The 138,372-nt window shown below is 40.3% G+C and overlaps 1 protein-coding gene and 1 long non-coding RNA gene across 2 annotated transcripts; one reads left to right on the top strand and one right to left on the bottom strand.

The window, feature by feature from the left end:
- Positions 1-17,840: 17,840 nt before the first annotated feature.
- On the bottom strand, positions 17,841-20,952 carry LOC127574291 (uncharacterized). Its single transcript, XR_007956895.1, has 2 exons — positions 20,808-20,952; positions 17,841-19,623 (listed from the first exon to the last, which is right to left on the bottom strand). It is a non-coding gene; the product is annotated as an uncharacterized LOC127574291 (long non-coding RNA).
- klhl14 (kelch-like family member 14) lies at positions 19,660-138,020 on the top strand. The gene is given in 13 exon segments (XM_052023176.1): positions 19,660-20,170; positions 20,880-21,036; positions 21,039-21,201; positions 21,204-21,256; positions 21,258-21,551; positions 21,553-21,758; positions 37,393-37,514; positions 93,353-93,442; positions 98,080-98,158; positions 107,210-107,400; positions 119,325-119,483; positions 128,576-128,733; positions 137,572-138,020. Coding segments are annotated over 12 exon segments (1,791 nt in total). The 5' UTR covers positions 19,660-20,170; positions 20,880-20,901; the 3' UTR covers positions 137,713-138,020.
- Positions 138,021-138,372: the final 352 nt, after the last annotated feature.

Raw genomic sequence — 138,372 nt, 5'->3', positions numbered from 1 at the left:
GAGCCAGATGTCTTTCTGCATGAAATGTATGTCTACGGTTGAGTCTATTCAAGTCTCATGATGCCAGTATCCGAGCTGGTAGATTATGAAAGCAGTGATGCCATATTTTCCTTCTCCTTCTCCTGTTCCTCTGTGGAGTGATGGGTTTCCACAGGAGATGGTGGGGAGCAATCTGGGCAGGTGATAATTCCTGGGACTCTGCAGAGTTAAAAACATAAAGGATGCAGTAATGGTGAGTGTATGGTGCTGCCTGGCAGAGTGGCCAGGACAGATACGAATACATGTAGGCAGAATATTCATTGACTTGAGAACAGGAAACATGGTAGATCTCCATCAAACACCTGAACACCTCATGTACCAATCACACTCTCAGCTCCAGCTGAAGTTATGGCCCATGTACTCACTCCTCTTCTTGAGCCTGGCGAACCTTGGAACCAGAAGGGACTCACTCAAGTCTGTTCTGTCAGGCATCGGTTACAAGAAGGCAAATGGAAAAGTTAAATTTAAGGAACCCTAGCAACATTGTTGTTATAGTTTGTTTGGTGGGACTGACTTTATAGGGCACTTTGAACTGTGTGAATTGCTGAGCCAAGGCAGGGAAGAGTGCAATGGGACAATTGAAGAATCGGCAGCTACATGGGGATAAATTTGTGTATCTGTGTACCTGCAGGTGTTGAGGTCTGAAGGGTGTGACTGATGCATCTGTGCGCTTTGAGGTGTCAGAGCAGTAATCTTGACATACCTTGTGAGGTCACAGAGTTTTTCGCAACGTTGCTCCATGTCAGTAGAGATCACTTTGGAAGGTGGTCTCAATCATCACCTTCTGCCACTTTTCTTTTCGTCTTATCTTCAGGAGCCTTCCAAGAACCTTTAACACAGAGGACATCACTCCTATGTTATCTCATACACCTAGATTTTATGATCTAAGTCTTAAAAGCTTTGGAAGATTGGGGTAGTTGGGACGGGTGTGCTGGAAGTACCTATTCCTGTGCAGAGTCTCTCTTGCATGTGTGGGAGGATGTACCTCCAGCAGTGGTGTTGTGGAGATGTACCCTTTAGGGACAGAGCCCTGATATCACAATGCAGGAATGGTAGTATTAAGCAGGATGGGTAGTATTAAGCCATTAATGATGGTCACCCATCTACTAATAGCTTAAAGGCAGTGTTATATATGCAAAATGTACTTAGATATTTTTCCAGTTGAATAAATGTGTCCAAGCTACACTGATCTGAACACAAGTGAAAATTCAAGACTGACTGGTTGAGCTTATTTCCCTAGCTCAGTTCACCTGATGAAACATTTTAGACTCACACTTTTGTGGATCTGGAATCATACCGGCTCCCAGAAGCTTGGTTTTCCAACACTGTGGAGCACAGCTAACAGAGGGAGATGGGTGACTGCCTTCAATTATACTCCACTAGTGTTAAAAAACACCTATAATGTGGTTTGACATATCAGAAAATGCAGACTTGCATAAATTAATGGGATTGCCACCTAATAACTATCTTAATGACTGTTTTTAAGCATATTATCCTCAAGACTTTGTTACTGAGATGAGCAGGATGTTGCATCAAAATCAACAAAATAAATACATATATCTTTTTCCCCATTTTTAACATCACTGTGGTGTGAAAATTACTAAGATTCCTGAAATAGGCTCCAGAATTTGTATTTTCTTCCAAAAGTTTCATTGAGCTTCTTTTCATGTCCTAACATTTTTATAAGGAAGTCCCACCACATAATTACATGAATTTAACATCATGTGAATTGATAAGAGTAACATGAATGTACTGCTTGAATACCTACAAATCCTTAAAAATACAGTTTAAAAATTTGTCCTTGGCTGCCTGCACTAAACTTGCAATATAGTAGCTGCTACACGTTGTAGTTAAATCAGTGGAATGAAATCAATGGAACAGAATTTCAGAAGCAGAGTACAATATCCAGTCATTGCTATATTGTGCATTTGGATTGAGCAACTGAGGACAAATTTCTACCTTCGAATAAAATCATGGTAAACTTTCAGCATTCCAAAACAGGAACATCTCAAGACAAAAGCAAATGGGGATGCAGACAAACAATTAAGTGGGAGTTGACACAGGTAAAGTTAAATGGAGGGAACATAAAGTCATTTGTAAGCAAGTTGTCAAAGCTAAACAGAAAAATGAGAGGAGTATACTCTGACCTTAACTAGGAGGATACAGTTTTGACTTTGATAGCTCAACAATATCACAATATTTTGAAGAATGGAACTAACCACAGTAAAAGAAAGATGGAAAGCAAAATATATTTTTTAATAATGAAGTTAAGGTATGTAAATGATCCCTATCCAAACTGAATGCATTACTAAAATTAATTTGGGCAAATGTGAACCTCAGATTTAGGCAAATTCCACAAAATGATCTCTGACAGAAAAATGAAATAAGTGGTAGTAGTTCAGCAACTAAAACCAATATAAATAAATACATATATATAGAAGGGAATGAATAAATGTCTCATTGATGAAAGTACTTTGTTGAAATAAACCACAACAATGGCAATTTGCATTTAAATAGCACTTTAACATAGCAGGGATGTTCCAAAGAAAACTTGACACCAAGCTGCATTACATGATACTAAGGCAGATAATCAAAAGCTTGGTCAAAGATCTAGTAGGTTTTAAAGAATGTCTTATAGGTGAAAGCAAGAAGGAAACAGAAAAAACCAGAGACGGCTTAGGGAAGAAATCTAAGAGCTGAGAGTCTTGGCAGCTAAGGTTATGGGTATCATTAAATTCAGGGACTCTCAAGAGACCAGAAGCGGAGCAGTACAAATATTTTGAAGTGTTTTTCGGCTGGTGGTGATCGCAGAAATAGAAGAGGGTGAATTCATGCATGATTTTGAATATAAGAATGAGCATTTTAATATCAAGGTGATCATCAACTGGGAGTCAACAGTGAACTATCACAGAGTCATAGAGTGATAGTGTTGTACAGCACAGAAACAGGTCCTGTGGCCCACTGTATCAGTGCCAACCATCGTGCCTATCTGTTCTAATCCCACTTGCCCACATTAATCCTATATCCCTCTATGCCTTGCTCATTCAAGTACCTGTCCAAACTTCTCTTAAATGTTGTTACTGCTCTTGCCTCCTCTGGTAGCTCATTCCAGATACCAAATACCCTCTGTGAGAAAAATATACCCCTCAGATCACCTTCAAACCTCCTCCCTCTTATCTTAAACATTAGGCAGACCACACTTAGAGTATTGTGTGCAGTCTGGTCGCTACACCATAGGAAGGATGTGATTAAGATAGAGAGAGTGCAGAAAAGTTTCACAAGAATGTTGCCAGGACTGGAAGGCTTGAGTTATAAGGAAAGATTGGACAGACTGCGTTTGTTTTCCCTGAAGCAAGGATGGCTGAAGGGTGACGTTACAGAGGTTTATAAAATCATGAGGAGTATAGACAGACTGGATAGTCACAATCTTTTTCCCAGGGTAGGGGAATATAAAACTAGAGGTCATTGGAAAGGGGATCTGAGGTGCAAGATTTTCACACCCGAGGGTGGTGGGTATAAGGAACAAGCTGCCAGAAGAGATGGTAGAGGTGGGTATAATTACAACATTTACAATTCATTTGGACAGGTACATCTCTTTAAACCTTTAAGGGATATGGGCTAAATGCATGCAGATGGGATTAGTTTAGATAGACATCTTGGTCATCATCGATGAGTTAGGTCAAAGGGACTGTTTCCATGATCCTTTGACCATATGAATCTATGCTCTATGCTCTCTGGTTCTAGACACCTCTATCGTGAGAAATAAACACTGTCTGTCTACCCTATGTATACCTTTCATAACTTAATATACCTCTATCATGTCATCTCTCAGTATCCTTCACTCCAGGGAAAACAGGCCCAGTTTATCCAATCTCGCCTTATAATTCAAGCCTTCCAATCTAGGGTCAATAAACACAATGGTGAATGAACAGGACTTTGTGTAGGTTGGTAGAGGGGCAAATGAATTTTGAATGACTGTATGTTCATGAAGGATAGAATGAGGAAGACCCACAAAGAGTACATTGAAATAACCAAATTTCGGTGGGGGTGGGGGGGCGGAGTTGGTGACACAAAAAGGCTGGCTGAGAGTTTCAGCACAGCAGATCAGCCAAAGCAGGGGCAAAGTCAGTGGATGTCTCAGAGATGAAACTGGGTTTTATTAGTGATAGCATGGGTAAGCAAATATAATTTATCTTAGTTCATGATTGTTACCATGGTGAAGTATGGAGTCAGTGGCTAGAGGATGGTAACAAGGCCTGAGACCAGTAGCTTCAATCTTCCTAATATTTATTTGGAATAAATGTATACATATCTAGTAATGTATGTTGAACAAACAGCTTAGCAATTTAGACACAGTTAAGTGGGACAGGTTGTGTTAGGAGGCATCATCAGAGATGGTAGTGAAGTAAAACTGGGTATCATCAGTGTACATGTGGGTATTCACACAAATAACATCTGTACAACATTACCATTTTATAACAGTACTGAAGGATTATGTGAAGAGGCCTGTGTATGCCTGCAGAGAGGAAAGATTTACACCATAAATGCCTTTATGAGTGAACATTTCTTGAACCATATTGATAATTGCGGAATAAGTGGCCTCCTTTAGTATTAGTTAAAACCACCTATTATGCATTAGAAAAAAATATGATTCTGCTAAATTAGCATCAATAAATATAAATTTAAGTTCTGTTTATCAGCCTACTTATGTTTAGGTGCATGTATTGAATAACAGGTAAGTAATTGTAAAGACTGCAAAAGGGAATTGTTGCTTTTCTTTAGCTTTCAGCTCCTGAGTGAGGAGTAGATTCAGGTGCATGGTATAGGCTGGAAATACAACAGATTTTAATAAACTGCTCGTAAATGAGAATGGATCATCAACAAGGGGTGTTAAATGAAAGAACAAAATTCAACAACTCATAACAAATTTGCTCAGCCTTCTTCAAGATTATTTTAGTCATTGAATGCATGGAGTAATGATTCAACTTTCCTGACAGTAAAACAAAGTAAAATAAGTATCAGTGATCAGACATAAGGCTAAGCACAACTAAATAATATTTTCTTTTCGCTTAGACGGCGGAGGAGGAACAAAATGGTAAATAAATGCTGCAAATGTAACAGCAGATAAATCAAGTAAAAATAAGTTTAAATTTAGGGCTTCTCTACTCTCAATAAACCTGACAGAGACTTCAACTCAAAGCTTCTCCTTTGGTCTTTGGTAGAACTTTTGAAAGGTATGAGAATCAGAACATCCAAAAGCGGCTAGGATGGAGTGGTAATCAATTTCAAGCTTGATAAGGCGTTAAATGAATGAAGTACAGACATCAATATCTGCACCAGCAAGCAGAGATTTGATCCAAAATCTAATAAGATTTAGCCTGGCAAGGCAATAGAGACCGAAGACGTGCGGTTATCTCTAACCTCTGTGAACAAGCTGAAAACAACTAGAAATTACAAATGTGGCTCTAACACAGAAAGCTCCCAGAGGGACTAAAGAAATGTAGATCCTGAGACTTAGAATTTTCAGACAGAAGTAGCATCCTGAGGTTGTTAACAAACCAAGGATCATAAACCTATAGAGATCATGGTCTGAAGCTGAAAACCACAAAAAAAACAGTCATGTTAAAAGGAAGCAACTTAATGGGGTAAAATTTCTTAGATATTTCTTCATTTTCTTGCTGTAACTTTGATGGAAGGTATGCAGAAATGCCAGTGAAACATATAGTGTATGTGGTTACACTTTCTGTTACTGTGGGTGATGAGGAAACCTTTGTGGACTATAAATATCTTAAGATCTTTTTCTCTTCTTTTATCTATTGAAGCTGGAAATAGCAGAGTTCTAGCATCCTTGGCAGCCACTACAATCATATAACAATACTGTTTTTCCTGGGAGAATATGCCAATATGCCACACACAAATGCATATATATAGAATAAGGACTGGTGGTAAACTGGGAATTTAAACTTCCAGCTAGTAGAAAACATGAGGCATACTGCTTGAGAGGTGCTGCAAAAGACCTGCTCTATTTTCTGACTAAAATCTCAGTTACATGGATGCAGTGGGGGCTTTGAAATCGGAGTGGAGCCCAGCTGACAACAGCACAAAGCTTCTTCATAAGGATCCTATTTTCCCTGTCTCACAAAAATCATTTTTACACTTTCCCACAAATGCCTTTCTTGCTTCTTTTGTTTTACTGACTCTCAGAGCAGTTACTCTGATCAAAAGGCCATGTGAATGGATATGGACCTTCTGAATCCTATAGGACATGGATTTATAAGGTCAGTGAATATATCTTCACCATTAGTCTCTGATATTATTCAATGTATTCTCAAACTTCACTTTTACTGAAGTTTGCCTCGTTGTTGATTTTACCCTAGGTGAATTGCGTTGTCAGATCAGTATACAATGTCATCAATGCTTGAAGCTAACTGCAGTTTTAGAAATCTGTAGTATGATGCAGTAGAGATTGTAAGGGTGGGAGAAGATATATTTCTTTTGCTCTATCAAAAGTTATACCCAGAGGATGAAGATAATGAATAAAGAAAGCTTGATGATATTAGGAGAAAAGTTTATGCTAATTAACAGATTAATAGTTTAACAAGCAGATTCAATACTTAAGCTCCTGACTCAAGAGCTAATTAGTCTGACAGCTGGCCTTTAGATAGTCACACTTTTGAAGGGAAACAATCTTGGGAAACTCCAGGGGGAGGAGGCCATTTAGCCCTTGTGTCTGCTTCACAAGTCATTAAGATCTTTTACTTCATTTCCAACCTCCTTCACAATCTCCTTACATTTTGATCACCTTTGATTCAGATCTGTCGACCTCTGTCCAAAAGTATACTTAGCAACTGATTGAAAGGGGGAAGGATGTACTGTTGTTATATTGCAAATCTGGACTAAGGAATTACAAATAGTCACAACCTTTTGAGTGAGAAAAATCTCCTCACCTCATGAATCAGATTACGTTTTAGCCCTTAGAATATGCTAACATTTCTGGCTTCTCACAAGTGCAGGCAGCCACTGATTGAACCCAAGTGCCTAGAAGAGTTCACCTAAATAATCCAAACCTTTTTATTAACAGAAAAAGTTTCCAGTCCTTCATTGTGCAGGTCATGGTGGGTCAAGAGAAGAATTTCCTCATTGTGAATACCATGTTTCCGGGAAGTGCATATGACCTTCATCTGGGAGGAAATTGCACTACAGGACACTTTCAACAGCCAGCACTGTCCCATGAGATGGATCCTGGGAAACAAGGACCATCCTCTACCTCCGTGGCTTTTAATGCCAATGCACTCTCCAATGAAAGTTGGGAGTGCAGATACAATGCGAGCCATACAAACACAAGGATTGAAATGGAAAATGCTGTAGGTCTCCCGAAAATGAGATTTTGTTGCGTGGATCAATTTGGCACTCATTAGGTGTTTTTAATTGCCTGGCTGCATGGGAAGTGTGACTTTTAAGGGCTGATCTCCTTCTATGATTGTTGTACAACAAAGTGCCAGCGGCTCTGTTCAATTGAGCTTGGTCCTGTCTGGAATAGCACCAGCTCTGTTACAGGGATTCTTTCTGAGTGAAAACCACCATAAGTGTTTCAAGCTTCTTTTTAACCAAATTCTTGATTTTTTAAGGGGAACCCAATCTGGTGCTTGAGCGAAACACAATTATGTTTTAGCTCACCAGACAGGAGAAATCCAACTTCTAGGCAGTAGAGTCTTAAAATAGAAATGCAATAATTTATCCTATCAATAATATTGCAATAGAACAACAGTACATCCTTCCCCTGTTAACTACAATAAAGCTTTTGATATTCTTAAAACTTTTATTTTGCTTTCGTTATCACTTTGCCATGGATTCATTCAGATGATAGGAATGAGTTTTCCACTTGTGTAATTATAATGTTCGATGATTTCAGCTTTGAGGGTGCTGCTTATTGAGTCAACTGAGATTATTAAGTTTCTTCTTCATTCTTGATTTTAACAATTTCATTGAGTCATGTAGCATGGAAACAAGGTGACCCACTGATTCTGTCCCTATATCAAGCACCCATTTACACTAATTCTACATTAATCCTATTTTTATTCTCCCCTCATTCTCATCAACTCCCCTCTAGAATCTACTACTTACCTAAACGCTATAGCCCATTTATAGTAGCCACTTAACCTACTGGCATATAGGAGGAAACCAGTGCTCTAAGAGGAAACTCATGCTGACACAAGGAGAACATGCAAACTCCATACAGAGCACATGAGAGGTTAGAATTGAACCTCGGTCATTAGAGCTGTGAGGCAACAATCCTGCTATCTGCAGCATTGTACCATGCAAATTTCAGATTCACTGAAATTTGAAGCTGTTGATTTTACTCTCATTCTCCTTTTTTTTAACCTTCTTATCAATTACTTGTTCTTCCTTTGCACTGTTCTAAAATTCTTTCTGTCCACAGTCTTATTTCTCATTTTGGCCATGTAATAAACCTCTTCTTTTAACAACTTCTCTTGTAGACATAATTGAATGATGTGTGTCTCTTTTTATTCCTTAAGGAAATTTATTATAATTATAAATTATTTATTTTAATTCTATTGTTTATCTGCAATCATATCTTTTAATAAAGTTTTCCAATCAACTTTAGCCAATTTGCCCCTATACAGTTTGCTTTGTTCAGATATAAGACATTAACTGGTAATTAAATAAATCACTCTCAAACTCAGTACATAATTCTATCAAATTGGAAACATTCTTCCCCAGAGACTCGCCAGTTAAAGGTTATTAATTAACTCTGTCTCGATGCATAATACTAGATCTAAAACAGTCTGTTCCATAATTGGATCCTCAACAGACATACCTGGAAAACTACCTTGGATGTATTCCAAAAATTCATCCTTCACGAAGTTACTGAAAATTTGATTTGGCTGGTCAACTTGAAATTTTAAATCTCCCTGTGCAAAATTACTCTTGCTTCATGCACTTCTAATGCCTTCATAACTACTTTGCCCTCCACTCCAACTGCTCTTAGGTGGCCCATGAACTACTCTTCCTAATATATTCTGCTTGTTGTTTCTCCTTAGCTCCATCCAAATCTATCTGCTACCCAGTTATTCTTAATTACTTCTCTCTCCCACCTTTATTGCATGCAATATTATCTGAGGAAACACTGTCCCTTTCCACTTTGACTATTAAAAGTCAAATATCCTGAAATATTTAGCTCCCAACCATTTCTCCACAATGCCTGTTGGATTAATCTCTTTTATTTCTTATTGTGCTTTTGTTGCATTCAATTTTTTGTGAAATCTTCACATAATTTAACACATTACTTTTTTTCTCCTATTGTTCCTTTATTATTGATGTTGTATTATGTCCTAAGTTCTCTGTCCCTTACTGATGAATGATTTTGCTTATTTTTGCCCCATTGTACTAAATTATTTACAGCAGATTAAAGAATCGTTGAAAAAATGGACAAGCTAAAACCAGAGGGTAAGGAGCCTGTGTAAAACAAACTACAACTTTATGGCAAGGTTAAAAAGATGTAGGGAAACAATTCAAAATGGATTTACAGGAAATAGTGATACTTAAAGCAGTGCCTGAGACAATTATGAGATATCTTTATTAATCAGATGCACATCAGATGTGTGGAGTGTTTATTAATCAGATGTGTACAGTGTTCTGGGGACAGCCCGCAAGTGTCGCCACGCTTCTGACGCCAACCTAGCATGCCCACAACTTCCTAACCTGTATGTCTTTGGAATGTGGGACGAAACCGGAGCACCTGGAGAAAACCCCTGCAGACATGGGGAGAACATACAAACTCCTTACAGACAGTGGCCGGAATTGCACCCGGGTTGCTGGCGCTGTAATAGTGTTACGCTAACCGCTACACTACTGTGCCTGCCCTACACTAAAAGAATGCAAAATTAAGGTGAACATCTCTCCAGAAGGACTCACCATTCCACAGATATATCTAAAAAAATGTATTTGAGGGTAAATGTGACTACAAGGGAAGCACATCTCATCATTTAGAGTGAATTGTGAATGACTCCTAATGATCATTGATGTTTGCATCTTTGTAGCAATTAGATACTGTATATTTTAATTTCGACCCATTTTTATTCTCCCTTCATTCTCATCAGCTCCCCTCCAGAATCCACTATTTACCTAAACACTATAGTCTATTTATAGTAGCCACTTAACCTACTGACATGTAGGAGGAAACCAGTGCTCTAAGAGGAAACCCATGCTGACACAAGGAGAACATGCAAACTCCATACAGAGCGCATGAGAGGTCAGGATTGAACCTGGGTCACAAGAGCTGTGAGGCAGCAGCCCTGTTATCTGCAGCATTGTACAATGCAAATTTCAGATTCACTGACAGTGGTTGCATTCCAGTGTTTTGATGAATGACTCATTTTGTATGATGGTTTGCAAGCCACATAATGCTGAGTTCATGGACCCTTTCGCAGCAATCATTTCAAATAGCTGACGAAGGGTCTTTGACCTGAAACGTTAACTGTTTTTCTTTTCACACATGCTCCCTGACCTACTGAAGTTTCCAGTATTTTCTGTCTTTATTTTAGACAGCTATTGATTTTACTCTCATTCTCCTTTTTTTCACCTTCTTATCAATTACTTGTTCTTCCTTTGCACTGTTCTAAAATTTTTTCAATCCTCAGTCTTATTTCACATTTTGGCCATGTAATAAACCTTCTCTTTTAACATCTTCTCTTGTAGACATAGTTGAATGATGTGTGTCTTTTTTTTATTTCTTAAGGAAATTTATTATAATTATAAATTAATTCTTTTACTTAACATATGTTTAACATATTGTGTTTGGTAATCTTCATGTAATTTAGCACATTACTTTTTTTTTCGCACTATTCCTTTATTCAGGCATGGTAGTGTAGCGGTTAGCATAATGCTTTATGGCGCCAGCGACCTGGGTTCAAATCCGACCACTGTCTGTAAGGAGTTTGTACGTTCTCCCCGTGTGTCTGTATGGGTTTCCTCCGGGTGCTCCGGTTTCCTCCCACATTCCAAAAGACATACAGGTTAGGAAGTTGTGGGCATGCTGTGTTGGCACCGGAAGCCTGGCGACACTTGTGGGCTGCCCCCAGAACACTACGCAAAAAAAGATACATTTCACTGTGTTTCATGTACATGTGACTAATAAAGATATCTTATCTTATTGATGTTGTGTTATCTGTATTAAGTTCTCTGTCCCTTACTGATGAATGATTTTGTTTATGTTTGCCCCAATGTACTAAATTATGAACAACAGATTAAAGAATGGTTGAAAAAATGGACTTGCTAAAACCAGAGGGTAAGGAGCCTGTGTAAAACAAACTACAACTTTATGGCAAGGCTAACAAGATGCAGGGAAACAATTGAAAATGGATTTACAGGAAACAGTGATACTTAAAGCAGTACCTGAGACAATTAATGGGAAAGAATGTAAAATTAAGGTAGTCATCTCTCCAGAAGGAAGGACTCACCATTCCACAGATATATCTAAAAAATGCATTTGAGGGTAAACGCGACTACAAGAGAAGCACATCCCATCATTTAGAGTGAATTGTGAATGACTCCTAATGATCATTGATGTTTGCATCTTTGTAGCAATTAGATATGTTTTAATTTTGACTCCATTGGTCAATATTCCTACACAGTGGAGCCTCAAAATTTAAATCACTCAATTGTCGCGTACAGGGAACCTGTTAATAATGGAGACTGAAAAGAAGGCTTTGTTCTTTAGAGGCTTTTGTTGGCCAGAATTATGCTCAAACATTCATTATTTTAATGAAAAAATAAACAATATGGAAATGGCGTAGTGCAGGAATGTGAAACACAAATTCTAGGCCATACAGCGATGAACCTTGTTGAAGCAGCAGGAATTTGAAGCACAAGCCGTTGGTGGCCTTGTGTAATTGACAATCACGGTTGGCAAACAAGGTCTGTGTTTCTGAATAGTGCGGGTTAAAGTCTTATTAGATGAGGTTGTTAGGACAAACTTATTCATGGACATAAACTCTGAAATATTTATATAACATGACATGAATAAAACATTTAAATTTAAAATCTGGCCCATGTCACAAGGTTGGAATTAAAAGTAAGAGGTTTGTAATCTCAACCCATCTCTTCTCTGTCACAGTAAATGTTTGCAGTGACTGGTCTTCAAAAAATTGCAGCTGCCTAGTTCTGACACAACACTGACTCTGGTTATAGGTGTAGACTATTGAAAAAAAACATCTATTTACAACAAATTATTGCAAAGGCTTTTTTATTTATAATTTTTTAAGGACAAAGTCTGCTTAATATTTCTACCAGAACCTAATACTAATTAGAAACATCACATTTCTTCAAAATTTAAACTTGCACTAGTAATCTTGCCACAGATGTAGGTCTTCAGCAAGGGTTAGTTTATGTTGTTATTAATAATAATAGTAGTTGAAATCTTGCAGTATTAGAATGAACATTGTGTATTAAACAAATAGAAGAAAATACCTTTCTTTTTAATAATTGATTTGTTTTTGAAATATTACTTTCTCCAATTATGGCAGAATGCTAATTAGGGACTTTAAACTCTGAATATTTTACATGTGACTTCCTAATGTCAAAGGATTTTGTGGATAACTATGCAATTGTTTATGTGCTCATTCAAGATGGCAATGAAACATGGGTGGAATAGGAGATACTACATTTTCCTTTGGTATCGCAGGGACCTGGGTTTCACTCCAGACTGATAAAGTATAAGATTCTATCTGAATATTTTTAATTCCCTGCCTGAAGTATGTTTGGGCAAGTCCAATCCATTTTCCCACTAAGTACAGATCCACATATAAACTTGACCACAATTTGGGCAGAAAGATCGTGGTGGTGTTATTGAGTTCCATTCAGCTGAGTTCCTATTACAAGCTACATTGAGTGAGGAAATGTTGAGTGAATGCTGCACAAATTTCCTATCATGGAAAAAGAAAAAAAAATGAGACCCACTCCTGGATGATTTTTACAGCCTCATGGCATTATCCTAGGAGAAGTCTGTAAACTTATTCTCTTACTTGCAGGTATCAAACCAACCTATCTAAAATGACTTTGGTGGCCTCAGTCTGTCCCAAAGCCAATAAGGTACTCTAGAAATGTTGTCAGCATTTCACTGGTAACTACTGATTCCAAGCATGCCTCCTAATTTGCCAGTTTACACAACAAAATGAGATATTGACCAGATAATCAAGTTTAGTCATGTTCATTGAGAGTTAATATTGACCAGAGAATATGGGGAACTCTCCTGCTCATCAAAGTAATGTAATGAGATTTTTTATTATTAAGCTGATTTAATGTCACTTCTGAAAGAGAGCATCATCCTATAACAATAAGCCCACTAAGTTGTCAGTTACTTGTAGCACACTAAAGATGTGAAATTATGCTAATTGGTCATAATCTTAATTTCTTGTAATAAAATACAAAGCAAGGTTCATGCTTTCTTTGACTTCCTTGCTATTGGGAAGAATTGCATTTCAGAGACTGGCCATTCAACTTTGGAACTTAATCCATGCATAACCAAGATGACAAAAACAGTCCATTGTAGAAATTTTCCCTGCTGGAACTAATGAGCATAAAGATCCATTTCTTAGGATGGGTTCATCAAGCTATTCAGCAAACTATGTGCAACCCACAGTAAGATATTAAAAGGATGAAAAATAATCTTGTAAACCAAGAGATTACTGGTAGTGATATTAGCTAATAAACATTTCACATGTTTGTATGACATTCTGCCATCCATTATTTTAATGCAGCAATGAACTCCATTAATTTTTTTTATATGGTACATTATTGCTAAACTAGCAGGCAAATGAATGTCACATGAATATGTTAAGCCTTTGGCCGCTAATGCTACTAAAAATAATTTCTAAGCCATAGACTTCAAAGTCTGAAGAGATCTGACCCTTTCTAAATGGGTCAGTGACTTGTGCTGAAAACCAAAGTGACGGTTCATCCATTTCAAAAGACAATGCAGATGGTAGGATTTGTAACAACGCTGCTTGTGATTTGTTACGCATGATGGACAAAGGAACCTAAAGCTGGCTGCTAAGTACTAGTGCTTATAGAATGACAAGTAGACCAACAGTGCACAGGTACCATAACCAAATCCAGACAACTCTACCCCTACATTACTCAGATTCCAGTCTTCTCATTATTTCCATGGCATAATTTACAGTCTCAATTAAAAATCACAGCCCCATTAACTACTTTTCCCTTCATTTCACTTTTATATGGCCTTGTAGAACTTATGGTTCCTTCATTACTGAGCAAAAATAGTGAAAGAATATGAATGAAAGAAATGTCAGTAATATGTCTGTTTTCTCAATGTTGAGTTCTAACAACTAAGTATCATTGCTGAGATGAGTTTTGGAATTATTGGGCTCTCCCAATATAGCTCTCAGTTTGGAAGGTTTAGCAAGGATTAGCTGGGTCTTGGGAATTTCATCATTATAGACAGAATATCATCTCTAGTTGGTGATATTAGATATCAGCCAGAAGTATTGCAGAACGATTTTATAATAAATCTAGAGCTACTTAGAGCACAGAAGGTTAAGGAGAGGATTAATAGTTGTTCAAAATCAAGAAGATATTTGATATAGTAATTAAGGAAAAGCTTTTTACCAGTGGAAGAATGACCAGTAATCAAAGAACACAGATTTAAGGCAATTGGCAAAAGGAATCAAGGTGACATTTTGTTTAACATAGCAAATTATTATAAACTAGGATGCTTGAAAATGTGATGGAATAAAATTAAAAAGTAACATTAGTATTCAAAAGGAATGTGAATAGTACTTGAAGAAGAAATTTTTCTTGGGCTATGGGGAGAGGAGAATGTAGAAACACCAAATGGACTCCTTGATCAAAGAGCTAACACAGACAAGTTAGGTTGAATAACATTCTTTCATGCTGCATCATGCTGTTATCCAATGATTTGCAGATAACAGGCCCAATTTTCTGTAAAGGGTCACGAAAGAAATTGGAAAACATGAACAAATTATGAAAGAAATTTATACATTTTAACTGGGAGACAGAGGGACAAAAGGGTGTAGGAATAAAGGAATGAGGGTGCATTTGTGCATAAACATTTGAATGCGACAAGGTAAGTAGTTAATGGAACCGTTATGGCTTCATAAATAGAGGTACAGTGTACAAATGAAGACAATGCTGAACTTCCATAAAACACTAGAATAATGTGCACCACTATGGTCATATCACCTTGGCTCTCCAACATGAGGCATTTACCATAATGGTTCCAGGGATGAGATTTCCATTACCAGGACAGACTGGAGAACCTAGAGCCCTTCTGTCTGCAGTGGAGAAGACTGAGGGGAGGTTTAGTAGAGTGGTCCAAGATTACGATACCGCATGGTAGTGTAGCGGTTAGCGTAACGCCAGCGACCTGGGTTCAATTCTGGATGCTGTCTGTAGGGAGTTTGTATGTTCTCCCTGTGTCTGTGTGGGTTTCCTCCCACATTACAAAGATGTACAGGTTAGGAGCTGTGGGCATGCTATGTTGGTGCCGGAAGCGTGGCGACACTTGCGTGCTGCCCCCAGAACACTCTGCACAAAGATGCATTTCACTGTGTGTTTCGATGTACATGTGACTAATAAAGAAATCTTATCTTTAGATAGCATAAATAGAGAGAAACCTATCCCATTGGTGGAGGTGTCAAGGACCAGAGGACATGGATCATTGGCAAGAGGTCAGGAGTTAATGCAGAATGTGTGGTGGATTCAGATTTAAGTGTGATTTTCAAAAGGGAATCAAACAAGTATTTGAAGTGAAAATATTCTATGGGGAAAGATGGAGTAAAGGAGCTCAGTGAAATGCTCTACAATGAGACTCCATGGGTTGAATGGCTTCCTTCAGCACTGTAACAATTCAATTATTCTGTAATCCTATATACAGAATTCTATTTTTAATTTCCAAATTTGTCTTTAAATGAAATGTTAATTGAAAGATTTCTGTTTTTTTTCAAACACTTTAAAATAGCTAGAAATGAAATTGTCTGTATATTTCTTCACTGAATTTTGATTAGATCAATTGAGAGTTCTGGAAGTTCACCAAGGTAGAAGCTTTTCTTTTAGATAACAATCAGATTGTATGTGAGCAAGGCATTAGATAGGGATATGAGACTTGGGTAAGAGGCAAGCTGGTGATTTGCAGTTTCTCTCAGCACTTCACTTTTAATTATAGCTGGTCAAATAACATGACCTTCCTCTTCTTTAGATCTGACAAGTGTCCCGAACGTGGTAAGTGAACTTTATGTCATCTGAGTACAACTTCGCATAGGAAGGTTTATGAAGCACTATAATATGCAAATGTAGTATCACATATCATGCAGCTGAGAAATAAATACTAAAAAATGCACTTCTAAATGCTTGTCTGGTTTTGTTTTTATTTTCTGTCCACTCACTCAGCTTGCTATGATTTACCACTTCAATATATCATTCAGTGCAAGTGGATCGGGTTATTGGTTTAAAATTCTCTACAATGTCTGACAATGCGGTCTTCCATGTCTTTTGAAAATGTGGGCATCCTTCTTGATTTCCATTAGCCAATCCACAAATGGGGGATGTTTTTTTAATTCTATATATGGGGGTACAAGTATCCATAAAGGGAGAATTTTGGTTTGCTTATGAAGAGAACCTTTTTGCATGAACCCAAGACAAAAATGCAGGAAAAGAGTGGGTTCTTAAATCTGCATTTTTTAACTGCAATTATTCTACGTGTGAGTGATGCTTTTTACCATAAGGAGTGATAATGTTATATAGCAATACTTGCATTTCTGCAGCTCTGTCACCTCTCAGCTTCTTAATAACAAAATCACTATTCTCCTTATCATGATCTTGGTTGCATAGCATGCAGGGATTTAGACTTCATTGACCTGAAACAAGTGTAGTATTTTGGTATTTAATGACTGGAAGCAATGAACATGCAATTCATTCAAATGAAATGTGATTTTGATGAACCCTTTGGTCACAAATTTTCAGGTGCAAAAGTGTGGGTAGGATTTTTAAAATCAGTTGTGCACTTAAGAGCCACTAGTAATGGTTGTCTGTTAGGTTCCTAAATTCATTTCTCTTCTCTGTAAATTGTGGTGTTTAATCACTGCTTCTAAAGTAAACTGACTTCACAGAATTATGAAGTTTCTGCCCCAATACAACATAAGAAAAATATTATAAATATTCTATATACCATTCATAAAACTTGACACACTGTGCACAAAACTGAGCCAATACATGATTTAGTAGTGCATTGAATTAATCATATTTTGTGTTATTGAGATAATCCTGTTAAACTTTTGCAGGATGCAAAAAGAAAATTCATTGAACTGCCACCTTTAAACAATAGGAAGTATTGGATGTTTTTTTTCCATGGGCTGACTGCCCGCAGAAATTGTGGTGGGGGTGGATGACAAGGGAATCAGAGCCAGACACGTGAAAAGATCACAAGGGAGAAATGTTTGGCCCAGCAAAGAGCTTCTAGTTTTTCACAGTTCACCAAGTTAGGAGTGGAGAGGGTGGATTGGTCACTTAGAGGTTTTGGAAGAATAAAATTATTAATGGTAGCACTCTCCTCCATTGAGTTTTGATGTCGCCTGCTGTTTTGGGCGTCATTGAACGATAATCTCTGTTATTGGGGTGTCACTCAGAGAAAAATACCCGATTCCAATTAGTCGAGACAGAGCCTTCTAGGAGTTGAGGGCTCTTATTTGCATTTTGCATGCAGGAAGTATAGATATATGGATGCAAAATCATTAACGACAAAAAAATCAAATCAATGAGGGAACTCTTTATCGGTAATGGCAGTAAGCCTCTAACATGCGAATAATTTGAAATTGCCAAAACTATTAAATAAGACAGATCTGTGTTTAAACCACCGATAACATTCTTCTACAGGCACAGGACCCAGGATTTACAGTTGGAACATTTAGAACGATTCGTCACAAGCCACAAATTGAAGAATCTAGGCACTGGTCTAGAACAGGCAATCACATTTCCGTGACCATCTGACACCTTCGATTTAGAAAAATAATACTTTGCCTGCAGCATACGTTTCGTGCTAAACCCAGCAGGTAAAAGTGTGCCTGGGAGATTTCTGGTCTACAACCGTTGATACCCAGCCCCAACCCCAAGTAACTGCGCCGTTACACGTTTCTGATGGTGGTTTGGAAAAATTGAGATGTAACGACACCTCACACATATTGACATATAATCACCTCGGGATAAAATGTTGTTGAATTACTAATTTGGTTGAGTTTTCATGTCTGTTTAATATTGGCATGGTTCCCCAGATCAGTTTATTAAATTTCCATCGGCTTGAAGTGGTGTTAACAGATATCTTTGGTTGGGTTTAACACGCCCATAGACCTCCTGCAGGAGTCAGAACCTCAGGAAGCCATTAATCCAATAAACCAGAAACGGATGTATTTTATGGCTTCAGACGTTTACTGGACAGAATAGGGACTACTTTTAGTTAGGGACTCTGGATCAATAAAAATCAACTGCGTTCACAATGTATCCTGCATTTTATGCAAAGCATCATAATATTTATCTGTGTGTAATGAAAAACAGAATTTTGCATGTTTTGAACATAAAATAACGCAGCTGGTGTCTATCATTATCAAACAAAAATAAAGTTGATCTATGCAGATAGGTCGCATTTTATTGGAACTCCAGGTTTCAAATCTCCAACCAATTCACGTTGGAACTGTTGTGGATTTTTTTTAAAGTTTCTCTTTTGTGCCCATATGCTAAATACTTCATCAATGCCAATACACCAAAACTAAGTGAATTTGGTCGAACACACTGAAAGGAATGGTAATTGCACATCCTAAAACTGATTTCTTTATTCTGGGGATGTAAACATTACAACTGGTGCCTTTAAAGCAGTGGACCATCAATTTAACACACATGTGCTGTATTAATGTCCCATGCATTTTGTTGTATTCAATTCAGAGGAGACACGCTCTTTGTGTATTTTTTCCCTGTACTTGGATACATTATAAAGGCAATCTGCTTTATGTTAAATGAATATGATAGGAGTGGGATAATAACTTCTATGTTTTTATGCCGCAGTGGTGTTAGTGTAATATAAGCTAGACTAATTCATTATAGCAGTGTTGGTCTGACAATGTATGTCATCTGATGCAATTGAAAGAGAAAGTCTTAATAACAAAATGTCAGTGTTACCAAGACATTAACAAGACAATCTGATAATTTCCAACGATCGTAATATCAAGTGGATAATCATTTCTTTGTTTCAATGCATCAACAGTATTAATGGGATAGAATCCGTGCAATTCATTATTGCAGACAGTACTGTACTGGTTTGTCATCTTATGCAACTGCACAGGCAATAAAATGGTAAGAAAGTTTGTGCCATCATCTGAAGATTGCATTGTTCATCCACCTTCATAAATCCATGCATGTGAAAGATGAGGAGAAAAATATTTTGTGGGACAGAGTCTTTTTTTTCCTGTGAGATATTCATTCACCCAGAGAGAGAAGCGTGGTCACAGAATTAGCAGTTTCAGCTCAGCTGAAGTCGCTAGGCTGTGAAGGAAAGAGAAATTGACTAATTAGCAATGCGCACTAAAACTTGACGGTTCTTTATAAAGGGGACTGCTTTTCTAAGATGTTTGACTGCGCAGTCATTTACGCACGACAATTTTACAATAGCCTTGAGCCATAATTTTAAAACTCTCTCCAGCATCCAGCCCCTCCATGGTCACTCTTCACTGGCGATGCACGACCGTTTCTCTCCCCAACCGTGGATTTCCTATTACTCTTGTTACGACTCACTGAATCCCAGGCCCAAGGATAATGATGTGTTGTTTCTTGGTAGCATAATTTGTCACACGTACATTTTTTTGCGAAAGCTGCTCTCAGACTTCTTGCTGTTGCTAATTCTGGAGACAGTATATCAAATGATGAACGACAAAAAAAACCTCGCAAGCGTAACTGCTGAAGTTGCAACGCGTGGAGCTTGATCGGATACGGATTTTACTGGGGGATCGAAGCAAAGAAAAAAGGAGAAAAAATAATATAAAAGTGAGGATCTGATCGAAGTGGACGCTAGTTTGCAGCCCAGTGTATACAGGTAAGTTTGTGGCCTCTGCGTTGGTGACGAGTGGGAAACACTGGGGAGATGAGGCTGTGACAGGTGCCTTGGTGAAAAAAGCAGGAATGTGAGGATCCGTGGACAGGAGCTTGCTCAGACAAGGGGCCACTGCTAAATTTAAAGAGGAGATCCGTGCATGTAATATGCACCATGGAAGCTCGGCGGCTTTACTTAGTAAGGCGCTGCTTCCGATTTTTGAAGTTTATTTCTGTTAAGGATCTGACCCCTGACGTCTGTTATTACACCCACTTATAGCAAACAACTATACGGGTCTTTATGTATTAACCGGCCGTTTTTGTTTTAAACATCATTAGGTGACATGCACTTTAACTATTTCATTTGGCGTCTGCTTTAAAAAAAAACAAACCTTGAACGCAAAAAGGCCCCGCGATTTGTACCTGATGTGTTTCTTTAATGTTTATGAGGGCAAACATGCAGGGGTGACTTCCATTCGCATAGTGTGCGGCTTAAAACCGAGGAAATGAAAAGGCAACGTTAGCGCAAGGGCTTAAATCCAGAGAGATTTCGCATACAACACGCGTCTTTTGTAACAATAATAAAACATTTTCTTTTCCCTTTAATGAAGCGTTGGTCCGAGAAACCTCGCTTTACTTACATCGAAATGTTTGTCACGGGGAAAAAAAGAATGCCTATGAATTGACTGTGTGAAATGTGTGCCCTTTTTTAGGAGGTGTCCAAAGTTAGATACCATGTCAAGATCTGGTGACAGAACGTCCACCTTCGACCCTTCTCACAGTGATAACCTCCTTCACGGCCTCAACCTACTGTGGAGGAAGCAGCTTTTCTGTGATGTGACTCTGACAGCACAGAGCCAGCATTTCCCATTGCCACAAAGGCAGTGCTGGCTTCCTGTTCCCAGTATTTCCGATCGCTTTCTCCCAATAGCCAGTGCAAAGAGAGCACGAACGAATCGGGGAGCCGGACCCCTTCTTCCCCGGCCGAGGACATCAGCAGGTCCATCAATAACATCGTCCTGCAGGGCTGCTCGGCCACGGGGTCTGCCTGGTCCTGGAGTACATCTACACGGCCAACATGACACTGTCCTCTGGATACGGTGGAGGACGTGCTCTCGGTCAGCAAGATCCTGCACATCCCCCCTGTCACCAAACTCTGCGTCCAGTTCCTCAATGACCAGATATCTATGCAAAACTACAAGCAGATCTGTCAGATCGCTGCCATCCACGGGCTGGACGAGACCAAGAAGCTGGCCAACAAGTACTTCGTGGAGGACATCCTGCTGCTGAATTTCGAGGAGGTTTGCGCCATGATGGACTCGATGCCGCCACCTGTGGAGTCGGAGGCTCGGCTCTCTTCCAGATGGTCCGTGCTCTGGCTCGAACCACGACCGGGAGACTCGCATGCAGTACGCCCCGGACCTCATGAAGCGCCTCCGCTTCGCCCTCATCCCCGCCACCGAGCTGGTCGAGAGAGTGCAGTCGGTCGATTTCATGCGGAGCGACCCGGTCTGCCAGAAACTCCTGCTGGACGCTATGAACTACCACCTCATGCCCTTCAGACAACACTGCCGGCAGAGCGTGGCCAGCAGGTGAGAGCTGCATGCCTTTCTATCCTCAGTTTGAGGGCTCAGAGACTGCACCTCGACAGTGCTGGCTTTGCCTTCCTGTTGGATTTTCATTAACCTGATCTCAGGTTATCCGGAAGTCATTAGAATAGAAAAAAAACAAGCCAGTCTTAATATTTTCAAAACAAAAAAATTACAGTTTAGGGGCGATGCAGTTAGACACGAATAACGTCATCAATCACGCCCATAAATTGGCATCGAGGAAACGATCAACACAGTTAACCAACTTTCTTCTTGTAGCAGGTCAATCCGAACCTTCAGCGCTGGTAGAAGTGACTGTTGAATGTATTCATTAAGTAATCCATTCCTGTAACACCACCCCCCCCCCCCCACCCCCTACCATACGCACATTCTCCTTGAGTTTGTTGTAGGAGAGATGTGGCGGCTGTGGCACGTTTGAGGCCACTAAAAGATGGATTGGGCCCAGCATGGCTTGAGCACCTCCACCCCATACCTCCTCCTCACTGTCCTCTGATCCCAACAAAAAATATACCTGGGAGATGTTTAACCCACATGCCATACATGTCTAAACCTGGAGGCACTTGCACCATTTATCCTTTCTTGGAATGACCCATTCTATGAGCTCATGCCCATTTTCCATTGGTTATGCTGGATAGTGATTAGGACCCAGAAATAACCAACATTTATGGGTTTACAATAATTGAATTTTCATGGTGTGTTTGGTCTGGCTGTGTTGAATGAACTCTACCCTGCTCCAAGTAGCTCTTGGGAAACCTATATGTTTAGTGAATATTGGATCTTCAGTGATGATGCAAATGACAGGGAGTAGTTGAGGCATTAATTTCAGCAACTTGTTCCATATTAAGTGCTGAAATGCATGCTGCTGTCCCCAGATATGGATCAGCAGATACTTTACATTAATTGTTAGTACTCAGTCAGCGGTAGTTTGGATTTCATTCCTCTTATGTGCAGTGTTTTCTGTGACTCAGCATCAAAACATCTCACTTGATGCAGAATAGTGAAGGGTTGTGAGATTCAATCATAATCCATCTGTGTAATAGCAAGTGTATTGCTAAGAAAAAATGACAGTTATATAATCTGGCATACGAGTAAAATCTCACATTGTCATGTGATGCTATGAATATTAGCCTTTCACCTACAGCATCCTGCTGTTACTACACTGGTGGCATACACAATAATAATAATTTGAAACACTAGAAGTAACATAAAAGAATAATGTGTCTGCAGAAGACTTATTTTTCTAATATTCATCAATTATTTGTGTCTTGTAGTAAATTCTACTTTATCATTGTAACTTAATATAAACATCTAATATCCTTTATTCTTACCATATAATTGCAATCAGACAATGGTTACAGAAAGGACTATGCTATTGACTAGATGATGGTAAAAGAGGTGATAGGAGTATCTTCAGCATTTATCTGACACAATTCAGTTTTGAATGAAACCTTCAGACCCTTTGCATGCAGTTTTCTATTTATGAACAATTTATTTAGAAATATTTTGTCTTGCAACATAAGTTACCATTTTCTTCATTTTGTTATCTCAGTGACTATGGATTATCAAGTCATGCTGAAATCAAACTTGGCAGTGTGATGAACTAATAGGTTGTTGTAATGATGAAGAAATTTTCACCTTCACCTCAGTTTAACTCATATTACAGTACTTGGCTTTCTAACTTTCTGAGTACCATAGAATGTTAAGAACTTTAGATGGCAATGAATCCATTGCGATATAACCATGTTGATGCATTTGAAGAAATAGAAATTTGAAGAAGTAGCAGAAGAAGTAAAGGTGTAGGATGAGAATGTTGGATATAAAACATAAAATTCTGCAGAATATGACTCTGCACTTCAATCTTCTTCATGAGCCATGGCAAGGTGAGGGGTGCTGCATGAAGGGTAGATATGTAGGGAAGGAGGAAAAATAATTTCCAGACCATTGCCATGAAGTTCCCAGTGGTTACCAATCTCACAGACCTGGGATCATGCCAGTAGTTTTGCTGTGAACCCTAGACAGTACCTATAACAGGGAAATCAGAAGAATCAGCAAGGAGGAAGATATTTTACAGATGTTCATCCTTAAAATAAAAGCAATCTAATAACAATAATCACTATGGTAACCCCTCTTGTTTCCCAAGTGCACACGTGCCTGCTGGTTCATTATTACAAAATCACATGGGCAATAGTGTTATTTTCAGTATTCTCAAAAATGTGATAACTACCCGCAGAGATGCCAAGGCACGATTTTCCCACAGGTAGTTATTGCAAAACTCTTCAATATTGCATAACACATTGTAGAACATTTTTTAACAGTCCTACTTCATTATTAGCAGTTTTACAAAACCAACATATAATAGTACATTTTTTCTAACAACTGAAAACAATGTCACATATCTATGGAAATAAGCTAAAACAAGAATTATGTAATATAACTAATATCACCTCTGGAAGGCACATATTTTGGTTTAATTCTTTAGTATGCCACAAATCCAAATTAAATTTGGTGCCATTAGTGATATATTTTCCTTTCATATTCATAGTTTAATATCAGCAAGTTTTGTCAGGTTTGTGAGATTTATTATTCACTATTGGAATATTGTAGAATGGCACACTTGAACATATCTTTTTTGTGGAATTAGCTTGTTATCACACAAAATTGGACTGATTTTATTGCGGTGTGATGTAAGATTAGTAATGAATAAATATCAAAAGCCATTTTATGCTGTTTAGGAGCATATTGTTTAGATCACATATTCAAACTGATTTAAATTAACTTTTAATAATAAGGATTTAGAAAAGTTACTTAATTTTTGTTGGGCTCAGAAGAATGTGTGTGTTCTCAGTCATTCAAAGTCTAAGCTTACAGGAAGCTAGACATTAAAATCATAGAAATAGTAAAAAAAATTTACAACACAGGAGTCCATTCAACATAACGTCTGTTTTGATATTAAAAAATTAATTTAGCTTAATCTCAGATTCTAGAAGCCCAGCAGGTCATGGGTCTTCAAGTATATTTCTGTGTAGGTTTAACTATAAAGAGCATTTCCATAAGACACTGGAGCAGAATTAGGCTGTTTGGCTCATTGAGTCTGTTCCACCTGTCTCGACCACCCATTTCTGTCTCTATCATCCTTTTAGGCTATGAGTTCCAGACCCATATTACCCTCTGGGTGAAAATTGCTTCCTTATTTTGCCTCTAATCCTTTCACAAAGTACTTTAAATCTATTGTCCCTGTTTTTTGCCCCATCTACAAAGTGAAATAGGATTTTGTATATCTAACCTCGTCATAAATTATACACTTCAGTTGTCATCCACAATCTCATCTGTTCTTAAGGAAATAACTCAAGTTTATGCAATGTTTCATCATGTTTACAATTTTTTAGTCCTGGCAACATCCTTGTAAATTTTGTCAGCTTCTCCAGTGCAATTTACATCTTTGCTGCAATAGGGTGATCAGACTCCATTTGAAAATGTGATCAAAAATGTGTGCACTTAAACAGCATTTAATAACTTAAAGTTCAATTCCACAGACCATATATGGTTTTAGGTATTTATTCATTGTCAGTCTCACATTAAACCATTATAAAATCAATTCAATTTTGCATGATAAGAAGTTAATTCTACCAAAAGGAATGGACAAATGCTCCATTCCTTAATAATGACCAATAAATCTCACAAACCTGACATGCATTGCTGGTATTAATATATAATTATGAAAGGAAACCATCTCTCTAATGACACCAAATGTGCTCTTAAAATCTACCTGCAGGACCTTATTCCTTTTGCTACCTGTGACACCAAGATGGACCACAACCTCTGGCTGCCCATCCTCCCTCTCGCACAATGTTTTGCTGTTATTCAGGTGACCCTGACACCTTTGCTTTCCTAAACATAGAATCCCTCAAACCTTTGCTCTCTTGACCTTTCTCCATCCTTACTCTGCAGAAGAGACAGCAATCGTGTTGTGTTCTTGACTGTGGCTACATTACCCAGAAGATCCCTCTTCCCCAACAGTATGCAGAACCAGATTAGTGAGAATGATATCTCAGGAGTCCTGAACTATCTGCCTGCTTTATTTTTTGTCTGTCTGACAGTCACCCAGTCTCTCTCTCTGTCTATAATTTTTTTAAGCTGCAGGATGACTCCACCAAAACACTCAGCCTCATAGGTGGACCAATGGGTCACTGGCTGTTGTTCAGGTTCCTGCCTATTCTGCCTCCTCTGCATCTGGCTGTTTGAAATACAGGAAGCAGCCTTGCGTCCTCACCAACACACAAGATGTCAGTTCCATGGGTCAGGAATGTCCTGCCATGCCTATATTTATAAGATTAACTCTCAAAACAGAAATAAAATATTAGAATAACACCCTTTCCTCTTCCTGCATCAAGATCCCCCACTCAGCAAAATCCTGTGTTTCCTACTTCTACAGAAATAGTACTTTTTGTAACTCCCAGTGGATTGTGACTGCAGCACTAACATTTGAGTAGTCTTTATTACAGTCAGTCATGTAATATTTGGTAAATATGAAAATGCATAGCAATGGCAGTGCATAGCAAACTTTTTTATTGCTATCTCAAGACTGTAGATAGACATATTATACCATATGTAGTCTGCAATATTTGCTTCCATGTACCAAAGAAAGATCGCTAGACATTTGAATAGTATGGGTTTGTGTATGATCTTCGACTGTTCTGAATATTTGTTGTGGTATTTTGGAAAGACTGGCCAAATTTCTCAAAATTTGACTTTTGATGAGTGAGTCTTTTTGCTTACGTAAGCTTATTTTCTGGGCATCCTTTAATCAACATCACTGAAACACAATGTTTGGCTATTGTCAAGTTGTTGTCTGGGGAGAGCTCATTTAGAGCAAATCAGCATCAACTTTTCTAACTTTACAACAGTGAGTCCATGACAAAGTACTGGAAGGTGCTTTGTTATGTCCATAGGTGGATGTGAAAGGTGCTATATAAATGCAAGTGTTCCTTTACAAATTCCAGTGCTATTTTAAAATTTAGCCATAAGGATCTTTTTAACGTGCTGTAACTTATTTTGTTCTACAGTGTAGCTCCTTCAGCGCATTTTATCAAGAAAATGTAAATTCCACTATTTCTGAAAATTTCCTCAAAATAGTAGACATGGAAGCAATGGCTTTGTTCTGTAATCTTTACACTTCACCCAGAAGCAGCCGCTCTGACATACCTTTGCTGATTTATTCAGCGAATACCTCCAGTTTCATGAGACAGTGATTTCAACATCTCTAACGCTCTATCAGACCATAATGCTTTGTTCGAACTCTTATGATATGACAATTAACTACCATTGTTGATCATGTATGGCCAAAGTCTGCCAACCATTTTGTCAGATATGCATCCATAAAGGGAAGCAATTTGAGATTTGAGAATCAAAATAAGAAATCAAGATTATTTCCTTCCATTTTGTAATGTAGCAATATTGTAATCTTAACTAATATTCATATTGTAGCTTATTTTAAGGGTGGTTTTAAATAAGTTTGGTTTATTTTAATTGGGCATTGCTAGTCATCACGTATAAAGGCACAGTTTAATCGAAAATAGTCAGCCCAAATTTGTAAAGGGGGGGCCGTTACTGATTAGATTGAATTTTTTGAGCAAGGAACAAGGAGGATCACAAAGATTTTCAGGTTTGATTTGATGTAGCAAGACTTTTGACAAGTCCAGAAAAGGTGATGACATCCTAAGGGAAAATGGGAATTTAGATCCGAAATTGGCTCAGTAGCAGGTAGCAAGGAAAAATAGTCAGAATGCAAGTGACTGAAAATGTGTTTTGCGTGGAGTTCCGCAGGGCTCACTGGTAGGTTCCTTGCTTTCATTCAGGTGCATCAGTGGTTTAAATTTAATCGCAAGAAGCTTCTTAAAGTTTGCAGATAATAAAAGCAACTGTCCTTGTAGTTGATAGGGAGAAAGTTGTAGCCTGCCGGAAGATACCAAAAGACTATCAGATCAGATGAACAAAAATGTGGCAAATAAAATTCAGTGCAGAAAAGTGTGAGATAACGTATTTGGGGAAGGCATATACAGCAAGGGAATACAGGATGTTGAGTAGTGCAGAGAAATAGAAGGAACTTGGGTAGCTTGGCCACATTTGCTTGAAGGGAGCAGGAAAGGCAGAGAAGGTGGTTTAGAAGGCATGGTGTACACTTGCTCAGAACACTGTATAAAAGAAGTTATACCACAGTTGGAGTGCTGAGCACAGTTCTGATCACCATAATACATCACTGGAAACAGTCCTTAGGAGATTTAAGAGGATATTTTCAGGACTGGAAAATTATAACTAAGAGGAGAGATTGGATGGGCTGGAGTTGTATTTTTTTAGAACAGAGGAGGCTGAGGTGGTGTAATTTTGACATGCCTGGATAGAGTGGACAGGAAGGACCCATTTCCCTCAGCAAAAAGGTCAGTAATTAACCTACCAACATTAAGTTAATAGCTCTGCAGCCCACTGACTGAAAGGGTGTAGAAAGCATTTAAAAAGTACTTGGTTATGCAGTTGAAGTGCTGCAACCTACAAGGCTATGGGCCAGCAGCTGAAAAGTGGGATTAAACGTCTAGACACAATGGGCTAAAATGGTCTCTTTATGTGGCGCGAGTTTCTATGCCTTTTATGATTCTCTGAAGTCAGTGGATTCTTTATTAATAGGTTGGAATCTAGTAAATATTTTCTGTAATTTTGATTTAATAATGTTCAGTAACTGTGCCAAATATCTTGATTGCAAGCAGTGTCTTGCATGAGTAGCAGTCTCACAAGTGGTCAGCACACCGTCTCACAGAGTTAAGGGAACTGAAATTATTTGTGTTTATTGAGTCAGACCCTAGGGACTAGGTGGAATGTTACTGAACATAGATCAAATATTTTTCACCAAGGTGTAAATGAAAATGAGGTTGACCTCTAAGTGGTAATCATTGAGAGGAAGTTGCAAGCATCCTTGGGAGTCTCCTCAGATGTGCAAAGGCAATGAGAAGCTAGAGTGAAGAACAAAATCTCTGATGAAGGGAAGGAAGAAAATTCTGTGCCTTTGTGCTGGCTGCAATACGTCACTTCCTTTGCCTGCACCCACTGTCTCGCCTGTTGTTCACTTTGCCTCTTTTTTTGTTTCTCTTTTTATATCTATTTAATTTTCTGTCTGATTATGACTTCCCAACTGTAGGTGTTCCTGATGTCAGCCTTCAGCTCTGCGTTCTTTTCTGACTCATTCCCAGGGACATAAAGCAAAAGGATGCTATTAGGAGCTTACAGCCATCTCAGCATCACTGCATAAATGAACAGGCTCTTTCTAAACTATAGGTCTGATTGTTTAGCACAGCTTTACACTTGTCGTCACTCCTAATATAATTCCCATGGAGTGTCAAATTTGCTGAGTGTAGCAAATGGGGAAGAGGTGGGTTAGAAATGCTCCACAAGATTAGCAATAATGCTGTTGCTCTGAATACAAAGGTCACAAGGTCATTTAATAGGCTGAGGAAGATCAATCAAATTTGATTAGAACAGGAACGATTAAAAAGGTTACCTGCTTGGTTTTATAATGATGGGTATTAGTAAGATAGGGCTAAAGAGATATTTTGCATAAAACCAGTATAGAGTAATGAGAGGGTGTGTTTTATATTCAGGAAGTTAGAGAAATGATCTGTCCTTTGGAGCTCCCAGTGGCATTCACCTCATTGCATTTCAGAACATCTGCAACCTGTGATTTACTGAAAGGAAGACCACAGTCTGCCCATGATTTCCTTGGAAAGCCCTTACTATCTGCTTGGAACAGTGGCTGCAAAATTGCCCCCAAATTTGTTTAATTTAAGGAACATTCATAGACTTGTTGACTTTTGGAAAAGACTGGCATAGATATATTTCAAAAAGGAACTGTATTGATCTCTAATTGAGTAGAGAACAAAGGGAATGGGGCACGGGCTTGCCTGAGACTTGAAAAAGCATCTGAAAATGGAATTTTTGATAAGCTGATAGGCCATTTTTTCTGATTTCTTGTCTTTGAGTATTTTATTTTTCATTTCCTCACTCTTCATTCCGAAGTGATTTGATGTACATAACAGAAGTTTAATACAGGATAGATGTTTCAAAGTTGTTTGTGATCATATTATTGACATCAATCATTATTCTTAGGTTCTTTAAAACATTTTCACTCATTCCCGTTGATCTCTTCGTGGTGAGCCCTGATCCAGAGTAAATTCCGGCCTTCGAAGGAGTGCTCATAAAATGATCTATTTTCCCTTTTGTTTTCATGGAGTGTCTTCTGTTGATGACATGAATAAAAGATGGAACCATTCCATGTGGAGATGGCAGACTGCAAATCCTTATGTAAACTATGTTGAATCCTTTCTTATTTACAGCACAGCAGTTGCATTAATCTTAATAAAACAAGATCCATTATATAAGTGGATAAGCCAATGGGCCTAGTAACACAAAGGTATTAACATACCAAAGAGCAGAAAGACACTGTGATGCAGGAAATCTTGTTTCTGGATCTACATGTTTCTCAGCATTTATAATGCATATATCACCTCAAAAATTTGATTGTTTTTCTTGGTGCATTTTGCTGTAATTTTAATATACATTAATGTATACATTAAATTTATCGTGATTTATTAAAAAGACCATGCTTAAATTGGCATTTATACATGACAGCTGGATAGAATTACATTGAGTAGATTGATACAAAGTGAAGTATTCAACTGATCAACTCTACAGGCACTGAAATAAGCCTGCTGAGTGATAGATTCAGTTTTCTACAATGAGAGGTCAAATCTGAAAGCAAATTTCATAAAGACATGAATGAAACACATGTGAAACAGATGTCCCAATGAAGGGTCTCACATCTGAGGCATTAACTGTTTCTCTTTCCATGGATGCTGCCTGACCTGCTGAGTTTTTCCAGCACTTGTTTTACATGCGAAACAGCACTTAACAATAAAAACAATACTTTTTTTCTGATGCAAGTCTACTCATGTCCAGTTCTGTAACTTCCAACAAAGCAGTCAAGAGATCTTTGCTGAAAAGAAAGTAATGGTTTGATATGTGTGATCAAATTTACTGTAACTTACCAAACATTGCAAAAGCAGGGAGAAGTAACTTCATTCACAAATCAGACAGGTTGATTATCAGATAATGTAGCTAAGGACAGATACCTCAATTCCAGTCCTCTCAGTTTGTCTCCAAAAAAGAACTAACAGGTATTCTAACCTAACACCAATGATCCTGTCTTGATGACATTCAATATTAAAGTAGATAGTTCTCTGTTAGTAAATTGCAAACATATGCAGAATCAACTTGGTTTGAATAATAATAAATCAAAGTCAAATTGTGATTCGAGTCAACTATGATTGGACACATTTTTCATACCTCACCTAATCAGAATTTTGAGATTTAAAGTCCTGCAGATATCAGTTGCCAGATGTTGCACTGGCAGTGTTAGTTTTGCTTTCACAGAATGTTAGACCATAAGACTATAAGACATAGGAGCAGAATTGGGCCATTCAGCCCATAAAGTCTGCTATGTCATTCAATCATGGATGATTTATTTTTCCCTCTCAATCTCTTTCTCCTGCCTTCTTCCCATAATCTTTGGCACCCTTACTAATCAAGAACCTATCAACCTCCGCTTTAAATATACCTAACGACTTGGCTTCCACAGCTATCTGTGGCAATGAATTCCACAGATTCATCAACCTCTAGCTAAAGAAATTCCCCCTCATCTCTGTTCTAAAGGGACGTCCCTGTATTCTGAGGCTGTGCCCTCTGGTCCTAGACTCTCCCACTACTGAAACTGCCTCTCCTCATCTACTCTATCCAGGCCTTTCAATATTCGGTAGGTTTCAATGAGATCCCCCCTCATCCTTCTAAACTCTAGTGAGTACATGCCCAGAGCCATCAAACGCTCCTCACATTTAAACCCGTTCATCCCCAGGATCACTCTCGTAAAACTCCTCTGGACCCTCTCCAACGCCAGCATGTCCTTCCATAGATATGGAGCCCAAAACTGCTCACAATACTCCAAATGTAGTCTGATACCTTATAAAGCCTCAGCATTACATCCTCATTTTTGTATTCTAGTCCTCTCAAAATAACTTCCAACATTGCGTTTGCCTTCCTTACTACTAACTCAATCTGCAAGTTAACCTTCAGGGAATCCTGCACTAGGACTCCCAAGTCCTTTGCACCTCCAATTTCTGAATTCATTCCCTATTTAAAAAATAGTCTACACCTTTATTCCTTCCACCAAAGTGTATGACCATACACCTCCCTGTGCTGTATTCCATCTGCCATTTCCTTGCCCATTCTCCCAACCTGTCCAAGTCCTTCTGCAGACTCACTGCTTCCTCAACACTACCTGCCCCTCCACCTATCTTTGTATCATCTGCAAACTTGGCCACAAAGCCATCAATTCTGTCATCCAGATCATTAACATGTAATGTGAAAAGGAGCGGACCCAACACTGATCCCTGAGGAGCACCGGCAGCCAACCAGAAAAGGCCCCCTTTATTCCACTCTTTGTCTTCTGCCAGTCAGCCAATCTTCTATCCATGCTAGTACCTTTTCTGTAATACCAGGGGTTCCTATCTTGTTGAGCAGCCTCATGTGCAGCACCTTGTCATAGGCCTTCTGAAAATCCAAGTAAACAACATCCACTGACTCTTCTTTGTCTATCCTGCTTGTTACTTCCTCAAAGAATTCCAACAGATTTGTCAGGCAAGATTTCCGCTTAAGGAAACCATGCTGACTTTGGCCTATTTTATCATGTGCTTCCAAGTGCCCCGAAACCTCATCCTTAGTAATGGACTCTAACATCTTACCAACCACTGAGGTCAGGCTAACTAGCCCATAATTTCCTGTCTTTTGCTTTCCTCCCTTCTTAAAGAGTGGAGTGACATTTGTGATTTTCCAGTCCTCTGGAACCATTCCTGACTCTAGTGATTCTTGAAAGATCACTACTAATGCCTCCACAATCTCTTCAGCTACCTCTTTCAGAACCCTAGGGTGTAGTCCATCCGGCCCTGGTGACTTACCTACCTTCAGACCTTTCAGTTTCCCAAGCACCTTCTCCTTAGTAATAGCAACTGCACTCACTTCTGCCCCTGACTCTCTCAAATTTCTGGCATGTTGCTGGTGTCTTCCACAGTGAAGACTGACGCAAAATACTTACTCAGTTTGTCCGTCATTTCTTTGTTCTCCATTACTACTTCTCCAACATTATTTCCCAGTGGTCCGATGTCCACTCTAGCCTCTCTTTTATTCTTTATATATCTGAAAAAAACTTTTGGTATCCTCTTTTATATTATTGGCTAGCTTATATTATTGGCTAGCTTGCCTTCATATTTCATTTTTTCTCCCCTTATTGCTTTTTTAGTTGCCTTCTGTTGGTTTTTAAAAGCTTCCTGATACTCTAGCTTCCCACTAATTTTTGCCGTTTGCTTTTATGCTGTGTACAGACGCTTCTCCACAGACTGAAAGTGTGAATCAGAATAATTGTTTGCTTTAACTCCAATTACAGATTTACTGTCAAAAGCTTTAATAAATTTATACTGTCAGCATTATCAGAAACATAAGAAATAGAAACAGGTGCCAGCCATTCAGCCCCTTGTAACCGTTCTGCAATTTAATAGGATCATGGCCAATCACTTACATCGGCACTACGTATCTCCATTCCCTTAATATTTAGAAATCTACCGATCTCTGTACTGCATATATTTAGTGACTAAGTCTCCACAGTTGTGTTGGACAGAGAATACCAAAGGTTCACTACCATTTGGGTGAAGAAATTTCTTCTCATCTCAGTTCTGAATAGCCGACCCAATGTTTTGAGACTGTAACCCCTTTTTCTCAACACCTGTCCTGGATCTACCCTGACAAGCTATGTAAAACTTTTGTAGATACAATGAGTTCACCCCGGATTCTTCTAAAAATGAAGATCAGTTTGCATAATCTCTTTTTAGGGTTCCAAATACTGGAAACCTCACAACATTCCCTGTGGTACCCTAATATGACTCATTTACCTCTACTCTGTTTTCTGCTCATTAAGCAGTTCCCAATCAATGTTCATATATTATAATCGCATCCATTCTAATTCTGGCTAATAACCTCTTAAGTGACACCTTATTAAAGTCCATTTGGAAGTCCCAAGTGCACTACATCACTGGTTCCTTCTTATATTTTCTTCTAGTTACAAACTTAGAAAACTCTAAGAAATTTGCCCGGTACAATTTTCCTTTCATAAAGCAAAAAAAACAAACTGCAGGAAAAACTCAGTAGGTTGAGCAGCATCTGTAGAGGCAAAGGGATGGTTGACATTTCAGGTCGACCCTGCATCAGGGCATGACTTGCTGAGTTCTTCCAGAAAGTTTATTCTTTGCTCCATATTTCAGTATCTGCAGTCTCTTGTATTTCCTTCCATAAATCCATGTTGACTCTGACCAATTCTACTATCATTTGCTATGTGTCCAATTACGAGTTCTTTAATAGATTCCAGCATTTTACAACTACTGGTGGTAGGTCAGCTGGTTTGTAATTTTATGTTTCATATTTCCCTGCAATACAGAATGAGGCCATTCAGCCCTTTGAATCTAGGCCAGCTCTCACAGCAATCCCATCAGTCCCATTCAAGTCAAATCAAGTCTCAAATATTACAACAACAACCTGTGGTTTCTGGTTAGTCATCCATACCAGAAGGAGAGAGCACTTATGAATACCTTTCAGTGCCTAATGTTTTTATCATGGTACACCAGAAGGGGTCTCAGCTTGAGAAACAAAGGACTGCAGATGCTGGAACCTAGATGAAAAAACACTATGGTGCTGAAGGAACTGGAGGTCTGCTGAGTTCCTCCAGCATCATAGTGTTTTTCATCAGGGGTCTCAACTTGCAGATTCTAAATGCATTTTTGCCCACGCAACAAAGTTAGATGATTCTTTACCGCTTCAAATTCAGGCATTGACTTCTCCTCCTTTGCAATCTACCGTATCCTTCCAAAATAAACCAGTCTTATCATAATTAAACACTTACTCAGGCAAATAATTCCCTTGTGAATGATTTCATCCAACCCTTTTGGAAGTTCCTTGGCTCTGTCCTCATCACCACTTGCAGCCTCACCACGCACTTTCACATGATGCAAATACACACAAACCTTAACCCATAAAACCAGCCACAAAAGTTTCAAAAGTTCTCTCTTTTCACCCTGCGTATCTTTCAAATCTTTGTAAAATTTTTGGCTTTCTCCTGGATTATTATGAGGCTAAGCAGAATTTGATGTAATTTTGATCAGCTACCCAAAGAGTTAATAATATTTCCATTTGGAAAATACTTCAGGTCATCGCTTCATAATCACAGTGGATTTCATTGCTTCTGAGCCTTTCACATGTTCTTTAATCCATTCTTTGTCCTTCACAATCTAACCGTTAGGAAATAGATAACCTAAAAGCAAACTACAGGTATAGGGAATCTGAAATAAAAACTGAAAACAGTGGAAGTAGGTCAGGCAGTACCTTTCATTGGAACTAGGAAAAATTAGAAATCATACATGTTCTACAGTGGCGGAAGAAAACCATTGTTGGTTCTGGTCAGTGCCCCTGAAGGGAATGACCAATGTTCAGCTAATTCCTCAAAAGGAAATCCCAAACATATGAAATCCAACAATGGAGCTTTGTCTTACTGGGATTCCTCAGCATGGTTCTGAGCAATCTCCTCCCTCAATGCCACACTGGCCAGATCTACCAGAGGACTGGAGTCGCCATTCATTTGAATTGGCATCCCCGACTTGTAGATTAGAAGTAAAATGTATGTATTATTATTTGTTTATTTAATATTTATATTTTATGTGCTTATCAGTGTTTTAATGTAATTTATTAATTTTATTTTTTAAATATAATTTTTACATGTTATCATCCTTTGTATCCATTATGATAGCTTTTAAATATCTTTGTGAATATCGAGACGTTGATAAAAATTTTAAATTACAGTTCTAGCTGTGACAGGAGGCAAAGCTCTGAGCTCAGTTTTGCCTGCTGTCAGAGGCTGTTGGGGTATTTCGGGGGCAGAGCCTGTGTAGTATGTTGCCAGCTGTTTCTGGGTACATGGAGTCAGCTTGATAGTCTTCCACATCCAGACTGAATCAGTGCTGGTGGTGGTTCAAATCTGCCTCAATTTAACTCTGTCGGATTCATTCTAAGGTGCGGTCATTTACAGGCAATGAGGTACATGGATATTTCTAAAAAGAAACAACTTTAATAATTTGAATCATTCTATGGGTTGAATTTAATACATGTGTAAATGAGATAACATCTTCAGCAACGATTCACTCAATTGGTTCCTGGGATGAGGAGGTTGTCTTGTGAAGGAAGATTGAGCAGAATGCCCCCATGTTCACTGCAATCTAGTAAAATGAGAGGTGACTGCATTAAAATATGTAAGCTCTGGAGGGCCTTGACAGGGTAGATACTACCGAATGTTTAAGATAAAAGGGTTGACCACTTAACACTGGCATGAGGAGGAACTTCTCTTAGAGGATTATGAATCTGGATTTTTTTACCCCAGTAGTCTGTAGATGCTGAGATAGTGAATATGTTCAAGGCTCAGATAGATAGATAGGTTTTTGAATTATAGTCATTGGAGTCGTTGGAGAAAATGGATAAAACAAAATGGAGTTGAGGTCAAAAGCCAGATCAGCCATGATCTTACTAAATGGAAGAATAAGCTCAAGGGGATGTATTGCCTGCTGCTGCTCCTGTTTTGTGCATTCTTATGATGCCCTCTTGCTGGTATTCTCTTGCTGACTTGAGACAAATGCCATGGATGAATGACAATATAATTTAAGTGTCTGGCACAAGTTTCCAGAGTCTGAGATTTGTTTATCATCGTACTTGCATCTTTTGGATAACAGACAAACTTGCCAGCATTATAAAAGCCAAAATCACCTCAGGGTAGATGGAGGGATTGTGGTTTGAGTCCTGACATGGCTCTGTTATTTGTGAGAATGTATTTAAAACTTTAGCAATAAATATGTCCATTCCAAAATTAATGGAAAAAATGATTTATTTTAAGAATAAGATTTTGACAATCCCTGATGGCTTATCTATTGAAGATACTGGCTTGTTAGCCTAAACAGAACAGATGGCCCCTGGTCTGTGCTGAGTTAACATCCTAGAAAGGCAGAGGTACAATTGGCACCAATGTCATTTAGAGGTCAGCCTCAGATTTCTCCTTCTGAAATCTCCACTGGCCTCAACCTGAAGTGTGTATGTGTAGACGTTGGTTGGGAATATGACTGCGTTCAGCTATGAAACCCCACAATTGATTAAGTTACAATATTCATTGTCAAAATAAAGAATTATGAATAAAGAAAACTGGCAGAAAAAATATATGTTGGATACTTGTTTATAGTTTTAAAATTTCAAAATAAGACAAATCCCTCAAAAACCAGGTGATCCACTTCAAAATTAGATAGGTGGCAATTCTAAACCAGACTGAGACTTTTAATAAGGAAGTAATGATTTGACAAAATCCATTCCAACACTCATTACTTGAGTCATGCTCATTTTGCGTAATGAAACTCTTTCAATTTTCTTTGAATCCTTTTTCTAGGATTCGCTCCAGTAAGAAACTCTTGTTATTGGTTGGTGGATTGCCTCCTGGTCCAGATCGACTTCCAAGCAACTTAGTTCAGTATTATGATGAAGAAAAGAAGACATGGAAAATCCTTACAAGTAGGTGTGGTCCCAAAATCATCTCCATTCATTTCTGAGTGTGGCTGATGGAAACTGCCCTGCAATGCTGAGCAAGCGCTCTGATATTGGTGCAAGGGTTGGTTTCTTTCCCTCCATCCATCTCACTCATCCTTTCTGCAAGTGACTTATAATACAATTGTGTTTGTTGTGCTCAATTACCATATATAATTAATTCCTTTTTAACAGTGAATGCATTTTTTTTCAAACAAAATGCTTCTGTGAATCATTTGGTCTTTAAACAGATCCAATTTTTTGTTCTTTTGTTAAACAATTGTTGCTCATGACTGATTGATCTTGTCTGAAGTATAACACAGCAGGAGTCCTTAAATGAGATCAACCCACTTTAATGGCAGCTACCTTCAATCATTTATTCTGAGAAACATAGTTTTTTGCCAAGTGTTTTAAATAATATCTTGCTGTGCTCAAACCACAAAAACATCAAACAAAGGAGCACCTGAAAGGGTGAGGGTTCCACCTTCTCCATTCTCTGCACACCTAGTAAAATTCCATGAAGGCATTCCAATTTCCTCAGGTCTGTAATCTTACTTGCTGTTTTGTAAAGAAAATGTGCACTAATATAGCATTTAAAAAATGCAGAATATGCAACAGCAACTTGTATTTGTAAAGTAAATTTAATAAATATTGAGATGGACAGACGTGGTCAAGGAGCTGGGTTCCAAAGAGTATCTTAAAGTATAAAAGAAGTGGAGAAGTGGAGAAGTGTAGGGAGAGAATTCCAGAGCTGTGGGCTTTGATGGTTGTGCGTAGTGCAATTAATAGTGAAATGATCAAGTGTGGGGATAATCAAAGATTAAGAAGGATATGGGCCAAGCACTGGCAAATGTGATTAACTCAGGTAGACGACTTGGTCGGCATGGACAAGTTGGGCTGAAGAGCCTATTTCCATGCTCTGTGACTCTATGATTCAATGACAATCAAGAAGCCAGCACTGAAGAAGTGCAGATACCTTGGAGGGAGATAGGGCTGAGAGAGGTTAAAGAGAGTTGTGGTTAAGGAAGAGTTTGAACACAAGGAGAAGAATAAAATTTAAATTAATACTAATTAAAGTTAATATTAATATTAATCAAAATGGCAAATACGTATCACATGTTTGCTTTCCAGAAACAAAATACCTTGCTCGTTTCTGGGTTCTTTGAAGGCTTCCATCAACTCTTCCTGGAGAATTAATTCTGCGTTTTCACTTCCCCTGGATTGTTTCTTATCAACACCATTCTGAGAACTTATACTGTTACCTTCCTTGTGAAGGAACTGTTTAATTTGGGAATACTTTAGCAGTCAGATATCAGCAGCACCTTTTAGTGGTCCACATACAGCTTAGAAATGGTTACCTCTAACAGTAAATCTGTTAGAGTAGGCAAGTCAACACATGAGAAGAACTAAATGATTTGAAATGCAAGTGAAGCTACAAGTGACCAAAGCATTTACAGCACCCAAATATAATGGGAAAATGTGAGATTTTCTCCGAATTTTCTCCTGCATCTTTCCTGAAAGTGATAACACTTCAAAGGTTCTAGTATCAAACTGATTATTTTTCCTGGGCTTGACAACACAGTGATTGCCAGCAGACCTTCCTATGGGGCGTTCAACTGCACAGTTTAATGTGTGCTCTACCAATATCTGTAAACAATTATTCTACTGTATTTAGAACTAACGGCTGTGAAATTTGACCCCACAGCTTTGTTGCTACAGGCCACAATTTTCTGTATTCATCTGTCAGTGTAGACAGAGTCCAGGGAGGGGAGGCTGGTTTTCATGATGGACTCAGTTGTGCCCACAACTGTCTGCAATTTCTTGTGGTCATGGGCAGCGCAGTTACTATACAAACTGTGATGCATCCAGATAGGATACTTTCTATGGTGGTCTATAAAAATCGGTGAGGGTCAATGGGGAGATGCCAAATTTCCTTAGCCTTCTGAGAAAGTAGAAGCACTGGTGTGCTTTCTTGTCTTTAGTATCTAGTGGTTAGAGCAGGACAAGCTATTGGTGATGTTTACACCTAGGAACTTGAAGCTCTCAACCATCTTCACCTCAGCACTATTGATACATAGAGGAACATGTGCACCACCCCCTTTCCTGAAGTCAATGACCAGCTTTTTTGTTTTGCTGACATTGAGGGAAAGGTTGTTGTCTTGACACCATGCCACTAGGCTCTCTATCTCCTTCCTCTACTCCATCTCGGTTTTATTTGAGATCCAGCCCACTCCAGTAGTGTCATCTGCAAACTTGTAGTTATATTTAAAGCAGAATCTGGCCACACAGTCATGAGCCTATAGGGAGTAAAGTAGGGGGCTGAGTACTCAGCCTTATGGGCCACCAGTGCTGAGGATAATTTGGCAAAGGTTTTGCTGCCTCTATCATCAACTCTGGCAGCTCATTTTAGAAACCGCCACACACAATGTGAAAAACTTACTCCTTAGATCTCCTTTAAATTTCTCCCCTCTCACCATAAACCTGTGCTGCCTAGTTCTAGACTCCCCTGCCCTGGGAAAAGGACTCTGACGATCTCTTCTATTTATGCCACTTATAATTTTATAAAGCTCTTTAATGTCACCCCTCAGCCTCCTACATTCCAGTGGGAATAAACCCAGCCTATCCAATGCAGCCCTCCATTCCAGATGACATCTTGGGGAATGTCTTCTGCATTCTCTTGCTACCACATCCTTCCTGTAGTGTGGCAATCTGATCTATAAACAATACTCTAAGTGCAGTTTAACCAATATTTTGTACTGCTACAACTTGATGCCCCAACACTTATGCTCAATGCCTCAGCCTATGAAGGCAAGCATACCAAATGCCTTCTTCACAACCCTATCTACCTTTGTCGCCATTTTCAGGGAACTATGAACTTGCTCCCCCAATATCCCTGCTATTTACTATATATGTAGTATCAGGATTCGATTTCCCAAAATGCATTACATCACATTTGTTTGGATTAAATTGCATATGTCACCATGCTGCCCAACTTTCCAGTTGATCTATATCCCGGTGTATCCTTAGGCAACCTTCTGTGCTGTCTATGACTTCATCAATTTTCATGTCATCAGCAGATTTACTAATCAGTCCACCTACATTCTCAGCCAAGCCATTTATATATATATGACAAACAACAAAGGTCCCGGCACCGATCCCTGTGGCACACCACTGGTTACAGACTTCCCGTCAGAAAAGCATCTCTCCACCACTACCCTCTGCCTCCTATCACCAAGCCAATTTTGGATCTGGTTTGCCAATACACCTGAGATCCCATGTACTTTAACCTTCTGAACCAGCCTACCATGTGGGACCTTGTCAAAAGCCTTGCTAAAGTCCATGTCTACTGACCTGCCTTCATCAATTTTCTTAGCCAAAAAAGTCAATCAGATTTGTGAGAAAGGGTTTCCCCTGCACTAAACCTTGCTGACTCCCCCAATCCTCACTACTGATGTAAGGCTCACCAGCCCATAGTTTCCTTACCCCTACTGCCCTTTTTGAATAAAGGAACAACATTTGCTATCCTCCAGTCTTCTGGTACATCACCCAAGGTTAACAGAGATGGAGAAATCTCTGTCAGAGCCCTAGTAATCTCTTCCCTTGCTTCCCAGGATAGATCCCGTCAGATTTATCCACCTTAATGAGTGTGAATATCTTTAACACTTCCTCCTTCCCGATATAAACATAATCCAAAATGTCAGTATACACTCCCATAACCCTCCATCCTCCACATCCTTCTCCCCGGTGAATACTGCTGAGAAGTATTTATTTATGACCCTACTCATTCCCCTGGGTTCACACATAGTAGGGTCTTTTTCCATGACTACCTTGAAGCTTACCAAACTATGGTCACTGTTTCCAAAGGGTTTATCCACAGGCAATTCTATTACTTGCACATCCTCACTCCCTAAGATTGATTACAGCTGCCTAACAGGACTCTCTACATACTGCTTCAAAAAACCGTCTTGGATCCATTTTACAAATACTGGCCCGTCTAAGCCCCTTGCACTAATGCAATCCCACCACAACTCGATTGCTTTAATGCCCTTCTTGATCTGCCAAAATATCTGCTCTTCTAATTCCCGCTGACTATTGGGAGGCCTGAAGCATAACCCCATGGCAACAAAGTGGCACAGCAGTTGATGCTGCTGATTCGCAATTCCAGGGTCCCATGTTTGATCCTGACCTCGGGCGCTGTGTGTGAAAATTTGTTCTTTTATGACCATGTGAACTTCCTGTAGGTGCTCCGGTTTATTTCCTAATTTGCTTCTGTGAATCACAGAAGGTGACAAAAGATTCAAAGGGGAGTTGATGGGCATATAGGGGAGAATGAGTGGCAGGGCTACTGGAAAGTAAGGTAAGAATAGGACTGAGGGGATTGCTATGTTGGGAGCCAGCATGGATCTGATGGGCCAAATGGCCTCCTTCTGTGTTATAAAATTTCAATAATTCACTAAAGAAATACTGATGATGACATGACACATACTGCAGTACAATGGGACCAGAAACAGGAGTGAATGTATATTAAATTTCTTGCCAGTTATTGTTGTATCAAGAATAAAGCTGTGACCACTTTCTTACCGGTGAGCTGGATCAAATTACTCTCACCTCTGGCCAGAAACATTTTGCCAATGGATATAACAGATACATTAGCCACTCCACCGACTTATTTGTTTTGAGATCCTTTCAGACTGTGCACACAAGATTTCATTGTTTGCAGCTCACTGTTGCATAAAGGATGTCATGGATGCTCTTTGCTCCAGGAGAGGAGAATTCATCTTATTCTCCCTTGGGAGAAAGCAGCAGGCTGACTGAGGCCATGGATTCTCCCAGAGTGCAGGCTGCCCGGTGGTGCAGGGCATCTATGATAGTGCTTGCGTCATATTAGGGGCACCACACTGGAATGTTGAGATAATACTTGCTCAGCTTTCAATGGGAGCGGATGATAGTACGTAATTCTTTGACAAGGTCTATAAGATGGATAAGGGTCATTTGAAAAAGCTAGATTTTTAATAAATAAAAATTAAATTTAAACAGGATTTTGGATAAGGCAACTTATCACCAGACAACAAGGACATCTCATGTACCTTATTTACTAAACCATACCAAAATGCTATAGGTAAACTCAAATTGTCACAGCATCCATAAACATTCTAAACAAGACAAAATAGACATACAGATGGTGATGTCATATTCTTTTGGTATTTAATTTCCAAGATAATGACTTAATTCAGGCAGAAAAGGGAATCAGTTGCTTGCTGTAAAAATCTAATTGATTGAAACATCGGCTTAAAAGTAACTCATAAAGCATAATTTATATTATGATGTGATTAAGGAAACAATTATAGTAGATTGGTGACAGGATGCTTAAGTAGTTATGAACTATGCAAAGTAGGATACTAAAAATTCACATTATTTTTCCCATTTCTGAGGAGCCTTTCCAACATGTGCAAAGGCTGTGTGACGGTTCCATCACATCACTGATGAAGCTGGAAGATAAAAGGTCAGTCTGCAGTTGTTCTGCAGGAAAAGAAGATTTCAGTAAAGGATTGAGTGGGGTGGAAAATATATTCACTTGTGCAGGCATTCTAGTTTGAGATTATGATGATCCCAATCATGCTGATGTACAGGTAATTAATTTGGGGTCTTTTTCATCCCTCCCAGCCTGTTCTTTAAGCAAATTGAATGGCACTTAATGTTCAGAACTTGCATGGAAAACATCTGTTCAAAAAGTTTTATCTGCAGTGAATTATTTTAAATAATGTAACCATCACATTGCTGTTTTGGAATCCAGCAAGAAAAATTGAGAAAAGTGTTGGAGTAATGCCACAGCCTTGTTTGACTCTAATCTTTACTAACAATTAGTTTGCTGTAGACACCTTGGTTAATATTATAGCTTGTATGGAAGAAAGATAAAGTGGTGATGAATTTTTGTGGGCACACTAATTTGAGGAGGATGTTCCACAATTCTTCTCAAGCAATGATCAATTGCTCTTTGATTGATTGCAGTGAGAATCAGTATTGACAATACACTGAGGCAGGGTTAGGGGTCTGAGGTTGATACAAGTAATAGGCAGGGCTCTAAATGGGAAACTTGCCTGGATTCAATAGAATGCAACTTAAATATTGCAATGTGCCTTTGATCTTGTTTGCATGACCGCAATTGCAGTTTTCAGGCACAGAACGTGAGCACTGTTCTTTGGATGGTCCAGGACATTTCTACATGTTGCGGCATCTGGAGCATCAGAAGTGTTTCTCCTGGTCCCACAAAAACAACTGGCAACTTTGGATGGGAATAGCAAACGGGGCAGAAACAAAATTCATGACTCTGAGGCTAATTCATAAGCTTACTGAGCATCAGTACAAAAGTCTTCAGCAACACATGTAACCGAGTGGTGAACCTGTGCAAGACCGGCCACTGTGTTTCCCTCTTTCCCCTTCTTGTTTCTACTGCTTCCAGATCTGAGCTGCTGATTTGGTTTGGCTTGGGAGCCAGGAAAGGTTGAGCCCTAGCTGCAGTTGTACCTATTTGTACCTATGGTTTGCCCAGACAATTAAGTTGTTTGGGTTTCCCAATGTCAGCTTTGGGTAAGTTGCAAAGCCGCTCAGCCAGCTTTGTATCCATTGCAGTTACAAGTTAAAGATTGGCTCCTAAATGTCATGTGTTCATCACTTGGTTGCCTGCATTGTACTGTCTATCAGTAGGGAAAGTGTCTCATGCGTTTGCCTGAGAGGTGTAAATTTCATTTCCGTCCCATTTCCTATTCCCATCCACACAAATACTTTATTATATTGAAAGAGCCAGAGAAATTGGGCTCCTTTATCTTCAGAGGAAATGTGAAGAGGTAGTATGGTGGCCTTTGGTCTTAATTCCCATTCTCAGCCATGTTATCAAGGGGAGACTTGAGCAAATAATGGCTATTTCATATCTGCTTCAAGCATACATTATGAGGTAAGTCACCCTGAAGCACTGTCACAGAGGGATAAAAATAAACTAAAACTGGGTCAAAAAAGAGGCACAGCCTGAATTTTCCGAAAAGCATCACCAAAAATGTTCAATTAGTCCGGTCATGAACAAAAATAGTCTGTGAAAAATTATGTACTCAATATTTGTGTTGATGAAGTGATACCTTATAGTAATCAGCAGCACTCCAGGAAAGTGATATTAGCCTGCTAGCAATATTAGCAAATGAACACTTAAAACATTTAATATAAACAGGTTAGTGTCTGCTTTAAAATTGTGGCAGAAACAGTCATTTGAAAGCATTAAGCATTCATCCACTAATATCGACAACAGTAATTTCCAGGCCATAGTACAGTTACCCAAGTGACTTATTGTGGGACATACTGTACAACAAAATCCATGTATAGATTGTCATGGGAACACAGGCTCGGTAAGTGATTTGTCTCATGTGGCCCATGAAAGTTTAAAATATTCTGTGTGTTGTACTTGGTATATATAATTAGTTATCAATAACACATCTGACCTTGACCAATCTTTCCTATTAAAAATCGCTAAAAGGAACATTTCAGAAGACAGTACCATCAGCCCAGAGTTTTGCCTGCCAGCGTCACACAGCTGAATTGGGAACGTGAAGACAACACATCTGATTTGCTGCTGGTGGACAAAGCTCCCAACTGGCAGCACAGAGCACTTTCATTATGGAGTCATAGAGTCACACAGCATAGAAAGAGGCCCTTCAGCCCACCTTGACCATGTCAACCACCTAGCGCCCATCTATACTATACCATTTACCAGCATTTGGTCTGTAACCTTCTATGTATGTACACTGATGTAGGGAAAGGACAGTAAGGTTTGAGAGATGGTAAGGTGAGAGGGGACATTTACTGGAACCAGGCAGACCACTAGGGCATATCAAAGAACTGTGAGCTGCCGATGCATGTGACATATAAGGGCTGAATTGGACACCAATGGTGAAAGCGAATGATGCAAGATTAACACAGCCATGTGGTAGGTGAAGGTAGTGCTCAAAATGTGTGTTGCCTGTGAATTTCAATGTTCAGTCAATGTTAACAATGCTTTATGGCATCAGCAGTGGTTGTGTGCTTTATGGCATCAGCAGTGAGCCTGATTTCATGAGTAGCTAGCACCAGTTCAAGCTCGCATCAGACAACACCTCTTAAAGGGAAAGTTGACTCTATCTGTGGCAGATGATACAGGGCACTGAGGGGGTGATAGCAGCCTGCCAGGGACATGTGGAGAGCATGGGCTCCGTTACTTTTCATACTCTGTGGAAGGGATGCAAAATTCAGGCAAAATCCTACATCCTGAGGAACGGGGAAGGCCTCCAGAAACAGACAGAATGAACAAGAGGACAAAGCTGTTCCAATCAGTGTCATGAATCAAGCTTTAAAGATGCAGTACCGCAAGAAATTCACTGACTACACATTCATGGCCAAAATGAGAGACTGAATCGTCAAATACCTTACCTTGCCAATTGCATTACTACCCGCAGACCCTGCTTAATGCACCATGGCTCCCCCTCACTCACCTATGAACAATCCCTATCAGTCAGGACTAGGACCTAACAATCAAATGCTCCACTGCACCCTCACACAATTCACATCACTGTGAGCTTCACATCCATATCTCACAGCTTGTACACACTGCCAGCTATTTAACCATGGTGGGTGCATCATTGTTACCAAGACAATTGCTGGTTATGACGAATTATGTGCATTTTGAAGAACAGCTTAAGATTTCCCAAGAAGGCAGTTGACTTTCTCCACTGCTGCAAGTCAGTAACCATTCACTAATGGAGTTGCTCTGCATGGCAGCATTAAGACAGGCAAAGGCACAAAGAAGGCCGACACGAATCGCATGAGGAATGGTGACTGATTAGCATTTGTATGACACTGTTTATGGCTTTGTTTATAAATTTGATTTAGAATATTCATGCTCTAATTTTGGCATCGTGACCAAGACGTGCTTTAATGCTCATGACCAAACTAGAGTCTGGAGACTGATTTTAAGTATAAAACTCGAAGTGGTGTTAGCAGTTCATGAAATTGGACTCTGCTGATGATAAAATGTGAACTGTTGGTGGCTGGGGAACTGTACAATCTGAAGAATTGGTCACTGTCAGAAATGGTCTGTCTCAGTTGCCTCCTCTATTCCTCTAACTCCTTTCACTTCCCATTCCTCTCAGTCATAAATGCCTGTTCATCCCTATCTTCCCGTGTGAGGTTAGCCACCTCTTTGAACCACTGATGGGAGTTTTGATTGCTTACCTGGCCAGTTTAGGTAAGGGTAGACTGCAGTGTTGTAGAAAGCTCACCACCATACAAGGTTGGTGGGGAATGTGATCAGGCCAAATGCTGCCTGACTTGACCCATTGTGTCATTAGTGTACAGAAACAGTGAACCGGTGATCCAAATATATTATTTTAAAATAAAACTGATGCATTTTTGAAGAGCACTTGTAAAGTGCAGGTCACACTTTTATGTGAGCTTACTGTAAGTTTATTTTGCAATTGCCTTTCATTAAATATACAAATTCGATCTATGTAGTCCTTTTGCCATGGAAAGTTGCCTCAGAGATAAGTCATTAGCATAAATGATTATCATAAACCCTTTACCAGGAACCATTAGATTCCAAAAAGGAAACTAGAAGCAGTAGAGGTGCATGGTTGACTTGAACACTGCCTGTGATGCACACTGCACTTTCAAAATCAGTGTGAAGATATGTCAGAGGGTACTTCTATCTCTAACAAAAGAAAAGTGATGTGAGGTTGTCCAGATCACTGTCCTATTTAATACCTTCATTGGTAATGTTGGAGGCCATAGCAAAGGTTGCTCTTGAAGTGTTAAATTCCAGGAGTTTTGGAAAGAATGGTGATATCTCTGACTGATAATAGTGGTTGCATTACAGGATCTAAAGAGCTCTCCTATACATCCCGAATCACAGCATAATCAGTGGAAAAATAGCAAGCACAATCAGAAAGTATCATAGTTTTGTGTGCTTGAGGGAGGATTTCTAAAATATTTTCAGGATGATATAAATTAGAGGGAAAATGCCTGAGTCAGGTTCCCATTGCAGGGCTGACATCTATTCAGGGAGGCTTCCTTTAATTCGTGCTGCTGCAGGGAGTTTTCTTGAGAGGGGCCAATGACAGGTCTGCCTCAGAACCATGTGGATAAATTTCCCTGGCCATGGTCTAAAAGGTAACACAAGAGACTACAAATGCTGGAATCTGGAGTAACAAACAATCTGCTGGAGGAACACAACAGGATGGTCCTGATGCAGGGTTTTGACCCAAAACCTCAACAATTCCTTTCCTCCTACATATGCTGCTCGACCTGCTGAGTTCCACCAGCAGATTGGTGCTCTATGGGCTAAAAGGTGCTGCATGGGGAATGTTGTCATTAGGGGTGATTCAGGTATGGAAATACATCATAAATATGAGAGCAGTTTGCAAAAAAAGTGGCCGTATGCATTTCCAAAATGACACAGTTCAACCTGGAGTGATCAAAATCATGTTCCACGGAAAAAATAAATTGATTTTCATATGCATTCTACTGAATGAAACCATGCCACATGTCCACATTCATAAGCATACAAGTTTAATTTTCAGCATGTAATCCCTTTGACATGATGTGCACATTGTTTGCTATTTGCAGCATGTTATTGGGAAGCCCAATCTCCAAGAAATTTCAAGCTTTTTGAATTCTATCAGGAGAATTATCAACTGTGGCCTAATTCTCTGCCCTTTTATGTGGCATTGACTTTTCCAAAAATGAACAGTCATTCTCCAAGGTGAAATTCTTTCCAAGTTAAAAGGAGAGAAGGAACATTTCTCTGGTTTCGCCAATAATCCACCCAAAGGTTACTTTAAAATTGTTTATTTCAGTAATAACTTACTTAACGGAGATGGAGACAGTACTACTGTTTTATGCTTTACAGTTTTCCTATTTATCAAAAATATACATCCATCAATATTAATATCTACAATGTCTATAAGTATTAATTATGTACTTTAATTACTGGCATGGTAGTGTAGCAGTTAGCGTAACGCTATTACAGCGCCAGCGACCCGGGTTTAATTCCGCCGTTGTCTGTAAAGAGTTTGTACGTTCTCCCCGTGTCTGCGTGGGTTTCCTCTGGATGCTCTGATTTCTTCTCACATTCCAAAGACGTACAGGTTAGGAGCTGTGGGCATGCTATGTTGGCGCTGGAAGAGTGGCAACAGTAATGCAGTCAGTAATGCAAAAAGACACATTTCACTGTGTGTTTTGATGTACATGTGATTAATAAATAAATATGTATATCTATCTTTCATTAATGCAAAAATTAAAACATTGAAAAATATGGAATTTGGTGAAACTGAAAAATCATTAAAATAAAACTGCATAGAAAACCCAAACATGAAAGTCAGGGAACAAGAACTAGGAATCAAGTGAAAACTGACCACGCAGGACAATACTGATGTCATTTGATCCATGGCTACTCTTTGTAAAAAAAAGCATGACGGACATGCGAGCTACTTCTGGAACAGCTGTGGGATGCCAGTGCTCTCTTTACTTATCAAACCAGAATTTCAAATTTGTACCTTTTTGAAAAAAAAGATCTCCTAAATCTCATTTGGGAGAGGAGAAAAGAAAGAGTTAAACAAAACAGAGAAAAAGGAGTCACTCATCCATTACACCAGCATGATGGCTGAAGTGACAAGCATTGTGCTGTCTGGCTTAGCGTAAGGCCCTTTGTGATGCATATTTCTCGAGAAAGAGAAACTATATTTTGACTTTTTTTTTGTTTGAAATGCAGTTAGTACTTTCTGACCAAAACAGGAAATACAGGCATATTACCCACACATTTTTCTGAATATATTTACATCATCATAAATAACAAATATAAATATTTTAAATGGTTCAGTCATAGGGTGGGACCCAACTGTGCAGCCATCAGCAGTACTAACAGATCAACTATTGTGTGCAAGGAAATCAGTGTGCCAGTGATTTCCTTTCAGATAGTTGGTCCAGGAATGTTTTTGGGCAACACTGGATGCTTGGAATCCATAACCATCTCAGATGCCTGGAACTATGCCTTTTGGCACGCTTAAAGGTACAATGATTTTCTTTTAATAAGCATTTGGTCAGAAAGGTATTGCTGCCAGAAGTCAGAAGGTAATAAAGGTCACTTGAAGAAGAGTTTGAAACATAGCAGTGGGGAACTTAAGCAAGCTGGCTGAATCTCAGAGAGAAAATATGGCATTTGAAAGAGAAATCCATAGGCCACAAAATACAATTTTGTAGCTCTAACTTGGTTCCAATATAGTGTCTAATATGCACAGGACACAGTGGTGTAAGTCATGCGGGACACCACATGGTGAGGGTGTTAACATTCGCAGGAAGTAAGCAGCATAGGTGATTGTGATGCCAGTTAGTGAGCAATGCTGATCAGCGCACGTTGCTGATTTGACACTAGTGCTATCATTTTGGAGTTCAACATTTCAGTTGGCAACCTCTCCGAATCTCACGCAGATGAGAAAACCATCAGCTGCAAGAAGGAAGCACCTTTATATACCGGTGCTATTTAAAAGGAATCCATTATCTACTTTGAGGTTAGCTGCTGATTCATTTCTACTTGCTGTCGTTGTGATTGTTCAAGTGTCCAGTGCTTTTCAGAGTTCTTTAACGTTATTGAAGACTCTGTGGAGTGATTTGGCAGATGCTGAAGGACTTTGTCCTGTTTCAGGGCCTTGGCACAGCTGTTGTGCCCAGGCATAGGTACATTAGTAAGTTTAGGGAGAAAGTCTCCTTCCTGAATGTCAGCAAGGAACAGTGTGCAAGACTTCATGTTTCAGTAACAACGTCTTCACTGAAATTCTGCACCTACTTCAGCCCCAGGATATTATTGCAGGAGTTCCTCAGGGCAGTGCCTTATGTCCAACTGTCTTCACTGAGGATTGGACAGTAGGTAATGAAATAACCTAGGTCTTCAGGCAGCAAGACTTGAGTAGCATTTGGGCCTGGGCTATTAAGTTGCATGTACATTTGATCCATGAAAGTACTGGTAAAATGCCATCTTAGTACAGAGCCTAATTCAGCTCCCATTGACATGCAAAGGCATCATTGTCGGCCCGCTTACTGCGCTGGGTCATCATTGATTGGAAACATAATTGGATCAGTTGCATTAATCTGCAGCTACAAAAGTAGGTCGGAGCAGCATACTCTGCAGTGAGTGATTTAACTCCCGACTTCCTGAAGTTTTTCTATATCCACAGGACACATACAGTACATGGTGGGAAACAGGAAGGCTACAATGGGAAAGACCTTTGGGCAGAGGCTGAAGAGCATGAATGTAGAGGTGCTTGTCGCAATGCTTAAAGGCCTGCTGAAAAACCTGCACAAGTTGTCAAGAAGTTTGGGCAGTCCAGCTGCAACCCTACACAGGTTTTTGCATAGAGCCTGGAGACCATTATTTCTAGCATGGAATCTGTGGCCAGTTCTATCTCAACACTTGTGGAGTCGGCAATCTATAATCTGATGACCAAAATCTCACCTTACATTACAGCATAGGCTGTAACCACCCAGTATATCAATGATGCAGCAAAAGCTCTGGCTTCTGCTCTGTGAGGTCAAACTGCTACCACGTATATCCCATGATCGAGCAATCCAATACCAGAGGGCATGAATTTAAGGTGAGGAGTGTAGGTTCAGAGGAGACGTGAGGGGTACGTTTTTTACTCAGAGAGAGTGGTAGATGACTGGAATGTGTTACCTGATAGGGTGGTCTGAGGCACATTCATTGGAGGCTTTTAACAGGGGCTTGGATGGGCACATGAATGAGAGGAAAATGGAGGGATATGGGCATTCTGTAGGTAGGAGGAATGGGCTATGTCAGCACAACATTGTGGGCCGAAGGGCCTGTTCTGTGCTGTACTGTTCTATATTCTATGTTCTATATCATATATCTAAGTATAGTGAATCATTCGCTTACCATTCCACTCTAATGGAAGATGTTCTTCAATGTTGGCTAAATAGAATAAATTGACAATTTGTCATGATCAAGTAACTAAAAGGACTATGAATCTTATCTCCACAGCATTTCTCACTTAAAAAGACCTTATCGTGAGGATCAGCTGTAATACTAACCAAGATCAGCTTATTTATCCATGGGTTTCACATAGGCTTTAGGAAAAAGCCTAAGATAGACACACTTATTTCCAACATTTGTCCCTACACGTTCCAAAATGAATCGTTGTTCATTTGTATCTGGGTGCAACAACTACGTTATCCAAGAGGCAGCCTGCTGCCTTCAGTAGGAAATAATTTTTACTGCTCAAAGTGCTGGAAGGATACTAGATGGGAAGCTTTCAGCAATGCAGTGGTATCCATGTTACTGTCCCACCTGAGAACCTAACACAGCAACAAAGGAGCACCTCTGAATCTGTTTATTCTATACTTGCACATCATTATTCAAGAAACATACACCATTTACCCTAGCACAATAAAAGGGCAAATATCAAAGGGCAATACCTATGCATAATGCTTCCAATGGTACATTCAAGATAATTTGATAGTTTCCAGGATCAATTTGTACCATGTGTGATAGGCTAAACAAGAAATATATGGAAGAATGAGGAGATTGTCTAGTAACTTATTACAAAAATAAGTTCTCATATGGTAACTAGTGAATGGCTTTATGCTATGGTAAATGTGCAGATTGGCATTCCTAATTATAAATGAACTAAGATGATTTATTGCCCAATGTATTTGTTGTGAAGGGCTCATTCTTAAGTATGCAAATGTGAGCTACTACCACTTATTAACACACCAGTGAATTGTACCACTGCCTTTCGGTGGCACTTGCACCTTCAAGCACCATTAGGGAACTGTAATCATCTCGAAGGGAACATAGAATACACTGCTCTTTTAATCTTGACAACAGTTAAGGCTTGATGGTATGCTACAGCAATGGTTCCCATGTATACTTTGAAGAAAACCTGAAGAATATGGAGGCAAATACAAAATAATTTAGCTTTGAGAAGATGAGGACAAAGAATGAAAATATTACATTTGAGTTTTCATGTTCTCTGAAACTAAAACATACCACAAAAGCGCTGACTAAAATTTCAGTGTTAAGTATCCATGAAGAAAGGTAATCAGAATTCAAACTCTCACAAAAATGGTCTCCATCTTGAAACTTCTTGTTAATTCCTGAAGAAAAGTTTGTATTTTAGTCCATGATCTAAATTTTCCCTTAAAAAGAAGACAACTATGACAGTACTGAAAAATATGGCAGCAAAGTGGGTGATGTGCTTAACAACAATTTTCTAAAAATGTTCTTGTTACATTACAAGATAATCTGTTGCAATCATCTACTGCAAATTATTTTTATTTTTATTATTTAAGTGTCATGTGTTTAGGTAATGATCAGAACATATCTTTCATAGGCACTTATTTTTCTCTTATTACTTGCCTGTGTAATGGGGCAAAGAATAAATGGGGCAAGAAAGACCGTCAGTGTAAACGTTTTCGCATTTTCCATTAACTCCAAACCCCGAGTACCAACACTGTGAAATGGAGGGGGATCATTATGCTAATAGAGACAGCATCTTAGTTATTATGGTAATCAGACCTAATATGCATATGCCCAATAGGTTCATTAGGAAATTGGCTTTCTCAATGAACTCAAAAAGCGTAAGATCTATCTTTAGGAAACCTGAAGAATATTATTGAATAGAAGACAATTAATGAATGATACTCATTTAAGATTGTCTGTGAAAGTCAGATCAATTGGGCTTAATCTAACCTCATAACTTGAGGTTCTTTTTAAGATATAATCGTGATGCTATTGGTGATAATATATTAATCTCAGTATGGTTTAGATTACTACAAAAAGCATTTTCCCTCTTTAGGTTATAAACCATAATCTCTACCTTTACGCAGCCAGGTGAATATCCTTTTGTAAAATAACTTAATTGCAAACTTGCATTTTTCCTCCTCTGGAAAAAAAAGAGAAAATGTAACTCATCTAAGACAAGGAGTCACTTTTGAACCAAAAGAAATATTTAAACCCATTGTCCATTGTTGGCCGACACGGTGATGCAGCTAGTAGAGTCAATGCCTCAGTTCCAGTCACCCAGATTTAACCCTGACCTTCAGCAATTTCTGTGTGGAGTTTGCACATTCTCCCTGTGACCACATGGGTTTCCTTTGGATGCTCTGGTTCCCTCTGACATCCCAAAAATGTGTGGGTTGGTTGGTTAAATGACTGCTGTAAATAGCTTCTAGTGTGATGAGGGTTTGGAGGAGGGGTTGATGAGAATGTAGGGTTTTAGAATCTGTTAGGGTGTGATCAGTGGAGAAATTGGTGCTTGATCATCGACATAGACTGTGGGCTGAAGGGCCTGTTCCGTGCTCTATGGCTCTGACATTTAATCAAGATTATTTGGGTTCTTCATTTTTTTATTTATTCACTTTTCATGATATAGGTGTTGTTGACAAAGCCAGCATTTCTTGCCTAACAATAATTGCTCTTAAGAAGGTGAGTCACCTTCTGGAACCACTGCAGTTTTTCTGGTGAACGTACTTCCACATTGCTTTTGGGGAGAGGGTTCCAACACTTAGCCTCAGCAGTGAGAAAGGAATGGCAATATAGTTCCGAGTCAGGATGGTGTGTGACTTGAAGTAGAACCTGAAGGTGTTGGGCTCCAGATGCAACTGCCACACTTATCCTTCTCGATGATAGAAGTTGCAGGTTTGGGACTACTGTCGGAATATCTCGAATGAGTAACTGCAGTGCATTTTGCCCCACATTCCAGTCAAGGTGCAATGGTTATGGAGGGAATGAATGTCCAAGGTGGTGGAAAGGGTGTCAATTAATCAGACTGCTTTGTCCTAGATAGTTCGGATCCTCTTGAGTGCTTTAGGAGCTACAGTCACCTAGGTAAGTGGATTGTCATGGAGCTTTAGTGTCCTAGAGCACTCCATGTCTGTAGCAATCATGAAGTACCCATCTGTACTAATCCCATTTACCAGCACTTGGTCTCTAACTTTCTAGCCCTTGGCAAGTCAAGTGCTCGAGGGTGCTTCAAGAGAATTCACGTTGCTCCTAATTGGTGCCTTAGAGATAGTGTAAAGGCCTTAGAGTGTTAGGAGTTAGTTTCTGACCTGCTTTTGTAGCCACAGTATTTATGTGGCTGGGCCAGTTGAGTTTCTGTGCAAGGGTTATCTCGAGGATGTTGATTGTAATGCCAGTGAATGATGGGTGGTTAAAGTCTTGCTGTTGGAACTTGTTACTGGCTGGCACAGTATGTGGTGTGAATGGTACTTGCCACTTCAAGCCCGTGCCTGAATGTTGCCGGGGCCTTGCTCTATGCAGGAGTTCATTTGCTGAGAGGTTGCGAATGGAGTTGAACATTGTGTAATCAGAATTGAATGTACCCACTTCGGACCTTATGATGGCAGAAAAGACGGAAGATGCAGGAACAGTTCATCCCAAAGAAGAAGAAGCATTCTCAAGGGAGGATGAGGCAATTATGGCTGACGTGGGAAGCCAAAGACAGCATAAAAGCAAAAGAGAGGGCATACAATATTGCAAAAATTAGTGGGAAGCTAGAGGATTCGGAAGCTTTTAAAAACCAACAGAAGGCAACTAAAAAAGCAATAAGGGGAGAAAAAATGAAATATGAAGCTAGCCAATAATATAAGCTAGCCAATAATATAAATGAGGGTACCAAAAGTTTTTTTCAGATATATAAAGAGTAAAAGAGAGGCAAGAGTGGACATCGGACCGCGGAAAATGAGACTGGGGAGGTAGTAATGGGGAACAAAGAAATGGCGGACAAACTGAATGAGTATTTTGCATCAGTCTTCACTGATAACACCAGCAACATGCCAGAAATTCAAGACAGTCGGGGCAGAAGTGAGTCTAGTGGCCATTACTAAGGGGAAGGTGCTTGGGAAGCTGAAAGGTCTGAAGGTGGATAAGTCACCTGACCCAGATGGACTACACCCAAGGGACCTGAAAGAGGTAGCTGAAGAGATTGTGGAGGCATTAGTAGTGATCTTTCAAGAATCACTAGAGTCAGGAATGGTTCCAGAGGACTGGAAAATCACAAATGTCACTCCACTCTTTAAGAGGGGAGGAAGGCAAAAGATAGGAAATTATGGGCTAGTTAGCTTGACTTCAGTGGTTGGTAAGATTTTAGAGTCCATTATTAAGGATGAGGTTTCAGGGCACTTGGAAGCACATGATAAAATAGGCCAAAGTCAGCATGGTTTCTTTAAGGGGAAATCTAGCCTGAAAAATCTGTTGGAATTGTTTGAGGAGGTAACAAGCAGGATGGACAAAGAAGAGTCAGTGAATGTTGTTTACTTGGATTTTCAGAAGGCCTATGACAAAGTGCCACGCATGAGGCTGCTCAACAAGATAGGAGCCCATGGTATTACAGGAAAGGTACCAGCATAGATAGAAGATTGGCTGACTGGCAGAAGGCAAAAAGTGGGAATAAAGGGGGCCTTTTCTGATTGGCTGCCAGTGATTAGCTGTGTTCCGCAGGGGTTAGTGTTGGGTCCGCTACTTTTCACATTATATGTTAATGATCTGGATGACAGAATTGATGGCTTTGTGGCCAAGTTTGCAGATGATACAAAGATAGGTGGAGGGGCAGGTGGTGCTGAGGAAGCAGTCAGTCTGCAGAAGGACTTGGACAGGTTGGGAGAATGGGCAAAGAAGTGGCAGACGGATAGGGAAGTGTATGGTTATGCACTTTGATAGAAGGAATAAAGGCGCAGACTATATTTTAAATGGGGAGAGAATTCAGAAATTGGAGGTGCAAAGGGACTTGGGAGTCCTAGTGCAGGATTCCCTAAAGGTTAACTTGCAGGTGAGTCGGTAGTAATGAAGGCAAATGCAATGTTAGCATTCATTTCGAGAGGATCAGAATATAAAAGCAAGAATGCAATGCTGAGGCTTTCTAAGGTGTCGGTCAGACCATATTTGGAGTATTGTGAGCAGTTTTGGGCCCCATATCTAAGGAAGGATCTGCTGGCATTGGAGAGGGTCCAGAAGACGTTTACAAGAATTATACAGGGAATGAAAGGGTTAACATATGGGGAGCTCTAGGCCTGTACTCACTGGAGTTTAGAAGGATGAGGGGGGATCTCATTGATACCTACCGAATATTGAAAGGCCTGTATAGAGTGGACATGGAGAGGATGTTTCCAGTTGTGGGAGAGTCTAGGACCAGAGGGCACAGCCTCAGAATAGAGGGATGTCCCTTTAGAACAGAGATGAGGAGAAATTTCTTTAGCCAGAGGGTGATGGATCTGTGGAATTCATTGCCACAGATGGCTCTGGAGGCCAAGTCATTGGGTATATTTAAAATGGAGGTTGATAGGTTCTTGATTAGCAAGGGCAACAAAGATTACAGGGAGAAGGCAGGAGAATGGGGTTGAAAGGTAAAAATAAATCAGCTCTGATCGAATGGCAGAGCAGACTCAAAGAGCTGAAAAGCCTAGTTCTGCTCCTGTCTTATGGTCTAAAAGTCTTGGATAAAACAGCTGAAGATGGTTGGGCCGAGTACAATACCCTGAGGAACTCCTGCAGAGATATCCAACAGCTGGGACCGTTGACTTCCAATAGACACAGCCTTTTTTCTTTGTTCGAGGTATGACTCACTTATTGGAGCATTTCCCCTCTGATGCCCATTGACCTCAGTTTTACCAGAGCTGCCTGATGCCACAGTCAGTCAAATCCCTCTGGAATTCAGCTCTTTTGTCCATGTTTGCACCAAGGTTGTCATGAGGCCTGGAAAGGAGTGGACCTAGTTAAACCCAAACTAGTTATCAGTTTATTGTAGAGTATGTGTTACTTGATGGGACTGTCAATGACATTTTCCATCACTTTACTGATGATTGAGTGCAGACTGATTGGTTTATGATTAGCTGGATTGAACATATCCTGCATTTTGTGGAGAAGCTGTGTCTGGTGAATTTTTGACATTGTTGGATGGATGCCAGTGTCCTAATTGTATTGGAACAGCTCCTCTAGAGGTGCAGGTAGTTCTACAGTGCAAGTTTTCACTACTACAGTGGAGCTATGTATTAGTGAGGGATAGTAGTCTTACAGCCTTGTTGGATTCAGTACTCTGAGCTGATTAATTGTGCTATTTACAGTTCAGTTTGCCAAACAGGAATCCCAGTTAAAGTGTGTTGCTATGGTATCACCATCTTCTGAGCTGCCAATCACCACCATGAACTGTTCTAGTTTGTTTTCTTGGTTGCAGCTATGAAAAAGAAAGAAGAAAAGACAAGCTTTATATAATCTCTTTCAGGATCTTAGAATATCCCAAAGAGCTTTACAGAAGTATTCTTGAACTGTCGTCATTGTTTTACTATGGGAATGATGGGGCAGATACTCAGTTTCCCTGACCCATCACTATCCCTTGCCCCTCGGCCACACTATCTTTCCCAGCATGGGTCCAGGCTCAGCTTTCCACTGGGATCTCGTGGCTTTGACTACCAATGTGTCCCTTTCCCCATGCACAGCTGCTGTTAAATCTGTCACTGTTATTGCATTTTGGTCAAACATCTTTGAATTCCCAAACATTGAAAGTCACAACACCTGTTGCAAAGTAAAAATACTGTTGTAAAAAACTAAAATTAATAAAATGATTTGTAAAAAATTAAGTCTTTGAAATGCACACACATGCTGATAAGTAATTTGGAATACTTGAACAGATTTAATTAAATTTGAAAAAGCTTCAGTTTAAACATAAAATGCTGAAAACACTTGGCTGTTCAGGCAGCATCTGTGGAAAGAGAAAGGGAGTTAATGTTTCAGGTCAAAGACCCTTCATCCACATACCTTTCTCAAAATGCTGATTTCTTCAATTGATTTCAATGGACCCACTGTACTAGAGCCAGGTCTAACCTGATGCAGGCTCAGTGGATAGATTTCCCAGCCTGAGAGCTATGAAACCTGCAAAAGTTGGCACTGCCCACTGGACTCCACAGGTGCAGCACAGATGTGCCACGACTGTACTGTGCTGAGCAGAGGGCTATTCACCATCAAATCCAAACAGATCTCCATGCAAGATTTGCTTCATGATGGTGAATTTGTGACAGCAAAGACCTCTGCTCAGCAATATGATCATTGGCTTTTTTACATTGTATTTGAGGGATAAATATTGGCTAGGACACCAGAAAGAACTGCCCTGTTCTTTTTTAAAATTGTGTCAAAGGACCTTATATATCCACTTGTAATGACAAAGGGTATTTCAGTTTAACATCGTGTCCTAAAGTCAACACCTTCCATGGTACTGCACCAGAGTGCCAGCTCAAATTCAGCTTGGATGTCTCTGGAATAGGACTTAGGTCTGACTGAGAGGAATGTCTGAATGAGCATACATTTTAGGTTACACTTTAACTGACTAATAGTAAGTTTCATATTATAACAGGCATTAGGAGAGGAAGATATTAGTAGATTTTGCACAGATTGAGTTCATCATTTGACCAGTTAGCCATAAACTTCTTAGTACAACACAAGACTGGTTGTTGTTGATTATTCTTAATGTAATCTTAACCATTATATTATAGAGTCATAGATTCATAGAGCAATACAACACAGATACAGGCCCTTCGGCCCAACTATTCCCTGTCAACCACATTGCCAACCAGCTAGTCCCAATTTTCTGAGGTAATTACGTGAGACACTCGGTGCTGATAGTCTAGCTTGTGCAGCGTATGAAATATGCAGAAATCTACTTTGAATCTAGATAACAGAAAGATCTCTTTGATATTGTAACCAACCTGCCATGTATTTCAAATATTCTGGTTTTAATTCAGAAATAAGCAATTAGTTTATTGACTACTTATGTGCTGAAATAAATTAAGACCGTAGTGAAGGGTACTGGTGGAAGATCCCAAAATATTCTTATTATAATAGAAATTTCAAACAGAACTAGCCTGGTGTAATTGTAACAATATATATCTCTTTCATATACAAATAACAGCTGCATCTTTCCTTCCAAAATTCAGCCTGCCATCACTGTAGAAGTAGTCATGATCTGACATATAAAACTTAGAAGATGTATAATGTGTGTTTAAAGAAAACATAATCATCTAATTAGTGCTGCCTTTGTGACACAGTTTGATGAAAAAGAAATATTTTAAATTGAGAGTAATTTTGCATCAGGAAATCCTGATATGTCTTGTCTCAGCAAGTAGAAGATTATTATTACAAAATTAGTAGGCAAATGTGTACCATAACTACAAAATTCTTTGCTCAATAATTTTCTTACAAAAAAACTAACCCAAAAGAATTATTGAATTAATGGCTCTTTTAAAATTGGAGAGAGAACTTTGATAAGATTGTATTGTGTGGTCATGGTGGAGCGAAGGGCCTGTTTCTGTGCTAATTGACGCTAGGAATCTATGATTTCTCCTCTGGTTTGCTGACTGTGTTGAATTGGATCAGTGCACTTAAATTACGACATAACATAGAATTATAACATGGATACTATTGGACATTGCACTAACTTAACCTTAAGATCCTTGGCATGTCCACTCCACACAGTGGTGTTATGATGTAATATGTCCAAGCCCATCAATGAACTGGGATAACATGGAGTTCAAAATGTGGTGGGTACATAAAAACCTGGAGAGCAATAGCAACAAATCTGAACATGTAGTACATGCAAATGAAGCTTCTGATATTCCATGAATACCAAAGTGCAGGTTAGGACTCTCATCTTCAACCCTGTGACCATCAGCTGAACTGTTTTTTTATTGCACATTATAACAAACAAATTATATTTGAGCAGATGTTTCTTTGACTATTTCCATTACAGCACATATTAACTGGAGTGTGTTGGATTGCAGTGTGGATGCTGTCCTTATGCCATCTGTGGTATTGCTTAATGAGATAAAGATGGCACTGGTACTTCAGTGACCAGTGCTACAACAGTACTGGTAGAGATTCCATGCATAGCAGCAAAAAATACAGAGAAGAGCAGAGTATTGGTCACAAACTCTAATGCCTTTGACTAGCACCATTTTCAATCATTTGTTCCCATATTCACAAAGCCTTTTTGCTGCTCATTTTCAGTTGAAATTTTCTCAGTAAATGTGGGAACATAATAGTAAGTCTTATTTAAAGCTCTGTAACAAATATAACATTTTCACAACTATGTTCTTGCTGAGATGACAATGTACAACTGAGGCAGAAGAGCCCAGCTGGCATTTACATTTAAAAATTATTATTTCATATTTCCATGGTGACTGCTTGAAGTACTTTTAGATATCTTACAATCAACTATTTATTTAATATCTCAAAAATGCTTGTTTACTGGAGTCCAAAGGGGTAGTGAGTGAGCTTAGTGACATGCTGCACAATATAAGCACTGCTGTGAGATGTAGGATTACTGGCTGTGAGATGAATTCCCAATCACAGCTACTGTGAGCTTCTGAGCCAAACAGTTACAGGGTAACAGAGGAAATCAAGACAAGATCTATGCAATGGACAAGTGAAACCCCGATTGAGCAGGCAGGAGAAATAGTCGATACTATTTCATAAATAAATTTGATGGGGGGGAATAGAGAGAGACAAAGAATTCTTAAAATTATGAATGCCAAATAATTTACGTTAGCCATTTCAGTTCCAACAAGAATTTATATTCTTGGTTTCAGCTGTGATGCCTCTTTCTCTTAAGGATGTGTTTGGACAAATACACCATACCTAAAATTGATGAACTATGCAATGCAGGACTCAGCCATTAGGTAATATAATACAAAAATAACCAATGCTTTAGGAGAAGGCTGATTATCTCAAATGAATATATAATGGCAGTAAGGCAAATGTAGTAACTAAATTACATTCCTGTCACCTCCTGCAACAACAATCAAGTGGCATAACAAGTTAAGGAAGCAAGAATCACCTAAAATATCCAGGTTAGAAACATAGAGAAACAAAGGACTGCAGATGCTGAAATCTAGATGAAAAGCACTATGATGCTGGAGGAACTCAACAGGCCAGGCAGCATCTGTGGAGAAAAGCAGGCGTTCAACATTTCGGGTCAGGACCCTTCCTCAGGACTGAAGATAGAAAAAGGGTAAGCCCAATATATAGGAGGGAAAGGCAGAACAGTGATAAGGTGGACAAAAGAAGGGAGGAGGGGTGGGCACAAGGTGGTGATAGGTAGATGCAGCTAAGAATTAGTGATAGGCTGGTGCGGGGAGGAGGGGAGAGCAGATCCACTGGGGGATGGGTCAAAGTTAAGGACCCGAGTGGTTCATGCTATAATCTGTGTTCCACTTGAGCCTCCTGGCTTCCCCTTCTATCAACCCTAACAGCATACTACTTTATTCCTTTCTCATTCATACCTTCCTCACAAATAGAACATAGAACATAGAAAACCTACAGCACAATTCAGGCCCTTCAGCCCACAAAGTTGTGCCAAACATGTCCCTACCTTAGAAATTACTAGGCTTACCCATAGCCCTCTATTTTTCTAAGCTCCATGTACCTATCCAAAAGTCTCTTAAACGACCCTATCATATCCGCCTCCACCACCGTTGCTGGCAGCCCATTCCACGCACTCACCACTCTCTGAGTAAAAAACTTAACCCTGACATCTCCTCTGTACCTACTCCCCAACACCTTAAACCTGTCTCCTCTTGTGGCAACTATTTCAGCCCTGGAATAAAGCCTCTGACTACCCACACGATCAATGCCTCTCATCACCTTATACACCTCTATCAGGTCACCCCTCATCCTCCGTTGCTTCAAGGAGAAAAGGCCGAGTTCACTCAACCTGTTTTCATAAGACATGCTCCCCAATCCAGGCAACATCCTTGTAAATCTCCTCTGCACCCTTTCTATGGCTTCCACATCCTTCCTGTAGTGAGGCGACCAGAACTGAGCACAGGATTCCAAGTGGGGTCTGACCAGGGTCCTATATAGCTGCAACATTACCTCTTGGCTCCTAAATTCAATTCCATGATTGATGAAGGACAATACACTGTATGCCTTCTTAACCACAGAGTCAACCTGTGCAACTGCTTTGAGCGTCCTATGGACTCGGACCCCAAGAACCCTGTGATCCTCTACATTGCCAAGAGTCTTACCATTAATACTATATTCTGCCATCATATTTGACCTACCAAAATGAACCACTTCACACTTATCTGGGTTGAACTCCATCTGCCACTTCTCAGCCCAGCTTTGCATCCTATCTATGTCCCGCTGTAACCTCTGACAGCCCTCCACACTGTCCACAACACCTCCAACCTTTGTGTCATCAGCAAACTTACTCACCCATCCTTCCACTTCCTCATCCAGGTTATTTATAAAAATCACGAAGAGTAAGGGTCCCAGAACAGATCCCTGAGGCACACCAGTAGTCACCGACCTCCATGAAGAATATGACCCTTCAACAACCACTCTTTGCCTTCTGTGGGCAAGCCAGTTCTGGATCCACAGAGCAATGTCCCCTTGGATCCCATGCCTCCTTACTTTTTCAATAAGCCTTGCATGGGGTACCTTATCAAATGCCTTGCTGAAATCCATATACACCACATCTACTGCTCTCCCTTCATCAATGTGTTTAGTCACATCCTCAAAAAATTCAATCAGGCTCATAAGGCAGGACCTGCCCTTGACAAAGCCATGCTGACTATTCCTAATCATATTATACCTCTCCACATGTTCATAAATCCTGCCTCTCAGGATCTTCTCCATCAACTTACCAACCACTGATGTAAGACTCACTGGGTCTATAATTTCTTGGGCTATCTCTACTCCCTTTCTTGAATAAAGGAACAACATCCACAACTGGAACCTCTCCCATCCCCAATGATGATGCAAAGATCATACGTAAACTACTCCTCACGTTAACAAGTTCCCTGTTCCTATTCTTCTCTGAATTCCCTCCCAAATTTATTTGTGACAGATTTAAGGCCTTAGTTTTGGAAGCATCTGTGTCTACCCAATGATAATATTCTGTCAGGTCACCCTTTGCTAGAGAAAGGAATTCCACTTATTCAGTCTTTCTGATACGTGTAAACTCTCAGAAGGGACTGTTGATTGTAAAGGCACAAAATGGAAGTTCAAAGCTTGAGAAACCTATAACATTATCATAACGTTGATCAGTATCTTGTGACAGTCAGCCATTTTCATTCATAGTAATCTGTATCACATATCCCTTGCTGACCAAAGGGTTTTTGATTTTGAGTTTCTGTTTTATTTTGAGTTATTGAGGTTGTGGAGATACTATAGACCTTTCCTCTCCACAAGTCCCTCTGTAGCCTCCACCCGACATCCAGTTCTAACGTGCTCATCAGTGACATTCATAGCTGCAAGGAAGTGTGTACTTTAATCCAAGGACAATTCTAACTCTGAATTTTCCAGCATTGTAGGTCTGCATGAGATCATGCACCCCTCATAGCGATGCTGCTCCGTCACTCTGCCCTGGCCACTGAGTGAGGATTGTGTGAAGAGGAGAGCACACGAGTTGCCTTGCGGCAGCTTATTATTTCTCCACATAGAAATGTTTGTGCTGCTGTTTACTCCATCACTTATTGCAGTGTTAAGTACATGGTAAAACACAAAATACATTTTTAAATCATGCATGGAAACTGCGCTGCATGTCAATTCCTTCTGAGAGCTGCTGTTATCCTGAGCTCACTTTTGTGCTGATGCGACCCTTTTTTTGAATCTGCCGAAGTGGTTTTAGATGACAGTTATGATGAACATGGTCATGTTCACTCAATAAAATAAAGCCCAGCACGTTTCAGGATAAATCAGTGAAATGTACAGCCCCACCTGTCTTTCTCCATCATTCATTTCCACTGTCAAATTCGTAGTGCCTGATGGATCACAGTTGCTGTAAAATTAGACAGCCTTTAATCTCATTTCATCCTGATTAGCCTTTCTCTACCCTTTACCTCTAACTCACTGACTGACACGCCGAGGACTCAGTGTGCTTTATATGAACAAGGATTGCCGCAAGGTTTAGAACTCTACTGTTAAATAATCAGTGAGAAAAGACTTAGTGACAGATCAGATTGCAGAATATTCCGATATCCTGCAGAAACTTCCTTATCCCTTGTGACTTTTCCTTGAAATTATTGGTTGGTTTTATTCACTTTCAAGTCTTAAAGAACTAATAAAATTTTAAAAAACCTATGTCTGCTTTACTCATTATCTGAAATAATCTGAAATGTCCAATCACATAATAATGCTACCATAAAGAAAATGTAGAAACATTTGCTGTTACTGTTTTTTGATGATAGATAATGAATATTTGAGCCACTTGAAACAGCAATAGCCTAAAACCTACTTTGAATTATTGTTATTTAAAGGGACACTGCAACTTTTTTTCTGGTGAACAACATAAGTGTAATGGTGCTATTTCTGTTATGATAATTTCAATACATTGTTGTCGTGTTTGCAACTAAAATTAAAATAAAAAAATCAGCAAACTCCACATTCTGGAGATTCCCTGATGCTGTGTTTGATGCAACTTAGATTTCTCTGTACCTAACATGGTAAGAGAAATAGACTGTAAGAATACTTTTTTTGGAAAACCTTTTCCAGGTTTACATGGAAGTTCCCAAAACAAATGATAAAGCCCATTTAAATTTAAGATACTGCAAAATTTATTGTTTAACATTTTGTTCATTGGATTTAAAATGAACAGCAATTATCAAGCCCTGTGTTGGGTTTTTAAACTTTAGCTTTTTTTAATAAATATTTTTACAAGATGTATTTTGTAAGGTCACAGGTGTGGAAATTTGAGTGTGTAACACAAAATTTAAATGTGCCACTCAATTGAATTTGAATTCCTGTGACAAAATGGTAAAGAAAATCAGGGACTCGTCCATCAATCATGAAATCTGTTATTCCTTCCCTGTCCTCCTACATTGGAGACATTAATACAGAGATGCGCTTGAACAAGTGCAATAGCGTTCAGTAGTGTGGAACGTTTTTGTGACGTATGATCTATGGACAGCACAGGGTACTCATGCAGAAGCAGGTCTTCACAGCAAATGTGAGGTCAGTTGTATTAAAGAGCCATGGAGCCCAACAGTGGGAATGTATTAGGCTGATTTCCTTTAAACCTAGCCACAGGAATAACCCATCCTCAGTGACCCAAGACCAAATGTCTCAAGTGAAACTCTTCAACACTCCCAAACATCTGATTTCCCTCTCCCCCCACCCCCAGTCTCTACCCAACTCTTCCCTCTGCTCATGATCTACCTGCTCTCTCCATGTGCTCTGCCGTTGCCTTTGAGTGCATTTAAGTGCATAAGGCCTGATGTAGTAAAATCATGGGCATCCTGTGGAGAAGAATTGTGATGTAGCAGATTTTTGAAAATAATTTTTGTTGGCTCCCTGCACTCAGCTAATTTAACAGAGTTTTTCCGACACTGAAAGCATTCAAGGTCTCAAAATATTATTTAATTGCTGTAGTTAAAACAAAAGTTAGATGGAGTCTTAGGCTATTGTCCATCTCCAACTCAGATTACTTCTTTAGTTTGTAACTCGTTCACTGCCCAAGCTTCAGAGTTATGTGGATAATGACACCTTCTGCTGTTGTGGAACCAGCATTCATAAACAAAAGGAAGATGCATTATATAGCATCATTGACCACAGAACTTTGCAAACCACTGCACAACCAAGAAAATCCAGTTACTTTTGTAATACAATAATTTGTGTTCAGCAGGATCCCACAAACAGAAATGTGACAATGACCTGATAATCTATTTTTGAAGAATAAATGCTGTGCAGAACACTGCAGAGAACTCCCCTGATCTCCACAACAAGGCAGTGAACTTTAATTACCCACCTTTGGGAGCCAACAAGCCTCAGTTGAACAATCCACAGGATAGCGCCTATGAATGGGCAGCACCATTCCACCATGGGACTGGAATGTCACGTTTTCATGTTATGCTGAGGCCTCACCCTTGATGACATTTTTGTCCTTGTCTCCAGTTAGCAGCTCTTTTTGACAGCCTGGCAGCAATCAGAAACTGGCTGCTTCGGGAATCCCGGACATAATCCGCCTGCTGTCTGCTACCACTGTGTCGACCACATGCTGGCACAATCATTTCTGGTTAGAGAAAGGACCAGTGGTTATAAGGACAGGCATGGGCAACATAACCAAGGGTAAACTACATTTACTGTTTTTCTCCTGCCCTCCAGTCACTTATGCCAATCATTGCTCCTATATTTATGACAAAAAATGTAACATGTGGCAAATTGCAGGACATTGTACTGCATCAAATGTCATCTTTGAAAATCCAATTGTTATTGTCTTCATTGGAAGATAGGAAGAGATGTAGGCTGTTCAGTCCTCCAGGGCAGCTCTGCCAATCAGTTGGATCATGGTTAAACCTCAAATCCATTTACCCACCTATGCAGAGCAACACCCAATACCTCTGGATAAGTTTAGACTAAATAATGGCCTGGAATTTCTTAACAGCTCTCTGCTCTCCTATTCATTAGATCAAATTTATCTGAAGTGGATCTCCAAGCAACAACTTCTAACTACAAGAATCAAATTGTCCTTCAGAGGGCAGAGCATTAAAACATTGCTGAAGTACAGTACACTTCTCATTAGGGTAAATATATCAAAAACAGACACAGGAGCCTTGCCCAGAATAAATATTTTGCTTTTGTCAGTCAACCTGGAGATGTGGAGCTTCCTTCAGGTGAACAGTTAAAAAACAGAGTCATTTTTAATAGCCTTTCCTGTGTAAGCTGTGCTAATAGTAGATGTTTGCTGCTAATTCCATGAAGAAAAAATATTCTTCACCAAAATTTCTTCTAGCCAGCCTTTACTCTTCCAATCCATCTGATTTATCACAGATGTGGAGCATGAACTTCCTCTGAATGCTATTGCGGGAAAAGGGAAATTTGTGATTGCCTCAGTATTGGAAACAACCAGGAGCAGCTTGGTGTGAAAGTTCCAGACAAGAGCTGCCAGGGCTTTGATTGTGTTATTTGCCATGCAAGTTACTTAAATGTAATTGTCATGTTTTTACCTGACTTTGACTAAAACCAAGATGGGTATCATAAGGGTGATGTGGGTGAATGGCAGCAGGGAAAGTCAAACTGATGTTGGCTTCCATGGCAAAGAAAATCAGGTGTGATGTAAAATATATAACAGGTATGGTGTGGATTACTTTATTTTAGCATTGAGTGTAAAATGGGCACCTATATTCAGCTTCCCACTATATGCCCTAAAGTCACAGGGAAGGAAAATTATGTAGGTCGACCCATGGCCACACTTCAATTTCCCTATGTTTAACGTTATAATCTACCCCAAGTGTGAATAAAATGATATGATCTCATTATTATTGTGCCATTCATTTTTCCTGGGTTCTTAAGCACAGGAGAAATACAAGTCACTATCATTTAGAATTTCCAGGGGAAATCTGTGGGGTGATGCAGGCAATGGCCAGGCAAACAGTGATGGAAATGGATAAAAATGGCTATTCACACTTTTTCTCCAGGAATTCTATTGATCACCCTCCAAAGTTACAGCAGGAGATTGGGAGCTCAGTGTAGATTGTTGGTTTAAATGAGACAAACTCAAAAAACATGGCACAAGGCTGTAGATATTTTAATTGATATATAAAGCAAGTTGTTTGAGAGCAGACAGGCAAAACAAAATATGCCATAAAAGTACAACGTTAATAAAAAAAATGCTCCTATTTAGATAGCATCATATTATATTGAAATGTGTGAAAGAGCTTTGTATAGTGAATTACTGTTAGATAGGCATATTCCCACAGTGTAAAATGTATCAGGCAGTAATCTTGTGGCAGTGAATTATGAGGCACTAATTCAACTGAGCAGCTCTGATGATGTCATAGACCGCAAGAGTGAAGCTCTTGTGGATCGTGATCAGTGGTCGTCTAAGACTGAATTATTGTTTTCAATTTAGTGGCAGACAGGTGTTGTCTTTTTTATAATAAATAGTCTACTCCTTAGGACTTATATTTTAAATTATCAGTATTATTTTGTATAAGTTTCACCATTATGTTGCAACTAAGGTGCGAGTCAGAGTGTACTGTAGAAGACAGACTAATAAGGATGATAGTGACTTAACAGCTGAAGAACTCTGCTTGCTGTGCCCAATGTCACCTGTTTCCACCACAGAATATGGGAAACATGCAATAGATTGTATATTAAAAGACTATTAACACAGAGCAACCCTCTGTGTGTATGTCTTATTATTGAGTGATTAATGGGGTGGATTACAAGAGAAGAGAGTGCAATGTTACCTAGGATCACTGGGGTACACTGGAGCACAAAGAGAATCTTGTTTATAAGCAAAACAATTGACACTTAGCAGAAAAGTTTTGCTGCAAAAAATAGATAGCAATATCCCTGCATACATCACTCTTACCATGTAAGAAAATTTGATGCAATATTGCAATGGGTAATGAGTACAGATTATTAATTTGTTATTCTGGAATCCATTTAAAAATATATATATATTCCATGTTTTATAAGGAAGATGCTTCTCACCAGCTTATCACAGAACAAAAGAAGCATAGAAATTTATGGCACAGAAGGAGACCATTCACCCCATTGTGTCTGTGCTGTTCAAAAATAAACTTTTAGTTATTCCCATTACAGCCCTTAGTCCACAGCTCGCCAGGTTGTGGCCAATCATGTTTATCCATGGAATTTTAGAATGTGGGTATTTCTTCCTCCACCAGGAATTTGATTCAGATACCCATTGCTCTTTGACTGAAATATTTTTCCTCAACTCTTCTCTCCAATCTCCTCCCAGTTAACTTAATCCCCCTGATTATCTTCATCTGTGCCAAGGGAAATAGGCCTTTCCAGGACAGGCAGCATCCATGAAGAGAAAAATGCAATCAACATTATGAATCGGTGACCTTTCTTCAGCACTGAGAAGGATGGTTATCTGATGATATCATATGGACTGTAGCATGCCTCATCAGAAGATGAGGTGCTGTCCTCGAGCTTACATTGAAATTACTGGAACATAGGGCCTAAAGACAGAGGTTAGAGTGGGAGTGGGATATTAAATAAAAGGGATAGGCAACTGGAAATGTCCTCTTTGCAGCCTGAATTTAGGTGTTCTGCAAAGTTGTCTATCTTTGGTTTCTCCAAAGTATAACAGATTATTCTGAGCTCCAAATACACATTATACTGGAAGAAATTTATTGAATTGCTGCTTAACCCAGAAGTAATATTTAGATCCCAAGATTGTTGGAAGAGAAGAGATACATAGAATATATAAAATAGAACATAGAAAAGTACAGCACAGGAACAGGCCCTTCAGCCCACAACGTGTGCTGAGCCTGATGTCAAATTAAACTAATTAATCCCTTCTGCCTGCACATGATCCATATCCCTCCATCTCTGCATGTTCATGTGTCTGTTTAAAAGCCTCTTGAATGCTACTGTCATATCTACTTCCACTACCACCCCTGGCAGTGCATTCCGGGTACCTACCACTCTAAAAACATGCCCGCACATCCCCTTTGTACTTTCCCCCTCTCACCTTAAAGCTAGTATTTGACATTTCTTACCCTGGGAGAAAATTTCTGGCTGTTTACCCTATTTATGCCTCTCATAATTTTATAGACTTCCATTTTATAAACCCCTCAGCCTCCAACACTCCCAAGTTTTCCAAACTCTCCAAGTTCTCCAAAACAATCCAAATTTTCCAAACTCTTTATAGCTAATACCCTCTAATCCAGGCAGCATCCTGGTAAACTTCTGCACCTTCTCCAAAGCTTCCACATCCTTCCTGTAATGGGGCAACCAGAATTGCACACAGTACTCCAAGTGTGGCCTAACCAAAGCTTCATACAACTGCAACATGACTTCCTGATTCTTACACTCTATGCCCCTTGTGCTGAAGACAAGCATGACGTACGCCTTCTTTACCACTATCTATTTCTTTAAGGGTCCTGCCATTAACTGTATACTTTCCCCTTACATTTGACCTCTCAAAGTGTAACATCTCAAACTTGTGTTGAATGTGTTGCTTCTTCTGCAATAGCAGAAGGAAGGTGCTATGCAAAGGGGAATGGGTATTTGTTAGTGGTGGAAGGGTGAACCAGGGAATCAAAGAGGGAACAGTTATGGGGAAGTTGAGGGAAGGATGGATCTGATGGGGACAGAGGTTACAGAGAAGTTCCAATGAATGTGAAGGCTGGGTCTTCTAAGATGTCACCTTTTATTTTTGGTCATGACTTGCCCTCCCTCACATTTGAATGGGCTTCCAGCTGTGCCTGTTCCTTTTCCTGCACTTCTAGCACCCAACCCTATCTCATACAGAGCCAAGATACGGTTCCCTTGCATTCCACCAGCCTGCATATTCATCGGATCATCTTCTGGAATTTCTGCCACCTTTACCATAATCTTGCCAGCAGACATCTTCCCCTTCCCACCCTTTCTGCATTCTGAAGTGACTGCCTCCTCTGTGACTTCTGGCTCACTCTACTACCATTCATTCTCCTTCTTGAGGCACAACCAAGGAAGGTGCAACACTTGCCCTTTTACTTCTTTGTCTCATTATACAGGGACCCATACACTCCTAGGTGAAGCAACAATTCACTTGCATTCCTTCCAATTTAATGTGCTTCAGTACACTGAAGAAACCAAACAGATTGGGTGATCGCTTTTCAGAAGGCTTCAATTCAGTCTGCAAGGGTGACCCTAAGTCACCTGTCACTTTAATTATCCATCCCACTTTGACCTCTCTGCCTTTGGCCTCCTATATGGCTCCAATGAAGCTGAATGTAAACTCTACATCTCATCTTCTGATGAGATACATCATAGCCCTCAGGATTCAACATTAAATTCAACAATTTCTGAAGAACAACCTTTTCAGTCTGTGTCAGAAATGACCAATTCTGGAGAACAGTCATTAACTTGGAACATTAACTCTTTTTTAATTTCCTCCAGCTGTGGTGTTGGATATCTTACATTTCCAGCACTGCTTATTTTCTCTCTCCTGTCCTCATTGCCCTCCTTCTACTTATACCTCCTCCAGACAGATCAGCTGTGATCAACAAGTCTTCACCACCCTTTTTCAGTTGGCATCACCACTTTTTATGTCATTTAGTCTCTGCTAGTCTCTACCCTATTATGGATATTCTGTTTGTTTTCTCCACCGCCCCCCCCCAACTTAAATATATTTCTAACTGTTCCTAGTTCTGATGAAAGATCATTGACTTGAAATGTTAACTTTGTTTCTGCCTCCACAGATGCTGCCTGACCTGATGAGTATTTTCAACACTTTCTGATTATATTTCTTCCTGTTCACTCTTGGCTATGCCTCTTATAGTTTTATAAATCTCGCCTTGGTCTCCCTTGTTCCAGTGAAAACATTTGAAACCTAGCCAGACTCACCTCATAACTAGAATTTTTCAGCCTGGACAACATTTCATGCATTTCCTCTGTACCCTCTCTAATATGAGCACTTCCATTTACATCAGGTAGTATTCTCAAAAGCAGCAAATTTGCATTACATTAGCACAGGTCCAAGGCATTGTGCAAAATTAAACAGACCTTGTTCATATTATGCACACAATCCTTTAGCTCCTGGCATTAAAGAGTGACTGCAGAAAGTGAGCTGTGCTGTAAGTCATGGGGTGAGGAAAAAGAAGGGAAGAGAGACAGTATTAGGAGCAGGGGATGGGGGAGAAGAAAGAGATAGAATGGGGAGTGGTAGACAGAATCAGGATGGTAAAGACAGAATGATGGAATAGAGCAAGGTTGGGAAGAAGAGCACTGGACCAGGGAAGGGATGCAGAGGTGATTGAAGCATCTTTGGTCGTTGGCAGCAAGGCAGGGGTAAGAGGGGATTGGGAGTTGACAGTAACAAAGCAACTGAAAGGGAAACATAACCAAAAGTAGATGAGTGGCTCAAACTCCTGATGGTGGACTAGGTATGATCAAACCTTCTTTAACCAATGCTGAAGTGAGTGCCAACTCTCTGATTAGGGCCTACTTCAGTGGATGGGGCTGGTGCTATTTTCGGATGCGCAGTCATTTTGTACAGATGCCAAAACATATACTGCCTGCAATTTGACATAATTGATGAGAGGAGCACCAGCATGTCTAAAATTGATGAGGTGCCACCCAAGTGAACCTGCAACTCAGGACTATATAAGTACTAAGCAGGAAAAATAGCAAGCAATAGGTAAGCTAATCCATCTCACAAGCAACAGATCAGATCAAAGCTCTGGAATCCTATCATGGCTAGTTGTGAAAGGTGGAGGGCAATTAAACAGTTAGATGGAGGAGGATCCAGGAACATCCCCATCCTCTTTGATGGCAGGGCCCAGCATGTGAGTGCTATCGACAAGGCTGAAGCATTTGCAACCATGTTCAACCAGAAGTGCTGAGTAAATGATCCAGCTAGGCTTCCTCCAGAGATCTCAACCATCACAGAAGCCAGCCTCCAGCCAATTCGATTAACTCCGTGTGATATCAAGAAATGACTGAAAGCACTGGGTATGGTGCTATGGGACTAGACAAACAAGTGGGATGTTGTACTGAACGCCTGCACTCCAGAACTAACTGCCTCTAGCCAAGGTGTTCCAGTAAAGTTACAACATGTACCCTATAATGTGAGAAGTTGCCCAGAAATACCCTGTTCACACAAAGCAAAGCAAATCCAATCTGGCCAATTGCTGTACAATCGTTCTCAAATCATAAGTGTCATTGATGGTTCTATCAAGTAACACTTACTTACTAATAACCTGCTTTCTAATGTGCACTTTGGGTTTTTCCAAGACAATTCTGCTCTAGATCTCGACAGTTTTGGTCCAAACATGGAGCAAAGAGCTGAATTCCAAAGATGAGGTGAGAGTGACTACCCATGATATCATTAGACCACATGTAGCATCAAGAAACCTCGATAAAACTAAAATCAATGAACAGCAAAAAGAAAGCACTCCAATGGTTGGAGTCAAACCTCATACAAAAAAAAGGGTTGTGGTTGTTGGATGTCAATCATCTGCACCCCAGGACATCACCATAGGAGTTCCTAGGACCCACTATCTTCAGCAACTTCATCAATAATCTTCCTTTCTTCATAAGGTCAGATGTGGGACTGTTCATTGATAATTATACAAGGTTCAATTCCATTCACAAATCCTTGCAAATGAACTCCCCATTCATGCATGCAATAAGGCCTGGACAACTTTTAGGCATGGGTTTGTAAGCAACAAGTGACATCCACAGCACAGAAGTGCCAACCAATGGCTATCTCCAATAAGAGAACCTAATCACCCACCCTCAGCATTCAATGGCATTACCACCACCAAGTCCCCCACCATCAATGTGGACAAGAAATACAACTGAACAGGTTCAGTTAAGAGATGTCAAGACAAAAACTTGAGTTGCCTGAGCATTGAAGGCTGTGGGCCAAGTGCTGGAAGGTGGGATTCATACAGAGGGGTGCCCACTGGTTGGCATGGACATGGTGAGCCAACTGGCCTGTTTCCATGCTGTATAACTATGAATCTATGATTAGACACACAAATTGTCACAATGTCGAGCGAAGAGAGAGTTCGCGGAGAACCCAAACGCAGCGCACTGGTACGAGACTGGAATTGGGATGCTTTCTCAGAACCAAACGCCGGCAGCAACCGGAAGGAATCTTGCCTTGGGGCTCTGAGGTGGGGTCCCAACACGAAAACTGCATATCCTAAGAGGAACAGTGAAACCAGGACTGCTCTAGAGTTGACAGCTCTAAGCAGCTAGGAGACAAAGTATACCCAAAGGTTGACTAATACTCTGGCAACTAGTGCTAGTGAAACCAGGGTTCTTCTGCTGGTCTCCTGATGGGGCTTAGGTGTGTGTTGTTATGCAATTATTAGTGCATGGAATCCATGTTCTGCAGAACAAGGTACTATCAATGGAGCTGAATTGAGGGCCAGCACTCGGAACCATGACAGTACACAACTCCACCCCCCCACCACACCCCCCCCCCCCCCCCAAATGGGAGCCTCCAAGCAACCCACTGGCTTATCTGGATGGTTCTGATGGAATTCCTGAATGAGGGAGGGGGTCCAGAATGAAGGAGCAAGGAACCCAGGAACATTCCTCCAGACCGTATCCCTCCCAATCGACCAAGAATTACAGGACCCTACCCCAGCAGCGTACATCTAGTAAACACCAGATGGTGTACACTGGGTGGTCATCAACAATGCGGGGGGAGCAGTCCCATGACAAAATCCAGGGCGATATGGGACCATGGACGGTTAGGTACGGGTAAGGGATGAAGCAGTCCAGCAGGTGGTTGGTGGGAGGCTTTTCCACTGGTGCAGACAGAACAGGCAGAAACAAAGGAACGAGTATCAGCATCCATGGAGGGCCACCAGAAGTGTTTCTTCAGGAGGAAAAGCATCCTATCAATCCCCCAGATGGCAGGCAAAATGAGAAGAATGTCTCCACTGCAGGACCTGAGACCACATGGACTCTGGTACAAAAAGGCGGTTGAGTGGTCCGTTACCTGGGTCAGGTTGGGCATCCTTCACTACGGCTGTGATCTGCCAGGTGAGGGCCACCACCACACAGGACCAGGGAAGGATGGTCTCGGGGTTAGGGTGGTCCTCCTCGGTAGTGTATTGCCAGGAGAGCATCGGGCATCCCATTCTTGGACCCAGGACGATATGTTAACAAAAACCAGAACCTGCCAAAGAATAATGCCCACTGGGCTTGACGGGAATTCAGGCGTTTGGCGGTTCATATATATTTGAAGTTCTTTTTGTCTGTCCAAATGATAAACGGATGTTCCACTCCCTCTAGCCAGTGCCTCCACACCTCTAATGCAAGCTTGACTGCCAGTAACTCTTGGTTCCCCATGTTGTAATTATGTTCAGCAGGGGAAAACCGGCGAGAGAAAAAAAACACAGGGGTGCATTCTCTGATCCAAACCAGAGCATTGTGAGAGGACTGCTCCCACCCCGGAGTCAGAGGCATCGACCTCCACAATGAATTGGCTGGAGGGGTCTGGTTGGACCAGGATTTGGGGGGGTGGGGGGGTGGGAGGGGAGAAAAAAAAAGGAAAAAGGATGTGAAGCGTTTCTTCAGGTCCAAGAACAGAGTCAGCTTCAGGGTTCCACAGAAAAGGGGTCTTAGGTGAAGTGAGTTGAGCAAGGGGCGCTGCCACCCAACTATAATCCCTAATGAAACAGTGATAGAAATTCACAAATCCCAGAAACCATTGGAGTTGTTTGCATGTCGTGGGTCGAGGCCACTCCACCACCACCTGGATCTTCTTGGGATCCACCCTTACTCGTCCGCTCTCAATGATGTATCCCCTGATGGAGGGGACATGGAACTTGCATTTCTCAGTCTTGATGAAGAGCTTGTCTTCTCAAAGCCTCTGGAGGACCTGCTGAGTATGTTCCGGGAGACTGCTGGAGAAGATCAGGATGTCATCCAGATAGATTTTCCTCGGCGCCAGAGTCCACCAAGGCAGAAAGGGAAAGGGACTGTTGGAGGTACCGTATGGTCGCTGGGATCAACATCTGGTTCTGGGAGACAAAAGGGAAGTTTGCCTGGCTCACCAGGACCCCCCTCTCTACTGGTGAGCCCTCCCTTTTGGCCAAACAGGACAAGTGGCAAGAAAATGGCCAGGCTAGCCACAATAGAGGCAATTCCCAGCTCTCAACTTCCAACATCATTCAGAGGGAGAAAGGTGGTTCCGTCCAAGTTGCATTGGTTGCTTTCCCGGGGTGGTGCAATCGGCTGGGTTGGGAGTGCCTGTAGGAGCAGAAGCTCAGGCTAGGGGAGGCTGGAAAGGTGACCCATGGGGTGTACAGGGGTGTTGGACAAACAGTCCTCTCTCTCTGCTGCTCCTGAAGTCAGTTGTCCAGCCTGGTGGCTAGGGAGATCAACGCATCCAGGCTGGTTGTCTCATCCCTTGCCGCCAACTCATCCTTTATCCCGTCGCTGAGGCCTTGCCGAAAAGCCCCCTGGAGAGCCTCGTCATTCCACCCCGAGTCGGCTGCTAACGTCCAGAACTCCACGGAGTACATAGCGACACTACAGGAGCCCTGACAGAGGGTGAGGGGTCACTTGGCTGCCTCTTTACCCCTGACAGGATGATCAAAGACCTTGCTCATCTCTGCAACGAAGGTGTGAAGTGAAGAGCAGGTCTCTGGCTGATTGTCCCAGATGACAGTGGCCCATTCTAACACACTTCCTTGCAACAGCCCCACGACAAATGCTACCTTGGATCTATTGGTGGTGTACATGGAAGGCCGCTACTCAAACACTAGTGAGCATTGTAGTGGGAAGGACCAGCACTTTCTCAGATCCCCAGTGTAGGGCTCTGGGTCAGGTACGTGCCATTCCTCAGGTGGTCAGGTCGTCAAACTGTAGGGTGTTGCTATTACAGATTGTCCGGGCTGGTCAGACAAAGTTCCCAGAGCAGAAGAGGTAAGAAGAGTGAAGAGTCAGCTGACCTGTTCACTGATCTGCCCAATAGTCACTACTAGGGTACAGACATTTTCCATGATCTCCCGGAGCTGCTGGTCAGGCCAGCCCAGAAGTGCACCCTGGCTGGTGAGGGCTTCTTGCAGGTGATTCATGTCCACTGGGTTCATAGTGGGCTGAGTATTCTGTCACAATGCTGAGTGAAGAGCAAGCTCACAGAGCACCCAAATGCAGTGCACTGGTACAAGACTGGAGTCAGGATGCTTCCTCAGAACCAAACACAGGCAGCAACCAGAAGGAATCTTGCCTCAGGGCTGTGAGGTGGGGTCCCAGCTCAAAAACTTGATCTCCTAAGAGGAACAGTGAAACTAGGACTGCTCTAGAGTTGCCAGCTCTAAGCAGCCAGGAGACAAAGAGTACCCAAAGGTTGACCAATACTCTAGCAACTAGTGCTAGTGAAACCAGGCTTCTTATGCTAGTCTCCTGCTGGGGCTCAGGTGTGTGTCGTTATGCGATTATTAGTGCATGGGATCCATGTGCTGCACAACGAGGCACCATTAATGGAGTCGAATCGAGGGCCAGCACTCGGAACCATGACACAAATACCATGGATGTAACAGTATGTCTGAGGCTGGAAATCCTATGGCAAGTGGCTCACCTCCTGACACATCAAAGCTGTTCCATTATGTACAAAGCACAAGTTATGAGTGTAATAGAATTCTTTCCAGTCGTCTGATGTGAGTACAGGTCATCCATGGGTTATAAACTTATGGACACCAATACGTATGAATGAAATTCAAAAATCCAATGTATGTACACACATTTGTTCCTATGAACAGCAGAACTAGCTTTCTCTGTCTCCACTTTTAGTAATTATTCTTTCTTATCAATCGTATGTGCTTTTTATGTTATTCATTATAGTACTGTGAAGGTATAGTTACTGTATCAAGTAATTTTTGCGTATTTTTTGACTTATGGACGTCTGTAAAAATGGAACCTGTTCGTTACCCGGGGACGGCCTGTAACTCCAATAGCGCTCAAAAAGCTCAACACTGTCTAGGACAAAGCAACCTGCTTGACTGGTGTCCAGTCAGCTGGCAGAAACATTCATTTACTCCACCACAGGTGCACAGTGACCATAATGTGTACCATCTTCAAAATTCATTGCAGCTATTCTGAGAGCACCTCCCAAGCTTGTGACCTCCACCACCAAGAAGTACAAGGGTAGAAAGTGTAGGCAATCACCCCTGCTGCATGTTCCCCTCCAGTCTCACACCATTATCATTTGGAGATATATCACTGTTTGTTCATCATCACTGAGTGTAAGTCCCAGGAGCACCAACTGTGGAAGGATTTTCATCAGAAGCACTGCTGCGGTTCAAGAAGGCAGCTCACTACCATCTTCTCAAGGGCAATTAGGGATGGTCAATAAAGGCTGGCCTTGCCAGCAAAGCCCAGATCCCAAAAATGAATACATAAATAAAACCATGTGTACCTGGCAGCCTCCATTCCATTTAGACCAAGGTCCAGAATGCAGTATGAGTGCACAAAGTCAAATGGATGTCAATAAGATTCCATCCCATGACACACCAATCCTTGCACTACACATTTTAATTTCCATGTCACAGCAATTTTGGGCATGGAGCATGCAATGTTAAACAGAACAGGAGAATTAATACCCAAGTGTTAATGCAGGTGGCTAAGGCTTTTGTATGGTATAGGAACTACTGATCTGGAGTTCTAATATTCAGATTTGTTCTCCCTTGAGATACATGATGATGATAACAAACTATAAAGATGGGTCAGGAAATTCCAAGGCTGGAATGAGTAGAGTGAACCTGGACAATGGAATGAGACAAAATTCCATCGGGATTCTTCTTCATTTAGATAGTTCCCTTAAAATCCTGGTAGGGGGCATTAGATAGAGTTTCTATCCACCTTGCTTTCCCTCACATAAAAGGGCTCATGTCAGAAAGAGTTGCTGGGTTACCTCAAAGTTTGTCTGGTCTTGAAAGTTCGTAGCAAAACTGGAGTGAGTTTGTTTCAGGTCTGTAAAAAAGTGCCAACAGTTCATTTAAAAAGAATAGGGTCATTTTCTATGGCAAAATGCACTTGGATTAAAAATTGATTATCCATTCCTTCCATACCATCCCAGCACATGCTGACATTGATTCTCCTGCTCAAGAGCATCACCTTAGCTGAATCTTGACCAGTCAAATGCCATACTTCTCTCTGGGGAAAGTACCTTGGAGTACCCTATCCACTCGTATCCACATCAAAAAAAGCAACCAGCATGTTACATGTTTTCTCTTTAATACATGATTAACTAATAGATGGTCTTAGAGATTAGTGCAATAATTTAGATAACACAGATGGCTCACAGCATTCCACTGCACAAGGCATTATATCCTGTTTTGATAGTTCACTGCCAAGTGAACTCTTAGAGCAGAAACCATTGCAATCTTGTCATTAAACATGGCAGCAATGTAATATCCATGAAAATTTGACTCAAATGGTTCACAGTATATTATTAATGTAAAGAGAAGCTTGACTGGTTTAAAACATTTGTCTGAAACTCCTGATTGAATTATTTTCTTGATTTTACACCTGGCCATGTTTGTTTTATAATGTAGATTTAGATAGATATATATCACAGTCTCAGGAAAAGGGATTGGCTATTCAGGACTGAACTGAGAAGAAATATCTTCACTCAAAGGGTAATGGGTCTTTGGAATTCTCTACCCAAAAGGCCTGGGGAGCATCAGTCACTGAGTATCTGCAAGGTGATGATTTTCAGATATTAATGGAATCAAGAGTTACTGCTTTCATAGAGAAAAGTGTCATTGAGGTAAGAGACCATATTGAATGGCAAAGTAACCACAAGGGGCTGAATGGGTTACTCCTGATTCTGTTTTTTTATATGTTGTTAGATGTGTCAATGGATAATTTTGCATCCACTGCTGAATTTTTAAGTACTTAGTCAGTTTTGCAACTTATTTTGTACTGATGGAGGCCCTCTCAGTTGATACATGAGAATACAAAAGGATCAGAGCCAATGGGATATTATAATGTTTATTTTGGAATGGTTTACAGTTTATTACCTTGCCTCACAACTTCAATACGAATCTCAATAAAAGTGCATTGTCCTATTTAAGCATCCTGGAGGTTAAAACTCACAGTTAACCCTTTTCTTGATGCCAGGAAGGGCCATGCAAGAGAGAGTGAGAGTGAGAGAGAGAGACAACTGAGTATATTTAAATAATTTAAGAGTCAAATTGCATAACACAGTAAATTGTGAAAAAACTCAAATGGGGAAAAAACATTGGAAAGAGAAGAGCAATAATTTGGCATTTTATTTATAATTTATGAAGAAAGCATTTGATCAATAAAAATGAAAGCTACTTGATAAAGTAAAGAATCTGATATCATAACAGCAGTGGAGAGCTGCATGTCACTGAGAGTTAGGATTTATTTGCCCCCAGCTTATGTACTGAATAGCAAGGCACGGTACCCTAGGGTTTAGCATTAGAAAGTGGTGACGTTTCTGTTGGAGCAGTGGTCCGTGGCACATTACCATGCTTTGTTACTAATGAACTGGTGCGAGTTCCCTGCTGTTTTCTGAACAGACTGTAATTTTTGAAAAGTGACTGTGAAATATTTTAAAAGCTGGACAAGGTGCCACCATTTACCTCATTTTCTGTGATAAATGGAGCCAATGCCTCAACAATAGCTGACCCAGTTACAGCAAAAATGGAGGTTCCTCTCAAAAGACCAAAATGGACTAAGCACAGAATACAATATCATTATTTTCAAATTAATGAGCAAAAGTCTTAATGATTATGGCTACCTTTCACATGTACAATAAATATTTTGGGAGTCCAGTACTCTAATTATTTGAATACTCATCCTTTGTTTCTTTAATGTTTTGCAGCTAAATAATTAATAAACTTGCATTTTCAGCAACTATAAAATGCAATAAACTTTTACACATTTTACAGCCTTTCTCCAATATTATTTTAAAGCACACTGGCATATTTACTGCATAAATATAACCGATCTAAAATAGATCTGATGAAAGGAATTATGTGTTCTCAGTGTACAACACAATGGAAACAAAAACAGGATCATGTATAGTTCCCCAAGCTCTGATCTCCCAACACCACCTATGGTGTTAAGTGTTGAGCAAAACACAAACTTTCTCACAGGGTGAAAGGAATTTCAGCCAAGTTGCCCCAGGTCAGTCTCCTGCACCTCCTAGTGGCCATCACTGGTAGGTGTTCAATGAACACCTCATGTTGCAATAACCTCAGAAAGAACTGTAGTCTTTATTAATTGTACAAATTAAAGAGAGAAAGTCAAGATGAAGCAATGCTGCTTATCACAGAAACAGACAAAACCAGAAGAATTGTATTTTGCATCCAGAATTAAAATAGCAAAGGAAAGAACTGAAAAAAACTGCAGATGCTGACACTCTGACACAAAAGCAGAAAATGCTGGAAATACTTAACAGATCAGGAAGCATCTGTGGAGATAGAAACAAGAGCAAATGTTTCAGGTCAATGATCTTTCATCTGTTTTGCTCTCTACAGATATTGGCTATTTTTATATTATATAAAACTTTAGTACAAGCATTTAATTTTAGAGACATTTTAATGGTAATGCTCAGTACAAATAGAAACAGAAAATTAATATAATCTTTATAAAGGCAGTACTAATGAATGGATTTTTTTCCAGAATGTCTGATTCAAATTAAAAAGACTGGATACTGCAAAACCTTGTCAAAACAAATCCTATGAAAACATTTTATGTGGAATTGGAAAATTAAGTGTACCATTAAAGTGTTGCAGCACTCAGACCTCTTTCTTAACGGTTGCCTTAGTGGATATTGTACCATATCAAATGGAATGATGAAGGCTGCTCTGTTTGGTACTATCCCCAGAGGGAATCATTGCAACCTAATCGGCAGAGCTACAACCAAAGTTAATTATATGATAATCAAAAAGAAAAATCTGCAGATGCAGGAACCCTGAAATAAAAACAGAAAATGTTGGAGACACTCAGCAGGTCAGACCACATTTGTGGAAAGAGAAACAGATTTCTGGTCAAAGACTCTTCATCAGAACTGGGAAAGAGAGAAAACAAGTTGTTTTATGTGGAAGAGAGGATGAGGGAGGGATGGACAGGATGAAGGAAATATCTCTGAGAAGGTGAGGCCAGAGTTGCTGAGGGAATAAGCTGTAAACAAAGTCACCCAGTCAATGGGTTAATGTGGCAGTTAGAGAGTATCTGAACAAAGGAGCATAAGAGCCATGAAATGAGACAGTTAGAGAGAAAGAATGCAGAAAAAGGAATGTAAAATATGTCAGATGCTGTGCTGTTGGACATGTTTGGCAGGTCAAGCTGTACCAATAGAGAGAGAACAACTGAGCCAATGTTACCAATGGACAGACCAGTTCTGATACAGAGAAAGTAAATTATCTGAATTTGTAGAATTCGATATTGAGTCCAGAAGACTGCAGTGTGGTTGGGCAGAAGATGAGATGTTGCTCCTCAAGCTAGCACTGGGCCTCATGAGAACAGCATACAGACAGATAGGTCAGAGTGGGAGTTACAGTTGCCGGCAACAGGAAGCTCAGGGACACTCTTGTGGACTAAGCCCAGGTGTTCCTCAAACCCGTCACCCAATCTGCAGCTGGTCTCTTCAATGTATAGGAGACTGCACTGTGAACATTGAATGTAATACACCAGATTGGATGAAGTGCAAGTGAACTGTTACTTCCCCTAGAAGAGCTATTTGGGTGCCTGGGTGATGGGAAAGGAAGAGATGAAAGGACAGATGTTGATTTCTAATAGCTTCATGGGAAACTGCCATAAGAAAAGGAGTGGTTGACGGAGACAGAAGAGCAGACCAGGGTATTCCAAAGACAATGGTCCCTTCAAGGTGCTGAATGGGGAGGGGAAGCGAAGATGTGATCTTGCTGAAGATTGCAGAAATTGTGAAGGATGATCCCTGGCATGTGAAGGTTGGGAAGGGGGAGGGGAAGAACTCCAACCTTTTTCCGTCCAGGGAAAGAGAGATGAGAGCAGAAGATTAGGAAAGAGATGAGGTGTGGTCAAGAGCTTTCTCACATTCTAACCGGTCACCCTTCTGCAATAGAATGGGGAAATTGCACAACCAAGTAATGCTTATGACACTGGTCAATAGCGCAAGAAATGAAATGCTGACTGCTGTGCCAGGCATTTGTTCTAGGCATCTGTGAATAGTTCATTGCCCAATACTGCAGAGAAATCATCATAGTAAAAGGCAAGGAAGTGGGACAATATATATTGAATAGCCATTCTTAGCTCTGATTTTACTGCAAGTACTTGCAGGTTTCCTTTCAGAAGATCTAACTATTTAGCAATAGTTATAAATATGCCTTTGGTTATTTTGGAGGTAACAGAACATTGCAATTTCTTTGTTCAGGAGGGGTGGTAAAAACAGATATGTGGAACTGCAGAGCGTCATTACTAATACATGTCTTATATTATCAGGAGTAAGTCTCATGACTACAGCCTAGTTAACAGTAGAAAGGATGAATTAATAATGTCTGAATTACAGCATGCTAAATTGATTTTAACATATCACATGACAATGTGAGCATCATAATAATAGCCTCAGTGTGAGATCAGTAAATCTGGAATAACTCCAATGATGTGACATTTTCAGAGTAACTTCCCACTGGCATCCAAAGAAGCTGCCAGATTGAGAAAGTGTTCTGATTTCAATATGCAAAATCAAGCAGGACTTTAATTGTGAATTTAGATTAGGAATGATCAGAGCCAGTCCCATGCATGTACTGATCATTTCCAAGTGCAAAAATAGAGAAAAGACACAGAGAAGGTATGTTTGCTATTTGCTGTTTACACGGGAACAGTGTGAAGTTGATTTTTATTTACATGGGTACATCAGTCGCCAAAAGCAAGCATTCACATGCATCAAGCAGTTCAGAAGGCAAGTGATGTGATTTGAGTACAGGAACAAGGATACCTTGGTGAGACCCCATCTGGAATTTTGTGCACAGTTTTAGTCTCCTTCTCTGAATGTTCTTGCCATGGAGGGAATGCAATGAATGGTTACTGGACTGATTCTTGGGATAGCTGGATTGATGCATAAAGAGAGATTAATTAGGTTAGGCATATATGCACTGAAGTATAGAAGTGTGCAAGGGTGTTCATAGAAACCTATAAAATCCTAACGAGTTAATAAGGGGAGGATCTTCCCAACGGTTGGAGAGTCTAGAAGTTATGGGGTATGCCACTTAAAAATGAGATCAGGAGATATTTCTTTACCTGGAAGGTAGTGAACCTTTAGAATCCTCTACCATGGAAGGTGTTGGTAGCCAAATCATTAAATATATTCAGGAATGAGGTAGTTATATTTCTTAATGCTGAAGGATCAAGTGATGGGGGAGGAGTTGGGGACAGGTACTGAAGTAGATGATCAGACGTGATTGTGTTGAATGGTGGAACAGGCCCAAAGGGCACAAGGGCCAACTCCTGCTTCTACTCACTGTAGTTCAGTGGCTCTGACTGCTGCTCCAGGCCAATCACATGAGCAGCCTTGGGTGGCTGATTGTGGGCAATAGATAAGAAAGCAGTCTAGGAGTCCATAGTGGGAGGTGAGTTGGTGACTGAGAGGGACAACAGCTTTGTCCTGAACATACACACAGCTCCGGGGACTGGATTGACTGAGGTACATTGATCTCCTGGCCCCCAGACCACATTACCATCAACTTAATCTCCAGAGCTGAGGTTAAGACAGAAGACTGTCCTTCAGTCATAGTGGTCTGGACCATGGTGTCTTCATTCTCTCATTGGAGTCAGATTTTTGCTTAACCTGAACAGGACACTGATCATGATGGAGAAGAGCGTATGTTAGGGGCATCTCTCTGCTCCAGAATGAGACATTCAGTGTGCCATATCTCTGCTCAGCTCTGTTCACTTGTGGCATCACTTCTGCTCATACAGAAGAGCAATTTGCTGACTAGCTCATGGAGAACTGTGACTGGTCCTGCAGTCCAGTGAGCTGCTTGTGGGTGACATCCCTGTGTCCCTGTGCTCACAAATGGCACCTCCCTACTCCCTGAGGACCTCAAGATGCTTCCAAGTGGCATAACACTGTGCTTTCAGAGCTTCAAGCTGCTCCTTCCTCTTGCAGAATCATGGTGACAGTGAATCTGAGCTGAAAGACTTTGTGTCTCCACAAACAGAAATAGTAGGTGTTGTGTGAGGGGATTATTGCCTAATCCTTACAGAGGTAGTCGTGATTTACCAGCGTTTGATCTCTTGGCTCTGCCAAAGCCTTTGTGAGCGATCAAAGAAAACACCACCATGCTCCTTGTCATCTCCTGCCTTTGAGCAGGTATGGCTAACAATGCACTAACTAGATAGTGCGCTTGCATTAGTTTTGTCATTAAAGCATTCCAGTTGTGTTCCTCATCTGAGTGCTCTGGGATAGTATGGATACCAGGATCATCCTGCACCAGATTTCCCAACCCTTGTGCCAGTCTGCAGCCTGATGGCGCCCACGGATGTTCATGCTAGAAGCGATTCTTTTATCTAGTTTGTTCATGCCTGAGGTAGAAGGGTGATGTGTTAGATGCAATGATCCACTGTGATCTTCATTATCATTATCATCATCAACCTCCCCCTCCATTCCATCCACATTCCTGCTCCTTCATCTGCTGCACCTCCTCCACCTCCTTCTGTTTGTGTCCTGCTGGTTCTGGTGAGGAGTAAACAGAGGACCTTTCCTCACGACCTGCATGGCAAAGCAGAACGGAGTTGCAACTATAAGCTGCATCTAAAACCAATGCAGCAGCACAGATGGTAATGAAGGCGTAAACCATTGATTAAAGAAAAGGGGATGCATTAATTGCAATCGTTAACAGATTCCTCTGCTCAGGAGGTGGCTTGTGCCTTGTTGTGCTCTCTGCCCATTGCCTGCTACAGCCTGGTGAGGGGGCCCTCCTGTTCCAGTAGCATCCTTCCTATCTCTTGGTATTTTGTTCTAAATGGAGGAGATGAAGGTTGAACAACATGTTTGTTTTCCTGCATTTGGTGGCCTGACTTCCTCTGTGTGGGGAATGGAAGAGGTTGACTATCAGTGGTGAGGTGAGGGTAGGAGGTTTGGTGTCAGAAAAAGTGAGCTTTAAGGGGGATATGGATTTGCAGATGGAGTAACTGTTTGTCTTGTGTGTCTCTGTGACAGAGTAGTATTTTTGCTGGTCTGCAGCTCAACTTGCAAATTCATGAAATTTCTTGCAACATTGCTTCATTGGATAGGATTTATCTCTCCTGGAGGAGAGAAGTTATATCATTATATAGCAAATACGGCACAGGGACAAGTCATTCAGCCCATCTGGTCCATCTATGATGTACTCAAACTTCCTCACAGCTATCCCCATTTTAATTAATTGACAAAACCCTCCCCAATATGTTTGCCATAAATGCATCCATGCTATTGGTTTCATAGTAGTGAGTTCCACATTCTCACTGCTCTTTGGGTAAGGAAGTTTCTTCTGAATTCCTTATTGGATTTCTTGGTTACATTCTTATTTTAATGACCATGGTTTTGCTCTTCCTCACAAAAGGAATCATTCACTCTGTATCCACTCCACCAAAACCTATCACTATCTTAAAGACCTCTATTAAGTTGGCCTTCAGCCATTTTTTACTCAACAGAACAGAGACACAATCTGTTCTCCCCTTCCTGCTATGTATACCCTCACATTACTAGTATCATCTTTGTAGATCTTCTCTGCATCTTCTCCAGAGACTCTATATCCTTTTCGTAATAGTATAGTCTGGTCTAACCAAGGTTGGCTACAAGTATCACAAACTTTCCTACTTTTTAATTCAAGTCTTCTGGAAATAAACCCTTGTGTTTGGTTTACTTTTGTTTAATGGTCTTGTTAACCTATGGTGCAATTTTTAGTGATTGGTGTATTGTACTCTAAGATCCCATTGTTCATATATCCCACCTAGGTTGCACCTTCCATGTAATAGATGACCTCTCTTAAATTTTTCCAAAACAGTACTACCTCATGATAATCTGAGCAACTTCCAGCCAGTTTCTTCTAATATTGATCATGTTGATGATATTCATAGAGCTATAGAGCAATACAGCACAGAGATTGGCCCTTCGGCCCAACCAGTCCATGCTGACCACGTTGTCCACCCAGCTAGATCCAATTTCCTGCATTTGGCCCATAAGCCCCACCCCTCCACGTACCTATCCAAGTGCTTCTTAAATGATACTATTGTATCTGCCTCAAGCACTTCCTCTGGCAGCTCGTTCCATATACTCACCACCCGCTCTCTGCATGAAGAAGTTATCCCTCAGGTCCCTTTTAAATCTTTCCCCTCTCACCCTAAGCCTATGTCCCATAGTTTTGGACTCCCCCACCCTGGGGAACAGACTGTTACCATCCACCTTATTTCTGCCTCTTATAATTTTAAACACTTCTGCAAGACCGCCCCTCATTCCCCTACGTTCCAAGGAATAAAGACCCAGCCTGGCCAACCTCTCACTATAACTCAGGCCCTCTAGTCCTGGCAGCATCCTTGTAAGTCCTTTCTGCGCTCTTTCTTGATTAACCCACGTCTTTCCTATAACTGGGTAACTAAAACTGTACACAGTACTCAAAGTGCGGCCTCACCAATGACTTATACAACTGCAACATAATGTCCCAACTCCTATACTCAGTGCCCTGACTGATGAAGGCCAGCATGCTAAATGCCTTTTTCACCACCCTGTCTACCTGTGATGCTGCTTTCAACAAACTATCCACTTGTATTCCTTGGTCCCTCTGTTCCAGTACACTCCCTCGTGCCCTACCATTCATAGAATAAATTCTACACTGGTTTGACTTCCCAAAATGCATCACTCACACTTATCTCTATTGAAATCCATTTGCCACTCCTCAGCCCACTTCCCTAACTGATCAAAATCCCCCTGTAATCTACGATAACGTTCTTCATTATCAACAACACCTCCTAATTTCGTGTCATCCACAAACTTACTGATCAAGCCTTGTGCATTCGCATCCAAAATGTTTGTATAAATAACGAATAACAAGGGTCCCAACACTGACCCCTGAGGCACACCACTAGTCACCGGCCTCCATTCCGAGAAACAACCTTTAACCATCACCCTCTGCTTTCTACCTTTGAAATAATTTTGAATCCAGTTAACTAGCTCCCCCTGGACTCCATGGGACCTAACTTTCCAGACCAGCCTACCATACGGGACCTTGTCGAAGGCCTTGCTGAAGTCCAAATTGACAACATCCACTGCCCTACCCTCATCTACCTTTTTACTTAGCTCTTCAAAAAACTCTGAAAGATTTGTCAAACTCGACTTTCCACACACAAAGCCATGCTGACTCCTCCTAGTTACTGGGAATTTCTTCAGAAGTCTTGTGCTGTAATTTTCGTGGGAGTGCCAGAAACTAGGAAGGAAGTTGAGAAGCAGGACCTCAAAGGTAGTAATTTCAGGATTACTGCCTGTGCCACTTGACAGTGAGTATAGGAATAGAATGAGGTGGACGTTAAATGCATGGCTGAGGGATTGGAGTAAGGGGCAGGGATTAAGATTTCTGGATCATTGGGGCCTCTTTTGGGGCAGGTGTGACCTGTACAAAGACGACGGGTTGCACTTGACTCCCAAGGGGACCAATATCCTGGCGAGGAGGTTTGCTAAGGCTACTGGGGGGAGTTTAAACTAGAATTGTTGGGGGGGTGGGATCCGAACTGGAGAGACTGGGGAAGAGGTGTTTGGCTCTCAAATAGAGAAAGCTAGTAGTAGGTATGATAGGCAGGTGACAGAGAAGGGACGTGCTCAGACAGGTTTGAGATGTGTCTATTTTAACTCAAGGAGTATTGTGAACAAGGCGGATGAGCTTAGAGCTTGGATAAATACTTGGAGCTACGATGTGGTGGGCATTACCGAGACTTGGATGGCTCAGGAACTGGAATGGTTACTTCAAGTGCCGGGTTTTAGATGTTTCAGAAAGGACAGGGAGGGAGGCAAAAGAGGTGGGGGAGTGGCACTGTTGATCAGAGATAGTGTCACGGCTGCAGAAAAGGTGGACGTCATGGAGGGACTGTCTACGGAGTCTCTGTGGGTGGAGGTTAGGAACAGGAAGGGGTAAATAGCTTTACTGGGTGTTTATTATAGGCTGCCCAATAGTAACAGGGATATTGAGGAGCAGATAGGGAAGCAGATCCTAGAAAGGTGATAATAACAGAGTTGTTGTGATGGGAGATTTTAATTTCCCAAACATTGATTGGCACCTCCATACAGTGAGGGGTTTAGATGGGATGGAGTTTGTTAAGTGTGTTCAGGAAGGATTCTTGACACAATACGTAGATAAGCCTACAAGAGGAGAGGCTGTGCTTGATTTGGTATTGGGAAATGAACCTGGTCAGGTGTCAGATCTCTCAGTGGGAGAGCATTTTGGAGATAGTGGTCATAATTCTATCTCCTTTATGATAGCATTGGAGAGAGATAGGAACAGATGGACTAGAAAGGTGTTACTTGGAGTAAAGGGAATTATGAGGCTCTCAGGAAGGAAATTGGAAGCTTAAATTAGAAACAGATGTTCTCAGGGAAAAGTACGGAAGAAATGTGGCAAATATTCAGGGGATATTTGTGTGGCGTTCTGCACAGGCATGTTCCAATGAGACAGGGGAGTCACGAGAGGATACAGGAACCGTGGTGTACATAGGCTATAATAAATCTAGTCAAAAGGGAAAGAAAAGCTTACGAAAGGTATAGAGAGCTAGGTAATGTTAGAGATCTGGAAGAGCATAAGGCTAACAGGATGGAGCTTAAGAAGGAAATTAGGAGAGCCAGAAGTGGACATGAGAAGGTCTTGGCGGGCAGGATTAAGGAAAATCCCAAGGCATTCTACAAGTATGTGAAGAGCAAGAGGATAGGATGTGAAAGAGTAGGGCCTATCAAGTGCAGCAGTGGGAAAGCGTGTATGGATCCGGAAGAAATAGCGGAGGTACTTAATGAATACTTTACATCAGTATTCACTACGGAAAAAGATCTGGGTGAGTGTAGTGAGGACTTGTAGCAGGCTGAAAAGCTCGAGCATATAGATATTAGGAAAGAGGAAGTGCTGGAACTTTTGGAAAGCATCAAGTTGGATAAGTCGCCGGGACTGGATGAGATGTACCCCAGGCTGCTGTGGGAGGAGAGGGAGGAGATTGCGGAGACTCTGACGATGAACTTTGCATCATCGATGGAGACGGGAGAGGTTCCAGAAGATTGGAGGGTTGCTGATGTTGTTCCCTTATTCAAGAAAGGGAGTAGAGATAGCCCTGGAAATTATAGACCAGTGAGTCTTACCTCAGTGGTTGGTAAACTGATGGAGAAGATCCTGAGAGGCAGGATTTATGAACATTTGGAGAGGTATAATATGATTAGGAATAGTCAGCATGGCTTTGTCAAGGGCAGGTCCTGCCTTACGAGCCTGATTAAATTTTTTGAGGATGTGACGAAACACGTCAATGAAGGGAGAGCAGCAGATGTAGTGTATATGGATTTCAGCAAGGCATTTGATAAGGTACCCCATGCCAGGCTTATTGAGGAAGTAAGGAGGCATGGGATCCAAGGGGACATTGCAATGTGGATCCAGGACTGGCTGGCCCACAGAAGGCAATGAGTGGTTGTTGAAGGGTCATATTCTGCATGGAGGTCAGTGACCAGTGGTGTACCTCAGGGATCTGTTCTGGGACCTTTACTCTTTGTGATTTTTATAAATGACCTGGATGAGGAAGTGGAGGGATGGGTTAGTAAGTTTGCTGATGACACAAAGGTTGGGGGTGTTGTGGACAGTGTGGAGGGCTGTCAGAGGTTACAGTGGGACATAGATAGGATGCAAAGTTGGGCTGAGAAGTGGCAGATGCAGTTCAACCCAGATAAGTGTGAAGTGGTTCATTTTGGTGGGTCAAATATGATGGCAGAGTATAGTATTAATGGTAGGACTCTTGGCAGTGTGGAGAATCAGAGGGATCTTGAGGTCCGAATCCATAGGACACTCAAAGCAGCTGCACAGGTTGACTCTGTGGTTAAGAAGGCATATGGTGTATTGTCCTTCATCAATTGGGGAATTGAATTTAGGAGCCGAGAGGTATTGTTGCAGCTATATAGGACCCTGGTCAGTCCCCACTTGGAGTACTGTGCTCAATTCTGGTCGCCTCACTACAGGAAGGATGTAGAAGCCATAGAAAGGGTGCAGAGGAGATTTACAAGGATGCTGCCTGGATTGTGGAGCATGCCTTATGAAAGCAGGTTGAGGGAACTCGGCCTTTTCTCCTTGGAGAGACGGAGGATGAGGGGGGACCTGATAGAGGTGTATAAGATGATGAGAGGCATTGATCGGGTAGATAGTCAGAGGCTTTTCCCCAGGGCTGAAATGGTTGCCACATGAGGACATAGGTTTAAGGTGCTGGGGAGTAGGTATAGAGGAGATGTCAGGGGTAAGTGTTTTACTCAGAGAGTGGTGAGTGAATGGAATGGGCTACCAGCAACGGTGGTGGAAGCGGATACGATAGGGTCTTTTAAGATACTTTTGGATAAGTACATGGAGCTGAGAAAAATGGAAGGCTATAGGTAAGCCTAGTAATTTCTAAGGTAGGGACATGTTCGGCACAGCTTTGTGGGCCAAAGGGCCTGAATTGTGCTGTAGGTTTTCTGTGTGTTCTGTCAGTTATTTTCCATTTTTTAAGCTGTCAAAATTTCTATGCCCAAAGTATTAATCCCTTTACTGGTGCTGAATGACCTTTACAGGTCTACAGCGGACGCCATCTCCCTGGCCCTACACTCAGCTCTGGAGCATCTAGACAGTAAAGTCGCCTATGTTAGACTATTGTTTATTGACTACAGCTCCACCTTCAATACTATAATTCCAAGCAAACTCATCACTAAACTCCAAGACCTGGGACTCAACACCTCCCTCTGTAACTGGATCCTTGACTTTCTGATCAACAGACTGCAATGTGAGGATAGGCAGTAACATTTCCAGCATGATTATTCTCAACACTGGTGCCCCACAAGGCTGTGTCATCAGCCCTCTACTCTACTCCCTGTACACTCATGACTGCGTGGCCAGATTCTACTCTAACTACATCCACAACTTTGCAGAGGATACCACCGTAGAAGGCCGTATCTCAAATAATGATTTGTCGGAGTACAGGAAGAAGACAGGGAGCTTAGTGACATGGTGTCATGACAACAACCTTTCCCTCGATGTCAGCAAAACAAAAGAGCTGGTCATTGACTTCAGGAAAGGGGGCAGTGTACATGCACCTGTCTATATCAATGGAGCCGAGGTCGAGAGGGTTGAGATCTTCAAGTTCCTAGGAGTGAACATCACCAATAGCCTGTCCTGGTCCAACCACGTACACGCTATGGCCAAGAAAGCTCACCAGCACCTCTACTTCTTCAGGAGACTAAAGAAATTTGGCATGTCCCCTTTGACACTCACCAATTTTTATCGATGCACTATAGAAAGCATCCTATCTGGATGCATCATGGCTTGGTATGGCAACTGCTCTGCCCAGAACCGCAAGAAACTGCAGAGAGTTGTGGACGCAACCCAGCACATCACAGAAACCAGCCTCCCCTCCATGGACTCTGTCTATACCTCTCGCTGCCTTGGTGAAGCAGCCAGCATAATCAAAGACCCCACCCACCCAGGTCATTCTCTCTTTTCTCCTCTCCCATCAGGCAAAAGATACAAGAGCCTAAGGGCACATACCACCAGGCTCAAGGACAGCTTCTATCCCACAGTGATAAGACTATTGAACAGTTCCTTTATACGATGAGATGGACTCTTGACCTCACAATTTACCTTGTTTGACCTTGCATCTTATTGTCTACCTGCAATGCACTTCCCTGTAGCTGTGACACATTACTCTGTATTCTGTTATTGTTTTTACCTGCACTACATCAATACACTCTGTACTCACCCAATGCATCTGCACTGTGTAATGAATTGATCTGTACGATCGGTATGCAAGACAAGTTTTTCACTGTACCTTGGTACAAGTGACAATAATAAACCAATACCAATACATTTACAGTCTTTGCAAGAGTTATTTTTCATTTCTTTTTATTAGTACAGATGTTTCTCAACCCATCAAATATTCTCTTATGGTGAAACTGAGTTAGTAAGATTTCTAAGCAGTATCCAGACATTTGATATATTTTCCTTCTTCCTTTGTTTGAAAACAAATGTGACAATACAATGCCTCCAATAAGTTTGGCTAACTGATCACTGAAACTGATAAAAGCCGTTCTGATCCTGTAATAAGGCCATGCAGTGAAGTTGTTTTTTGTTCTTTATTTCAGTAATGCCTTACAACAGTGCCCATCACTGCGTTGTGGAAGTAGAAAACTTCCTGTTCGTACTAGGAGGAGAAGACCAATGGAACCCAAATGGTAATAACAAACTGCATGACTCTTCATACTTCATTTAAAAGGGATGCATCAAATTTTTTGGGAACAGGAATAATGAAAGTTGCATTCATTTATCCCTGTCACAATGTCGAGCAAAGAGTGAGCTCGTGGAGAACCCAAATGTGGCACACTGGTACGAGACTGGAGTCGGGATGCTTCCTCAGAACCAAACGCCGGCAGCAACCGGAAGGAATCTTGCCTTGGGGCTCTGAGGTGGGGTCCCAACACGAAAACTGGATATCCTAAGAGGAACAGTGAAACCGGGACTGCTCTTGAGTTGACAACTCTAAGCAGCCAGGAGACAAAGTATACCCAAAAGTTGACCAATACTCTGGCAACTAGTGCTAGTGAAACCAGGGCCCTTATGCTAGTCTCCTGATGGGGCTCAGGTGTGTGTTGTTATACAATTAGTAGTGCATGGACTCCATGTGCTGCACAACAAGGCACCATCAATGGAGCCGAATCGAGGGCCAGCACTCGGAACCATGACAATCCGTTAATGTAAATAAAAACAGAAAGTGTAACATCTGTGGGGCAAGTAGTGGAAAAGTTGTAAAAATTATGAGATATTTGTGGTGTTACATACTTTGTAGTCCGAGTTAATTTCCCTTCTTATCATAACTTTATTTTTATAACAGAACTGAAAGCACTGGTGTTCTGTTTCTCTCCGCCTGACTTAGCGTGAATAAGTTCCCAGTTGTTGCATAAAATCCATGTTTGTTAACCTCACCAGTACTGTCCTGCTTTAAAGAGTTGGTTAAAGGATTAGGTAAGACTATAAGATATAGATACAGGAATAGGACATTCAATCCCTTGAGCCTGCTCTGCCATTCAAAAGATTAGGTTGATACAGCTTTCCCCAAGTCCACCTTCCAGCCCCCATCCACATAATCCCCGATTACCCTATTGATTAAAAATCTGTCTCATCTTTGAATATCCTCAAGGGTTTAGTCTCCACTGTTACCAGGGCAAGGAATGCCAAAGAATCACAACCCTCTGAGAAAAGAAATTCCTTGTTATGTCACCTCCAGTTCTTTACTCCTCAAAAGGGAAACAACCTCCCAGACTCTGCCCTGCCAAGCCTCCTAAGAATCCTACATGTTTCAATAAGATCACCTCTCATTCTTCTAAATCCAATAATTACAACCCAGTCTATTCAATCTTTCTTCATAAGAAAATTCCTCCATACTCAGGATCATTTTTATATACCCTCTCTGAAATACATTTGGAGCATCTGGGATGCATAAAGTGTCACAGATAGTGCATTTAGCTAGTTGGTTACACTGCAGGTACAGAGGGTAAGGAGATAAGTGACCAGTAAGTTCAGGAGACCCCTCTGGTCATTGCCCTCTCAAACAGACATACCATTTGGGAGGGAGGATGGTGGTGGTGTTCCTCAGAGGAAAGCAGCGGCAGCCAAGTTTGTAGCACCATGGTTGACTCTGATGCACAGCAGGAGAGGGAAAAGGCTCAGTAAGCAGTAGTGGTTGGGGATTCATTAGTGAGGGGAACAGCCAGGTGCTACTGTGGGTGAGAGCAAGACTTGAGAATGATATGTTACCTCTTTGGTGCTGAGGTCAAGGATGTCTCAGTTCAAGCACAGAACATTCTGAAGGGGGATGGAGAACAGCCAAGGTTCATAGTACACATTGGTACCAATGACATAGGTAGAAAGAGGAATGAGATCACGCAAAGTGAGTTTAGGGAGTTAGGGAGAAGGTTAAAAATTGGGACCTCTGGGGTCATAATCTCATATTTCCTGTGCCATGTGCTAGTGAGGTTAGAAAAACAAGAGTAGGCCAGATGAACGCGTGGCTAAAGAGCTGGTGCAGGAGAGAGAGCTTTGGATACCTGGATAATTTGGATCACTGCTGGGGTAAGTGGGACAAGATAGGCTGCACCTAAACTGGAGGGGATCAGCATCAATGCAGGGAGGTTTCCTTATTGCTAATCTGGAGAGTTTAAGCTAATGTAGCGGGGGTAGTAAGCATAGCAGCAGTGTAACAGCAGGAGATGGACAAAAACATTGGCATGGAGATAGTGGGCCAAAGGCCTCGATTCTGGCCTATACTTCTCTATATCTGTATGACTCTTTTCCCTTAAGTAAGGGGATCCAACTGTTTACTATAGATATGGTTTCACTGCTGCATTTTAAGGTTGTAGAAAGGCTTCCTTACTTTTGTTCTCCAATCACCAACCCACCCCCCACCAATATAAAATCCAGTGTTCTATTCGCCTTCCTGATTACCTACTGCACCTCTATGGTAACTTTCTGTGTTCCATGTACAAGGACCTATATTCCCTTCCTGCTACACCTTTTTGCTGTCTGTCTCCAGGTAAATAACAATGTTTCATCATTCTTTCCTCCAAAGTGAACAAATTCACATTTTCCCACATTAATCTCCATTTACCAACTTCATGCCTTTTCACTCAACCTTTCCCAGTCTCTCTGTCTACTCTTTGTAGCCTCCACACAGCTTGTCCTCCCTCTGCCCCCCCTTTGGTATCATCTGCAAATTTGCTTACAGCATATTTGCCTCCTTCTTCTAAATAACAAACGTATATTGTAAACAGCAGAGCAGTCTCAGCACTGATCCCTGCAGCATATCACTGGTTACAGGTTATCCAGCTGAAAGTGACTGTTCCTATCCCTACTTGCTACACTCTGTTAATTTGATAATCCTTTATCCATGTTATTTCCAGCATCATGGGCTCTTATCTTACAAAATAACTATTGAATGCTTCTCCTCTATCCACTCCGGCTAATATTTCCTCAATCTTTCCAGACCTGATTTCCCCTTCCTGAAGCTATGCTGACTCTGCTTCATCATATTATGTTCTGTTATTATCTCCTACTAACTGATTCTAACATCTTTCCAATAATAAATGTTGGGCTAACCAGTCTATGGTTACCCATTTTTTGCCTTCCACTCTGGTGAATAAGGGTATCACATAGGCAATTTTCTAATCTTCTCCAGAGCCTAAGGAATTATGGAAAATTCAAAAATCATCCAATGCATCCATTATCTTGGTAGCCACTTCTTACAGTAAGTTACAATGCAAACCTTCAGGTCCAGGGGACCAAGCGGCCTGAAGCCCCACTAGTTTGCATAATGGTAATTCTCTAGAGTTGCTGATGATATTTGATTCATCACCTGTATTTTTTAGTATTAATATGGGATGTTCATGGTATCTTCCACTATAAAGACTGATACAAAATAAAAATTAACTGGCCTGCCATTTCTTGTTTCACATAATTATTTCCCCAGTCTCATTCTCTAAGGGATATGTGTTGACTTTTACATCTCTCTTCCTATGTTTATATGAACGGTCTTTACAATAATAAACAGGAAACTTCCTTCCTTCTTAGGCAGGTTGCAAGAGGGAAGAAAACACTGCTCTTTAAAGCCTACAGATGCATAATATAAATGTAAACATGAACATTCAAGAAACTTTACTTCACAGGTTGAAATTTTCAGGCTATATCTGGTCACGCACAATAAATAATGTCCTCAGACCTTGCTGATTTAAAAGTCAAACGATTTTTAAACTTTCAGTATTTGGATACAGAACTGTGCAGCGGAAGCAAAGGTTGGTTGTCAATCATAAAGACTCTAAGGTGAAATGGTTACACTGTCCTTGTGCTCATCTGACAACAAAATACAACTTTAATCAATTGTGACTTAGAATGGAGAAAAATCAGCTTTGAGCTGCTGTCTATTTTAGAAAGTAAAAGGCCTGTATCCATAAATTAATTATGAATGTATAAAGGAGAGTGTATAATATTTTGCTAGCTGTTTAGATGTTCTCTAAGCATGGACATTAATGTTAATGTAATAAATAACACCAAAGTGCTTTAAAAATCAAGAAGTACCATGTACAATTTTTGTTACTCTGTTATAGGAAAGACATGGTTACACTGGAAAGAGTGCAGAAAAGATTTAAGAGGATGTTGCCAGGACTAGAGGGCCTGAGTTACAGAGAGAGGTTCACCAGGCTAGTTCTTTATTCCTCGGAACATAGGAGAATGATGGGTGATCTTATAGAACTAAAAATTATGAGAGGCACAGATAAGGCAGACAATAACAGTCTTTTCCCCAGGGCAGGGGAGTCCAAAACTAGGAAGCATAGATTTCGGGTGGGAGGCGAAAGATTTAAAAGGAACCTGATGGGCAACTTCTTCACGCAGAGGGTGGTGAGTATATGAATGAGCTGCCAGAGGAAGTGGTTGAGGCAGGTACAATAGTATCATTTAAGAAGCACTTGGATAGGTACATGGAGGGGAGGGGCCTGGAGGGATATGGGCCAAATGCAGGAAATGGGAACTAGCTAGGTGGACAATGTGGTCAGCATGAACTTGTTGGGCGGAAGGGCCTGTATCCCTGCTGTACTGCTCTATGACTCTATGGCTCTAAATCATTCTGTCATGTTTGGTAAACTTAGAATTTTTTTTGATCTTTTTACTAATTTCTAAAAAATCAATGGGCTTTTGCTTTCCATATTGATATGAATATAACTGAAAATAAACTTTATTCCATTTACATTTCTATGAGAACTTCGGGAAACCATTATTTAGTTCTAAAACGTATTTAATTCACTGATTTCTTTCTTTTAAACAGGGAAACATAGTACTAATTTTGTCAGCCGGTATGATCCTAGGTTTAACAGCTGGATACAACTTCCCCCTATGCAAGAAAGGTAAAACTTTACATTTAAGTGTTTTATTCTTTTACACGGTGCTGCAACATAAGTGCTAGAGCCTGGAAACTGGATCCATCAAAGCCAGTTTTTTTCATGTATGAATTGCACGTAAATTAATGTAAATCAAAGCCAATCCCACTAGTGATCATTTCCAGTGAAATTATGCCTGTCATGAAGCTGGACTGGATACTTCGATGTGCTGTTCATGTTTGCCAGCCTGACATTATTCCTAATATTGTCACTATTCACAGAATTCCCAATTCCTTCCTCACTGACATCATAAACCTCAGAGAAGAAGTTCCTCCTCATCTTCACCTTAAATGGATGACTCCTGATTCGAAAGCTTTGCACCTTAGTTCTAGATACTCTCACAGGAAAAATAACATCCCCTCAGCATCCACCCTATCAAACCCCCTTATCATTCCTCTAAACTCCAATGAACATAGGCCCAACCTGCTCAGTCTCTGTATAGGCCAACCTCTTCATCTCAGGAATCAACCTACTGAAGCTTCTCAGAATTGCCTCCAATGCAACTATATTCTTCTTTAAATGCAGAGACCAAAACTATACACAATACTCTGGGAGCAATCTCCCTAGTGGCCTATAAGGCTGCATGAAAAGTTCTGCTTCCATATTCCATATTCCATATACCTTGCGCTAAAGACCAACACTTCATTAGCCTTTCTAATCAATTGCTGTTCCTGCATGTCACACCCTTGTGTTTATGGCACTAGGATCTCCTAAGCTCTTTCACAACAATGTTTTATAGTTTCACTCCATCTAAATAATAATTTGCTTATTTATTCATCCTTCCAAAATGCATAACTTTACATTCACCCACACCATACTCCATATTCCAACCTCCTGCCCATTTGTTTAACCTACATTATCCCTCTCCAGGCACTTTGAGTCCTTTTCAAAACTTGATAACCCACCTACATTCATGTCATCTGATATACCCCCAGTAGAGAATCAGTATCTACCCTATCAATCCCTCACAGAATGTAATATGTTTCAATAAGATCTGAAGCACAGTATTTACGTAGAAATGATTTCACCTCCATTGATTTCAATGAGGAGCAGGTGGCATCATAGGCACTGAGATTGGCCATCTCTTCCCTACTGAAATCAAAGTAGCTGTTTAAGTTGTTTACATATGCAGTGTCTGGTTAACCTCTCTGATACAATGGCGAACAGGAAATTAGGAGACGCGGTAAAGGTTTATAACCAATGCAGGCGGACCTGTAAAGCAGCACATGAATGTTATCTGGGCGTCTCACCTGATTATTGCTATACTATGCTGTTGGTAATGATTGGAGTGTAAAGATGGTCACTGGGTTAGCTTTTGGAGCTATGATTTTGAAGGCTTCTTAAGAGAAGCACTATGTAATTTCAGCATGTCCCCAATGACCCTTGCCAATTTTTACAGATGCACCATAGAAAGCATCCTATCCAGGTGCATCACAGGTTGGTATGGCAACTGGTCTGCCCAAGACCGCAAGAAACTGCAGAGAGTTGTGAACAACTCTCCATTGAACCTACATTCAATGAAGCCTCCCCTCCATTGAATCTGTCTACACTTCCCACTGCCTTGGGAAAGCAGCCAACATAATCAAGGACCCTTCTGTCCTGGACATTCTCTTTTCTTCCCCCTTCCATCGGGCAGAAGATAAAAAGTTTGAGAACACGTACCACCAGGCTCAAGGACAGATTCTATCCCACTGTTATAAGACTCTTGAATGGACCTCTTATACGATAAAGATGAACTATTGATCTGTCAGTCTACCTTATCATGGCCCTTGTGCTTTATTTGTCTACCTGCACTGCACTTTCTCTGTAAATGTAACACTATTTTCTGCATTCTGTTTTATTTTCCTTTTGTACTACCTTATTGTACTTACATATGGAATGATCTGTCTGGATGGCATGCAAACAAAAGCTTTTCACTGTATTTTGGTACATATGACAATTACCAAATATATCCCATCTGCTAAGGTGGGAAATTACTCTATGGATGTTGAGGAGACACATCAGCTGGTCACACTATTCTTTCTCCTGCTTCTCTTACTTCTTGCTGGGAAGCTACCTTCTCTTCACAGTGCAGGGCGCTACTGGACTGATGCAATGGAATATCATTTTTAGAAGACTAGTGAGATTTTCCACTACAATTCTGGTACTTCCATGGTTCTAGTTGTATTTGTGCTCAGTTGCTGTGTTTGGAGATTCACTGGGAACATAAAGAGTAGACTGACAGGATACATCCTTCCAGGAAGTGCTTCTAATCCCTCAGGATAAAGGCATCACATACACTTTCCAGAAAAATAGCATTAACCATGAGAAAATTCTCCTGATGACCCACAAACACCTACATGTTGAGGAAGTGAAAAGCCTTCCTGCTGATAAAAAGATCTGAGATACCAGTGGGAGTCTGTACGCATGGGAACCAACAATACTGGCAAATCCCAGTGTGAAAGCTGTCACCTGTTCCTCACTGAAATCAGAGTAGATGAAAAAAGTTTTTCATGAACGCAGTGCCTGAGTGAACTCTCTGGTGCACCAAAGAGCAATGAGCAGCAGATTGGGAGACACGGCAAAAGTTGGTTGCAGTTGCTTCAATAGGTCTTGTGATAAGACAGTTGAGAATCATTGTGACTTTGACCTCCATGGAGAGAGCAATCTAAGCATGAGAGCTGGCCAAAGGGTTTCCTGCAGTTTGTCACATAGCACAGTGAGGCAGCCTTGGAAACAAGCCTGAAAATGCCTTGTTTGTCAGAGAGATACAGGTAGGATGTGGTGTCTCTGAAGGGTCTGTGGGAGTAGTCTCTGTACTGAAGGACATGTCTCTGTCTCCTGCCCCAAGACTGTGGTCCCCACTGAGAGGCCAGCGTGGACCTAAATGATACCTTCAGTAATAGAGTGCTGCCACTGGTGTCACTATTGAGGCAAGTATAGAATAATTCTAGAATAATTCTAGAGAAGATCCTTGTACAGTCAAGTTCTGAATGTGCCTAGTTAGGATTCCCAATGTCTCATTTAAGTAATGCTTTGAGGCAGAAGGCAAAGAGTGGAAATAAAGGGGTCCTTTTCTGGTTGGCTGCTGGTGACTAGTGGTGTTCCACAGGGGTCAGTGTTGGATCCGCTACTTTTCATATTATATGCCAATGATCTGGATGACAGAATTGACGGCTTTGTGGCCAAGTTTGCAGATAAACAGGGAGCAAATTCAGAAATTGGAGGTGCAAAGGGACTTGGGAGTCCTAGTGCAGGGTTCCCTAAAGGTTAATTTGCAGGTTGAGTCTGTAGTAAGGAAGGCACATGCAATGTTAACATTCATTTCAAGGGGACTAGAGTACAAAAGCAAGGATATAATGCTGAGGCTTTCTAAGGCGTTGATTAGACCACATTTGGAGTATTGTGAGCAGTTTTAGGCCCCATATCTAAGGAAGGATGTGCTGGCGTTGGAGACGGTCCAGAGGAAGTTTATGAGAATGATGCCAGGAATGAAAGGGTTAACATTTGGGGAGCGTTTGATGGCTCTGAGCCTATACTCGCTGGAGTTTAGAAGGATGAGGGGGATCTCATTGAAACCTACCAAATATTGGCGGGCCTGGATAGAGGGGACATGGAGAGGATGTTTCCAGTAGTGGGAGAGTCTAGGACCAGGGGGCACAGCCTCAGAATAGAAGGATGTCCCTTTAGAACAGAGATAAGGAGGAATTTCTTTAGCAAGAGAGTGATGAATCTGTGGAACTCATTGCCACAGATGGCTATGGAGGCCAAGTCATTGGGTATATTTAAAGCAGAGGTTGATAGGTACTTGATTAGTAAGGGCATCAAAGGTTATGGGGAGAAGGCAGAAGAATGGGGTTGAGAGGTAAAAAAAATCAGCTATGAACGAATGGCGGAGCAGACTCGAAGGGCTGAATGGCCTAATTCTGCTCCTATGTCTTAACGTCTTATGGTAATAAAAATAGCAATGAACTGATATGATTCTCCTAGTTTAGACTGTTCGATAATGGCTGTTGTATGGAATTTTGAATTACAATTTATGTCAAGCAAGGTGTAAATGGGCATGACATGGATAACGATGTTGTTAAGTACCTGAATTTCGTGACCCTATTCTTCACTTTAGATATAGTATGATTTTTCAAGCTTTGATTCATATTTAGTTTTTTATTTTACTAAGTAAATATTTCACATTGTTCTGTGATAAATACATGGCAAGGTACTTTGACAGACATGCTCCATAACAGACACCATAAAAGTAGTACTCTTAAGGTTTACAACACTGGAGGAGAGCACTCAATTTGATTGTGTTTATGACAGATCAATTCAAAACAACCCCATTCCACTACTTTTTCTCCATATAGCAACATCCATTTATCCAAACCTATGTTCCCTGTCTATCCAATCAATTTTCTATTTCCTGCTATGTTTCATTTTTAAAGGCCTAACTTTCCCCCAACAAACCACAGGTATCTTGCATAACAAACACTTTTAAATCCCACATTGGTTACTTCTTCAAAAAAATCTGTTAATTTTATAAAACATGACTTGACTTTAACAAACTAGCTGTTCTTGATTAGCATACACCTTTCTAAATGCTTACTAATGTTATGAAAAATCATAGCTTCTAGTGATTTCCCTATATTTAGCTTTTGACTAACTGGACTGTGGACATTGGTTTATCCTTTGTTCCCTCCTTAAATATTCAGGCATTACCCTCCTGTCACCTGTTACTGAGATTTTCTGGTCATCTAACAGACAAACTCCAGGTTTTGCACTCTAGCTGCTGTATAGCAAACTGAAGTATGTTGGCTTGCTGTTGTCCTTGTTGGAAGATCTGGAGTATTGCTCTTGAAATGGTAGACAGGAACAATTTTCAGATAATAAGACATAGTAGTGCAGAAATTTAATTGTGATCAGAACTGACACCAACTGGCCAAAGATAATGTGTTACTAAAATCCAAAAGCACCACCATCTTTAAATCATTAAAAGGGTTCTAAGCAGAACTTGTTCAAAATGTGAAACACTTAACATGCAGCAACAATTCTGTGTGTTTTCATACAAGACAGGCAAATGGAACTGTCAGATCAGTTTGATCCACTGATCTGATTCTTTGATCTACTGTCTTTTCCTCAGTTTTCAGATATGTTTTACAAAAATGTATAAATGACTCATATTCATTATAAATACCTATATAAAAAATACAAAAAATAACCCAACCATTGAAAATCAAAAGTACAACAATAATTTAGATCAGTAAACCCTTTCTTGTTTCTGATGAAAGGTTCTAGATAATTAGCAACTTGCCTTTATATTTAGTTTTTTAATTCTAAAAGTATAGAAGGTCCAAAAACTGACAGATATGAACAGCTAATGCATCAGTAGGACATCTGTAGTTCAAGCCTTCAGGAGAATGCAATTAAATGTTCATTGATTTACACAAAAAGATATTCACTCACAACACTAGTTGGCACATTATGTATTTACATTTATATCACTATTGATTTTTAAGCTGCAATACTTCATAATACGCAATATTTGTAGTTCAAACAACACCAAAAATTCAGTTACATACCAGTGTATTTTGAACATGTTAAATATGCAGTATATTTCCATGTTTGAAGCAGTATTTCTCAATGCTCTCTTTAATTTCAAGGAATGAGTGTTACATAGATAGCCTTTGTGATGGACAGGAAACCAATCAAACTCTTCTCCTTCATCAGTCAGAGAGCAGGAAATTAGCACTGCACAATAGATGACACTATGATTGTCAGACTGATATTTAGGTTTTAAGCAAATGCCATCCTTGGACACGAAACCTAAATTCAATTGAAATAGGAGGAATGATCACGAGGACTGTTTCCAGTAAGTTGACAAATATGAAGATCAGCTTCAAAAATCAGTAAATTGCCAATTCTGAATCGTAAAAGGTTTTAAAGTACATTTAATACAACAGACAATGCTGGAAACACATAGCAGGTCAGGTGACATCTATGGAAACAGAAATAGAATTACCAGGTCAGGTCCGAGACCCTTCATCAGAACTGGGAAAACAAGTTAGTTTTCAGTTGCAGAGAAGGTGGGGTGTAGGGGTGTGGTGTGTGAAGAACAGAGATTATCTATGATAGGTTGAGACCAAGTGGGTTAATGTGCCAGTTAGTGGCAGTTAAGGGCAGATCATTCTTCTTTGCCTGCATTACGTGTTGCCAATAACAGGTCTGTGAGACATTCTCAGCAGGCCAGGAGAGAGGATGGAGAGAGAAAAAGTGAGCGAATATCACAGAAAGATGATTGGCAGAAATGGCCAGGTCTGACGCAGATACATACTTTCCACAGAAACTGCCTGATCTGCTAAGTATTTCCAACATTTTGTGCATTTATCTCAGACTTTTATCACCTACACATTTTTTTTATTTTAAAAGATAATCTTCAGTATGTGAATTCCTATTACATCATTGACATTTATCATGGTATTTTCTACCTAAAGATGATATGCACAGAATTATTGTATCCCTCACTTTATTCAATTATAGTTATTTTTATTCTAGCATAATGTATTTCATCCAGCCTTCTCGATTTATGAAATTTTGCTCAATGAAACATTTTCCAGAATACAAATTTTCATAAGTCAAAGAACACCTGTGTTAGTAACCATCTTATTCCTCGGCCAATTTCTTTTCCTACATGATTATGTAAAACTGAGTTGAAGGAGTCTCAGCCATTAATGTTGAATCATCCATTCAGGTTCTACTTAAGAGTCAGAATGTTCTCATCAGTGATCAGGAAAACTACAGGCCAGCCTGGCTTGGGCACTGAATAACCAAGTTTGTTACTTAGTTCCAATGGCAGGCACATAATATTGGAAGTAATTCATCTCTTAGAGAAGACCATGTCACCTCCACAGTTGTTCAAAATAGTTGATCACTAGTTCATCATTAGCTGGCAACTTTATATAGGAGGCTCATGTGGCTGTTAGATCATGTTAGATTATATATGATTGTGGAAAATTTACCAGCCCGTCATTAATGTGCTTATCGAATAAAAGCTAGCTAATCAAGTCTCATCCTCCTGTAACAGGTCTAAAGCCATGCAGATGTTAGCAGCTGTTTTAAGAACAAACTAAAACTGCTATATAATTGAACTGAAAAAAAAATTGATTTTCTCTATTTGCAGCTTGTCTGTGGTCTTAATACTGCATGTAGATCAATGCCTGGTATGCAAGCAGCAGCTATTACATTTTCATTTGTGGCTATATGTATTTACGCAATCACAGCATAGGATGGCTACTGGGTGACAACAGCTACCGCTGAAGACTTAGCTTATGACTCGAGATTGCAGAATGTGCATACATTCACAAAATGAGAGCTGTGCTGCCACAAAAAATCTGATCCTTTGTTATGAGGATAAGAGCACCTCTCTCCTCTTTTCACCTGTTCCACTGAGATCCTCAGTATAGTTTCATAAACCTGGAAGCCTGTTCTCTTTCATGATCAGCTAGCTTTCACTCCACCAGGTCAGATTAAGTTGCAGAAAAGTTTTTTTACCTCCTGGTCCAATCTTTAAGAGCTGCAGGTAATTTAGGTGCTATAAATTACTAACACTTTTGGGTTCTTTGCAGGTCAATGCAATTAAATCATGTTGGTTATATGCAAAAATCGTAATTAGAAGTTGAAGTGGTATCTCCACTATAATGGTCAAGTGTTAATCACACATCACAAATCTCTCACCCTGTTACCGGGGAATATCTATTTTAAACCCAACAAATTCATGTCACCAAGAGGAAGTTAATGGTTTAAAGGACCTAAAAACTACTTAAAGGAGTACCCATCTGCTGGATGATATAAATGGACAAACTTCATGAATCTGCAGCACAAAAACAGACCAACTGGTCAATACCAGTATCTAACAGCCACATGAGCCTCCTTCCTTCATTTAATCCTATGAGCATGTCCTTCTATGTCTTTCACACTCACACACATATCTAGTTTTGTCTTAAACATATACATTCAATACACCTCAGTTATTTACATCAACACACTCCATCTTTTGTTACTTGCTAGGTTAAAAAAACTTTGCCTGATTACCCCAATGGGTGGAAATTCCTCAATGGAATTAGTGGCTAATTCATATTTAAGTCCTCTTGCTTTGGCCTACCACATTAGTGGAAACATTTGCTTGATATTTACCCTTTCAACCCCTTTTATTGTCTTAAACACCTTAAACTGGTCATCTTACAGGATTCATTTTCTGAAGAAATGAGCCCTACCTTGTTAATCTTTGTGGTATAACCAGGACAAAATTCTAACACAAGACATTAGTGATCAACAACAAAATGGGGTTGAAAAACACTATGATGCTGGAGAAACTCAGCATCTGCCTGGCTTGCTGAGTTCCTCCAGCATCATACTGTGTTTCATCCAGATTCCAGCATCTGCAGTCCTTTGTTTCTCTAACAAAATGGGGCTGATAGACCTGCTGTCCAATAATTCTGCCACTCCAGCTGTCACAATTTTAATGGGGCTAACTGCAGGATAATAGGAGTGACTGGCTATTTTGAGAGATGATCCCCAATCCATTGATTCCCTGTTGATGTTTTGGAATACCAACAATTTTGTTCACGGCATACACTGCGCGTCCTCCAAGCCATTTTACTAGCAACACAGAAGTCCCAAGATGGCAAATATCAAGTTATTTTTGTGCAGCTAGAAGGAGTACAAATGACTCTCTTACTTCATAATATCAATATAAAACCTTGGTTTCCCACCTGTTGCTTTGAAATGAATTCTTGAGAAAAATTAACCAATTCTACTTTAATGAAATTCAGGCCTTCAGTGGGGTGACCTGTTTCAGCCCCTATAATGGACAGTTAACTGGCACACTCTTCAGGTCTTTCGACTACATTATCAATGTGTAGCCTTGCCAACAAGCAGCACGTGGATTTGGCAGCCAAGTCTGCAAATTTGTGATGTAAAGTCAAAAAATTGTCTTTTTATTGGTTTGTATAAACTCCTTTTATAATCTAAGATCTAATTTTATTACAGGCGAGCCAGTTTCTATGCCTGCCTTCTGGATAAACATTTGTATGTGATTGGTGGAAGGAATGAAACTGGTTATTTGTCAAGTGTTGAATGTTACAATCTGGAAACCAATGAATGGTGCTACCTGTCCTCCTTGCCACAGCCTCTGGCAGCTCACGCTGGTGCCGTGCACAATGGGAAGATTTACATATCAGGTACCTTCATAATATATCACTGCAATTATCAATAAAGTTAATGAGCTTCCATCTGATTGATGTTTAAATGAAGAAATTGTGTTACAATGTTGATTTGTCTTATTTTATTGTTTTTAACATTTTCTCAGAGCAAAATTAGTGTAATCTAACATACTGTAATTTGGTAAAAAAGATAGTTTCATCTAGTTTCACCAGTGTGGCTCTGCATTTTCAAAGCTTGTCTATTTTATATTTATGTTCTTTTTTCTTCCATCCCATCCTAGAAATAATTTAATTTTACTTTGTTCCTAGAAAGACAATTGCAATTATACTTCCCTCAACCTGTTCCTGATAGCTTGGCTGGAATGGGAACTCAATGTAAAGAATAGTGAGGCATGCTGTAATCCTTGCTTCATTTTGGGAGGATCTCTAATCAGACACACATGGCCGGAATAATTAATGAGTCATGAATGTCTGGAAAACTATCCCCCCAACCCCTCCAAACTACACACCCTGTGATCTTCAATCCTCACCAGCAATATCTGACTGGGAAAGTGAAATGGGAAATCAGTGAAAGTAAGATAGTTCCTTCATCCTCCAGAGAGAAGATATATAGTGACAAAAAACTGCAGTGGCTGGAAATCTGAAATAAAAGCAGAAAGCACTGGCAATGCTCTGCAGAACTGTTCTGATGAAATGCCACTGACCTGCAATGTTAACCCTGTTTCTCTCTACGTAGATGCTGCCTGAGCTCTTGAGTATTCCTCATATTTTCTGTTTTTATTTGCACTTAGTATATGAATTTGATGTGACGTTATAAATTCACAAGAATTTCTTCTGCTGTTGTGCTGTGATAGTTATGGTACTCATCATTTCCCCCCATAAACAGAGGGAAGGTTTTCTGACAGATTTCTAGTATGCAGTACGACAAACAACAGTGGGACATTAGTGACACCAGGCCCGAATTTACAGGACCAAATTCAAGTCCCATCATGGGATTTGTGCAATTTAAGTTCAATTAATAAGCTGGAATAAAGAAAACACTAATTAGTGATGATGCCCACCATAGTGATGGTAACTACAAAACTACTGGATTCCTGCAAGTACCCATCCCTTGTCCCCTTCAAGGAAAGAAATCTGCCCTCCTTACCGAGTCAGGTTTAGATGCATCTCCAGATGCATCAATGTAATTGAAACATTTACACCACAAATGCTTTATTGAAACAGAACAAAACCAGGTGGATCACCTGGCATTTATCTGGACACTGAATTTGGACATAGAAAAGTCATTCTCACCCCAGTCAACCTTGCAAAGTCTTCCTCGCAAACATCTGGGGACTGCTGTCTGAATTGGTACCTGCCCTCCACCTATCTTTGTCTCATCTGCAAACTTGGCCATAAAGCCGTCAATTCCGTCATCCAGATCATTAACGTAACATGAAAAGTAGCAGACCCAACACCGACCCTTGCAGAACACTATTAGTCACCATCAGCCAACCAGAAAAGGTCCTCTTTGCCTTGTGCCAGTCAGCCAATCTTCTAACCATGCTAGTACCTTTCCTGTAATACCATGGGCTCCCATCTTGTTTAGCAGCCTCATTTGTGGCAACTTGTCAAAGACCTTCTGAAAATCCAAGTAAACAACATCCACTAACTCTCCTTTATCTATCCTGCCTGTTACTTCCTCAAAGAATTCCAACAGCTTTGTCACGCAAGATCTTCCCTTAAGGAAACCATGCTGACTTTGGCCTATTTTATCATGTCCTTCCAAGTACCCCAAAACCTCATCCTTAATAATGGACTCTAACATCTTACCAACCATTGAAGTCAGGCTAACTGGCCTATAATTTCCTGTCTTTTGTCTCCCTCGTGGAGTGACATTTGCAATTTTCCAGTCCTCTGGAACCATTTCTGACTCTAGTGATTCTAGAAAGATTACTGCTAATGCCTTCATAATCTCTTCAACTACCTCTTTCAGAGTCCTAGGGTGTAGTCCATCCAGTCCAGGTGATTTATCCACCTTCATACCTCTCAGCTTCCCAAGCACCTTCTCCTTAGTAATAGTGAGTACACTCACTTCTGACTCTCTCAAGCTTCTGGCATGTTGCTGGTGTCTTCCAGTGAAGACTGACGCAAAATACTTATTTAGTTCGTCCACCATTTCTTTGTTCCCCATTAGTACCTCTCCAGCAGTCCGATGTCCACTCTTGCCCCTCTTTTACTCTTTATCTATCTGAAAAAACTTTTGGTATCCTCCATATTATTGGCTAGCTTACCTTCATATTTCATCTTTCCTCCCCTTATTGCTTTCCTAGTTGCCTTCTGTTGGTTTTTAAAAGCTTTCCAATTCTCTAGCTTCCCACTAATTTTTGCAATATTGTATGCCCTCCCTTTTGCTTTTATGCTATCTTTGACTTCCCTTGTCAGCCACAGTTGCCTCATCCTCTCTTTAGAATGCTTCCTTCTTTGGGATGAACTGATCCTGAATCTTCCAAATTACTCCCAATAACTCCTGCCATTGCTGCTCTATGGCCATCCCTGCTAGGGTCCCTTTCCAATCAACTTTGGCCAGCTCCTCTCTCGTGCCTCTGCAGTTACCTTTTACTCAACTGTAATACTGATACATCCGATTTTAGCTTCTCCCTCTCAAACTGGAGGGTGAATTCTATCGTATTATGATCACTGCCTCCTCAGGGTTCATTTACCTTAAGCCCCCTAATCAAATCTGGTTCATTGCACAACACCAACCACAAGCTGCTCTAAAACACCATCTCACAGGCATTCTACAAATTCCTTCTTTTGGAATCCAGTGCCAACCTGATTTTCCCAATCTACCCGCATATTGAAATACCCCATGACCACTGTAACATCGCCCTTCTTACATGCCTTTTCTATCTCTTGTTGTAATTTGTACCCCACATCCTGGCTACTATTCAGAGGCCTGTATACAATTCCCATCAGGGAGTTCTTACTCTTGCATTTTCTTAACTCTACCCGTAAGGATTCTACATCTTCTGATCCTATGTCACTTTTTGCTAAGGATTTGATTTCATTTTTTACCAACAGAACCACCCCACCCCTTCTGCCCACCTGCCTGTCTTTTTGATAGGATGTGTGTCCTTGCACGTTTAGCTCCCAGCTGTGATCTCCCTTCAGCCATGAATTTCTGACGCCCACAACGTCAGACCTGCCAATTTCCAACTGCACTACAAGCTCGTCTACTGTGTGCATTCAAATATAACACCTTCAGTCCTGTATTCACCACCCCTCTTCTTAAATTTGTCTCCATGTTGCCTGAAGTTAAAGTCTTATCCCTTTCTAAACTTTACCTTATTCTTTATTCTTGAGGCTTCAGTAACCTATTTTCCAATCTGTTGAACCCACCCCCCTACTATTTAGTTTAAGCCCTATCCACAGCCCTAGTTAGGTGATTTGTCAGAACCCTGGTCACAGCATCCTTCTCCAATACTGGTGCCAATGTCCCAAGAATTCAAGCCCACTTCTCCCACACCGATCTTTGAGCCATGCACTTAACTCTCTGATCTTATTGACCCTGTGCCAATTTGTATGTGGCTCAGGTAGCAATCCAGAGATTATTACCTTTTTGGCTCTGCTTTATTCCCTTTTTAGTCCCTAGCTGCTCAAATTCCCTCAGCAGAACCTCTTTCTTTGTTCTACCTACATCATTGGTACACACGTGGACCACAATAACTGGATCTTTTCCCTCCCACTCCAAATTCCTCTGCAGGTCAGATGAGATGTCCGGAACCCAGGCACCAGGCAGGCAACATAGCCTTTGGGACTCTCAAAACATTGCAAAAGAGAATTGTGTCTATTCCCCTGACTATACTATCCCCAATTACAATCACATTTATCTTCTCTCCCCCCTGTTGGATGACTCCCTAAACCTCAGTTCAGTTGCTCATCCTTCCTACAGCCTCCATTCTCATCCACACAGGGAGCAAGAATCTCAGACCTGTTGGACAAGCTCAAGGGCTGAGGCTCCTCCAGCACTACCTCTCGGATCCCTCTACCTGCCTCACTCACAGTCATACCCTGACTTGTCCCTGACCACAGACCAAATTTGAAGTAGTTAATCTAATGGGCGTGACTGCCTCCTGAAACACAGCATCCAGGTAACTCTCCCCCTCCCTGATGTGTCACAGTGTTTGAAGCTCAGATTCCAGGTCATCAACTCTGAGCCCAAGATCCTCAAGCAACTGACACTTGCTGCAGATGTGGTCACCAGGAACCACAATGGGGTCCACCAGCTCCCACATCATGCAGCTACAACACATCACCTGATCCTGCATCCCCATTTAATTAGTTGTAATTTGGTGTCTTTCTATTTAACTACTATAAAAATCTTATCTGCTACTCACCTGTGCCTCCTCACCAAAGCCTCAGCTTCCCTCTCCTACACTGGCCCACTCTCTCAATGGGCACTCCACTTTACCCTACCTTCCTTTTATTGGTGGAGTTGCCACACACTTAGCCAATCAGACAACTTTAAAAAAAAACTACTGGCTCCTCCCCTCTGCTGCTCTGGCTGCTGCAACTGGAGAAAACAAGGAGAAAACAACATAGATAACATATGCAAGAATAGTGCAGAACATGAGGATCACTGCTGCAACAGTACTGACTGTAAAATAAGAGCAAGGAAGTTTGAAGATTGGCTGCCTTAATTCTATTGAGAAGAGTAAAATGCCTTAGAAGAGCATAAAATGTAAGCTGAGATAAGATAAGATACCTTTATTAGTCACACGTATATCGAAACACACAGTGAAATGCATCTTTTGCATAGTCTTCTGGGGGCAGCCCGCAAGTGTCGCCATGCTTCTGGTGCCAACATAGCATGCCCACAACTTCCTAACCCGTATGTCTTTGGAATGTGGGAGGAAACCAGAGCACCTGGAGGAAACCCATGCAGACACACGGGGAGAACGTACAAACTCCTTACTGACAGCGGCCGGAATTGAACCCGGGTCACTGGCGCTGTAATAGCATTACGTTAACTGCTACACTACCATGCCTGTCTGTGCATGCCTGAGTCTTGATATCCCATTATTTCTTGCAAATTGCCTGTGAAAAATTGATCTGTCCTCATTGAATGATCTGTCCTCATTGAAAGATGTGATAGCAAAATTTATTGAATACCAAGCAAAGCTTGTGACTCAGACCAAAATCCAAGCCACTGCTGGAAATACACTAAAAGAAACAACCACATTTAAAAAATTAACAATTGCATTTTGCTGTTACAGAAACTTTGAAGCCTTGAGTATTTCTACCATTCCAGTTAGAAGGAATTTGGAGTAATCAAGAGAGCACAACCGATGGTGAATCTCTGCATTACAAATTTCATTACCAAAATTACAGTGCAAACATGCTGAATTGCAAGAAATAATCCATTTATTTTTTAGTATGGACTGAACTAAATATAGCTCATCTCTTCAGTAAAATCAATTTATTTAAAATCAATTAATAATGCACCAAATGTCAAGAAATTCAATCCAACAGTAAAACATAAAACGCAAAGGGAAAGATAAAATAAGGAAATAATACAAGTAAAATGCAACGGAAGCTGGAAATCTGAAACAAAAACACAAGGTGGTGAAAATACACAGCAAACCAGGCAGCATCTATAGAAAGAGAAATGGAGTTAACATATCAAATCTTAAAATCTATCATGTGAGGGGGTGCAGGCCAGTTTGGTGTGATGTTGCGAGGGGTTGTTATTCTAAAGTGCTCAACAATTAATGCATTTATTTGCATTAAAATCTGCAACTTTGAACATCTGTCTTACAGAAGGATGAGATGTGGTGGGGAGGCAGAGTTGTAGAAAGAAAATTGCTGGAATGAGGAAGGATCATTGGCAGTAGATGAATCATAGTCATACACCATGGAAACAAGCCATACAGCATGGAAGCAGGCCATTCGACCCACCATGTCCATGCCAACCAGTGAGCACCCATTTATGTTAACCCCCATCTTGCAGCATTTGTCCAAAGTCTTCTATGCCCAGGCGATTCAAGTGCTCATCTAGACTCTTTTTAAATGTCACCTGTTTCCGTCACTCTCTCAGGCAGTGTATTTCAGGTACTCACCACAATCTGTGTAAAAAAAGTTCCATCTAAGATACCCTCTAAATCTCCAATCCCTTACCCTAAATCTACCTCTGATATGGGAAAGGGTTTCCTGCAGCCTACCTTATCTACACCCTTCATAATTTTATTTACTTCTTTGATGTCCCCTCTTAACCTCCTGTGCTCCAGGGAAAACAGACCCAGGTGGCATGGTACAGTGACAAAATTCAAGGGTTGAAAGAGGCTGGAGATGGGGTTGGGAGGGAGTGGTTGGGGAGTAGATTGAACCGGACTGGGAGGAGGTTGGTGGTGGGAGGTGATTAGGGAGTAAGACAGAAGGGGCACTTGGAAAAATTAAGGAAAGTGGGTTCCAAAGTAATTGATGAGATTAATTCACATAGAGAGAGACATCAAAGAGCTGCAGAAGACATCAGAGTCAGATTATTGGGCTGGAGGATATGGGGTGCTGATGCATACAAACTCTGAGGATCTCCACATCCAGCTTGTCAAGACCCCTCAAGATCTTCCACGTTTCAATCAAGTCACTGCCCAAACTTTTAAACTCCAGAAGATACAAGCCGAGCCTGTCTAACCTCCCTTTCATAGACAACCCACATATTCTATGCGATAGTTTAATAAATCTTTTCCGAACTGCTTCCAACAAAGGAGACCAGTGCTATCCACAGAACTCCAGGTGTGGTCTCATCAATGCCCTTTATATCTGAAGCATAATCTCCATATTTTTGAACTTAATACTCCAATCAATAAACAACATTCTGTTAACTTTCCTCCTTATTTGTCATAAATACTTAGCAGCTTTTTGTGAATCATACACTAGAACACCCAGATCCATCTGCATCTTGGAGCTCTGCAATCTCTCACAATTTAGATAATATGCTTTGTCTTATTTTCCTTGCCAAATGAACAAGTTCACATTTTCCCATATTACACTCCATCAGATCCTTGTGCACTCACTTAATCCATTTATATCCCTTTGTAGCTTCCTTATGCCCTCTTCACAACCTACTTTCTTACCTGTTCTTCTGTCGTCAGCAAATTTAGCAACCATACTTTCAGTGCTTCGCTCATTCCCTCTTTCACTCATGAACAGCATTCACTAACTACATCTTGCCAACCAGAAGAATACCCATTTATTCCAAACCTTGGTTTCTTGTTCATATAAGAGTAGAATTAGGCCATTTGGCCCATTGAGTCTGATCCACCATTCAATTGTGGCTGATTTTTTTTTCTCAACACCATTCTCATGCCTTCTCCTTGTAACCCTTAACCCCCTTACCAGTCAAAAACCTATCAATCTCTGCCTTAAATACACCCAATGCCTTGGCCTTCACAGCGCTCTGTGACAATGAATTCCAGAGATTCACCACCCTCTGGCTGAAGAAATTCCTCCTCATGTCAGTTCTAAACTAGACATCCCTTTATTTTGAGGTTGTGCCCTCAGATTGTAGACTTTCCCACTAATGGAAACATCCTCTCCACGTTCACTCTATCCAGGCCTTTCAGTATTCAGTAGGTGTCAATGAGATACCCCCCCATCCTTCTAAACTCCATCAAGTACAGGCCCAGAGCCATCAAACGCTCCTCAGACATTAAACCTTTCATTCCTGGGATCATTGTTGTAAAACCTCCTCTGGACCCTCTCCATGGTTACCTTCTTCACCATTAGCTTTAATTTCCAAAATAAATGGAAATAAATTTATGAAGTGTCTTATCAACTGCCTTCTACAAAAGTCAGTATAGGATATCAACCGGTTTCCCTTTATCCACAACATATATTACTTCTTCAATGAACTCTGATAAATTAGTCAAAGATTCCCCTTTCATAAAATCATATTGATGTTATTGGATCAATGGAAATTTTTGAAGTGTTCTGCTGTAACATCTTCAATAATTGTTTTTAACATTTTCCCAAGCTTATCATAAGGAGGAGAAACCCATCCTGGGAGATTTTTTGTGACGGACTCCCAGCCAGCTGTTCAGTTGGAGACTGGATCTTTATCTAAAACAAAAGCAAGTTATAATCCTCTGGTTAATATCCCAAATCATTTCAAGAGTACTATAAAACAAAACTTCAGATCAAACCACAAAGAGATATTGTGGCTGATGACCAGAAGCTTAGTCAAAGAATTAGGTTTCAAGGATCATCTTAAAGGAAGTGGAGCCAAAAGCAAAGTGGTTTAGGCAGAAATCCAGAGCTTTGAGCATTAATAGCTGATGGTATAATGACTATTGGTGGACCAGTTTAAATCTGGGGATGATTGATTTGTAGAATATAGGATATAAATTTATTCTGCAGCTACCCACATGATCCCTACTGCATTTTCTGGAAGAGTGCTGTTGGAAAGAGGCGAGATACCTCACTGTCAGCAGGGAGGAAAATCAGAGTTCTTCTCATATACTGGGGAAACTAATCTTTTGAATGTGATAGTAAATTACATTTCCTATTGCCTGGGCAACAGTAAATGAGCAATAGAGGCTTGGCACTGCAAAAAAACCCATCAATCACAAAAAAATCATGCAATCGTACATTTGTAAGAGTGCAGCAGGAGGCCTTCAGCCATGCTGGCATTTTGTAAGGGCAACCCAGTTGGATTCATTCCCTGGCTCTTATTCCTGCAATTGATTTTGTTTCCAGTATTTAGTTGGAAAAAGGGATAAACAGAAGTTGTTAGAAATAGGAAATCAAACTAAAATTTTGCAATTATAGAGCAGTTCAAGGAATATCCATTAAAAGAAAGAGAATTTTTTGAATGACTTTTTAAAAAAATTGCAGCACATATTCAATTAAAACATAAAATGCAATTAAAGCATTGTGAATGTGCCAAAGAAGAACTGGTTCACACCATGGGCTCAAAACCCTGCTAGCAATCTGCTCTGATCAAGGGATTCTGAAGCAGATACTAATGACCTCCTGCTTCCTGACATTGATAGGACCCTCCCATATTGCATACTACTGTACAATGAATAGAGAGTGTAATTAGGACTGTAATGTGCTCAGCAGGAGAATGTGATTCTGAATGAAATAATCAACTGTCAGCCAGACCCCTATTTCTCAGCTAAAAATGAATGTTTTACAACTAAAAATTATCCATTTATACCATGGCATGTCCAGTGATCAACGAAAGATCAAGAAAGATATTATTAGCCACAGTCAGCCAGAACTTCACCCCATTGAGATCAGTTGTCACTCACAGGCACACTTGGCCATTATACTTAGCAGGGGATCTGGATAATTTCCTGATGAGCTACAGCTGTGCTAATATGGCACCCATAGCTTCCCAGTGGCATCTAAATGATACACACACCAAAAATAGTTTACTCCTCCCTGAAAAGGCTTTGGCCAAGTGATACGACAACTGGAGATACAAAAGAGAGTACAGGTGCTGGAATATGGGGCAAAAAAACAGACTTATGGAACTCAGCAGGTCAAACAGCATCTGTGGAGGAAAAGGGATAGTCAATGTTTTGGGTCAAGACTTTGTATCAGATCCCGCAGCAGGGTCTCGACCTGAAACGTTAACTATCCCTCTGCCTCCACAGATGCTGTTTGACCCTCTGAGTTCCTCCAGAAGTTTGTTTTTTGACTTGACAGTTGCTTTAGCTTTGTGCCATTTTGGGTGGAAGCAGAATACTACCCCAGTTTTCATAAGGCATGTATTGAACTTTGTGCTGTGTTGAGGGATCAAAGTACAGAGGAGACAGAATGAAAACAGGGTGCAATTAAATAAATTAGTACTATAGAGTTAGATGGCTGAAAAGAGAACCCTGCAAGCATTAGCATTAAGGGGCAAGGAGAAAAAGGAAAAACATTCTAATAGGTGTTTATCTATTTTTATTGTTTCCACTTTATCTTCTACCTTTACTCTAATGTTAGCCTTATCCTTTTATTTAGTTCAACAATGCAAAGTATTTGTTTTGTAATTCAAAGTTAAAGTCAAAGTCGAATTTATTGCACAAGTATATGCACAAGTACATGTATGCACATGTGCAATGAAAAACTTACTTGCAGCAGCATCACAGGCACATACCATTAGAGACGGAACATTTTAGCCATGCCTTCTGCTTCCACGCGTTTACTCTACATACATTAATAAAAGACTTTGGGATCCACTTTTATGCTACCTTTTAATTTGTTTTTGAACACTCTCTTTGCCCCTCATTTCCATTTACAGTTCTTCTCATTACCTTTGTGTTTGGAATTTGGTTTTCCACTGAACTATGAACCCGACGTATACATAGTACAATCTTCCCAGTTTATAATAGGATAATTTAAGATTGCCAGTCTTTAATATGAGTTCATGCACCTTTCTCCAGTTTGCCTAGATAGATACTCCTCTATCTGCTTCCCATTTGATGCCTAATATTTTACACTAAGCAGCTCAATAGCTCCTCTATTGTTCATTCGTTATTTTTTATTTATTCACTTTTCCAGGGTCAGGGTGTCAGTGCCAAGGCCAGTATTTATTGTCCTTTTTTAATTATCCTTGAAATGCATAGTTTACTGGATCATCTCAGAGGATATTTAAGAGTTAATCATATTTGTGTTAGTTTAGATTCACATCCAGGCTAGACTCAGTAAGGATGGCAGATTTCCTTCCCTGAGGGACATTAGTTTTACAACAGTCTGGTAGTTCAGTGGTCATCGTTACTATTGATTTTTTTAAAATTCCAGATTATTAATCTGAATTTAGATTCCATGGCTCCCATGATTTGAGCTCAGTCTCTGAATTACTAGTCCAGTAATTTAATCACTGCACTACAACCAGAAAGATTCTGTTTTGAATCCTCAAGCACATCTTTCTCTTCTAAGCCATAAAATATCTTTATTCAGTACTGCCACCTACCTCTTATTTTCTCTTTGAATTCTGAATATTACGTGGCCATTCCTCACCTTGTTTGAGTCAGGTCACTGTGCTACCCAATTCCAAACTGCCAGGTCATAAATTAAGTTTATATCATATCTGAATACATTGCAAATGACAAGTATATACATTTAATCAATTCAGTGGACTAATTATGATGTTTCCTTGTAAACAATCCAGGAAGTATAATCTTCAATCTGTCTAACTCATAACAACCTCAGGCACTGATCCCAATTGTAAATTTATAATCGAATGCTGAGATACAGAACTGCCCTTCTATCTCCATTATTTAGCCAGTCGATACCATCTATTAATTATTTTCATACCCACATTTAATTACTTACTTTAATTATTTTCATACTCAAATTTAAAAGCTGTTAACTAGAATTATAATGATTATAAACATTTTTTTTGTTCAGAATTTTGTTAACTGATATTTGAATGTTGAAAAAAGGGGGTAATTGACTCACTCAATGGCTAATTCATTCGCTGAAAGGAGATTGCTGAAATGATTAAACTGGTTGGTACAGAACTGTTCAGTGAGCCAAATTTAGACAATCTTAACTCCAAGGCATAGACTAGGTGGTAAACCATATGCGGCTCCTTGATGAGAGATTATGATGAAGTGGTTAAAGATTTATCTTTTGTCCTTAATGAATATTCTTGTCAGGGTATCAATCCCAGTGCTCTCGCATAACGCTTGTATTAAATTACTGTCTCCACTATCTTAACCAAGACATTAACTTGTCATTCTTAATTGACAAAACACTTGTGGTAAATTAGCAGAGGAAGAAATTTGATGTGAGCATTTGGCATTCATATAATATTGGTTGCAATAATTTCCAGGTTATCTATCATCTCACACCTATGTTCCATATTTCTAGTGTTCAATGACAAAGTACATTCCCATAGTGAAATGGAATTATCACATGTAAAGTGATAATATTACCGAATATTAATGGTTGATTATCACTTGCAGGAGGCGTTCACAATGGTGAATATGTGTCGTGGCTGTACTGCTATGACCCAATCATGGATGTGTGGGCCAGAAAACAAGACATGAACACAAAACGGGCCATTCATGTTCTGGCAGTGGTGAATGATCGTCTGTACGCTATTGGGGGAAACCATTTAAAAGGTGTGCTTTACTGATGATGAAGGTACTGGATTATAAAAGATATTATATATCAGATGGGCCACATTATTGGAAGCCCAACTATATATTGGAGTGTTTAGGAGAAAAACAGGGAGGTGTTAGGCCTGAACCCACTTATCAGTACATTTATACTGCAATGGGATTTGTTGTAGCTTTGCACTTGGCCATTATATGAGACCAGGATATGTTTATATGGTTCAGCTCTGACTATATCATTTGAAATATGGTGGCTGCGTGAATAACTTGTCTATTATTGATACTTGCTTATCATCATGAGTTAACCAAGTAATGATTTCAATGTCAACTTTGGTTAGAAATGTGTTTGAACATAGAACATAGAACATAGAACAGTACAGCACAGGAATAGGCCTTTCATGATGTTGTGCTAAACTAATTAAGCTAATGCTGCCTAGCTAAACTAATCCCTTCTGCCTGCACATGGTCCATATTCATGTACCTATCTAAGAGCCTCTCAAATGCTTCTGTCATATCTGCCTCCACCACCATCCCTGGCAGCTCCTTCCAGGCACCCGTCACCCTCTCTGCATAAAAATCCTGCCCCGCACATCTCCCTTGAATGTTCCCCGCTGACCTTAAATGCATGCCCTCTAATATTAAGCATTTCGACCCTGGGAAGAAGGTACCTGCTGTCTACCCTATCTCTGCCTCTCATAATCTTATAAACTTCTATCAGGTCTTCCCTCAGCCACCGACATGAGAGAAAACAACGCAAGTTTCTCCATCCTCTCCTTATAGCACATGCCCTCTAATCCAGGCAGCATCCTGGTAAACCTCTTCTGCACCCTCTCCAAAGTATCCACATCCTTCCTATAATGGGGCAACCAAAACTAATTGCAATACTCCAGATGTGACCTAACATAACTTTGTGATTGAAGTTGTTGCTGAAACATTTTTTTCACTTGCCTTTCCAATGATTACAAGCCTATCACTGCTGGTACTGGTACACTAGGTGCTCAATTAACTTTTTGGTCTTGAAACTTCAGTGCCGTGGGGTTGATTTTAATGTCCCAGTGCATTGAGAATTGGATGGGGAGGCTTTCCAGTGGGTGGGACACCCATTTTTTTTCATTCTAGGCTGCACTTTTCAGCTGCTCCATTTACATTAGTTCTGGCTTCCTGACCAATTAGGCAGAACGGACACAATGACAACAGGCATGCATCAATTTCAACTTGGGTTTTTAAAGGCACATTGCAAGCATTATCTTTGATGGGCTCTGGATACACTGCAAATGAGCAGAAGAAAATGGACAGTGGATATACCGAAGTTGCCCCCCAGATTCACTGATGCTTTGCCAGATGTTGTGTTGGAAGCAGCAATGGGATTCGGGGACCTCATATTCCCTGCCGATAGGAGAAAGAGTCCTGTAGCTGACACTGCAACGACTTAGCAGAGATGGCTGTAAAGTCAGCAACAAGAGCATAATTCCTTACTCCGGATCAGGGAAGCTGAGCACAATGGCACAGTCACCCAGATGTGCAGGTAAATCTAAGTTCCTTACTCTGCCATTTTAATTCTACTGTAACACATCAGCCCTCACACCAAATTATCTTGCATGTGCACACATCCCTCTCCGTATATGAGCTCAATCACATCTTCATCAGTGGAGCAACTTATGACTTCAATCTCATCGTTTTTCAAGATCATGACTCTCACTGACACCTGACTTGAACACAAGCTCTCCTTCCATTCCCACTGCAGCTTACAGCATTATACTCACACTTCTAGTCTTCCCTCTCCTTTCTTACAGAAGAAGGCACAGAAAACTGGGGTGAAGCAGAGAGCTGGAGATGTTCCTCTAGCCATCAGCTGCTAACACCTACTGAAGAGGCAGCGATAGAGATAGCTGGGAAATTAGAATACACAGCCTTTGAAGAAGGAGAGATGGGAATCTTACCTATCTTGTGACAGAATCCTATCTCATCTAGCCATGTGGGATTATTATATTTTGTTTTATATTCATTCAAGGGACGTGGGCTTCACAGGCTGAGCCAGCATTTAATTTCCCATCCCTAGCTGCCCTTGAGAAGGTGGTAGTGAGCTGCCTTCTTGAACTGCTGCAGAGGTGTGGGCATGTGCTTTCATCTGAACCGGATATCAGTACAGATGAAAATTGATCATGTGTATAAGCAAAGTCATAAAAATTCCTACCTTCAAATTTCCAGTTCATATCTTCACTCTCCCACAAGGCCTTCACTCATCTCTCAAGGCATGCAGCAGGAGGAGAACGGGAGCAGAAGAGGTCATTCTGTGACTGCGCTGTTAAAAAATAAGGCTTTCTGCCTACCAGCAGATACACTCTGGTGGAGCTGGTTAGATAGATAGATGGGTTTATATGCAGTGCCTCACGTATCATGTGAACAGAAGCAGAATCATCTGTAGAACTTTCAGAAGGCACAGAACCCTCTCAGCTCTGCTGTATCTCTGGGGCCATGAAACAACAGGAAATTAAGGTGTTGCAAAGAATGGTTTGATGAAAACTCTACGGTGGAGAAGGGATGAATGCATTAGGAAAAAAACCTGCACTGTTCCGCCAAAGAGCAAAGCCAAGCCTACTCTCATTCTGGCTTGCATCATCCATGGTAAATTTAACACATGTAGGCAGACTTCACACACAAGATATCAGTTTTCTACCTAATACATCAATGTGTGGCTGACTAAGGTGTTTTGCAGGGATCTTGGAATAATCCTTATTTGTAGAGGTTGAGAGATGTGTAGATTTGACAACCACAGACTGAGCATGCTCACCAGGGTCAGCAGGTAGAAAGTCTGGATCAAAGTTCAGTCACCACTTGGTGTGATAGTTTGAGCCTCCTGAGACAAGACCTGTTATATTGAGGAAACTGAGCCTTAATCCATTCATCTTGTAAGCAGAGTAGGGCTTCCTGCAGGCTATTTTTCTGTCATGATCCCCTCTGTGTCAGGTTGGTTGGGAGCAGGATTCTGCTGATCCTGAGGCTCTGTGGTACACCTGGTCTGCTGTTCCCACAGATTTGTCGCAAAAGCTGCACCTGTTTCTTAGTCTCAGTGAAGAATCTCACTGTAAAAAGTAAAAAGATCCAAAAGCAGAAAGATATAGAACATGGTTAACACTCATCCTCTTAAAACTTTCTCCAAGCTTGTCAAGAAATGAATCAATACAGCCCCTGTCACTCGGGAGAGCAGCTGGAAGCATGCAGAGTTTATGGTGAGATTACATTTTAAGCTGGTCAGCTTTCATCCACTGCTCCTCTGCTTTCAGCAGGCTTTAGTTTCTGCGAGCTCGGGAAACCCACACACCCTAGGTTAAACCATGGTACTGCTGCTAAAATCTCTCCTAATGATCAATCGATATTTCTAAATTACCAACCTGCATCTCTCATGTGACCTTTTCAATCCCTGCCTGCCATGCTCGGTTTGAATCTGGGAATCAGTGAGTTTGCATCTTGTTTCTGTTTGCCAAATATTTGTGTAAATTTAAACCGCCATTGTTTCCAAAGCTCAGTACTCTCAGCTATTAAAATATCTCACCCACCAACCCCAGAGTCTCCATTAACTGCAGATTAAAAAGAAAAGTGTCTAAATTTGATAGCCCTTGAAAATGACACAGGTGTTCAGGCTCTGAGATGTATGATTAACCTGAATGCCAAATTCATGCTATCTACTTGGATACCTTACATTCTGCACTCTCCTCCAGGTCATTACTATAAGTCATAAATAACTGAGGGCCAAGAACTGAACCTTGGGGCACTCCATTAGTCACATCCTTCTAGCCTGAGAAAGACCCACTTATTCGATGCTAACACACGTCCTCTAATACCATATGCTCTTATCCTGTGCACCAGCCTTTTCTGTGGCACCTTGTCAAATGTGTTCTGAAAATGTAAACACGCTACAGGTTCCACATTCATAAAATGCCTACTATTGCACTTACGTGCATTTCTGGGTGCTCGAATTCAATAAAAGGTTCTTCAGAACCTGCTATATAAATCCCTATCGACTTCTGCAGCTTGAAATAAAACATAATGCTTTAAAAAGGGAGAGACACAGCAGTATCTAGAACCATCCAACAACAAACCTGGAAGTAGTGAATGATTCTTCTTTTTGGGGGGTGGAGTTCATCCTGTTGCAGGATGTTCAGCTGAAGTGGTATAGGGCAGCAATGAGTTGCAAAATAGCAATCCTGAGGTCAAATTAATGTTCACAATGATTGATGTCATGATCTGCATACCTAGCATATTTCAAATGAGTATATTTCAAATGAGTAGACCTTTAACCATATGATATTGGGCATGACACACACCACAAAGTTGAGCATGAGACACTGATACCTATTTGGTACCCAAAATGGCCAAAGAATCGGCAGGACTGATCTGAATTCTGACCCAATGTCCTTTGCTGAGCATTCGGCTTCAGTCACACTGCTGTACCCACCTAGTCTGCTGCTCCATTTCAGATTAATTATTTTGTAGTGAAGTTAATCTGCATTGTTTAGATATTATTCACACTCTGCTTTAAATTACTTCATTATTGCCAGCCCTATTTAATTTACTGACATTATTTTTAAAAAGCCATTTGTCACATACTTTCATTTCCTTCTTGCTTGTTCCACTTCTACTAAATTACAATTTTTGAGGTCCAACTCCTCACATTACTTAATGCCTTGATCCATTGTTCTGTTCTGTTTGCTTGTTTTATTTCTAACTTTCCAAATCCATTTGATTAAATATTGGCTCCATTACTAAAACAGCTGCTGCTTTTATATAATCAATAAATCTTGCAACTGCCCATTACATTAAATAGTCAGATTTTCCCTTAATTTATAAATTTGTAGGGAAGACCACTGCAGTAAATGGTATTTAATTTGTGTAATAAATATTCTTGTTTATAGCTCAGTTGATTTGTCATCTTCTCACCAATATATTGCATTAGCACAGTCCCAATAAACTTGCATATTGCTCACGCAGAGTTGGGACAGCAGATTGGTAGTCGGAGGTGGTGGAAGTGGTTGCGTGATTGGGCAAGGTTACAAACTGGGAATTGTGGATGGTCAATGTGGGAGGCTTGAAGGAGAGTCAGCTCCCATTTATTGCTTAATGGGGATCAATCTGGAGTAGATTTTCAGTGAAGGTCTCCTTGGATGGACACCTGCTGAAATAAGCATCCTTTAAGCTCTGTGAATGTCTGCTTCTGCATGAGTGATCTGTTGGATTGAGGGTAGTATTTTGTGGCTGCTGACTATGTAAATAGAACAAGCAGAGGTATTAGGCTGGAAGGTAAAAGTAATTCAACTGTTTGACTTCATCCTTGGGTTTCCACCTCACTCACAGTGCATTTCCTGTTCCATTCCCAGACATTCACTAGGGCAGTGTTCCAAGCACCCACTTCTTGATACTACCTTGATCAATAATGCTCCCTTAGGAAGTTCACATTCATTCACCCTTCTTAATTACTTCCTACCTAATATCAGAAATTCACCGCATGCTCAAGCTGACCTATCATTGTTCTCCAGGGTTATCCTGCTTCAGTGACCAGTGCAGAAGTAGTAAAAGACAATGCACAATTCTGAATTTTTTTGCAGTTGCTACCCATTGATTATTGTCAGTATCAATAACAGAGACTGCAAAGCATCCAAATTGACGTAAAAACACAACTAATTAAACAAAGTATACTCCATCCTTAATTGAACTAGTGTATATGTGATTCCAGAATCACAGCAAAGGTGAGCAAAGATTCAGAAAAGAGAAAAGCAATGCTGGAAATGGAAGGCAGAAATTAGTGAGAGAGTTTGGAAGACAGAGCAAAGAAAGATTGGAAATCAGACAAAAATGGAGTCTGATTCTGATTAATGGTGTGTATCTAAATGCAAGGAGTATAATGAATAAGGTATATGGGCTGAAGACACAGGTAGGCATGTGGAGGTAGGATATGAAGCCAAAAAAGGCTGTAGATGCTGGAGTCTCGAAAAAGAATATAACACTGGAAGAACTTAGTGAATCAAGCATCATTTGTGGAGCCAGAGACCCTGCATCAGGACTGAGAGGGAACAGGAAAATTTGCTGGTGTATAGCAGTACAAAGGGGGGGGGGGGGGTGGAATAGAGACTGTAGGTGAAAGGCGGAACAAGATGGGGAGGGATTGATGGGCAGATGGAACCACATGGGGGAGAGGTGTGATATATTATCTATTTCTAAATCAGAGCTTAAAGGGGAAAGGAATTCCAGTTTAACATTTCTGAATACAAGATGAGGTGGAAAAAATAAAAAATTGAGGGTGGTATTGGTTAAAGAAATAATTGAAGGGCTGAGAAGGGATGATATGTTGAAAGGGCTGTCAATTTAGCAGTATGGATTGAACTAGAAGCAAAAGTAAATGAGGCAATAACACCGTAGAAATATACTATGGACCTCCAAATACTTTGAGGGAGAAAGAATAGCAAACTTGGTAAATTTCTGGTTAATTAGGCCAGTGTTGATGTTGTAGGAAAAGCAAGGCTTTGAACACATGGCAGCCTGGTCAAAAAAAGTAAAAACCCATGGGATCCAAAGGGCATTAATAGTGGGGTATTTCAATTAATCTAATATTAACATGGGATAAATCAGTGTGCAAAGTGTTGAAGACACAGAATTTCTAGCTTGAATTTAGGAATGTTTTATCAGCCAGTAGGTAATCTGCCTAAAAGAAAGGGGACACACTGTGTTTAATTTAATGGAATGAAGTTGAGCAGGTGGAAGGCATGTAACTGGAAGAGCAATGTTGTGGCTGTGATCATAATTCAGTTAAATTGAACATAGTTATGGATAAGGACAAAGATAAAATGGCAGTAAATGTGTTAAGTTGGCGAAGGCCAATTTTGTTATGTTAGAATGTGATTTAGCAAAGGTGAACTGGAAGCATCTGTATGAAATTCGGAGCATGCAAGAAAGAGATTTCAAAGGTTTGGGGTAAACATGCTCAAACATGTTCAAACAAACATAAAGAATGGGGCTGTCAAATCTCGAGCCTCCTGGATGAAATGGCACATAGAAAAGGAAATAAGGCAAAAGAAGCATGCTTATCTTAGCCACTGAGAGTTTAATAAAGTAGAAAGATCAGACAATTATAAAAAGTGTTGAGGTGGAAATAGAAGGAAAGTTAGGAAAGAACTATTATGAAAAAGTCTTAGAGAGTCTAAAAACGTTTTATAATTATCTAAAGAACAACAGAATATCTTGAGGAAAGAGGAGGACCAATCAGGGAAGATAACCAATGTGTGGAGGCAGAAGTGGTGATTATGGATCTCAATTAGTACTTTGTGGCTGTTTTCACAAAAGAGTGGAACATGGTAGTAAAAGAGGAAGAATGTGAAATATTGGATGGGAGCAAACATTTCTCTGTAGCTGTGACACTTTTCTCTGTACTGTTATTGTTTTTACCTGTACTACATCAACACACTCTGTACTAACTCATTGTAACTGCACTGTGTAATGAATTGACCTGTACAATTGGTTTGTATGACAAACTTTTCACTGTACCTCGGTACAAGTGACAATAATAAACCAGTACCAACACCAATAGGCAGGGAAGAAAGTAAGAGAGGAACTCTTATGGGGTTTAACATCTTTGAAAGTGGATGAATCCCTGGGCCCAGATGAAATATATACCAGACTGTTAAAAGAAGCATTGGTCATGTAGTTGACAGTGCAGAAGAAAGCTTCAGTCTACAGGTAAATGGAGACAATCTGGTCAGTTGGGAAGGAAAATGGCTAATGGAATTCAATCTAAAAAAGTGTGAATTATGCATCTGGGGAGGTGTAGCAATGCAAGGGAATACAAACTAAATGGCCGGATATTGAGAGGTGCAGAGGAACAAAGAGACTTTGGAGTGTATGTCCACAGATCCTTAAAGATACCAGGAAGGTTGATAAGGTGATTAAAAAGGCAAAGGGGATGCTTCCCTTTATCAGCCAAGGCTTAGAATCTAAGAGCAGGGAGAGCATTCTAGAACTACATACAACATTAGATAGGCCACAGCATTTTTATTGTGCACAGTTCTGGTCAGTACATTACAGGAAACATTAAATATTACAAGAAATTTACAATGATCTTGCCCGGACTGAAAATATAAGGGGGATTGGGTAGGTTGGGCATGTTTGTTTTGCAACAAAGGAGTTTGCAGGAAAGCTTTATTGATAAAAAGCCATAGCCTTGCATGGATGTGGCAAATTCAACAGTTTAAGTAAGCTTCCCACTATTGCCTTCTCAAAAGCTACTAGAGATGGATAATAAATACCAGGCTTGCCAGTGATGCCCAGATCCCATGAATAAATTGAAAAATCTTGCAGAAATTCTTAGCAATTGTATTTAAAGGAGAACCAAAAAAGTGATCTCATAAAACTAAATACAATAAATATTTTGAATAATACTGTGATTACTAATTAATTTAATGTCCATAGTCTAGTCCCCATTATGGTTTGGAATCAATGCAGCACATAATAGCAACAGCCTGTAAACTTAGTTGAAAATATGGTCTGTTAACTTATTTGAAAATCATTGCTTCCTTCAACAAAGTTAATACCATCTTGCTTATTTGTTTTATTTCCTGAAAGATTGAAAGACTGATTTATTTGCAGATAACGAAGTTACTCTCACACATGTTCTCCCACTCTCGCTTGGTATACATGATGACTGCAACGGAACTGTTCTTGGAGATTAAAATGGTTTACTTCTGCAACAGTGAAGTCTAACTATTAAATTGAAAATACTGGATATGGCCATAAAAAACTTAAAGATAGATAAGGAAAGTTCCTTTTCTGTCATATATAATGAAATTGTTGATTAAGAAAATATTTAGGATTTGCAATGTATACAGAAAATCTTCCATCAGTAATTTTATATTTTCTTTTAAAACTGGAACTACTTCCATTAACTATTTTAACTGCTATGTGGCTATGTGTCTAAGTTAGACACACAACTGTAGGTCAGCTTTTTCTACTGTCAAGAGCTGCACTGAAATAAGCAGAGATGTTAATAATTGTCTCAAGAAAAATTGTTTTCAACTCAATACTTTGATTCAAAATGCTTCTCTTTGCTCTAGGTTTCTCACATCTTGATGTTATGCTCGTTGAATGTTATGACCCTAAAGGTGACCAATGGAACATTCTCCAAACTCCTATCTTGGAGGGTCGCAGTGGTCCAGGATGCGCAGTACTAGACGACAATATTTATCTTGTTGGTGGATACAGCTGGAGCATGGTGAGGTGGATTTGATACAATATTTTTGTAAGATTTCAATGATAATTGTGTTGGTAAATATCAAACTGTATATAAAAGGCAACAGCTATGAACAATAGCAAATCTTTTTCTCATTACCTGTGCTTTGCTGCCAGTACCTGCCGCTTCACACTTCCAAGCCAAATTAGTGTTTCATACCAGAATACAATAGTGCTTCTACTTTTCTATTACTGGATGGTAATTCACCTGAAATTCAATTGGATATGTGGATAACACCTACCACTTATGGTGTCTTCAGTTCTTTTGAGTGCTGATTGAAAAATCAATTTGGGTAGATCATTATCTAGACATTGTGACATTGATCGATGTGGATGTTGTAACTCGCAAGTTAAGGGAAAACACAGTAACTGCACCGACTAGATCTCAATGAAATGTCTCCTTAAGTTGAAATTGAATACCCAAGGATATTTGGTTTGACTGTTGAGATACTTTTCGATTAGTAATCATCACTGCCTTTGATTTGAGTGTTTACTGTAGCACTTCAATGGACTACTTCAAATCAAACAGTGCTTCTGAACAACAGGGAGAGTAAATTTGATAGCCCACAAAAAACACAAGGGAATTCAGGCAGCATTTCAACCACCAGCCATATGTTTATTGCCTGCAAACTTGTGTAGAGAGATGCACTACTAAAGGCCTCTCAAAGGGAAGGTGCTTTGTAGTAAGGGCAGGTGCTAGTGGACACTATGGGGAATGGATTAACATGAAGAAAGGAGCAGGGAAGTTTTCTGATGCTACGCTGATAGTCCTGGAGGTGGAGACGGTAGTGAGATTCCTTAGCAGGGAAGCAGGAAGGTCCCCAGACACTGCTCTAAAAGCAATTATTAGTAGCTGGCCCAAACTTTCTTTGTCAGGTATCAGTAGAATTTCTAATGTCATAACCCATCAACTGCACTACTTCCCTCAGCCACTGCTCAATTGACCTAATTCCCATTACTCAAAACCCAAAAATCTCCATCAGTCAACACTCAGACCTAATGTCCCTCTGCTGTGATGTGCCAGCAAACCGACACCCATCTCCTACAGCTTATGCATCTGCCAAATATTCAACAATTTCAGCCACATCACACAAAAATGTTGTACGAAACTCTCCTTTGCAGGCTAGGTGGCACACAAGTGAAAGCAGAAACAACTGATCAGAGAGACACAGGCACACCTGAAGATCCCAGCACAACTCCAGTGAGGAGAGACTGTCAAGACCAAGGCCAGTCTCAGGCTAAAATACATGTCAATATCTTCATACCTAATCATCGTCTCACATGCAATCACCCCTCCAACACATATTCTCTTCCAATTTATAAGATCCAGATTTTGTAAGGGTGCACCACTTCCATCTTTTCAAACAAACCTCCTCCCCCTTTCACACCACAACCTTACCCTTTCATTTCAGATAGCAGCCTGGTCAGGCATGTAGGCAGAGAAAGTAGACAATATGAAAGCTTATCCTTATTCAACTTCACACTCACAGCCACCAACTCAAATATTGAAATGGCATGCGGTTTAAAGGATTGCATAAAGGTAGAATTTTCAAGTGACAAGACACTGGGCATGACTGGGTTGCAACTAGCAGAGGGAGAAATGATAGTTCAGGTAACCAGATCATTGAGGAACAAGCTCAAAAATGAGTTTTACTGTAGAGGACTCAGTTAAGGACTCCAGTAAGGCAGGCTGCAGCAAAAGGTTGGCAGCTATGCATAATGAAGGGAAGCCTGCCGGAATACTTGTGTTGAGTGACAAAGAGTATGGAAAGATCTGCACAGAACTTGAAGCTCATCCTTCTCGCTATGAAATGCTGGTCCACCCATTCGTATATTTGTGGATCCAATTAGACCGTTCTCATTGTAGCTCTGGTCTATCATGTCCAAAAAGTGTCATAGCAGTCTAGCTCTCTGTCCTCTTGTAGGATACTAGGACTGCTGAGATGTGCGCTAGAGGAGCATCAATGGTTCCATGCATCACAAACCTTCAACGTTCTCGTAGGAAGGCAGCAGTCATCTCTTCTACCAGTTTTGGTTAGGCAGCCCAGATGATTGTGACCCATGTAAGGTCCGGTGCTGGGCTTTCTAGGCCCAGAGCTGCTTGAGATTACCCTCCAAAATTAGCTGCTGCCTCTACCTCTGAAATTCAAACCCTACTGCAAGCCACATTGCAACCAAATGGGTATCATAATGTACAGTGTGACAGACAAAACAACTCAGAAAACAGATATTAAAAGGATGCATAAGGATAACCGTTGGATGGAATGTTATCTGATGTAATTTAGAAACTTGTAATGCTTTATTTTGTAGTGACTTTTATGTTGTAGCTAAACACATGCTGTGAGGTTCAGAGATGGATAGGTTTAGGACTGTTGCAGGAATCACTTAGATGGCTTCTTCATGCACATTGTTGGCAAAATGAAGTGGCCTCCTTCCACATCAGTGTCTTCTTCCCCCAGCACTGCCTCTGAGCTCTGCCCTGTATACCTTGATGCAACGGCTGTCTCACATGATAGGAAGATTATGGAAGATGCAGCAGACCACTGGAGACCTTGCCATCAGCTCTGATGACTACCAAAGGGCTCTTCCAAGGTGGTACAACAGCAGAATATTGTTTTAGCACTCTATTGGTTTGTACCACCTTACTTTGCAGTTCTCATTGTACTGAGTGTTGTCAGTCACAAACCAGAGTCACCAGTCATGCCATTAGCAGATAGCTCTTCTGCATGATGTCTCAAATGGAACTGGCACAGTAGACTGCTGCAGTATGTATGATCATTACTATAGGCAACGTACCAGGCAATGGCCTGCTGCCTATGATTACATGCCAGTGAGTGGGTGCAGTAGAGGGCAGATGTGACAGCATCTACATCATGATGTTGGTGTAGTCAATGGTGCCCTGCCCCACAGCAAGGTCTAAGTTCCATGCAAAGTTGCCTGCTGGTCCTTGGCAAGAACAATAAAATGTTTTCAACTGTCTTTGAATGGAAAGTGTAATGACCCTTCACTTCTCCTCAACCTTATACCATACTGGATAACAGATTGCAAGACATTACAAATATGTCCAGCTCCTGCATGGAAAATGACAGCCCATAAGTTGATAGTCATATTATCAGCTGTGGGGAATTCAATCCTTGCTCTGCTCTGAGGTTCCAGATTTTGGGTGCTGCAGGGTGACAAATTTTAGTGAGGTGTCCTTATGGAAGCACAGACCTCTCTCACTGAACACCCTCATGCAGATATGCTAAGTGTCCTCGTGTGCTTCTTCCTCCTCCTTCCTCTTCCAGCATCTTAATATGTTCCATGTGCCCTCTTGTTCTTCCCATTGTGTTGTATTCCAGTGGGATTGCCTACTTATGCAACTGGTTTGCGCAGAAGCCTGAAGATAGAAAACATCCTACCATACTCTCTCTTTAAGCTTCAACCATGTGAACCCCATTATAAAGCATCAGAATCACAAATAACAACCAGGAGGAATCAACTAGCAACAGCTATATGTAGTTTATGATTCTTTTAAGAAGTGCTGATGGGGGTGGGAGGTGGGTGGGGTTCTTGTTGCTGTGGCTAATCTCAGCAACGAAAGGTAGAGAGAGGACGTTAAAAAATTGGACACTACTGAGTCAGTACCTCCCTGAAATTACATTATATCCACCATACAGTTTCATATTGCTATACATTTGTGGTTTAGTTACTAGTTTTTCATATGATTTCTTTATTTGATTACTACAAGAATACAAAATACCATAGGGAACAGAAACTAAACAGAGTTTGTTGTTAACTAGATTTAGGTCTCTTCTAGCAAGGAACCTATATATTCAGTCAGACGTTTCCTGGTCATTAAGTTGCTATATATGGATGTCTGAAGTGCAGTTTACAATCTAAAAAAGCACTCTTTGAATACACAAATGAAATATTCTTAGAATAGATTTAATTCAGGATGAATCCTCCTTAATTAGTTAAGCAGATTAGTAGATTTTATTAGTCTACTTATAATGAACGAATTGTGGAAATTTTCTGCATGCTGATCAGTTATTAAGGCCTAAAATTCAAGTATTTAAATTACCAAAGTATTTTAATGTGATTAATATTCATCTTATGATGAAAAAGTTAGATATGATTCAAAACCTCAATATACTTTCAGAATGATACAAGATCAATCTAGTTATGTGGTGTGGGTAAAGGACAACCGATGGATTTGTGTACAGAAATAAATGTAATAAATTTTGGAGTAGGTATTGAAGAGAGACTGTTAGCAAAGATAGGAAAAGTTATCTCACCACTCAAGGACATACACCAGACAATGAATAGTTATCATTAATTGTATTAATATTGGACTAAGCATCATGTTGCTATCATGAGCTCCTGATGCATGAATCTTTTGCAGAAGGAAGTTTTAACTTGGACATAATTAAAGCAGCTTAAACCAGATTTCTCTTTAAATGGATTTGCTTGTGAATTGAAACCAGCTATCTAAGCAATATTTTTTAAAATGTGTTGCATTGAAGAGGGAGGACAATGTTAGTGGATTATAAATATGGAAAAAGAGATGCACAGAAGTAAATTTATTCTCATTAGAAAATATTGATAAATAACAAAAAACACTTTTAAAATGATACAAGGAAAGAATAATGTAAATGAATTATTTAACTTGAACTGATAACAAAAAAATAGTGAATTAGAATACATAGTTAACAAGTATGATTTGAGATTAGAAGATTGTTTTCCATAAATTAGTGAACTGTGGAACAAACTCAACATCTAACTAATTAATTTTCAGGATAGCAGATCAATCTAGTGGAGTGCTGCAAGGATCAGTACTTGAGCCTCCGCTATTTGCAATCTATATCTATGATTTAATTGAAAATTGAAAGTATAACATTACCGGATGGTACAAAGCAGACTGGGAAAGTAAATGGTGAGCAGGACATAAAGTTGCTGCAAATGAATATAGATCAGTCAAGTGATTGGGCAAACAGGAATACATGTGCAGTCTAATGTGAGCAGGTGTGAATTTATCTACTTTGGAAATAAAAATTGAAAAGTAGAATACTTTTTCAAATGAGGGAGACCAGTAAATGTTGTTCCATAGAATTACAGTGTCCTTGCTGATGAATTACAGAAGGTTTACATGGAGAGGTTCCAAGCAAGTAGAATTGCATAAAAACAGAAAATGCTGGAAATACTCATGAGGTTGATCAGCATCTGTGGAAAAAGAAACATTTAATGTTTCAGGTCTGAGATCCTTTGTCAGAATGTTGTCTCGAAATGCTGAGCATTTCCTGCCTCCACTACCTTCTTAGACAGTGTGTTCCAGATTCCATTGATGCTCTGGGTGATTTTTATTTCTCTCAGATCCCCTCTAAGCCTCTTACTCCTCACCTTAAACCAATGCATTCTGGCCTTAAGCAGCCCTGCCATGGGAAAAGTTTCTTACTATCAAACCTATCTATGACATCCAGGGTTCTCATGATTTTCCATCCTTAGCCCTCACTCTTACCAGAATCAGTTGACCCAGAACTCCTTCACTTCTAAAGATTTCTACTTCCCAAATGTAGATTTACCTGCATGGAGCTGCTCCCAGCCTATGTTTGCTCAGTCCTGTCCAGTTGAAATCAGTCTTCCCCCAATTCAGATGCTTAATTTGTGGACTGTCATTATCCTTTACTATAATCACTTTGCAAGTTACTGAGTTTTGATCACTAGCCCCATTGTGCTTGTCTGATTATGTTTTACTGCAATTATATCAGGTTTTGATGAGACCACATGGAATACTTGCGTGGACTACTGCATACTTTGGTGAGAATACTAGTGTGATCTAAGCAGATGTGACCATCCGTAGGCAATGACTAGCTTAAGTGCACATATTATTTGGAAATAGTTTTAAAAAGCAATATTGTTTAGAAACAACATTCCTTGGATTTTTATTAAATGAATAATATTCTTCCCTTTGATTGGGTGCAACAAATGATTATTAGATTGATCCCAGGGGTGGGAAAACTTTCCTTGAAGAAAAGATGGAGTACAATGGGCTCATATTATTTGAGGTTTATAAAAGTATGAGGAATCTCATTGAAAATGTCGATTCTACAAAAGCAACCGCAGGATTAGATTGGTATTCTTGAGTTTTGTTTGATTTGTCTTTGTAGTGGAAAGAGGGGCAGTCAAAACCCCTCCTGAGAAAAATAGACAGTAGAATGGTATTGAACAGGCTCAGTGGGTAGTTTGTTGTTTCTCTTTTTAATGTTATCAAACAAAAAAAAGGCTTAAAATGATTTTGACATATATTTAGATGTAATTATAATTAAAAAATCCTTTTTAAATTGTTTTTTATTCAGTAGTTGACCCGCCACCTAGTGTCATTGAATAGGTATTGTCAGATAACTTGGAATATAACAAATACACCAAATGTCCTTTGTGCAGAAATGCTGATATCACTTAAAAGCAGATGAACAATAAACCATAATTTTTTGGAGATGAAAACAGTGTAAAAGCATAACAGCTAACATGTGAATGTAAAACTGAAGCTTTTTTTTTTACACACCATAACTATAAATATCTTTACAATGGTGTTCTTTGTATAACTTTACAAATTTTTAAAATTTCTTGTCTAGATGCTACTATGACCCTTAACGATACTTCAGTGTATTTTAAGTAGTATTGTGTTCTGGCCTGTTCTTAATCTGTCTCACTGAACAAATGCCCGTTATTAATAATGAATTTTTATGGCATACCAATTGTTCAAAGTGCTCCCTCACTTGTCAGTTGTGAGAAAGATCCAATAGTTCCTCTATTGGAAACAATGGGCAAACTGACTTCAGAATAGCCTGAGAGACAAGCCAGAAGTACAGCATCCTAGTTTGCTTCACCATTTTTCTAAAACACCCCAATCATAATATATTATGATTTATGTAATATTTTCATAAAAAGAAAGCACAGTAATGTGATTGAGAGGCAGCATTGCCTGATTGATGTACCCAGCCAGAGTCCATTATTTATATTTGCAGGAAGTCTCTTGCCTTTACCTGGGAATGATATAGAGATCTCTCTTCTCATGATCAGAAGGAAGCCTGCATTAGCTTACTGCATAGATCTTGCATATACAGTAGATTACCTGAAATGTCACTGTACTTCATGACTATAAACCCATCTCAGCATGGAATACCACACAGAGGCACACAGGATGATTGATATAATGGAATGGTGCATGGAGTAATGATACCATGGACATGTGCACAGGGTAATTGATATCAAGAAGCAATGCTTAGATAATTGATGCCACTGGGTTGTACATAGATTAATTGATACCAAGAAGTGGTGCATTAGATAATTGATACTATGGAAAGTTCTCAGGGTAGAGCCACAGAAGCATAGAGTTGTACAGCACAGAAATGCCCCCTTCAGCCCACCACCTCTGTGCTGATCTTATTGCCCTCTACACTAATCCCATTTGCCCGCATTAGAATTGTATCCTTCTATGCCTTGCCTATTTAAGTCAAGTTTATTGTCATGTGCGCAAGTGTAGTGAGATACATGTACAACAAAAAACTTGCTTGTAGCAGCATCACAGGCACATAGGTACAGACAACACACAGCTAAATGCCTCTTAAATGCAGTAATTGTATCTGATTCCACCACATCCTCTGACAGAGTGTTCCAGATATCAACTATTCTGTGTAAAAAAAAGTAACCTCTCCTATCCCCTGTAAAGCTCCTTCCTCTCACCTTAAACCTATTTTATATACCTCTATTGGGTCATGTCTTTGTTCATCAACATTCCTACCATTTAATCTATATGCCCTACCCCTACTTGATTTCCCAAAATGCATCACTTCACACATGTTGGGATTAAACTCCATCTACCAACTTTCCACCTTATCTATATCCTGCTAATTGATGACATGGAAAGGTGCACCAGATAACTGGTAACGTGCACCCATGCTGCACAGAGTAACTGATACCAGGAAGGATTGTACGGGGAAAGTGATATCACTGGGGGTGCATGGGGTAGTTGAAACCATGGAGCGGTGCAAAGGGGAATTGATACCATGGAGGGGTATGTGGGATAATTGATATTATTGAGGTTTGCATGGGGTGATTGATAGCATTGAGGATGCATGGGGTAATTAATGCCATGGAGGAACGTGTGGAGTAATTGATACCTTATAGAGGTGCCTGGATAATTAACACAAAGAAGGTATGTATGGGATAATTGATAAGACAGAGATGTGCACAGAGTGACAGATGTTATGGAGTGATGTGTGGAGTAACTGATACCATAGGGGTGAATGCATGGAGTAATTGATGCTATGGAGATTGCATGAGTTATTTGAACCATGGAGGGGTGTGCAGAGTTATTGATGCTGTTGAGGAGTGCATGAGGTAATTGATACCATGGAGGGTTGTGTGGGGTAATTGATGCCATGTATGGGGTGGTTAATAGCACAGAGGTGTGTATGGGATTATACTACCATTGATGTTGCATGGAGCGATACTGTGAAAGGGTAATTGATACCATAGACTGATACATATAGTAACCTGCCCCATAAGCTCTTCCTGCAGGATCTCAACTTCAGCAGCCATTGAATATATTGCAGATTCTGGTTTCTATTCACATGATACAGACATTTCTTGTCATAAACTGAATGCACTATACATGGAGGATGGAAATCTATATTTAATTCTGGTAGTCTCCTGACTTAACCACACATGAACAAAGTTGTAGCAAGTAAATGTAGATGAAAATTTGGTAAAAGAGCAATGTGTTTTATTTTCAAGGTTTAAAGGAGATGCATTGGTTTGAGTGCTGTGTTTGATATTACAGGGGGCCTACAAATCATCTACAATTTGCTACAGCCCTGAACAAGCTACTTGGACAGAATTGGAAGGGGAAGTTGCTGAGCCACTAGCTGGCCCAGCATGTGTAACTGTTACATTGCCAGCCTGTGTGCCGTACAATAAATAAAACATTTTGTCAGTTCACAACATTAATATAAACACTGAGACAATTTATTTAAATAATATCAAGTGCAAAGTACTGAATTCTTACTCCCAAACACATTTAATGTTTGAAATGTGCTTTTTTACTATGGTAATTTATGACTATGAAAATAATGTTATGTAAATCTTTGTATCTTTCAGAAGAAAGGCATGACCAAGTAAAATAACTGATGTAGTAGAATATAACAAAATGTAAATTTTGTACAGGATAAGAAAGTGTAAATGAAGCTTGTCTGTTGAAAACATACTTAAATAAAAACTTTAAAAAGCTAAGTGTTTTATCCTTATTGCATAGTTGGAAATAATCATTGTCTGAACTTATCTTATGTTTGATAATGTACATGGGTTTATTTTGTGAACTTACTTTTTAATGGTGTTATGAATCAATCAGCATATTTTATGAACTAATGTCCACAGAGCATATAGAACAGCACCTTTACATCTACTGTATATTTGTATATTTCCACAATTAGGAGGAATGAAATGAAGGTGGGGGCTATAACTGTGTGCAGCTAACAGCAGGTGCACTGGACTCCGAATTGGAGATATTCTTCTTTGGAAGGAATTGTATTTGTATGGAGTAGTAAGACCAAAGACAGTGTTCTCCCTTAGGATCTGCAGGACT

This window comes from Pristis pectinata, chromosome 9, assembly GCF_009764475.1.
Source record: "Pristis pectinata isolate sPriPec2 chromosome 9, sPriPec2.1.pri, whole genome shotgun sequence".
NCBI classification, from domain to species: Eukaryota; Metazoa; Chordata; class Chondrichthyes; order Rhinopristiformes; family Pristidae; genus Pristis; species Pristis pectinata.
This window is presented reverse-complemented; position numbering and strand designations above follow the sequence as displayed.